Source organism: Erythrolamprus reginae, chromosome Z (assembly GCF_031021105.1).
Source record: "Erythrolamprus reginae isolate rEryReg1 chromosome Z, rEryReg1.hap1, whole genome shotgun sequence".
Lineage (NCBI taxonomy): Eukaryota > Metazoa > Chordata > Lepidosauria > Squamata > Dipsadidae > Erythrolamprus > Erythrolamprus reginae.
In genome coordinates, this window is record NC_091963.1 from 119,986,885 (window position 1) to 120,131,063 (window position 144,179).

The 144,179-nt window shown below is 40.2% G+C and overlaps 4 protein-coding genes across 6 annotated transcripts in view; all 4 read left to right on the forward strand.

Annotated features, from left to right (window-relative positions):
• The first annotated feature begins 32,494 nt into the window (after positions 1-32,494).
• On the forward strand, positions 32,495-48,598 carry ASPDH (aspartate dehydrogenase domain containing). Its single transcript, XM_070726446.1, has 8 exons — positions 32,495-32,553; positions 34,282-34,344; positions 37,984-38,128; positions 40,031-40,115; positions 41,827-41,976; positions 42,376-42,602; positions 45,493-45,632; positions 47,785-48,598. Exons 2-8 carry the CDS (start codon positions 34,290-34,292, stop codon positions 47,820-47,822), a joined length of 840 nt encoding a protein of 279 aa, XP_070582547.1. The 5' UTR covers positions 32,495-32,553; positions 34,282-34,289; the 3' UTR covers positions 47,823-48,598.
• A 6,230-nt stretch (positions 48,599-54,828) lies between these two features.
• JOSD2 (Josephin domain containing 2) lies at positions 54,829-62,719 on the forward strand. 2 transcript variants are annotated; one of them, XM_070727536.1, is made up of 5 exons: positions 54,829-54,939; positions 56,660-56,845; positions 59,071-59,196; positions 59,653-59,847; positions 60,359-62,719. In XM_070727536.1, the coding sequence occupies exons 2-5, from the start codon at positions 56,703-56,705 to the stop codon at positions 60,459-60,461; spliced, it is 567 nt and encodes a 188-aa protein (XP_070583637.1). In that variant the 5' UTR covers positions 54,829-54,939; positions 56,660-56,702; the 3' UTR covers positions 60,462-62,719. The 2 variants fall into 2 exon arrangements, with proteins under 2 accessions (XP_070583637.1, XP_070583638.1); XM_070727537.1 differs by lacking the exon at positions 54,829-54,939 and adding an exon at positions 54,969-55,013.
• A 75-nt stretch (positions 62,720-62,794) lies between these two features.
• LOC139153513 (RNA binding protein fox-1 homolog 1-like) lies at positions 62,795-120,150 on the forward strand. Its single transcript, XM_070727534.1, has 13 exons — positions 62,795-63,664; positions 68,711-68,931; positions 86,248-86,469; positions 96,824-96,967; positions 100,062-100,115; positions 101,514-101,606; positions 101,850-101,910; positions 104,910-104,963; positions 106,301-106,436; positions 107,862-107,901; positions 109,782-109,858; positions 110,891-110,963; positions 115,213-120,150. The coding sequence occupies exons 2-13, from the start codon at positions 68,845-68,847 to the stop codon at positions 115,255-115,257; spliced, it is 1,086 nt and encodes a 361-aa protein (XP_070583635.1). The 5' UTR covers positions 62,795-63,664; positions 68,711-68,844; the 3' UTR covers positions 115,258-120,150.
• Positions 120,151-141,481: 21,331 nt separating this feature from the next.
• The window catches only part of LOC139154731 (E3 ubiquitin-protein ligase TRIM39-like), a 7,483-nt gene continuing 4,785 nt past the window's right edge, over positions 141,482-144,179 (forward strand). The window contains exons 1-2 of one of the 2 annotated variants that reach the window (XM_070729654.1): positions 141,482-141,714; positions 143,984-144,179. The exon at positions 143,984-144,179 is cut by the window's right edge and continues 103 nt beyond it. In XM_070729654.1, coding sequence (XP_070585755.1) covers positions 144,006-144,179 — 174 coding nt within the window. In that variant the 5' untranslated portion in view covers positions 141,482-141,714; positions 143,984-144,005. The remainder of the gene's footprint in view (positions 141,715-143,983) is intronic. The other variant, XM_070729653.1, reaches the window with a different exon arrangement.

A 144,179-nucleotide genomic window follows, 5' to 3' on the forward strand; every position in this document is an offset into this window, starting at 1 on the left:
CTCTAGGAATCTCCTGGGAGGAAACAAGGCTGGAAAAGGAAGAAGCCTCTGTGGGGCCTCTCTTGGAATCTCCTGGGAGGAAACAAGGCCGGAAAAGGTGGGGAGAAGCCTCTGTTGGGCCTTTCTAGGAATCTCCCGGGAGGAAACAAGGCCGGAAAATGTGGAGAGAAGCCTCTGTGGGGCCTCTCTAGGAATCTCCTGGAAGGAAACAAGGCTGGAAAAGGAAGGGAGAAGCCTCTGTGGGGCCTCTCTTGGAATCTCCTGGGAGGAAACAAGGCCGGAAAATGTGGGGAGAAGTCTCTGTTGGGCCTTTCTAGGAATCTCCTGGGAGGAAACAAGGCTGGAAAAGGAAGGGAGAAGCATTCGTGGGTCCACTCTAGGAATTTCCTGGGAGGAAACAAGGCCAGAAAATGTGGGGAGAAGCCTCTGTGGGGCCTCTCTAGGAATCTCCTGGGAGGAAACAAGGCCGAAAAATGTGGGGAGAAGCCTCTGGGGGGCCTCTCTAGGAATCTCCTGGGAGGAAACAGGACCTCGTCCTTCCCTATGGTTTCCCCAGTCACATGCATTATTTGCTTGTACATTGATTCCTATGGGAAAAATAGCTTCTTCTTACAAACTTTTCTACGTAAGAACCTGATCACAGAACAAATTAAGTTCATAAGTAGAGATACCATTTGTATATCAAACAGCAGCAATATTGGATGCACAGTATTTTACCAAGAAAGCCACCTGGACAACCAATGGGGTGCAATATTCTAAATGGAAACATGGAAATGTAGGAAGCACAAATATGTGATTGATCAATGTAATGAAAGATGAAACAAACTGGCTATACCAGCCCGAGGTGGTGCAACACGTAGAGTGCGGTACTCCAGGCCATTAAAGCTGACTGTAGATCTGCAGGTCAGCGGTTCAAATCTCATCACCAGCTCAAGGTTGACTCAGCCTTCCATCCTTCTGAGGTGGGTAAAATGAGGTCCCAGATTGTGGGGGCAATATGCTGGCTTTGTTTAAAAGTGCTATTGCTAATATGTTGTATGCCGCCCTGAGTCTAAGGAGAAGGGCAGCATAAAAAATTGGATGGATGGATGGATGGATGGATGGATGGATGGATGGATGGATGGATGGATGGATGGGTGAATACATACATTCATACATACATACATACATACATACATACATACATACATACATACATACATACACAGTGACATGTTAGACATGGAATTAGCCACTTTCAGTCAGAAGATTACTATTTACTACTCAAGACATGGTAGAAGAATGATATAAGAGAAGGAAAAAGTAAAATTATTCAAGTTATTCTTCCACGACTGATGTAAAAAAAGGTTGAGATACTTTAAGATCAACTTTAGTCAGAAACAGACAGAAGGATGTACTTCTTGTAGATTAGAATGCAAAAGTTGGAAATAGAATGAAGGAAAATATAGCTGGATCATAGGATCTAGAAAGCAGAAGGCAAAGAAAAGCTAATTAGTTTCCCCATTACTAACACAGTTTTCAAATAAAAGACACCTGCATACATGGACATCACCCGATAGGAGTACACGGAAATCAAGTTTATTATATTATTGCTTGAAAGTAATGGAAGAGCTCAGATATAGCTGCAAACAAGTGTCTTAAGTAGCTGTGGAGTATATGTGTACAAATTCCAAGTCAAGATAAAGTGAAAGAACAAAATTAATAAGTTTCTACAATCTAAGTATATACCCATGTTGAGAACTACAGGTAACAGTAGAGAAACTACACAACAATAGTTGCAAATACAAATGTAAAGCCTTGGAAACTAAAAAAGGGGGGGGGGCTCAAACTGACTTCATCTTATCTCTCTGGTACATAAAAGGAAAGAAATGGGGTGGGTGGAACAGTCAGGGTTTTAAGATTCTGCTATTATAGGTCACCGTATATCAGTATAAGCAGCCCTTGACTTATAATCATTCATTTAATGACCATTCAAAATTAAAATGGCACTGAAAAAGTGAATATTTTTCACACATGACCATTGCAGCATCCCTATAGTCATGTGATAAAAATTCAGATGCTAGCAATTGATTCATATTTATGATACTTGCCCTCAGCTCACTTTTTGTGACCTTCTGACAAGCAAAATCAATGGGGAAGCCAGATCCATTTAGCATTCATGTTACTAAGATAATAACTTCACAAAATGGGGCAAAACTCATTTAATAACTGTCTCACTTAGCAACATAAATTTTGGGCTCAATTCTGGTTGTAAGTTATAAAACTTTTTGTTCCAGCATCCTCGTGGAGAGTGGTAACATCTGTTTTCCTGATGATTTCCTGCCTTGACAGATTGATAAGGCCATATTTTCATGAAGAACCTCAGGAATTGCTTTAGCGTCTTGGATTTCATTGATGGAAAACCAGAGAAATATGGAATTAAATTAAAGTTATTAAAGGGGAATGTAAAAAGAGACTGCCAAAACTAAGAAACAGAAGATAACAAAATGGATGTCAAAACAAGTCATGGAAATTGCCAAAAAGAAAAAAGAAAAGAAGAGATAAAGCAAAGATGAAATTTGTATAATATAAATGTCTACATCCAACATACCTTATCAGATATTTCATATTTACAAAAATCATAGGTTCTAGAAGATGAACTTGGCACCCTGGTTTTTATCAAGTCAGAAGGCTACAGTTTTTGAGGGACTGGTATGTATAGAAATACAATATATCAAGCAACAGAAGAATCAATAAGTATATGCCAGCAAATCTAGAGAATGAAACAGTGACCAATAGATTGGAAGAGTTCACTCTACTTGCCAATACCAAAGAAAGGAGATTTAATAGACTGTGCAAACTATTGAACAATATCCTTCATTTCACTTTGCAAACTATTATATGATATTCTTCATTTCCCATGTTAGCAAAATAATGCTTCGATCATCCAACACAGACTGTTGTGTAACCCTATGTGAAAAGAATTCAAAGTAATTTTATAAAAGAATAAAGAAGAAGAAACATAATTGGTGAGATATGCTGCATAATTGAGAAAGCAAAATACTGAAAAGGAATCCATATATGCTTCATTGATTATAGGAAGATCATTTGTTTGTTTGTTCAATTTTTAAGCCATGCTTTCTTTCTTTCTTTCTTTAATTAATTAATTGATTAATTAATTAATTGGATTTGTATGCTGTTGGGACGGCTCACAACATATTGTGCTGGCTTCAGGGCGGCCGGCAAGCTGGGAGTGAGCACGCAGAGGAAGCTCCGGGCGAGCGAGGGCCTGCGCTGACTGGTGTGGCGGCGGCGGAAGCGCATGGCCATCCTTTCAAGATTCCAGGGTCGGCACTACAGTAATGGTGGGAGGACGGAATCCAGGAAGTGATCACCTTGGTGTGCTTAGCACCTTGGTGTGCTGCCTGTAAGCGGCGGTGCACGGAGGTAAAGCCCAAAATTGCGGGTGCCCCCAGAATTCAGGAAGTGATGTCAAAGCTCCACCCCCGGAATCCATTCATGGGATTCCCCAGTTCCTTTTGTGCCTCCCTCCCAGCCTCCCGACTGGCCAACAGCTCCCCAGTGTTCGCCTTCCTCCACCGCCACTAGCGCCCAACTCCTCCTCCTTTTCTCAGCAGATGACAGCCAGGTGGTGGCGCTTCGCGGTGCTCGACACGAACACTGAACCAGAACACGGATTTTTAAGAAAATTCAGGTTCGGGTTCATCATGCCGAACACCGCAAAGTTTGGTACAAACCCGAACTGTGCAAGTTCGGTTCGCCCAACACTACTGGTGACGTCATGGGCACCCAAAACAGAGATGGCAGTACACCATCAATAAAGATATGCAAGCCGTGGAGATGCAGCTGACCACGCAAAGTGGCATTCCATGATCCAGAGAGCAGACTCTGCACCTGTTCCTGGCTGCAAAGAGAGGTGGCACCAGGAGGAGGCCTCTTAGATATCTCCCTCCTCTGGCCCACCCAGGAGACAACCAGTGCCTGCGTACCACTTTATGTCACGTGGGCAGTCTTGCTCCCTCACGCGAGATTGCCCACCCTCACCCAAAACATGGCAGCCTCCTTGTTCCCTGTTCCTCACCGCAAATGCTACCAACCAGGTAAGCGGCCAATGGTCCCAAGAAGAAAAAAAGATGAAGAATGCACCAAGGATGGGTTTTTCCAAGTTCGGACTGGTTTGCCCAAACCGGTAGCAATCACCTGGTGACATCATGATGACATCACTGACCCAGTTTGGTCAATACTAGTCATGAGTACCACCTCTTTTTAAAATTCTTCTGAGCATATGCAGAAGCAAAGTTTCTGGTACTGTGCATGCAATCACTATCTTGTTTTTGGCTTTTCAATTTCCCCCCCGGATTTTTCAGCAAAGCACGTGAGCACCCACGAGACCCACCCACCCAGCATGGGAGGAAGTGAACCGGCAGCGAGGTAAATCAGAACCCACCCTTGGATTGTACACATAGGCTAGGAAACCACCATCTGAAAGGAATATGGTGAAAAAGACAGGTCAGAAACAAGTGAGACAAGGCTATATCCTTTTTTATTTTATCAGCCTATATACCGAATATACATTGAGAGAAACTGCATTGGGATAAAGTGAGTGTGGTTTTAAAATGGAAGGAAGCAATCTGTGCTGTGCTGATAATACTCTTCTGATAGCTGAAAATACAAATGACCTAGAAGCTCTAGTAATGAGAGTCAAGGGTACAGCGAAGGAAAAAAGGGGACTAAAATTAAACACAAAAAAGACCGAAATAATGACAAGTGGTACAGCAGCCAACTGCAGAATTTACAATGAAGATATTGATGTGGCAGATAGTGTTCTGCCTTTTAAGAGCACTACCAACAATAAAGAAATCACCAGCAGCCAAAAAATATACTGCAGCCTAACACTTGGAAGACTGGCAATGATGGCTTTGGAAGAGATATTCAGATGCCACGACATATCCATACCAGTAATAGGTTGTAGCTGGTACGGCTGGGATTGGGGTTCTGGCGGTGGAAATTGAGATGTGCACACATCTATGTGCCACCGGTGCATGAATGTGCATGCATGTGTGAGATTTTACTCCTGGGCATGTGCAGCAAGTAAAATTCTGCATGAGAATGCTCTTGCGCAGGAGATTTTGCCCGTTTCTGATGCACACATGTCCATCAGACACGCCCGCATGCCCACAATGATCCCGGAATGAATTTCCGGTTTGGCAAAGAAATCACCAAAAATCAGCGAAATCTCGTGGACGAGAGTGCCCTTGTGTGAGATTTTGCTTGCTGTGCATGTGCAGAAGCCAAGTCTCACACCGATGGGTGCACACATGTCCATCAGACACGCCCGCATGCCCGCAATGATCCCGGAGAGTGCACCAGTAGCAGATGGCAAGTGGAACTCCCACCTGTCCATACCTACAAAGATAAGAATTCAATTCAATTCAATTTATTAGATTTGTATGCCGCCCCTCTCTGAAAATTCGGGGCGGCTCACAACAATGGTAAAAATAATATTATAGTGGCACAAATCTAATATTAAAAGAAATAACTAAAACCCTATCATATTAAAACCAGATAACACTTACATATCAAACATAAATTATAAGGAGTCTGGGGGAAAGATGTCTCAAATCACTCATGCAGGCAATGGCTTTACCTCTTCATACTTTATAGAAATAGAGGCTAGACTGCTGCATTGCTCTTCTTACAAGGAAATGGGGAAACCAGCAGGAAGTTGGAAGTCGCTCTCCCTTCTCCTGCTTTTGTGCCAATATTGAATCATTGTGCTGCTCTGCTTAGGTTAAAAAAAAATATCTGTGAAACAATTTTTAAAGATGAGTACAAAAGCAGTAGAAGGTATACAGTATAGAGTTTTATTCAGTACTCTGTTGCTCTGTTTAGGTAAAGAAATATCTGTGAAACAGTGACCCAATGGGTTATGGCAGTGATGGCGAAACCTTTTTTTAATTGGGTGCCAAAAGGGTGCATGTGTGCAAGGTAGCGTTTGTGCTTATACTCACACCCATTATGCAATGCCCTCCCCCTATGCATGGGTGCTGCCCCCCGCATTCACACAACACACACCCCGGCCATATTCTCCTCCCATGCATACACACATGCCTCACTGGTCTCCGGAAGTTCGGTAGGCTCGTTAGGTTGTTTTCCACTATCCCCTGGGTTTAGGAAAGCTTCCTGAAGCCTGGGGTGAGTGGAAAAAGGCTAAACGGGCCACCTGGAAGTTTGGAAATGAATTTCCAGTTTGGCTGTTGGGCCATTTTTCACCATCACCAGGATTCAGGAGGCTTTTCTGAACCCTGAGGATGGTGAAAAATGGCCAAAAAGGAAGTCAACATAGGGCAACACCTCGCATGCCCTCAGATATGGCTCCGTGTGCCACCTGTGGCATGCATTCCATAGGTTCGCCATCACTTCGTTATAGGTTGTATAGTACTGAATAAAATTCATATGGCACAGTATCTCTATTTGTGCCAATTGTTCTTATTCTAAGCTCCAAAGCTTTCCAGAAGAGTCAATATTTTTCAAGTGCACTAATAAGGAAATGTCCTTCATCCTTTTCTAATTTCTTTGTAATCAGTTTTTCTGTAATAGACCAAGAGATTATTCAGAGATTATTCAGTCATCACAATGGTATTTACAAGTGGAATCTACAATAAAATTAATTGGTTGCATTTCCATCTGTTTTTGTTTAGTTTGTTTCCTTTGGTGAGTCAAGGCAATCAGATACATATGAATTCTGTTCATTTCATAATTGTTCCAGATACTGTAATATTTTAAAGTTTAAGAAATCTGTGGAGTATGCCTGCAATTGCATTTGGGAGAGTATTGTATTTTATGGCAAAAGCTCAGATGATAACCATAACCCTAATAAATGATGGCGTGTATTTACCTAATTTTTTTCACAATTACAGCTTTGGGAGTTGATGAGTTTTCATTTAAATTCATTACATGTACTAACATGCACACATCATTGAGTAAATACTTTCACTATGAATACAGGCATACTGATTTTTCATTAATAGAAAGGGTTAGTGTGCAAATGCTACTTTAGTAAGCTATGGAGGTGAAAAAGGAGGGAAGACAAAGACACATTTACTTAATAAGCTAGGTTTGAGTCTTTTTGTTGGCATAAAAAGACCTGAACAGCTTGGAAACAGACTAGGATTGCCTTTCCCAAGATGTATTTATTTATTTATTAGATTTGTATGCCGCCCCTCTCCGTAGACTCGGGGCAGCTCACAACAATAAAACAATTCAAGACAAATCTAATAATTTAAAAACATTTTTTAAAAAACCGTTATTAAAGTAGACATACACACAAACATACCATACATGAATTGTATAGGACTGGGGGAGATGTCTCAATTCCCCCATGCCTGATGGCAGAGGTGGGTTTTAAGGAGTTTACGAAAGGCAAGGAGAGTGGGGGCAGTTCTAATCTCAGGGGGGAGCTGGTTCCAGAGGGTCGGGGCCACCATAGAGAAGGCTCTTCCCCTGGGACCCGCCAAACAACATTGTTTAGTCGACGAGACCCGGAGAAAGCCAACTCTGTGGGACCTAATCAGTATGTATTAGTTACGGAGGTACTCAGAGAAAGTCTTGTTTATTGAATCAGAATCCACAGATTATTGTTTGTGGATTTTCTCTAATCTGCCACCCATTTTCTTGACCACCATGATATTTAGAGGGGTACTACTTATGTAGTTTAGTTTTCTTTTAAAAATCCATCTCTTCTCTCAGGTTTTCTATCTTGAATAATTTGAATTATGATAGAATAGAATAACAGAGTTGGAAGCAACCATGGAGGTCTTCAGGAAACCTACACTACTTCTGACAAATGAATTATCCAATATCTTCTTTAAAAAGATGTTGGAGAATTTACAACTTTTAAAGGTAAATTGTTCTTGACTGTCAGGAAATTTCTCCTAAATTTTAAGTTGCTTCTCTCCTTGATTAGTTTCCACGCATTGCTTCTTATCCTACCCTCAGGCAATACTGGGTTCTAAAACCCTTTACTACCACTTTGTGTGCATGCTTGCATGTGTGCATGACACTTTTGCGCATGCACAGAAGCATTCTGGGTGGGGGGGCAGACCACCACCAGCACTACTGGTTCTAAGAACCGGACCAAACTGGAAGCAACCAACCATTGCCCTCAGGTGCTTTGGAGAATAGTTAGACTCCCTCTTCTTTATGACAGCTTCTGAAATATCGGAGCACTTCTTTTCATATACAGTGGAACCTCGACATACGAGCAGCTCTACTTACGAGCTACTCGAGATAAGAGCTGGGAGAGGAGCGACATTTTTGTTCGCCTCCCGAGCTCACATTCGGGATACGAGCGCCAAGGAGCTGTCTCCTGAAGCCGAACACTAACTTCCGCTTTCGGCTTCAGGAGACAGCTCCTTGGCGCTCATATCCCGCGTGTTTTAAAAGGTTGCAGCCAGCCTGGGGGGCTCGGGGGGTGCTGGCAAGCCCCCCAGGCCGGCTGCAACCTTTTAAAACACGCGCGCCGCTTCGCAGCTGTCTGCTGAATCCGGAACGCTAACTTCCGCGTTCGGATTCAGCAGACAGCTGCGAAGCAGCGCGCGTGTTTTAAAACGTGGCAGCCGGCCTGGGAGGCAGCTGTCTGCTGAATCCGAACGCGGAAGTTAGCGTTCCGGATTCAGCAGAGAGCTGCGAAGCGGCGCGCGTGTTTTAAAAGGTTGCAGCTGGCCTGGGGGGCTCGGGGGGAAGCCCCCGAGCCCCCCAGGCCGGCTGTGACATTTTAAAACACGCGCGCTGCTTCGCAGCTCTCTGCTGAATCCGGAACGCTAACTTCCGCGTTCGGATTCAGCAGACAGCTGCGAAGCAGCGCGCGTGTGTTAAAAGGTTGCAGCCGGCCTGGGGGGCTCGGGGGCTTCCCCCCGAGCCCCCCAGGCCGGCTGCCACGTTTTAAAACGCGCGCTGCTTCGCAGCTGTCTCTGAACGCTAACTTCCGCGTTCGGCGGCAGCGGGTTTTTTTGTTGTTGCACGGATTAATTGACTTTACATTGTTTCCTATGGGAAACAATGTTTCGTCATACGAGCGTTCCGACTTACGAGCCTCCTTCCGGAACCAATTAGTCTCGTAAGTCGGGGTTCTACTGTATATCCAGTTCCAACAACTGTTCTTCATATGTTTTAGCCTCCAACCCCCTAATCATATTTATTGCTTTTCTTTGCACTCTTTCTAGAGCCTCAACATCTTTTTTTACATTGTGGCAACCAAACCTGGATGCAATATTCCAAGTGTGGCCTTACCAAGGCCTTATAAAGTGGTATTAAACCTTCACGTGATCTTGATTGTATCCCTCTGTTAATGCAGCCTAGAACTGTGTTGGCTTTTTTGGCAGCTACTGCACACTGCTGGCTCATATTTAAATGACTATCCACTAGGACTCCAAGTTCTACTGTTGAGCAATGTACCACATATACTGTACCACATATACTGTACCTATGTGTTTTATTTTTCTTGCCTAAATATAGAACCTTACTTTTTTCTCCACTGAATTTCATTTGTTAGATAGCACCTAATGTTCAAGTCTGTCAAGATCCTTCTGTATCTTGTAGAGAGTTATCTATCTTCTAGAGCAGTGGTTCTCAAGCTTTCTAAGGCCATGATCCATTAATACAGTTCCCCATGTTGTGGTCACCCCCAACCATAAGTCTAGCACCAATTCTCCCAACAGAGCTTTGAGCTGATTGGCAGGAAAGTTAGAGAGACACCCCCACTGTAAACGCCAGATTAGTCAGATTGTAAAAATATGTTCCAAGATGCCAGAATAGAAGGTTTAGTTCCTAATACCAGGAGAAATTTGTCTTTTCCCAGGGACTCAGGTGACCCCCATGAAATGATCATTCGACCCCCAAAGGGGTCCCGACACCCAGGTTGAGAACCACTGTTCTAGAGAATTTGCTATTTCTTCCAGTTTAGTGCCATCTGCAGATTTGATGAGTTCCCCATCTATCCCCTCCTTCAAGTCATTGATGAAGATGTTGAAGATGTTAAACAGAGCCTTGGGGTACTCAATTGCAAACTTCCCTCCATATAGATGCAGTTCCATTGAGCTGTAAACGTTGGGGGCAGTTGGTCAGCCAGTTGCAAATCCATCTGTGGTGATGCTGTCTAACCCACATTTTTCTGTTTCATCAAGTAGCACATTATGGTCTACTTCATCAAATGCCAAGTAAATTATATTGACAGCATTCCTCTGGCCCACTAATTTTGTCACTATGAGGCTTTGTTCCTTTTCATTTAAGAGTTTTTGGTTTCTTTCATGTTTCATTATTATGACTTTTATATTTTGTAACAATTTAAGGGATAAAGGCAATGATTATATCCATCAAATGAAGAAATAAACTCAATTCCCAACGTGCTTTAAAAATCATTTAACTCAAGCTTTCCTACTGAGACGCAGCCGTGCAGCTGTCTTCACAATACTCAAGTGTCTTGTCGCTGTAGCTTTCATGGATGCTTTTTTGGCTTCCCTGACTGATCTAAAGCCTTATTACTCTGTGACATTTTTTATACAAACACCCAAGCCCAACTGTGCTTAGCTTCAAAGGCTATGCAAGATCAGCTAAATGCTTTCACTTACCAGTGTCTATAATTGGAAATTCACCCCTAACATATTGAAACAAATCAGATATTGATATGACTTCATGAACTTTGTCCTGGATTAAATGATAAGTCAAAAAGAGATTGATCTCAGAAGAAAGCACACTTACTGTATCTCAGCAGTCTCTTGTTGCCTGGAGACTTTTAGATCTATGCTCTATTACTTCTTAGTGTTTAATCCAGCCATGCTTCTCCATGAGGAAACAGTGGGAGAGAGCCTTCCCCAGGCACCATCTTGTTATATAGAGAATGGTGCTGTTAGGGCAAGACTTTGGGGCAGATATCCAAGACCCAGTTCAGCTGGATGATTTGGGGTCTCTAGGTACAGCGTGGTTGATATTTTTCATTTAAAATGGGGGCAGAACTTCATGAAAATATAAAACCAAACATCTAAAGCCACCTAATGGCACAACTGTTTACATATGTGTACATGTGTTAATTTCAAAAAGAAAAATGTGAAAACTGAGATACAGATCACTTCTCCAAAATTCTTCGAAAGACTGCACTCAACGCATAGTGCTCAATGGAACAACATCTACAGGGTGGGATGGATGCCATGGAGTACCCGAAGGCTCTGTTTTAGGCCCAGTACTCTTCAACATCTTCATCAATGACTTGGACGAGGAAATAGATGGGGAACTTGTCAAATTTGCAGAGGAGATCAAACTGGCAGGAATTGCCAACACTCCAAAAGATAGGTGCTAAATACAGAAGGATCTGGACAAGCTTGAACAATGGGCACTATCCCCGAGTCCTCGGAGAGGGGCAGGATAAAAATCTAGATAGATAGATAGATAGATAGATAGATAGATAGATAGATAGATAGATAGATAGATAGATAGATAGATAGATAGATAGATAAAATTCAATTGTGAAAAAAGTAAGGTTCTACATTTAGGCAAGAAAACAAAATCCAGAGGTGCAGTATATGTGATACAATGCTCAACGGTGTTAACTGTCAGAGGGATCTTGGGGTCGTAGTGGACAACCATTTAAATATGAGCCAGTAGCATGCAGCAGCTGCCGAAAAAGCCAACACAATTCTAGGATGCATTAACAGAGGGATAGATTCAAGATCACATGAAGTGTTAATACCACTTTATAAGGCCTTGGTAAAGCCACACTTGGAATACTCCATTTAGTTTTGGTTGCCACAATGCAAAACGGATGTTGAAACTTTAGGGAAAAGTGCAGAGAAGAGCAACAAAGATGATTAGGGGACTGGAGGCTAAAACATGAAGAAGGATTGAGGGAACTGGGTATGGCTAGTTTAATGAAAAGAAGGACTAGGGGAGACACAATAGCAGTGTTCCAGTATCTCAAGGGTTGCCACAAAGAAGTAGTCAACCTATTCTCCAAAGCGCCTGAGGGTAGAACAAGAAGCAATGGGTGAAAGCTGAACAAGGAAAGAAGCAGCTTAGAACTAAGGAGAAATTTCCTGACAGCTGGAACAATTAATCAGTGGAACAGCTTGCCTCCAAAAGTTGTGAATGCTCCAACACTGGAAGTTTTTTAATAAGTTGTTGGATAACCATCTGTCTGAAGTAGTGTAGGGTTTCCTGCCTAAACAGGGGGTTGGACTATAAGACCTCCAAGGTCCCTTCCAACTTTGTAGTTATTGTTATTGTTGACTTCTCTAAGAACTTCTCAAAATCGGGACATTAAAAAAACTGCCGATGAAAAAGCTTAAAAGTTCTCTCGTGATGCTTTCTATCAGGTTTAATTCTGGGAAGAAGTGGGCTGTATAATTGAGGAGAAGAAAGCGTGTGTGTGTTTGTAAGTAAATGTACTTTGAGAAGTCCACTTTGAGCGATGGGATTAGGAAGAAAGAAGAAGATCTTAAAACGGAGTCATCATCAACTGTCTGAATCATCATCCAATTATTTCTTCCGCAGGAATAGGAAATTATTCTTTCAAGTGATTTTTAAAATATATTGGTTCCGGCCCATTATTGAGCATAAACATTCAGTCTTCCACTTTACAGTTTTAATCCTATCCTGTGCAATTTTCAAAGTAATCCTGCTGTTGTTCCGAGAGACAGAAGGATAGGCATAGGTTTTTTTCCTCACCATTACATTGAAATGAAAATTAAAAAGGAAAAAAAAAAACCCAGTAGATTCAGCTGTGGAATGCATGTCCAAAAAGTGACAGCAACTATGTGATCAAAACTCTGCCTCCTTGAAGTGAATCAGAGCTATCTAAAACAGGTTAGGGCTTCATATGTTGTCTTTATTTATTTATTTTTGATGCCTCTTTATGGATACCCCATTTCACTCATGAGAATTTCTCTGAAAGGAAGAAAAAAGTTTTCAAATTCTATTTCTGTTAAACTGAAGGAGAACAGGTAAAACCAAAATGAATATCCCTTTCTTCCAGAGGAGCCTATGAAGAATTTATTTCCCATAAACCTGAGGAGTTGGATGCCAACCACTAATAGATGTAACATATCTTGATGGGAGGGAAATACATGAATGGATAGCTGGCTCAAGTCTGCAATTCTTGAAGATTGTAGCATCTATCACGCGCATCTCCTTCCACCTCTCTGCTTCTTTGCTGCAAAGTAAGGCTTTTCATGGCCTGCCAGTGTGACCATGGCAACAGGCTGGTATGGCAACCTAAATGTAAAAGCAGGCAAGCAAAAGGAAGGGAGAGGTTGCTAAGGGAGGGAGGAACAGAACAGAGAACCAAGAACTGCTTGTCACACTCTGCCGCCTAGACAGACAGATTCACCAAGGGAACATGACAGAGAGACAGGACAGGATGTCTGTAGACTAGACTGTGCTAGGGTTTTTTTTTATGGACAGATAGATACTGCCTGGAAGTTACATGACTATATTTGGTTGCCTTTAAATAGTTGCTTTGCATAACATGCTTAATTCAATTACTTTTAACTTGCTTCTGAATTCACTTACAAGGAATCAAAATCTAATCTCAAGAGCTGGATTTGCTCACTGGTTTAAAACCCATAAAAACCCTTTAATGCCTGTTAAACCTGATGAAGCCTCAAACATTGCACGACTACAACTGCTATATTTTGATCTAGTTAAGCAACCTGTGAAAACACAAGTTGTGTTCCTGGATGGGAATACCTGTCTCAAGAACTGGTGGGTGCTACAACACTGAGTTTTTAAGAAGTTGGACTGCCATTTTTCTGAAATGGTATAGGTGGGTAAAGTTGGCTCTTCTCTGATTCGTGGACTTCAACTCCCAAAATTCCTGAGCCAATCATGCTATCTCAGGCATTCTGGGAGTTGAAGTCCACATGTCGACTAAACAATGTCGTCTGACGGGTCCCAGGGGAAGAGCCTTCTCTGTGGCGGCCCCGACCCTCTGGAACCAGCTCCCCCCGGAGATTAGAACTGCTCCCACCCTCCTTGCCTTCCGTAAACTCCTTAAAACTCACCTCTGCCGTCAGGCATGGGGGAATTGAGGCATTTCCCCTCCCTCCCCCGGGCCTATATAATTTATGTATGGTGTGACTGTGTGTATGACTGGTTTAATAATGGGGTTTTTTTTTAAAAAAAATTAAATTTATATGATTTGTTATTAATTGTCTTATTGTATGCTGTGAGCCGCCCCGAGTCTACGGAGAGGGGCGGCATACAAATCAAATCAAATCAATAAATGTCATAGAAGAGCCAACTTTGCCTACCCCTGGTATAGGGCCATAATGGCGAACCTATGGCACACGTGCCACAGGTGGCAAGTGGAGCCATATGGGAGGGCACGTGAGACTTTTCTATGTTACAGCTCCAGTGCACATGTATGCACTGGCCAGTTGATTTTTGGCCTTTGGAAAGGCTGTTTCCCCCTGAAGCTCCAAAGGCAAAAGGTTCAAACTTCTGGACAAACCAGAAGTTCAGAAAAACGCATTTCCAGTTTGTCTGTTTGAGCAATTTTTTTTAACCTAACATCCATGGTGGGGGGGTAGAGCTGTATCGGTATGAATCCGCTGATTTTTGGCAATTTTTTTCGGCATCTCTGTATGGAAGAATCCCTCAGCTGTGCTTTGGACAAAGTTTAAAGGTCAGCATGAATAGAATAGAGTAGAGTAGAGTAGAGTAGAGTAGAGTAGAATAGAATAGAATAGAATAGAATAGAATTTTATTGGCCAAGTGTGATTGGACACACAAGGAATTTATCTTGGTGCATATGCTCTCAGCGTACATAAAAGAAAAAGATACATTTGTCAGGAATCATGTGGTACAACACTTAATGATTGGCACAGAGGTCAAATAAGCAATGAAGAAACAATCAATATTAATAAAAATCTGAGGATACAAGCAACAAGTTACAGTCATACAGTCCTAAATGGGAGGAAAAGAATGATAGGAAGGATGAGAAAAAACTAGTAGAATTAGAAATGCAGATTTAGTAAAAAGTCTGACAGTGTGGAGGGAATTATTTGTTTAGAAGAATTATGGCATTCGGGGAAAAAATGTTCTTGTGCCTGGTTGTCTTGGTGTGCAGTGCTCTGTAGCGACGTTGTGAGGGTAGGAGTTGAAACAGTTTGTGTCCAGGATGCGAGGGGTCAGTAAATATTTTCACCACCCTCTTTTTCACTCGTGCAGTATGCAGGTTCTCAATAGAAGGCAAGTTGGCAGCAATAGTTTTTTCTGCAGTTCTGATTATCCTCTGAAGTCTGTGTCAGTCTTGTTAAGATGAGGGGGTGGGCAGGAGGATTTCTTCTGACACAGAGACACTGGGGGGGGGGGGGGGAAATCACCAAAAATCAGTGAGTTCATATCAGTACGGCTCTCCAGACCATACCAGTATGAACCCACCACTGCCTACCAGGATTCAGAAAGGCCTGTGCACATGCGCAGGAGGGCAGCATGTGTATGGGGGGGGGTGCACATGTGTGGGGGGAGGAAAGGAGTGTGGGCAAGTGTATGTATGCCAGCACATCCACACACACCCTTTTGGCACGCGAACCAAAAAAAAGGTTCGCCATCACTGGTATAGGGTTTCCTGCATAAGCACGAGGTTGTATAAGAAGACATCCAAGATCCCTTCCAACTCAGTCATTTTGTATTAGATAGAGTTCTGAAATATCCCGCTGCTGGTTTGCTCAGGGACCCTTTGGCATGTGCGCATTGCATGCTGCAAATATGTGCAATACTTAAAAGTTTTTGTACATGCACCATACTTTATAAAAAGCTTCTGCACATGCACAGAAGCAAACAAACAAGATGGCATCTTAAAAAAAAGAACAAGAATCAGCTCAGGGGCCTGGCAGGGCTGGATCACAGGTGGTTCTAGTGACCCAGGCTGCCAAGTTACTATTGGTTCTATAGAGTTGGCCCGAACTGGGAGGAACCTACCTCTGGTTCCCATGTTTGGAAGTGTGATTCTAGAACAGTGTTTATAAATATGGTCCTGAGACCCAGGAAATCCTTTCCCAAGATCCTCTCAGGAATTCACAAAATCAAAATTATTTTCCAGCCTAGCCTAAAAAATAATACAATATTAAAATTCCATCAATCATGAAAAGTCATAATAGCAGTGAATGCATCCATTTTAACTTTTATTATAGTAAATATTGATAAACATAGCCCATGGAAACAAATGCTTTTTTAAAAAAATCCTCCATAATTCTAAGAGAAAGGGTCCTGAAGTTTTAAAAAAATATTTAAGAAACATTGCTCTAGGAAGAACATAGCCAAAAGAAGGGATTGAAAATTCTTTATGCCAAAAACAGCCTATGGAATATTAATGGTGTGTTTTTGTGCCTGGATTTGGAATGAGAAGTTAATACCATCAGTGTCAATAGTGATGTTTGCTTCCATGTAAAATGTCCAAAAGATGTTTTGGAAGAAATGGCAGAAAATAAACAAGTTTTATCTGACAGGAGGGAAATGGCATTGAAAGTGGATTTATGAAAGAAAGACTACAAGAATGATGTGGGTAAAATAGTTTTCATTGGACATGCAAAAGGAATCAGCTTATGCTTTTTCAACAAAGAGTTGCAAATAATAAACCAAGAGAGTGACCCAGATAATTCTTTTATATTGGATTTATAAAAGACATTTTTAGGGCTTGGCTGAATCATATGAGAAAAGAGGAAAAAAATAAATGAAGATAAATCAAATTCTACTGTGCAAAATTACTTCAGTGGACTAAAAATTAAAATAGAGATAAAATGGAGGAATATAAAGTTGGTTTATTTTATCAGGGCTAAAAAAGATATGTTGTTATTTGTGGCAACCCTTAACAGAGTTTTGGTGACATTGTTATAATACTAGAATGACAATGTTTTGTGGTTTTGTTTATAAATAGGAGAGAGAATATGTGATGAAGAGATCATTGATTATAAATTAAGAGGTGAAAAGTTCCTAAAATTGATTATACTTTGTTGTAATAATGGTTGGAAGTCATTTCTTTATATACAGTATTTCTTTCCTTCTTTCCTTTTTTCGTTCCTTACTTCCTTCCTTTCCCCCTTTCTTTGCATTTTTAATTCTTTTTTTACTCTTTACTTCTTTTAGTTTGTTTTAATTTTTAACCATTGCAATTATAATTTTGATAAAATTATTTTAAAATAATAATAAAATGCATTCCAGCAGCACATAATCTCTTGATCTAGCTTATTTGCCCTGCCTCCTGCCAGTTTTTCTTTTTCTTCCTGCCATCACTTCTCATGGCTCCTGGACTACAATTGTTATCATCTTTCTGGAGCTGCACCCTATTTAACAGTTTAGGGACTTAGACATATTTTTTGCTGTTTACTTTTTGCAACATCACTGCTTGCAAAGTCTGAAAATAGCATATTCTACAATATACATTTTCGTTGAGCATTGCCATTTTTGGAAATTTTACCTGAAAGCACCTCATTTGTTCATCACCTCCAAAATGTAAATTTACAGTGTAAACAGTTCTGGTAATCAAATTACCTAAGAACACCTCTATTTAGGAACTTTTCTAGATAAGAACCAGGTGTTCAAGATCTTTTGCCTCTTCTCAAGAACCATTTTCCACTTACAATCCCGAGCCTCCAAAACTGTAACCGGAAAAGGCAGGGAGAAGCCTCCATGGGGCCTTTCTAGGAATTTCCTGGGAGGAAACAGGCCCTCCACCCTCCCTGTGGTTTCCCCAATCGCACACATTATTTGCTTTTGCATCGATTCCTATGGGAAAAATTGCTTCTTCCTACAAACTTTTCTACTTAAGAACCTGGTCACGGAACGAATTAAGTTCGTAAGTAGAGGTACCACTGTATAATTTATTTTGTTCTAAAATGTTCTACTTTCAAACTAAAATTAAATTCTTCACTTTTTTCCAGCACCACATTTGTAATAAAATATTCTTTCTCAAGTTGGACATTTCCATTTATGAATCCATGAGCTGGCTTCAATATAATTTTAACACAATGCTCTATATATTGCAATTAAAAGATATTAACACCTTTGTAAGCCTTTTCTCAATTATGTACAATTGCCTGATAGTAATTTTATTGAATGGTTGAGTTAAAGAGTACAGGATTTCTGGGAATGTTGAGATGTATCTTCTAAGGTATTGCACCATGCTCCAAAATCTTCTTAGCTCAATTATTTATTATAAGAGAATTTGAGAGACAACTTCTATTATCTATATCTAGGCCTTCTCCATACTCATTTATGTAAGAGCTGGGGTGGCCCAGTGGTTAAAGTGCAGCACTGTAGGCTACTTCAGCTAACTGCTAGCTGTAGTTCAACAGTTCAAATCTCACCATTGGCTCAAGGTTGACTCAGACTTCCATCCTTCTGAGCTGGGTAAAATGAAGATGCAGACTGTTGGGGGCAAGTGGTATATAAGTCTAAATGCTATTGCTGCAATGGCTCAAATAGGTGAGCCCTGTAAAGTATAAGAGGCTCGTGTTCTTGTTCAGTTTTAGATTTGTGACTTTTATAGTATTTCAGGCAGTCTCCGGTCATGTAAATTGTCAGTAAGTTTATAAGTAAGATCCAGTAGATCAGTAAGATCCATCTGTGATCAAAATGCCATTTTTATCTTGTAGGAGTAGACTCAGGAGATATCGTCAAACATACTCTTTGGGGGGGGAAATCTACTAAAATGATGAGGGAAGAAAACATTACTAATTGCCCAAACCCTCTAACACTATTCAAGCTGTAAAAATATTTGAGCACCCGCAAGTATTAGAAGAATATCATTAATAGAAAGAAGAACGATGGGCTTTTGTTCAGCAAGAGTGTTTTAGGTCTACACAACCTGAACTTTGTATTCTGACACATTTTTCTTGTATAATTCTGGTGTAGTTTTCTCGTATAATCTTACCATTGGTGTGCACCAGCCAATTGGTTCAGTGATTGCTATAAACAATCCACATTATACCATCTCTTTTAACATGCCTTTTATTCTGGAAGTGATCTTCTGGGCTGGTGGACTGCACAGGATCCAGCTCAGTTTTAAGGCTTATTGAAAAAAGAAAGTCTTTAAGATGTCTTATTTCCATGTAACATATTGTGGGTTTACCTTTCACAGCACATTGGGCTTAGATACAAAATAAGCCTAGAAGATTGTTTTATTTGACCATTGATTACATATCTTCTCTCTCACACACATGCACACACATACACACACATACACACACACATACTCTCTCTCTCTCTCTCCCTTCCTCCTTTCCACCCTCCCTCTCTCTCCTCTCTCTCTCTTGTGTGTGTGTGTGTGCGAGTGTGTGTGAGCACGCACATACATTCAAGACAGTGTTTATTATTATTATTATTATTATTATTATTATTATTTATTTTTTTATTATTATTACTATTACTATTACTATTACTGTTACTATTACTATTATTAATTGGATTTGTATGCCGCCCCTCTCCGCAGACTCGGGGCAGCTAACAACAGTGGTAAAACAACATGAACAATCCAATTAATAAAAACAACTAAAAAACCCTTATTATATAAAAAAACCCCAAACATACACACAAACATACCATGCATAACTTGTAATAGCCTAGGGGGAAAGGATAACTTAACTCCCCCATGCCTGGCGACAAAGGTGGGTCTTAAGTAATTTGGGAAAGACAAGGAGGGTGGGGGCCGTTCTAATCTCTGGGGGGAGTTGGTTCCAGAGGGCCGGGGCCGCCACAGAGAAGGCTCTTCTCCTGGGGCCCGCCAAACGACATTGTTTGGTCGACGGGACCCAGAGAAGGCCAACTCTGTGGGACTTTATCAGCTGCTGGGATTCGTGCAGTAGAAGGCGGTTCTGGATGTATTCTGGCCCAATGCCATGTAGGGCTTTAAAGGTCATTACCAACACTTTGAATTGTGACCGGAAACCGATCGGATTCCTGGCCATTGCTTAGACAGTACCTCTATTGCAATTTTCTTGGCAACAATTTTAAAAGTGATTGGCCGTACCATACTTTTTAGGGCTAAAAACAATAATGTTTGGCCTAAGCAAAAATGTTCTGCCTCAGTATGAGAGGCTATATAGGCTATACAGTATCATGAAAATCTTGCTGTATGCCGGTGAGAGATGTCGAGGATAAAACAAGGACTGGAACATTTTGCAGGCACATTCTGAAATTGCCATAATTATTATACTAGTTTTAAAGCACATTGTATGGCCACTGAGTTGTGGGCGGGGGGGGGGACTTCCTTCAATTTAGCAATATTATCACAATGTACAGATCTTCCTAGAATAGGAATTCATTGGTATCGGCATACTTGCAACTTCTCTCAATATAGTACTGAGTCTGATAGGAAGCGTTACAAGAGCATCTGGTTTCATATTACTGGCATGCAGCAATCCTGAATGAGCTCTGAGCAGATAATTTGTCACATAAAGTACATCTGCAGCTCTTCAGCTATACATATTGGCGCAGAATTTGTTTGATCTTAGGGCAAAACCTGCCTTCCCTGGCTTGCTTAGTGGCTGAAGCCTTTAACAATCCCCTTAATGTCTCTTGATTCTGGACATAGACTTTGATTACCGTATCTGCATCATTCCTTAGAAAATTAAATCTTCTTTCACATGCAGCAGGCACCTTATGTGACTCAGGTGGAAGACAGATTTTTCTCAAGGGCAGAAGGAAACAGCTGCAAACCAGAGAAGTCCATTACCAAAATAAGAGACAGATGGAAGCCATCCCTTCTCTGCTAGATAGTATGTTTGCCAGCCTGTTATAGTACATGGGTAGGGGGGAAAGGAATTTGAAATGAAAGCTTGCTTTCACTGTAAATATGGCTTGCAAATGCATAGCAATTAATTGGATTATTTTATAAAGGCTTCATTCGCTTTTCCACATCAGAATCTTTATGTCTCCTACTTCCAATCTAATACAGTGGTACCTCTTCTTACGAACGCCTAACGAACTTTTCGAGATACGAACCCGATGTTTAAGATTTTTTTGCCTCTTCTTCCAAACTATTTTCACCTTATGAACCTGAGCTGCTGCTGCTGGGATGCCCCGCCTCCAGACTTCCGTTGCCAGCTGAAGCACTGGGATTCCCCTGAGCCTCCCCTCGCTGGGAATCCCCGCCTCCAGACTTCCGTTGGCAACCAAAGCACCGGTTCTTGCATTGCTGGGATTTCCCTGAGGCTCCCCTCACTGGGATTCCCTTCACTTTTGCCAGCGCTGCTTTGAATCTCAGTGAGGGGAGGCTCAGGGAAATCCCAGCAACACAAGAACTGGCGCTTCAGCTGGCAACGAAAGTCCGGAGGTGGGGTTTCTCAGTGAGGGGTGGCTCAGGGGAATCCCAGCAATGCAAGAACTGGCACTTTGGCTGGCAACGGAAGTCCAGAGGCGGGGATTCCCAATGAAGGGAGGCTCAGGGGAATCCCAGCAACGCAAGAATGGGCGCTTTGGCTGGCAATGGAAGTCCAGAGGTGGGGATTCCCAGCGGCGCAAGGCAAAAGAGGTGACTTTTGAGATGGGGTTGCACGCATTATTTGCTTTTACATTTATTCCTATGGGGAAAATTGCTTCTTCTTATGAACTTTTCCACTTACGAACCTGGTCACGGAACAAATTAAGTTTGTAAGAAGAGGTACCAGTGTATTGGTAATATTGACCAGACAGGAGATTTCACCAGACCTCTAGCTCTTTGGAACAGATTTCTTCTTAGCTTCAAAATATTCACCATACTTTACAAAAATAAGATGGATAGCTTTACCTGTGGTAGTAGTAAAGGTATCAATTTCTATTTCACTGTGCAACTACCATCTGCTGTTCAGATTGACCCGGAAAGTAGAGAGGAGATGGCTTAGTTTCAGCAGTTGGCTATGAGCCAGAACGCTAAATTGCACTCGCTGCTGCGGTTCTTAAGTGCTTGAGGGGCCAGCTTGCGGGGCCAGCGTGCACCTGTGTAGGTAGCAAAATTGTGCATGGAGCTGTAGGTGCGCCCGTATTTCAGCATGCACAAAAGCAAAAAGTACCCTCACCAAAACATGGGCGCACCTGCAGCTCCATGCGCAATTTTGCTACCTCCACAGGTGCAGAAGCAAAATCACATTGGCCCTGCAAGCACTTACGAGCCGCAGCAGCGAGCACAATTTAGCATTTCGGCTTGTACCCCACCACTTCTTCCTTTGAAATATCTTGACTGTCCCAAAGCATAATTGCCTTGGTAGGCAGTGACCAGTTCTCTCAGAGGAAGAGGCATTCTCCCACAGACAAAATATTATTAGGAACCAAAAATAAAGGTGTTATGTCCTGAGAAGCTGGGAAGTTTTCACTCCAGTCCCACAAAGTTTTATGCATGTGCAGAAAGAAAAAAATCACCAAATTCTTGCATGTGCACACATTCCCACATGAGATTTTGCTTCCTGCACATGCGCACAAGCAAAATCTTGCTGGGATGCACGCCAGAGACCCAAAGATGTGCACGCAGCTCCAGTTTTAGTACCGTTGCTGCGTTCTCATCCGTACCAGTAGGAACTTCTACTGGTTACATCATGTCCAATGTTTTTCTTTCTTTCTTTTTAATTGTATTATAAAACCTTTTGTTAATTGTAAGTAAAAAACTTAAAAAACAAAACCAAAAAATTGATTATATCTGCGGGATATAATTTCTGGTTATTCTGATATATGAAGTTTAGTAAAACACTTATATACACTGCTCAAAAACTCAAATAACACATCCTAGATCTGAATGAATGAAATATTCTCATTGAATATTTTGTTCTGTACAAAGTTGAATGTGCTGACAACAAAATGAAATTCATTGTCAATCAGTGTTGCTTTCTAAGTGGACAGTTTGATTTCACAGAAGTTCAATTTACTTGGAGTTATATTCTGTTGCTTAAGTGTTCCCTTTATTTTTTTGAGCAGTATATTACAGCTCTGCATTTACATCTATTCTGGTTCTCTATAATCGATGTATGTAATAGGGAAGGAGCAGAGTAAAGTTTTGTTTCTGAACAAGTCAGGTTTGCTATCTTTCTGCACATCTTTGCTCTTCCGTCAAGTTGCTATCTTTGCTGTTCCGTCAAGTTCCAATTCTAATATTTAGAACAAAGCAATAACTCTGCTAAGCACAGCATCTTTTTCTGAATTTCCATCTGTTTGTTGTATTCTGCCTCTTTAAGTTGATAGTTACATGAAGCCAGAAAGAGACAATTAACATCTTTGGAAGTGCTACTAGATGACAAAAGAAGCTGGATTTCTCAGCAGCACCTGCTTATTCTATGGAGGCCCTCTACTCATGTTGTAGAATAATTAAGAAATACGTGGATGTAATTGTGGCCATGGGGCGGAGGAAACGCAGGGGTGGGCTACTGCCTGGATGGTGTGGGGGGTGCATAGCACCCAATTTGCACTGAAAGATGTTGAAAGAAAATGCAGGGCATCCTGTATAAGCCCACAGTGTGATAGTAAAAAAGTTGGTAGCCCTTCACTGAGGAAAGGACAGGGTAAACGTCTACTACCCAATACCAGCAGGCAAATAATGGAGGAGACAGGTAAGGAAACAAGCAACTCAAAAAGTTCATCACTTAGAATCAATAGAAGAGAAAGATTTTTTGAAAAACAGCAAAGAGACTATATTTATTTTCCAAACAACTAGAACTGTTTAAAATGGAAGATGCTTTAAGATCTCCCAGGGCTCATTCAAACAGCTCCTTTAATGCATTTTCCTCCAATTAATATGTAGCACAAAAATTCAATAATATAGTATGCTCTGCTTTGAGAATCAAACTCTAATCTGCCTCAATAACAAGGCAGGAAAAGATGCTGTCCTTATAGCTTTGATACGGGGCCTCTTCCATCAGCAGTTGAAAAGAAATGTGGATGGGTCCTTGTGAATTGTTTTGCTCAGTGAAGGGATCATAGGTTCCATCTCTGAGAATTAACAAGTCAACCTCTGCTAACTATTTCTAAAGAAGGAGAAGCCACCGGTGAACAGAAATTTCTATTAAGTCACTGTTCCAAATCAAGTTACAAAGCATTAAGATTATTGGTTACACGGATTTTGCTTCTACTGTGCAGATGGGGATATTATGAAAGTGGGGACACGCTGGTAGCACCCCAGTTATCATGCTGGGAATTGCTGCCCCTTCTTGCCTGATAATATATTGACAGATGCTCTTCTTTATTTACCATATGCCAGATCCCCTTACAGTGCTGAATCCTCTGCTTAAAATAAAATAAAATAAAATAAAATAAAATAAAGTCTAAGCATGAAGTGGCCACTATGCTCTGCATGAGGTTCTGATGTTCATGTGCATTAATATGCATGCATTATGTAGAGAGAGGGGCAGTCTGGTACAGTGGTAGAGGCATAAGGTTAGAAAATGGGAGGCTATGAATCTTAGGCATAAAGTCATCTGCGTGACTATGGGCCAGTCATTCTGTCAATCCTAGGAAGGAGTTAATGGCAAACCATTTCAAAAAATCCCTTCTCAAGAACTACAGGGACTGGTTGAGGCCGTCGTCAGCAGTCAAAGCAAAACAAAATGGTCCAGAGAAGGGACATCTAATTTTTCCTCTCCCACTACTATTAAATTTTTAAATGGTGCTAAATCGTATTCCAGGGCATAAAGATTATTTTGACATTCCTCTCCCCTATTGTGACCAACTGTAAGCTGAAGGTGTATATCAGTCTGGAATGGGATTTTTTAAAAAAATATAAACAATGCTGCACTTCATTAATTAGATGGCCTTGAACAGTTATGGTGAAACTTTTAGTGCCCAAACTGCATTGGTGAAATCATCTGAGGACACGGGATGAGTTACCACCAGTTTGCTGATGATACTCAGCTATACATTTCCACCCCATGTCCACACAGTGAAGCAGTGGAAGTAATGTGCTGGTGTTTGGAGGCTGTTAGTGTTTGGATGGGTGTTAAGAGGCTCGGACTCAACCCCGAAAAGACGGAGTGGCTGTGGGTTTTGCCTCCCAAGAACAATCCCATCTGTCTGTCCATCACTCGGAGAGGATTTTGACCCCCTTAAAGAGGGTCTGCAATTTGGGCATCCTCCTTGATCCACAGCTGATTTTAGAATACCATCTTTCAGCTGTGACGAGGAGGGCATTTGTCCAGGTTCACCTGATGTGCCAGTTGCGGCCCTATCTAGATAGGGAGTGTCTACTCTACTCACATATTTCAGCTGTGATGAGCAGGGCATTTGTCCAGGTTCACCTGGTGTGTCAGTTGCGGCCCTATCTAGATAGGGAGTCTCTACTCACTGTCACTCACCCCCTTATCACCTTGAGGTTCGACTACTACAGAATGCAGCTGCACAAGCAGTCATGGGCCTTCCGAGATATTTGTTTGTTTGTTTGTTTGTGGATTGATTGATTAATTGATTCATTGATTGATTGGACTTCTATGCTGCCCCTCTCTGAGGACTCGGGGAGGCTTACAACATATAATAAAACAATATATATTGTTTTGACATATGCCCATGTCTCTACAGCACTCCGCGTGCTGCGCTGGTTGCCAATTGGCCTCCGAACACAATTTAAAGTGTTGGTTATGACCTATAAAGCCCTACATGGCATGGGACCAGATTACTTACGGGACCATTTTCTGCCTCCTACATCCCAGCGGCCAATAAGGGCCCACAGAGTTGGCCTTCTCCAGGTCCCGTTAGCCAGACAATGTTGTCTGTCGGGGCCTAGGGGAAGAGTCTTCTCTGTGACTGCTCCGGCCCTTTGGAATGAGCTCCTCCCTGAGATTCATACTGCCCCCACTCTCCCTGCCTTCTGCAAAGCTTTAAAGACCCACCTCTGCCGGCAGGCTTGGGGCCATTGAAACCTGACATCTTGCCCTGCCCAATTAATGAATATCAGATGTGTGAATCTGTTTGTTTAGGTTTAATTGTGGGTTTTTTAGTATACAGTTTTATGTAAGAATCATTAAGTCTTGTACCACATGATTCTTGACAAATGTATCTTTTTCTTTTATGTACACTGAGAGCATATGCACCAAGACAAATTCCTTGTGTGTCCAATCAATTGAAAATTCTATTCTATTCTATTCTATTCTATTCTAACATGTTGTAAGTTGCCCTAAGTCTCAGGAGAAGGGCGGCATAGCAATTGCCCTGAGTCTTCGGAGAGGGGCGGCATACAAATCTAATAAATAATAATAATAATAATAATAATAATAATAATAGAATTAATAAACAAATAAAATAAATGTATGCGCATGCTGAAACTGAAAGGTGCATCCGAAGACCAGCTGGCCAGTGGGAGGTGAGACATCCCAACATCGGCAATTTGGGAAGAGCTAAGATCTTTTTCTTTCATGAACTTCTGTTTCATCGTTTGCAGGGAGAAAGAAGCTCATGGAAGAAATGCCACAGAAATCTGACCTTGGACAAAAGTGCATGAGCCAGCAGAGAAGGCTCTGTGTGCCACTTCTGGCACGCACACCATAGGTTCACTATCATGGGCCTAGACATTGGTATTTGAACAAAGATCTTTTTAACGTTTATATTTTATTGTGTTTTACTAATCTAGGTCAAACATATATTGTTACTCCATGTGTGATATGCCATACGCTAAATAAATAACCACCCCCCACCAGTGTTCCCTCTAATTTTTTTTGGGGGGGGGGCGGAAAAGTATAGTGTCTGAGCGGCAGTCCCTTCGGGACTGGGCGGCACAGAAATAATAAATAAATAAATAAATAAATAAACAAACAACAACAAAAAAAACCCACCCTGTTTTGCCTCAGAGAATTTCAAAATAAAATACTGTACTGTGTGTCTATAATAGTGAGCTCATAATAGGGCAACTCTATCAATATCAAAATGCCACTTAAATAGTTGAACTAGTTTCAAACTAGATTTTGATTTTCTTTCTCTCTTCCTTACTCCCATTCTTTTTCTTTCTCTTTTCCTTCCTCTCTTTTTTCTATCTGTTTCTCTCTCTTCCTCTCTTCCTCTCTCTCTCCTTCCCTCTCACTCTTTCCCTCTCGGCTTCTGAGCAGGTTTGGAAAACTCTGGGTTGATGATGATTTTTAAGTGAGCGATTGCTCACTGCTCAGCTTAGAGGGAACTATGCCCCCCACCCCCATTTTCATTAAGGATGATGAAAGATAATTTGTTTCTAAAGATTCTTGCAAAGGAGAAGAGAATGGCTGTGAAATTCTCCTGGACAGTTCTTGCCCTTGTTTAATAAGATGGCAAAGATTCTGTTGGTAAATGAATGCCCTGTCTTTGTGCAGTCTCTCTCCAGCAGTCAGTTTCCAACATTTCAATTAAATCCCAAAGGAAGACATAGCGAGGGCATTTTATGATGTCCCTTGTGGCATCTTCAGTCAAAGAAATGTTGGCTGCCTAGGACTCTTCAGAATGATAGATGCATTTGAGAAAACATCAGTACTACTGTCCATCTTAATCTTGCATTAAAAAAACAAGTTTGAAAAAACCACCAATAGCAGATCGAAACAAAATACATTCTCAAGAACCATGAGTAAATGTAGAGGATGGATGAAGGAAAGCTCTGGGGCATGCAATGCTACCAAATCATAAAACATACATTTAAGAAGACAACCTTAATCAAAATAAGGGGAAAAATAGTGGATAGAAAAATACAGCCAGTTGGATCCAGCAGTATGCCTTCAAACGAAAGGAAAATAAAGTTGCAAGTTGTCATCGTGGCATATAAAATGTGGATTTTAGTTTTACAAATAGTGCTGTCAGTAGACAGGCTACGTGAACAAGTGAAGGGGAAATTTGATCCTTCTTTTCTTCAATGTGATCTCGAGGGAGATTCCTTTGAAGCTGTTTTTTATTAGGAAAAAGGGGGGAAATGAATGATGTTTATGTTTCAAAAGCCAGTAAAATGCAGATATACTGTAGCTCTCAAATTATGTGGAATATCCATTGGGATAAAAGGAAAACGTTTGCTGCTTTTTTGAGTTTTTCTTTTGAATTAGCCTTCAGTTCATTCTTTACCCAAGCAGTATCATTCCCTACATTTAACACAACATTTATTTATTTTCCTGACATTCCTTCAGACACAAGCTTAATCCACCTGCTTCCCAATCACCTCTCGAGTTCCTATTGGGAAGCATAAATTTTTGGAAAGGTGCATTCAATTTATTGCTTGTTTATGAGTTCACCAGTGGAATTGTGCAAATTCAGCTTTTATTAAAGAAGAGGGAGGTTGGGAAGAAGTAAGAAATACCCAAGCTTGCCACTGCAGAGAGAAAAAGGTTAGATGAAATGAAAACATGCCAAAATCTATTTAAAAATAGAGAGGAGCTATAATAAACTGGAATTAAAAGTGACAACAGGACTTATTAGAATAGTTGCTTACCCAGTGACTGCAGAACTTTATGCTAAAAAGAAGGTACTAACTCCAAGAATAATTACATAAATCAGAAACAAAACGTTCATTATAAAATTTGCAGATATATTTCATACCATTGGTAGGATAAGGGAATAGAAATTGGTAGTGATAATGGTGGTGGTGGTAATGATGATAATGAATTCAGAATAAATGATGTTAGATCCAGTTAGTTAATTGCACTTTAATACCCTTTCCCTAACCCTAAGATCCTCAACCTGATGGTCATAGTGTCAATGTCCCAGCTACCAAAGTTTTTATTACCACACTGTGGGCATGGCTTAACCAGGACACCCTGCATTTTCTTTCAACATATTTCAATATAATTTGGGTGCTCTGGGGTGGAGCTCCATTTTCTCTACCCCACTGCGTCCCCCCCCCCCATCCAGGCAGTAGCCCACTCTTGCAAATGTCCTCATGGAATTATACCTGATAAAATCCCTTCATTCCATTCAGCTCAATCCCTTCATTCCATTCTAACTTCTACAATTCTGAAAACTGGAATATAAGCCATCCGGACTGCTCCCATTGCATTGAAGGCCTAGCTTCTTTGGCAGTCTTGGGGCCGTTGATCTCAAAATTTGTGAGATCCAGCCTGAATGATATGCATGTATGCGATTTTTAACTGCTTTTACATCTTTTGTGATGTTTTTAAATGTATTTTCTATATCCTGTTGTAAGCTGCCTAGAGTCCTTCGGGAATTGGGTGGCATAGAAATACAATAAATTAAATTAAAATTAAATTAAATAAGAAGGGAGCTGCACTGTGGAAAATTTTAAAAAGTATCAACATCCAGTCAAATATTTGTTTCCCTTAGAGCCTTGAATCTTCATCACAGATCCCAAAGACGTTATAAACATGATGAGAGGCTACATCCCCCCACCCCATGCTCAATAAAAATGGCCACATCCCACAAGTTAGATTAGTTGCTTGTCTGTTAACCACAAAATAAATTACAAATGGATATTATTATTATTTTTTTTATTTATTTATTCATTCATTCATTTATTTATTTATCAGATTTGTATGCCGCCCCTCTCCAAAGACTCAGGGTGCCTCACAACAGAAACAGTACAAATCCAAAATTAAAACAGTTTAAAACCCATTAATATAAAAACAATCATACATCTCATACAAACCATACGTAAAGCGGAAATGGCCCAGGGGAATCAATTTCCCCATGCCTGATGACAGAGGTGAGTTTTAAGGAGTTTACGAAAGGCAAGGAGGGTGCGGGCAGTCCTAATTTCTGGGGAGAATTGATTCCAGAGGGTCGGGGCCGCCACAGAGAAGGCTCTTCCCCTGGGTCCCGCCACAGGACATTGTTTTGTCGACGGGACCCGGAGAAGGCCAACTCTGTGGAACTTAACTGGTCGCTTGGATATACTCAGGAAAGGAATGAAAGGAATGAAGAGGAAGTAGAGAAGAGGGGGAGAGGAGGAGGTGAGGAGGAAGATTGTAGGTAGGAGAAGAGAAGGAGGTTAGCAAGAAGGAAGAAGAGGGAAGGAGAAGAGGGAGGAGAGGAGAGGGAGGTTGAGGTGGAGAGTGAGAAAAATGGAGGAAAAGTGAAGTAGGAAGAAAGGAGAGAAGGAGAAAAAAGTAGGAAAAAAGAGAGGTAGAGGGAGGGGAATTATATGAGGTGATATGGGAAAACAAATGGGCAACCTAGTTATAAAAGGTTCAAGATTAGGATGTTTGTTCATTGTCTATTGGATAGTAATATATAATTATGTTAATATTTGATACGATTATGATATACAGTATGTATTGTTTATGTGGAGCATATAAAAAAAGATTTTTTCTTTAAGTGGCCACATGCTACATAACATTGGACACTGGACATTGATAATAGTGGGAAGGGAAGGAAAAGCTTGCTAAAGAGGTTGGCTAGTAGTAGTCCTAGCAGTTTAACCTCTGAATGCTTTATAATTGCCCCCTCGTACTATCTAGCCACCATTTATGGAAGGAGCAAGCCCTTTATAGGACCACCATTTTTACTGAGTGCCTACAACATGTTTTCAAAATGTCAGATGTGCCTACTGGCCCTCAAGTTGAAAAGCTCTAAGAAAATAATAGAATTTTATAGCATTAATAGAAAAAAGGTGAACAAGGTGAACAGGTATGAACAGTCACAAGTAAATTATTGTGCCTTTTTTGAAACTGATTCTGTCATACCACAGTTTCGTTGACCTGAAAAATTGAGGCTGCAACTGTAAACATGCTTACTAAGAAATAGGTTCTACCAAGCTTAATAGAATTTATCCCTGAGTAAACACATTTTAGGTAGGTTCATAATTTTTTTCACATGCATAGTTGATTATTTGGGGACCAGTGGGAACCTTTGGAGTTTTAAGAATATGTTGCAGATTAGAGAGGGGTGTTTTTCTATTCATTAAAAAAGGCATAATTGTGATATCATAATGCACACTCACTCTTTCATTTTTTAAATTTATTAATTTGTATTTTGCCGTATTTTTACAAATAATTCAAGGTTACAAGTATATCTAACACACCTTTCTATTTACATCACAATAACAACAACCCTTTTAGTATAAGAGACAATGGCTAACCAAAAGTCACCCAGATAACTTTGATGGTTAAGTGTTAAGGATTTGAACTTATGGTATCCCACTTTCTAGTTTGTTAACTCCTCACCATATTTATTCCTGACCAGTGAAGGGCTACCAAAAATTTTACTACCACACTGTGGGCGTGGCTTATACAGGACACCCTGCATTTTCTTTCAACATCTTGAAAGGGATGGGCTGCTACCCGGAGTGGGGTAACGCAGTGGGGTAGTGAAAATGGAGTTCCACCCCAGAGCACCCAATTTTCATGAAAGATGTTGAAAGAAAATGCAGGGTGTCCTGCATAAGCCACACCCACAGTGTGGTAGTAAAAAATTTTGGTAGCCCTTCATTGACCCCTGGTCCTGACATTGGGCACAATCGCATAAGGCAGAGAAGTTGTGTTCTGATATCATGGCCATAGTTCCCTCTAAGCTGAGCAGTGAGCAATTGCTCACTTAAAAATCATCATCAACTCAGAGTTTTCCAAACCTGCCCAGAAGCCGAGAGGGAAAGAGTGAGAGGGAAGGAGAGAGAGAGAGGAAGAGAGAGAAACAGATAGAAAAAAGAGAGGAAGGAAAAGAAAAAGAATGGGAGTAAGGAAGAGACAAAGAAAATCAAAATCTAGTTTGAAACTAGCTCAACTTACTTTAAGTGGCATTTTGATATTGATAGAGTTGCCCTATTATGAGCTCACTGTTATAGACACACAGTACAGTATTTTATTTTGAAATTGAGGCAAAACAGGGTGGGTTTTTTATTTGTTTGTTTGTTTGTTTGTTTGTTTGTTTATTATTTCTGTGCTGCCCAGTCCCGAAGGGACTGCCGCTCAGACATTATACTTTTCCGCCCACCCCCCAAAAAAATTAGAGGGAACACTGATCATGGCATGTTTTATCAGTTGTTGCCTTCTGACCACTCTTCAGGTGTCTATGACATAGAGATAACCAGTTACACCAGTAAATAAAACACCAGTTTATTAAAATATTACCTGCTGGTCCTCATTCTTTTTCTGTATATATAGATCATATCCACAGCACTGAGCTGTAAGTTACCTATCATTTTTATTTTCTAAGAAAGCTTATGGGACCAACCTGAGGCTCAGAGGCATTCTTAGAATTAAAGATGATGTTGAAGTGTTCCTCGTTTTAATTAAAAGAATGTTTTCAAGATGTAGAAAATTAGATGGGTCAGGAGATCTGACAGATACCGAGGGAAATACCTAGAAGCACATTGATATTTCTATGCAGTGGGCACATTACAAATTAAAACCTTATTTTCAATCAAGTGTGTGAATTACATCCTTAGTTAATAGGACCTAAAACTTTGATGCTCAGGAGAAAGTTGGGATGTGGGATAGTTACAGTTGTTGGAATGAATGTGTGGCCATATTTCTAAATCAGCCATAGAGTTATCGGTAGCTTTATTTCTGAGAAATTCTGCAAGCAACTATTTCCACAAGGATTATAGGCCAACCTGAGTTAATATTTAATGCCCCTCCAAAAATAATTAGCCAAAGGAACTCAGAAGCATTCCTTTTTTTCCTCCATTATCCCGTAGCTATCTGACACTGCTTAAACCAGGTGAGTCATTCAACATATAAGCTGGGGCTATTAAGCAGGAAGCGGAATAAAAGCTATATTAAGACAGAGTATTTAACAAAGTAAGCCTATGAGTAAGAGTTGAAATAATATATTGCAGGATGATATGTTCCCTTTCAGTTTTCAGGCCACTTCATAATCCATTCTGTTCCATTTGAACAGACATCACTCCTTACAGACCAACATGTTCAGACTACATTAAATTGTTTGGAGTATTCTTCCAGCTTCTTTTCTGTTTTTGCAGACCTTGGGGTTTTTCCAAGCTTCCCTTTCATGCAGTCTGAGCGTGGATTTGGAAGGAATAATAGATTTTATTAGATCATATAGAAAACGCACCTGGTGCCCGCATGCATGTATGTGAATTGAGATGGAAGACTCAGAGGATGAGTAGAGATTGGCAAACTGAGATACTTTCCCAGAACTTTCTTATCCATCATTTATTAATGGCAACATCAAGTGATGACTTGCATGTCTGAATGAGCAATAAGATTAGAAATTCTGACTCATCTCTGTTGCTTCACAGTGAATCCATTTGCACATGCAGCCATGAATGACTGAGTAGCTGAACTAATAAGAAATCTTTTTGAAGTGGCAAATGTGCACAGCCTCTCTTTATTTCTGAGTGCAGGCTCCATCACACCAGTGCCATTCAAGATACGTTGCACTAATGTTCTCATCATCCTCAGCCATTAAGACCCTGAGCCAACATATACATGTTATATGCATGTTAACAAGCAGGAAGAGGGAGATTGTGATCCCGTTATATAGAGCGCTGGTGAGACCACATTTGGAGTACTGTGTTCAGTTCTGGAGACCTCACCTACAAAAAGATATTGACAAAATTGAACGGGTCCAAAGACGGGCTACAAGAATGGTGGAAGGTCTTCAGCATAAAACGTATCAGGAAAGACTTAATGAACTCAATCTGTATAGTCTGGAGGACAGAAGGAAAAGGGGGGACATGATCGAAACGTTTAAATATGTTAAAGGGTTAAATAAGGTTCAGGAGGCAAGTGTTTTTAATAGGAAAGTGAACACAAGAACAAGGAGACACAATCTGAACTTAGTTGGGGGAAAGATCAAAAGCAACGTGAGGAAATATTATTTCACTGAAAGAGTAGTAGATCCTTGGAACAAACTTCCAGCAGACATGGTAGATAAATCCACAGTAACTGAATTTAAACATGCCTGGGATAAACATATATCCATTGTAAGATAAAATACAGGAAATAGTATAAGGGCAGACTAGATGGACCATGAGGTCTTTTTCTGCGTCAGTCTTCTATGTTTCTATGTTTTTTGTTAAAATGTTTGCTTCATTTCACAGTTATAGAATTGCAAGCCCTTGTTTATATTTGCAGTTTGTACATGTTAACTGCAATATCTTTTCCTCTTTTCCAAATACAGAGAAGATGGTTTTACTCAATAGCCATGATAGCATACTAAAGTCTGAGCCTTGAACTTGGTTCAAATCCCCATTCAGCTGTGAAAATCCCTGGGTGGCTTTGTGGCATTCCCTTGACTTATAACCTACTTTACAAGGAAAAACAATTGTATGCAGGGAGACAGGTAGCCTGAGCTTCACAAGAAAAGGCTAGATAAACATGAAATACCCTGGGGCCTAAATATAGGATCCAGTGCAATACCTCAGGCTCTGCTCTATCTTTGTCAGGCAAACTGTAACACTTTCTGTGACTATTTGTCTCACAGCAGGCCAAATGTTTGGAGAGGAAAAGAAGAGGCGGGTTGGAATTGTGGGCTATGGACATCTAGGTAAGTAGCATTTCCTGACCATATTTGTCTTATCAGTCTTTCCATTCACTGAGTCTGCTAGTACTGTACAGTGTTTTTCAACCAGTGTGCTGTGAGACATGGTCAGGTGTGCCGTGGGGAAATTAAACATGAGTCCCCAAACTACAGCCCATGTGACGGTTACGGCCCATGGAGGCCATTTATCCAGCCCGCCGCCAGCCGCCTACATCTGAACATAAACATTCCCCTCACAATCCCTCCAGCTATCAGTGACAGGAAGAGTGGAGGCACAGGGAACGCTCGCTGACCAATCACCTTCTAGGATTCATCCCAACCACTAGCGATGAACCAATAGCAGGCCGCCTCTCATCCACACCCAGGAAGGTCCCTGCTCAGGATGCCGCGCACTTGTCATTGTGTGGTTGCGGTGAGTAGTTGAAGCTGCTATTCCTCCCCGTGGTCCTGATTTCTAATCCTGGTCAGGACTAGAGGTAATGTTGCCACCACTAGATGAAGCCTCAGCCTCATCTGGTTATGTCTAAGTTATGCTATGGTTATGTTTCACCCTAAGTGAGTCTAAATACACTTAGAAACTATATTATTAACTATATGTATAATATGTACTGTGTTAAAGTGTCATTTTGTGTCATTTTGGTTGGTAGTGTGCCCCAGGATTTTGTAAATGTAAAAAATATGCCGCGGCTCAAAAAAGGTTGAAAATCACTGTGCTAGTAGACAAGCATCTTATTATGACCACCTACTTACAAAAGGATTGCCCAGTATTTCTGAAAACATGGGTGTCTTTTTATTTCAAAAGCAATTTTAACAAATCAGCGTGTTTTCTAAAACATTTGAATTGGGATTTGGGAAAGATACCTTGATTTCTTACAGGCATTCTGAATGGAATCTGGTTGGCCAATTTTTGCCAATCTCATAGGTACCATTTTTCCAGCAAACATAGCAGACAACTGCCCTTAATAGGGGAAAAGAGGCAGTGGGTGGATGATGGGGGAAAACAAGACTCCCTAGGGATGCCTCACATTTCTCACAGCTTCATAACCTATTGTCAGCAAGTGTCACTATCTGCCATTCCCCAGAGCGCTGCTAGATTTGGCCAAATGCTTTGGTTCTTCAGGGAAGAAGAGTGGGGGGGGGACAATTTACTGAGGACTTTGTAGAAGCTTAGGATATCTATGCTGACCCTTAAAAACTTCAACCTTTTGCAGTGGTATGAGGGAGTGTCACGCTGAATATTGACAGCCCCAGAGACATTCAGTAATTAAATAGTTAACTGTGTGTGTTTTATTAAGATCCTCCTTTCGGTTTACCCAACTTAGAAATATACCACCAAGCCACTAAATTACTATGGATTAAAGAATGGGTCAACCTTGAAAATCCTAGAATCCTAACAATAGAAGGCCACGATATAAATGAAGGATGGCACGCACATTTGTGGGAAAAAGAACATTCAAAACATTCTCAGTTTAAACAACACCAAATTCGGAATACACTATTGACACACTGGCGGAAAGTCAGGAAAAAACACTATAATGAAATACCCAGATGGCTATCCACTCTAGAAGCTCAAATTCATCCAAATAGCCAAGAACAAAAAATAACCTACGAAGTCCTATTAAACACTAAAGGAAGTCTTAAAACTAGAGAAAGACTTAAAGAGGAAGGCATAGTAATAGATTGGCTTCCATATTACCAAATTCAAAGCAGATATAAAAGGGACTTGGTAAAATTTGGAATATGTAATAAACTAAATGAAATAGACAAAATATTGACAGGATCTGACAAAAAATTTATAACCAAAATGTATATTTATCTATTAAACTATGAAAACATCGAAGAAATTGTTAAACCTAACATGATATCTTGGATGACTAACTTTGGATATGCAATTCAGCTAGAAGGCTGGGAAAAACTATGGTCAGTTAATTATAAGATGACTTTGTCAACACCATATAAAGAAAATCTTTATAAAATGTTCTTCCGATGGCATTATGCGCCAGCGCGCCTAGCCAAAATGAATGTAAATATTAGTAACAAATGTTGGAAGTGTAAAAAAGAAGTGGGAACATACTACCATATATGGTGGCAATGTAACGAAGCAAAAAAAATTTGGACTCAAATTAGGGCATGGATGGAAGAAATATTGGGCTATAAAATTGAAATAAAACCGGAAATGTATTTATTAGGCATAATTAGAGGTAAACATAGCAAAGAAAATTACTACTTAATAAATCACTTACTTACTGCTGCAAGATTAGCATATGCACAAGTCTGGAAACAAGATAAGATTCCAAACAAAGAAACGGTAATTAAAAAAATATTAGACTGCGCCAAATTTAGCAAATTAACATACGAAATTCAAAACCAACAAAATAAGGACTATTACAAAGTATGGGAAAAAAATTACAACTGGGTGGAAATTAAGAAAAAGGTATAGTAAATAGAATTGTTTTTAAAAAAAATCTTGTAAATATATCAAGTGTAAATGTTTAATGTTGTATTGTTTGATGTCTAAATGTTTGTAAGTCATATAAAATAATAAAAAATATATATATAAAAAAAAATATTAAGATCCTCCTATTATGATGTAATATCCTGCCACATCCAACATCACATCCTTCTTCTTCACTCTAAGATTCATTCTCTATTCTAACCTCCATCATGTAAGACGTATTTGTTATGTTGTCCATCGAGACATGTTTATTTTCTACTTTTATAATAAAAGAAATCTTGTTTTGAACAAATGACTGGGATTACATCTATCGCCTCCGCGGTGATTAAAGTTCTAACGGACTTTAATTATTTACAAACCGTGACAGGGAGGTGGTTAAAGGATATAATGTGTGCCTTAAATCTCTGCAAACGTTTGCCCCACCTATTCTGTGTTATCACATCACCTGCCCTATCACCTAGAGACCATATTAAGAACAGCTCAGCTCTTAGCTACTTCAAAAATTCCCATACGACTCATATTCTCATATTTTTTCAACCCCAGACTTTTTCTTAGGTCTTGATTTTGACCCGGAGCAAATGCCAAACTGTTCTTTCAGTTTTGATTAGTTTATGGTAACTGTCAGGATCGACTACCCTTCCCCCCCCCCGCTTCTGATTTTTTTTCATTGATTTTTGCTTTGGGCTAATAAAATAAGACTCTATCTTCTTGTACATGTGCTTTTTCCCCTAAGTACATAAGGTTTATTTTGCTGGATCAGAAAAAAGATTAATGTATTGCTCAGCATTCTGTTTCCAATGGTGGTCAAACAAATCTTTCCTGAAGCTCATAAAACACATCCATTGTACTAAGCTATAATGTGATTTGCTTGGTTTTGGCTTAGTGCTATATAAACCATGATTTATATTTGGGTGCACTATAGTTTACTCCATAAATCATGATTAGGCAAGTTATATCTTAACCTGACATGCGTGAACTCAACCAGCGCGTAAGAGTCCCCCAAGTCATTGGAGGTTCTAATCTAAACAAAGGAAATTATTAACATGGAGTCACTCCCGGAACAAAATCAATTGTGGCAATTATGCCAGAATTTTATGGGTGTATTTTTCTCCCACATCTGGAGTATAACGGATGCATGAGAGAGTTAAGTCCACAATGGTAATAATTAGTCTTTCATTTTCAAACTTCAGGCCAGTATCTGACAGAACGAATCCAGAATGAAGGCTTCCAGTATGGTTTGGAGCTGGCTTTTGTTTGGAACCGGGATGCCAGTAAGATGGAGGGCAGTGTACCAGTGGAGCTGAGGTTGGGGAGTTTGACAGATTTTTCACATTGGTGAGCAGACAAGCTCTTTCACAGTGAACAGAAGAAAAAAAATATTTATGACCTGTCAACATCTGCAGAGCGGGGCGGCATACAAATCTAAATAATAAATAAATAAATAAATAGATAGATAAATAAATAAATAAATAAATAAATAAATAAATAAATCCTTTGGATCATTGCAGCGTCCCTATGGTCAAAATATTGCAACCTAGGTGCTTGGCAAGTGCCTGGGTGCTTACATTTATAATGGTTGCAAAAATTTAGGGTTATATGATCACCATTTTCAACCTTTCCAGCGGACTTCCAATAAGCAAAGTTTGTAAGATAAGGACTACTTATATTGAATTGATAGCCACCTTCAGCCATAGAATAGAATAGAATAGAATAGAATAATTTTTTATTGGCCAAGTGTGATTCGACACACAAGGAATTTGTCTTGGCGCACATGCTCTCAGCGTACATAACAGAAAAAGATACATTTGTCAAGAATCATGTGGTACAACACATAATAATAATAATAATTATTATTATTATTATTATTATTATTATTATTATTATTATTATTTATTAGATTTGTATGCCACCCCTCTCCGAAGACTCGGGGATATATCACTAATGATTGTCATAGGGGCCAAATAAGCAATGAAGAAACAATCGATATTAATAAAAATCTTAGGATACAAGCAACAAGTTAGTCATACAGTCCTAAGTGGGAGGAAAAGGATGATAGGAATGATGAGAAAAACTAGTAGAAATAGAAGTGCAGATTTAGTAAAAAGTCTTGAGTAGTCTTCTCCAGTATAAAAAACAAATTCAGTACAAAAAGTAAGTGTATTTAGTGTGAGTGCTTCCCACCTATTTATCAGTCAGCAAAATGCTGTTATTAAGATGTTAGGCCCAAATTCAAGTCATCTCTCATCTCACTGAGTGATTTTGGAACAATCTTCATCTCTCAGCCCAGCGTATCTCAAAGGATTTTTGTTATGGAAAAAAATTGATGAGGCAATTCTATGAATGGAGCAAAGGTGCAATACTAACTAATTAATTATAATCATCATATACCATACTATATACTGTATGGATTATCTCTGTAGAAACTGAGATAAATTTTATTGAATAAACATGTCTAGGTAGACATGACTTCAATGGACAATTCACAACTTGGCCAGGGTTATTCTCAAAATCATTACATCTTTCTCATTGGAAAGACATGTTCTCTATTGGCATTCTTGCTAGGGAAAATTGATGACCTTCTTCTGGCATTCAAAGATATTTTTATTCAAACAGATACTTGGTTTTGTAAATAAACTGTTAGAACTACTGCAAACCTAGGCAGAATTGCCTCACGTTTATTTGTTCTGACTGACTGGGTTGATGTTTGACCCACCTTCCTTTAGGTTTTGATTGTTGTATTTTGTTTTGAACTTCACTTTTCTCAATTGCCTTGAAAAGTGAAATACAAACCTAATAAAGATGTAGTCAGTAGAAAATCCCACATTCAAACATTAGCATTTCTACGCAGGACCAGGGAGGATATTTGACAACAGCCCTGGAGTGGTGCTGTTGATCAAAATAGTTCAGTATTCCCCAACCTGAGAAATATTCTGTGATTAAACAAATCTTCTATGACTAAATGTGATGCCCTCAAGATGTTTAGACTTATGTTAATATCAACACCATCCTACTGAATGGGGAATAATGGTGAGTTGTAACTGAATACCTATGGGTCAATGAAACTGGGGGAGGCTGAACTTCAAGGCATATTGTGTGGATCTTATGGGATCTTATGGAAGAATACCATTATTTTTTGAGACTTAGTGCAGTAGTTAAAAAATGAAGGAGGAATGAATTGTTATCTAGGTACAATTCTGGTTTAGTCAAGTTTGTTATGTTTGTTGCTTCTTTCCAAAGCCGTCCTGATGTCATTGTTGAAGTGGCACATCCCTGCATTGTCCAAGATTATGGGGATTTCTTCCTTAAAGCTGCAGATTTTATGGTGAGGACTACAGCTGCCTACAAATAGAGGCAGACAGCATTAGCATATTATTTATTTCTTCCAAATATATAGTCGGGTAAAATGCATCTTTTAGTTTGATTAAATGAAAAAAATGTATCCATCTATATGGTATTATTGCTGTAAACATATCTGATGAAATATTATCTTCATTCTACTACCAGTATACCTTGCCTGTCTGCCTTTTTAATATTTTAGAATTGGGGTGGGTTCGAACTTAGCTCACCATTGGTTCGCTTCCTCCCGTGATGCGTGGCTGCAAATGTATTGTGTGCCATGTGGCCACGCACACATGCACATGTGCAATGCAAAAAACTCAGCTTCTGCACATGCTCAGAAGCAAAAAATAAGCAGCCATGGGCCAGCACTGACAGAGCCAACTCTGTAACATCATCACCAGTTTACCAACAGTTCTATAGAACCAGTTAGAACCGGTAGGAACCCACCTGTGCTTTAGAATATCTTCCACCAAGCAAATGCACTCCAGATGTATTAGAATTCCAGCCAACCTAGCCAGCTTCTTCCCCAATTGTTGGGTTTATAATCTCTATAATTCCCAACTAGCACAGAAGGTGCTCATTTGGATATTTGCAATTGCATCACATCTGGAGAGGCCAGTTCAAGGACTTGGTTTACTTAAAAACAATGGTATCAAATGGTGTCAAATTTCTTTCTGCCTAGTCAAAGATAAATATTGAGGGAGGTATTTTTCACTTCAGTGTATACCTGTAGGCATTTTGAAGGAATCAATTTATTAAGTGAATATTCAGCTAGCAGTTAAAAGACTATGTTTACACATTATTTAGTTAGTTAGTCAAACATGTACAAGATAACAGGTGTAAGTATAAATATGGACATGAACACATGAAATGAGTACAAATAAACAGGGACAGTAGGACAGGGATGGTAGGCACACTGGTATGCTTATGCGTGCCCTCTTATAGACCTTACTTATTTAATGTATCTTCACCCAGCCTCAACCAACAGAGCATTTTGCTCCAAATGTGATATGCAAAACATTCTTAAACCATGGTTTCTAGGAGGAATAGAGAACTTTTGTGTGATCAGAGATCATTCAATGTTTTGGAAGGGATCAAGGATCATGGAGTGTGAAACAATAATGCAAATTGTGCATGACTATATCAGGTACATAGGCACGTACAGGATTTCCTATTTGTTCTGGTGTTTTGAAAGAAAGTTTTATATTTTTTCTGTTCTGTAGTTTATGTTAAGCTTATTTTTAAAGACTTGTGGTAATGTTTTCTTTGGTAGAAAAATTATGCCATTAAATTTTGACAAATGTTTGAGACAACATTTGGAGTCCCAGTAAGGGTGAACATGAATTTGGATGAAATAATATGGTAAGTCTAAATTAACATTTCCAAACATGGCATTTTCCAGATATGTAATCTGACTCCCATGATTTACTTGTAAGCATGGCCATTACTAGAAATCTTGGAGTTAAAATCTGCATATTTGGAATGTCAGCTCGTGAAAGGCTAGTCTAAATGAAATAAATCACACTATCACTTAGTATGTTATGTGTACTCGGTCTGTATCCTTCTCTTTTGTCTTACCAAATTAAATTATTCTGCACTCAATAAATGGAGAGAACTAGTAAAAATATTGTCCTGAAGCACTCCTCTCCCAGACTCTGTACCATCAATAGTGCAAATACCTCCATGTCCTCTAGGTCGGGTCACCAACAGCCCTAGCAGATGTGAATACTGATCTTAGATTACGTGAAATGGCAAAAAAGACTGGACACACTCTCTACATCCCCAGTGGGGCTCTATGGGGTGGTCAAGACATTCAAAGATTGGATGATGCAGGGATGCTCCAGGTAAGTGCCTAAAGAGAATTGGGGTAAGATGTTGGATAACCATCCAACCAAATCTTCCAGAATTGCCAGTCTGGAAAGGAACTGCAGTTATTGCAATTGAAATCTTGGAGTTGAACCCTAGGTCCAGATAGGAAACCTTAATGTCATAGAAAAAGGACATAAATATTTGAAGAATTACTGACATCAAATGCAGCTGTGGAAAACACTAGTTTAAAATACTGGAAAACTTTCAACGAAGCAATGTACACCTCACAGGAAAAAAAAACCCCTTAATGTAAAAGGCACATTCTTATGCAGAAGTGGAAATCTTTGCACTGGGATTCTACTATTTAAAAGGCTAAAAGAAAGGGATATTTAAGGTTTTGTGACTTCTGGCAGACTCTATTTTGTCTTTTCTAGGCATTAACAGTCACCATGACAAAACACCCAGACAGCTTCCGGCTGGGTGGGTCTCTTGGAGAGCTTGCAAAGGGAGCCCAGAAGGAAAGAATGGTGCTGTACAATGGCCCTGTGCGGAGTCTGTGTGCCCTGGCCCCCAACAATGTCAACACAATGGCAGCAGCTTGCATTGCTGCTCCAAGTCTGGGCTTCGATGGTGTGAAAGGTTGCCTGGTAGCAGATCCCAAGTAAGTCTTTAGCTAAAGGGTAAGCAACTTGATACCAGGTGAATCCCTCTCTTAGTGTCTAATGCACATCTTGCATGTTTGGTTATAATAATAATAATAATAATAATAATAATAATAATAATAATAATAACAACAACAACAACAACAACAACAACAACAACAGACTTAGAGGTCAACAACAACAACAACAACAACAGATTTGGAGCTCTTCTAGTCCAACCCCCTGCTTAGGCAGGAAACCCTACACTACTTCAGACAGGTTCGCCAACATCTTCTTAAAAACTTCCAGTGTTGGAGCGTTCACAACTTCTGGAGGCAAGCTGTTCCACTGATTAATTGTGCTGTCAGGAAATTTCTCCTTTTTAGTTCTAAGTTGCTTCTCTCCTTGTTCAGCTTCCACCCATTGCTTCTTATCCTACCCTCAGGTAGTTTGGAGAATAGGTTGACTCCTTCTTTGTGGCAACCCGAGATATTGGAACACTGCTATCATGTCTCCCCTGGTCCTTCTTTTCATAAAATAGCCATGCCCAGTTCTTGCAACCGTTCTTCATGTTTTAGCCTCTTACAAAGTGGTGATCAGGTTGACAAGACGGGCTTACAATGTCAGTCTAATTGCATCTGCGGAATCCCACCCAGCCGCCCTGTTTAGGTGACCCGCTCCTTCCTTAACCAAAGGGGAGTTGGGGAACCCTTGCCGGGTAGTGCTGAGGCATTTAACAAGTTTTTTGCAGATAAAATTGCTCAAATCCAGACTGGTCTTGACTCCAATTGGAATGCAGAGTTGGTTGACAATGAGTCAGTCAAGGTGACAGGGGCCCATCTTAGTCCATCTGTTTGGAGTGAGTTTGACCTGGTGACACCTGATGAAGTCGGCAAGGCCATTGGAGCTGTGAGTTCTGCCACCTGCTTGTTGAACCCGTGTCCCTCCTGGCTGGTCTCGGCCAGCAGGGATGTGACATGGAGCTGGGTCCAGATTACCAATGCTTCTCTGAGGGAGGGGTCCTTCCCGGCTCCCTATAAGGACACACTTGTGTGCCCCCTCCTCAAGCTTTTCTTGGACCCAGCCATATTTAACTGTCTGCAACCAGTTGTAGCCCAATTTGGACCGGGAGTCATTGCTCAGTCACTCATGCCCTCATCATCTCAAGGTTCTACTACTGTAACGCTCTCTACATGGGGCTACCTTTGAAGAGTGTTCGGAAACTTCAGATCGTGCAGAATGCAGCTGCGAGAGCAATCATGGGCTTCCCTAAGTATGCCCATGCTCTCGCAGCTGCATTCTGCATGATCTGAAGTTTCCGAACACTCTTCAAAGGTAGCCCCATGTAGAGAGCGTTACAGTAGTCGAGCCTCAAGGTGATGAGGGCATGAGTGACTGTGAGCAGTGACTCCTGGTCCAAATAGGGCCACAACTGGTGCACCAGGCGAACCTGGGCAAACGCCCTCCTTGCCACAGCTGAAAGATGTTTCTCTAATGTGAGCTGTGGATCGAGGAGGACGCCCAAGTTGCGGACCCTCTCTGAGGGGGTCAATGACTCCCCCCCAGGGTGATGAACGGACAGATAGAATTGTCCTTGTGAGGCAAAACCCACAGCCACTCCGTCTTATCAGGGTTGAGTTTGAGACTGTTGACACCCATCCAGACCCCAACAGCCTCCAGGCACCGGCACATCGCTTCCACTGCTTCGCTGATAATAATAATAATAATAATAATAATAATAATAATAATACAAGTCCAATAAAATAAATAAAATAAATAAATAATACTCCACTACATACATCCCTCCATGTAAATGTAGTTCTATTGAGCACTATGCATTGAGTCCGGCTGGTTAGGCAGTTTTGAATCCATCTGTTGGTGTTGCTGCCCATCCCACATTTTTCTACTTTATTTAGTAATAGATTATGGTCTACTTTATCAAAAGCCTTACTGACGTCCAAGTAAACCACATCGACAGCATTCCCCCGTGTCCACTAATGTTGTCACTTTGTCAAAGAATGCTATAAGATTAGTCTGGCATGATCTGTTTTTGACAAACCCATGTTGGCTTTTGGTTATTACTTTGTTTATTTCTAGATGTAAGAAATGATCTTGACTTTTTATTTGGGTTTCTTTGTTGTTGTAAAAAAAGTTTTTTCCAGTCTTTTAAAATTTAAATTACAAACCTGCATGTCTTATCTTTATTTCTCCTGTTTCCCAAATAGGGCCTGCAGGCATTCTCAGAAAAAAGAAATAGAAAAAAAGGGGCAGATTTATTGGGAGAATGCCAAGTAGAACTGGCAGCCCTATTTATCAGAAAAGTCAAGATAATTTCCACTATAGTCATAAAAAGGAATAGCTTTGATCACCATGTAGAAGTAACCATCTTATCTTTTTTAACATACCCTGTAGATACCCCTGATGCTATTTTTTTTAAGAAAACTCATATATCTAGAGAATATGACTACTAGTTGAGGGCTACAATTGGTGTTATATTCTTGATAAATACATATGTTGTGACTGGACACAAATATCATGGCAGCCATTTTCCTGCTCAAAACCGGATCTCAAAATGTGATAGGTGATATAAAAGAAATGTCTCTCAATCTTGGCAATTTTAAGATGGTGGACTTTTAATTTCCAAAATTTCCCAGGCAGTATGTTGGCTATTGAATTCTGAGAGTTGACATCCACACATCTGTATCTTTTTCTCTTATGTACACTGAGGGCATATGCACCAAGACAAATTCCTTGTGTGTCCAATCACACTTGGCCAATAAAGAATTCTATTCTATTCTATTTGTCAAATTAGAGAAACATTGGTACAAAGCATGTGCCAGCACACTCATGACTTTTGTGTCGTTTTTCTTCTAAACGTCTGGTCTAATTGAACATAATTTTATTTTGCAGCCTTCCCAACTATCATGTGGTGATGATTGAAGCAACAGGCCCAGGGGGCTTCTCGGTCAGCACCAGTCGTAAGAACCCAGCTGCTTGTGGGGCTGTCACAGGGTCAGCTACCTTTGCTGCTTTCTGGAGCAGCCTATTAGGTGAGGATGAAAACCTTCCCTTATCCAGAATCTATGAAAGTGTCATCTTCTAGATTGTCAGTTTGTTCCAATTCTGACTTTGATTTTAAAAGTACCTGTAATTCTTGATTGGAACTAACTTTCCCCAATCTATGCTGGATAGTCATTTCCTAAATCCCACCTAGCAGCATTCATCTCACTTCTGATGGGATTGCATGAATCAAAGTCCAGTGCTTCTAGAGGGCAACAGGTTGGGGAAGGCTAGTTGAATATTACCTTAATTTGTAACTTTGATAGATGTGCAGATGTGGCAATTTCAACATTACATTTGCAATTAAAAACTACTGCATATCATCAGCTAAATATGCTTTTCTACCCAAATCCTTAAGGGTATAGTATCCCTATCTATTTTTATATCAGATTACCTTGCTAGGTATTCTAAACTAGTTTTGTTATAGCAATGTGGTCACAGTTGCAGTAAGATCATTTGAGATCTTGAATAAAATAGACTAATAGGAATTTCCTTTTACTATTTATTTTAACAAGAAATAAACATCTTTGTTTTTTTAGAAAAAAGTTATAAAAGGTTTATTGGATTTTAACAAACTCCTGATCACCAGTAAGGATAGTTTAAAAATTAAGGTGAAAGAATAGAAAATAAGTCTTGGCATTCCCATGCCAGCTCAAGTTCTTATACCACGTCTTATTTCTTATTGGTTCTTTTCTTTCTTTCTTTCTTTCTTTCTTTCTTTCCTTCCTTCCTTCCTTCCTTCCTTCCTCCAGACTTCGGTTGTCAGTGAAGCGCCCGTTTTTGCACTGCTGGGATTCCCCTGCAGCATCGCAAAAACATGGAAGTCCGGAGGTTGTGTTTCCCATAGAGGGGAGCCTCAGGGGAATCACAGCAGCAAAAAAACAGGCACTTCGCTGACAACAGAAGTCCGGAGGCGGGGCATCCCAGTGGCGGCGGCTTGGGTTTGTAAGGTGAAAATAGTTTGGAAGAAAAGGCAAAAAAAATCTTAAACCCTGGGTTTGTATCTCGAAAAGTTTGTATGGCGAGGTGTTTGTAAGACAAGCTATCACTGTATTATGAATGGAACCTCATTGGATTCAATTCAATTACTTCAAGGTCATTGATGGTGGGGATAAAGGGAGATTTTCATGTAAGCCACTTTGAGACAGAATATTAATCTAAAAATAAATAATAAAATAATAAAAACTGAAAAGTAAAGGTTACAAACCTATTTGGGCAAAGATCCCCCTGAATTTGGTCATATTTCCCCATATATTTGGGATGGATTCTAGCAGCAGTGACAAAAGGATGAAAGTTTTAAACTTTTCCCCCTAAAGCCATGTTATCCCTCCCCAAATCACAGCAGGTGAAATAGTTATGTGTACCTAATCAAAATGTCACTCTCCATAAAACTGAGATTTGTGGCTAGGAAATCAGGCTTCCTTTGCAACTTGTTGTGTGGAGAAATGAATCAGTTTTAAAAGAGATAAATAGATTCAGACTTTATTTAAAAGAAAGAGAGAGAGAGAGAATGGCAAAGGAGATTAAAAACAAAAAGCTGTTCAAGTTACATACAACATTTTAGAAGGATCTCCAATAGAAAAATAAGCAAGAAAAGGTAATGTTGTAAAGTAGTTCACAAATTACTTTTTCTTAATATAGAAGCAACTCTGCTGTAAAGAGGAGTTATTTGCATAAAACATACAAGGATTGAGACAATTGTAGAGAAGCAATAATCACCTGAGATAATAGTCTTAACTTCCCACATTGTTAAAATAAAAAAAAATTAATCTTAAAGAATATTTCTACTTAAACGTTTTATTTCCCCCCTTCCTTGGAATAACTTGATCATTGAAGTTAAAGTATAAGTGCTAGCTTCTGTGAGATTCTTTTTAAAATCAGAAACTAAAAAATTCTTCCCTTCTTGCCGTCTAACTTTTTATTCCATTTCTCAAGAGTTTGACCTTGTTTTTCAAAAGGGCCCAATTTCAATATTTTTAGGAAAGAGGAAATGGCTGAGGAAATTGATTTGTTTAAAAACTGAAGCAAACTTCTGTTTCAAACAATTACAGTAAAAGAGAATTGGCTAAAAATCAGTTTGCGAAATGCCATAGAAGCAGTAACCCAGGCTTTGAATGATCTGTTCTCTTTTCCTTCCTATAGTGTGCCAAGGGCATGGAGGCAGAGTCTACTTGTGCTGAGTTTATGAGACCTCTTCCTAAAGGGATTCACAGAGGATACCTGGGAGTAATTATAATGGAATGGGAAAACCAAGAAAGGTAGCAGTTCCTCATTAAAGGAAGCAAAAGAAACCCATTCACACATCTTGGATTGTTTCAGTTTGCCAGTCAAATAAATCATTTTTCTCCCATCTGAACACCTTGCAAGTGCACAGATTCCCCGTTATCAGCAGGATGATTGCTTAGAATTTTGAAGATGAAGGTCCACAGATCTGAAGCAACACTGAAATTGGGGAAAGCTGGTAAAATAACTGATAAGCTTTTGTCGATTTGCCTCAAAAACAGTACAGTATTTCCCAATATGGGATCTTCCAGATGTAGTGGGACTACATCTCCCATCATTCTTGCTCAGCATAGCTGTTGATTCGGTGCATTGCTAGGGGCTGTAGTACAATATTTCTAGTGAACACTAAATTGGAGAAGACTATCCTAAAGGTGGCTTTTGCTTTCCAAGCTGACAATGATTTTGATTCTATCAGCCTTCTGAGTTCCTTATATTGTCCACAAAAATAAAGCCAGTTTGATCTAGTGGTAAGCCACCAGGCAAGAAACCAGAAGACGTTGAGCTTTAGATAGATTTTAGGCATGACAGTGACTGTGGGTTAGTCACTTTCATTCAGCCCAACCTACATCACAGGTTTGTTGTTGCAGGGAAAATAGGAGGAGAAAGTAGCGTTATGTGTGTCTGCCGCCTTGAGTGATTTATAAAAATAATAAATGTGCTGGAATTCTTGCAATCCCGTCTCATTCTTTGCAATAAATCTTATTAAAGAGGCACTATGACAATTGAGCTTGGGAATATCATTTTTGCTTTTAGCTGGATGCTTAAAGATCTGACAATATGTTATTTGAGAGCAGATTGCATTATGCTTATCAGAGGGATGTCTCAAGGGACCTGTTCCTGAAATTCTGAGCGTTTCAGAATAGAGCAGAGCTACAAGTCCTGAAATCCAAGGGCCCCCATGTGGCCTTCCAAAGCCATGAATGCCTCCCAAAGTTGTTACCAAATTGTCATATTTAATATAATAGGTGGAAGAAATAATAAAACTGATTGGTAACAGGTAATTTAATTAATTATATTTGAATTTAGTTTACATAAACTAATAAAATATAATTTTATTCATTAGTAAACTTCTATGGTGAAAACATCACTGTTGCCTGGGAGGGGGATACCTAGGAGGGAGCTCTTTTCATGAACCTGTTAATGAGCCCACAAAAGTGGTACCTATTTACGCTTTTGAACTGCTAGGTGGGTAGGAACTGAAGTAAATGACGACAGTTTACCCAACAGCACTTGGGTTTCAAATGTGAGTTGCAAATTGTCCACCAAGCATCGTAACCACACAAAGCATCACTCTTCTTATTGATTAGTACAAAAAGTTAATTCACATGTAATTCTTACCTGACACTATTCATTACTTCAGGATACATACCAGTGGTGGGTCCAAATCAGATTTAAGAAAGGACATCCTGGTTAGAGAGGTGGAGAATGGCTCTTGTAAGTAGCAGTTGGTGATGCTTTACTGCAACACTAGAAATATGACCTATTGAACGCATGATGCCAGTTAAGAGAAGCACAAATAACAAAAGTTATTTATTGGCTAAGGCTTCAGAAACCAGGTTTAGGCTTGAAAGCTGGCTGAGTGACTTTGTACTAGTCCCCTCTCAACCCAACTCACCTCATAGAGTTGTTGTGGAGACAATAGGAGATTACTAGATATGTTCACCATCTTAAGTCATTTATAAAAACAATAACAGAGGAAAATATTTTTTTTAAAATCTATTTTCCCAAATATTTATACCCTTATACAGCAAGATTCCTTTACATTCTTTTATTAACATCTCCATTTAAATGGAATAATTATTAAATTCCATTTGATTCCATTTTTTAATTTGATGTAATTAGTATTTAACTTAAAGCTGTCATTCAGCTGAATAATTTTTATAAGAAAATCTGCCATTATGAGCTTCTTTGTTCCATCAATCCTAGGTGTGACCTGAAATATACAGAACTTAATTAGTACCCAACTTAAGCAATTTCACAGTCTTTAGGGCAGTAACTTTATTAAGTCAACCCGAAGGTCCTAATAGGCAAAATTTGGAGAGCTTTAGATCTCCTAAATTAGCTATTACATAGTGATAATGGTCATTTAATCTTATTATAGTACTCAGAATAGCACTGCTTGATGAAAAAATTAAAACACTTTGCTGTCTCTTAAGTTATGAGACATCCCACTTATTTCAAACATCAAAGGAGAATAATAGTGGCAGGGTGTCTGAAAAGATATTCAGTGTTACCCAATGTCCTTGAATGTGTGTGCATGTGTCTATATGTGTGTCTTTCTGTCCGTCCATCCATCCATCCATCTATTTAACTATCTATCTATCTGCAATGTCCTTATAAACACTCGGTGTCCATGGGAGTGCCCCTGATTGGCTAATGTCAAAGCTGATGGAGCGGGAGAATTGGAGCTCTACCATTGGCTGCCGCATTTGACATTCAGCTGTAAAAGAGCTGTCAGATGCGGAAAAACTTTTGCTGGCTGACAGGAGCTGTTAGATTAAAGTTGTTGCTTTTCCTGTTAAGCCTAGTAAAGGTTTCACATCATGGCTCGACTCAGTTATTTACCCACCAGTTCGCAGACAGAACACTATCTATCTATCTATCTATCTATCTATCTATCTATCTGGCTGAGTACTTGCTAGGATTTTCACATTTCTGAATTTTGGAATTTGCAACCTCAGCATAATTGAAGGATGCTAAGCTGGTAGGACCTTCTTTGTAGCGTGAATTAAGGTTTAGCTAGATGATATCATCTAGCTAAACCTTAATTCACGCTACAAAGAAGGTCCTACCAACTTAGCATCCTTCAATTATGCTGAGGTTGCAAATTCCAAAATTCAGAAATGTGAAAATCCTAGCAAGTACTCAGCTGACTTTGACTAAGCTCAGAAATTTTAGGTTTGACTAGGATGCTGAAAAGCACTCTAGAAATCAATGGGAACAAAATACTATGGCGTTGCCAAGAAAACTGCACTGGCCATCTCCAGATTCACTGTAGGTCTCAAAAGGGATATTTATGTACATAATTTATGGAAACTATTGTAAAGAATGAGTGCTTTTTCAGCATTTTAGCTTCAGGGGATATTTTTTTTATCTGTTTAGGGAAACTTTTAAAGAATGGATGCCTTTTCAGCATTTTACAGCATTGTATGAAATTAAGATAAAGGTAGAAACTCTTTTGGGTAGATAGGTATAGTTAGAATTTTGTCAGCATATCATAAATACAGACAAAATGGGTGATGGAAGCTCATTTATTCATAAAATGGCTGCCACAATGGCATAAAAACTATTAGTAGTACTCACAAAAACTTTATCTCGTTTTGCCTTCACAGTAAGTAGACACATTTCCAAGCAAATGTTGGACTGAAATTGTACCCACATTTTTTATTTTATGAGAATGTTTGCTGATGCCAGGGGCATTCTTGTAAATAAAGGTGATTGTAAAACCTGGCATTTAGCAGCATTTTCCTTTTTTATTTATTTGTGTTTTTTAAATTAAAAGATTAAGTGATAAGACCAGGTTGAGCTAGAAGCTATGCAGACCTCAAAAAAATGTGTCCTTGAACATATCTGTACTCATAGCACGCTGCTTATTCCTAGATTAAGAGCTATTGCCTTTTTTTTTTTTACCAGAGCCTGTCATTTATAGACAGAAATTCAACAATATAACATACCATAAAAAGTTACAATGGTAGGTTACTATACATCTAGAACATCTCTCACACTTTTGGACTATTGTAAATATATCCAGGATCTACACCAGTTACAGTATCTTCAAGTACAATTCAGCATGCTGGTTGCCACAGTTTAAAGCCTACACAATTTAGGACTTGTGTGTTGAAATGCTCAATGAAGTTTTGACAAACAAAACTGGTGGCTAATAGGAAAGAATTAGGAGAAGTTGAAATGAAACAATTTTTCAAGTTGATTAATTATTACCTTTACTCTTTATACTATCAATGGCCCCATTGACAATTTGGAACAATTTGGCTATGACTTGGCCAAAGAATGAGCAAGCAATTTGTATTTATTCTATTTGGATGCTTTAAAATTATTTGGAAAACCAAAGGCTGAACTAGATTCCTTATTAAAAAGCATAAAAGGGTTCAATAAAGATAGTGGAATGTGATTTAGTATTGACAAGTCTGCAACTATAGCTATAAAGGCAGGGAAAATTGTTGAAGATGAGGGAATATAACTTAACAATGAAGATTTGATAAAAACTAGAGCACCAAGAAGACATAAATATTTAATAATTTTGGAAGAATTTATTATTTTATTACAGAATCAAATCAAAACATGTACTTCAACCAAATATATCACATAAATTTGTAAAATGTTGAAATCAAAGCTAAATGATGGAAACAATATTAAAACAATACTGTATCTGGACCAGTTCCTGCTATTCAATATACAGCAATATAATTGATTGGACTGAGATGAAACTTGAGAACTTGATTCAGAAGACTAAAAATTTTTTAAAAACCAACCAACCCTTATGATAATATAGCATGCTTTGCACCCCGAAATTAATGATACTGATGAACTGTATTTGCCAAGAGATGAAGAGAGTAGAGGACTTCTGCAGGTCAAATAAACTGTGTTGAGGGGAAAAACGTGGATAGAATGATGATATCAAGAATCCTTGCATGAAGGAAATCAATCAAGGAAAGTTCTTGAAAATAACAAAGGTGAAGGCTGAATGTAGAAACAATTAAAAACTATTTGTTAATTAGAAGCATAAGTCAATATATAGCCAAAAAAGAGGAATATAAAAGAAAAAGCTTATTTAAAAAACCCACATGAAATTGATTATGATGAATATTAAAGAAAAAAAATTGAAGGCTTTATTTTAATGTCTCAGAAAGAAGCTTTGCTAACTTAATTGAATGAAGGTGAAAATTCTACATGTTACAAACAAAAAAACCTGACTTGGTTAGAGTTAAAAGGATAGTACAATTAACTATTTGATCAAAGGCTGCAGTAGAATGTCAAAAACTGATTACAAACATCATGGACAAGGTGCAAGTATTGTCAGAGGTCTGGCTTTGAATATTGCAAAAACTATAGAGACTATCAAAGTGAGAAAGATTTGGAAAATGAGCAGGTTAGAGATATTGTTCATAATATGCTTTATATTGGGGAAAAATAAAGTCTGGTTGACTGATATTGCTATCTAAGTGATCCAGTATTGAAGAAAAATAACTGGGAAAAATATGAAATACTGAACTAAAGTTGACCACATGGAAAATCTGTTGCTATGCCAACTGACATTACTTATCTAAAGGACATATTGAATTTATCTATAGGTAACATCCTAAATGTTACCTATGGGGGAACTGAAACATCTCCCCCTGGGCACGTTTAATTTATGCATGGTATGTCTGTGTGTGTGACTGTTAGCATATGGGGTTTTTTAAATATTTAAATATTTTAAATTTGTCGGATTGCTTATGATTTGTTTTTACATGTTGTGAGCCGCCCCGAGTCTTCGGAGAGGGGCGGCATACAAATCTAAGTAATAAATAAATAAATAAATAAATAAATAAATTTGTTTATTAAAAAAACACACACCTGCTTGGAATGGTCCATAATCTTAGATGGTTCCTTAAGAATTTTTAGGTCTATGATAAGCATTTGAATGATTAAATTTCTAATGAGAAACTTAGGTTGGGAATCTAACAGCCTCTGCCCAATGAATGTATTCAATGTGATAGTATGTATGTGACAGTTTGATTTTAAATGTTTAGTTTTTAAGATAATTTTTAAATTAACTATTCCATTAATTGGCTTAGAAATGTTTTATATATTGTATCTTTTTATCAAAATGTTGTAAGTCACCCAGAGTCCCCGGAGAGGGGCAACATATAAGCCCAATTAATAAAATAAATAATAAATAAATAAATAACATAGATTACCCACATGTAATAACAAGCATATAACAAAACAATAATAAAACCTGGCTTTTAGAAGAATCCTGGGACCAGTTTTGTTGTCAATAGAGATACTTCACTAAGGGCTTGTGTTCTGCATTTGGCAAAGTGATTACTTAGTTTATATAGCAATCAATATAATAGTATATAATAATAGGACATAAAATACCAAAGGTCAATTTAAAATTTAAATGCCCTTCTTAAACTTGATACAGTTGGGTTAGCTAATAAGCATTGAAATCCTAAAATGCATTGGAAATTTGAACATTGGGTACTATCTAAACAAAATGAAATTGAATGGTGAAAAAAGTAAGGTTCTACATTTAGGCAAGAAAAACAAAATGCACAGGTACAGTGTATGTTGTTGTTCACAAAAAATAGCAAAATACAGCAAATGAGATTGATCTGCTGGATTTCATATCACAATATCATAAATCAAATACTTCCCAATCGTCTATGACTGTGTAATGTATTTTCATATGATGCCCACAGGGGGCCTTTTGCAACTGACAGATAGTGATTTTGTCTATGTTTATTGTTTTCAAATGCTGGTTGAGATCTTTTGGTACAGCACCCAATATTATTATTGTTGTTGTTGTTATTACTACTACTACTACTATTATTATTACTATTGCTATTATTATATTATTATTACCTTTACAAAGCAAGTGTTTTGAAGGTAATATTGTACCAAGCTTGCAAATCCACTTGTTTTCAAGTTACAATGTTTGTCAAACACCGTTTGGGAACCATACTGTAATCTTTATATAAAGTACTGTATAAGGAACCCCGAACTTCTTCCTGAATCCGCAATCAATACGTTCCCTCTCGAGGTCTCTTTCAAGAGAAACAAGCCGCAGCAATTGCCTCTCCTTTTGTTGCATTCTGGGAAATGTGGTTTTTTACCTTCTTCCGGTCAAACCCGTGAGACCTACCGGGAATTGTAGTTCTATCGCCCTGCCCAAGGCTTGCTGGGAAAAGTAGTTTCTCCGTCCCTGCACAGTCAGCCGGGCCTTTAACAGCCGTTTCTGGGGAAGTCATGGTGGAGGGGCTCGTTTATTGGACTTTCGCTTTTTCCCGGGTAAGTTTATTTTCCCAAACTCCTCCCCCATTACCCTGCATCCTGGTAGTAGTTGGTCGTTGGGAATTGCTCAGGTTGATGAGTCTCCGTTTGTTTGTTTATTTATTTGTCAAACATGTACAATATAGCAGGTGTTGGTATTTACATAAACATAAGCAAAGTAGGTATAGGTACATTAGGTCAATAGGACAGGGACGATAGGCACAATCGTGCGCTTATTCACGCCCCTGTTTCTCTTGTTGGTGGAAAAACATTGAAACCTTCAGCAGGGTATGGAAGTTAGATTTGCATCTGAGGATTATTTTCAGTGTTAACCACTCCTGAAGAGTGGTACCTTCGAGCATGCACAGAATGCAGCTGTGTTATAATAAGTATCTTTGTATCAGTCGCACCAGTTTATGGAAGGAAATTTACAGTTTATATAGGGGTATATTTTTTAATCTGTCTTTAGTTTTAGGTTTATGTTGACTTACAGGTTTGAAAGTTATGATGACTACTGTACTTTACCTTGTAATAAGTCAGTGCCTTGCACCTGTCTCTTTGACGTGTTGGGATATTTAATATACATTCTAAAACATATGCAATGGTATCATAAGATGAGGTATTAATGTTTTACTGCTGTATTATTGCTTGTCTTAGAAACTTAGCAGTATAGTATTAACAAGAGTTTTTATGTGATGATCAATGCCACATTGCTGATCTATTAATTATTATGTATGGTTTTTGATGGCTGTGGAAAATTATTTCTTTTGTATATGATGCTTCAGAAAATTCTGAGTGAAAGAACTTCCAAGGAAGAATAGTTTTGACATGCCATAGCCTTCCCCAAACTGCTGTCCAACAGATTTATTGGATTCCAACTTTCCATAATTTTCAGAAAGTTAAATTTATCACATCTGAAATGTAGCTGGCTAGAAAAAGCTGGCCTGCCTTCCTATTGTTGTGTTATGGATAACCATAACACATAATTTCCTAACAGAAAGATCTGTGTGTATATCTCAACAAAGTCGCTGTGTTCATTCAGTATAGATTAAAAGAAAATAAAAATATGAAATGGGCATCATGTTCCTCTCTCTGCCTGTCTCCCAAAGGATGCTTTAAGCCACTTGTTTACTGCTGCGGTGATTAAAATAAAGAGACATTTGGCTTCTGGGTCTTTTAAAACTTTTAGGTTTTACTTTACTTTATTTTATTTTATTTTTAATCCTATAGTATTTTAAGAATACCCATAATTTGTTTGGGCTTCTGGGAAACATTTAATATTATGATACACTCAGGGCATTTGTGCTGCCAATAATGAATGTAAAGTTAAAGCTTTGATCAACAATTGGCTGGGCTTCCCTAGCATCTGACAAGGGTGGGGCAGCCAGGAGAATCTATTGCAAGAGCTGTGATCCTAGAGAAAGCTTAGCTGCATTAGAGCTGGAGAAAAAAGGGACAGAAAAAAACAAACAAAGCAGGGAGGTTGAGAAGACATTAAGTCTATTTATAATTAAGACTTTGAGGACCAAGGATGTCCAAAAGAAAGAGGCTTTGAGGACAAGAATTGCTGTGAGACAAACTATACAAAGGGAGGACCCACGGGTGCCTGGAAGGGCCAGAGGTGAAGCTAATGTTGTTAATGCTGCTACCAAGTCGTTCCTTGTTATTTGGTGGTGGGATTGTACTGATTGGGTGCATTCTCAATTCATGCTTTTCTTAATGGTTTCTTTCCCTCCAGGGTTGATATCCTGGGAACGGCCTTTCAGGCCAGTTTGGATGTAATGTCTGGAAATCTGGGCCAAACTGAGACATCTGCAGTTTATCATGAAAGACAGCGCCTGGAACTATGTGCTGTCCATGCCCTCAACAATGTCCTGCAGGAACGACTATTCACCCAAGAGATAGCTGATGAAATCTGTAAAAGGTAGGTTGTTAGGGTGGCTTCTCTTTCTTTCGGATTGATTATTCCCATATTTAGGATGTTTAGGGGAGCATCTCCATAAGAGCCAGTTGCTCTAACATTCATATACCAACCTTAAAAATATCAAACCTCTGACAAGCATTTGTTTATGGTTCCAAGTAGGAACTAAAAGAAGTAAGTCAAAATGAAGAGGGGGGGAAATCCCAAGATTTTAAATCATTGGTGTCAAATTAATTATGTAACATTTATGCCAGTGAGGTGGTATGTACATCATTTGTTTTTATGATGTAAGTATAGTTGAAAATTTATCAGAAATATGATTGAAGCTCTGTTCAGTAAGAAGTGTTTAAAGTTTCTTCAGTTTCTATATACCCCAGAACAAAGGACTTCAAACTTGGCAATTTTAAGACTTGTGGACTTCAACTCCCAGAATTCTCCAGCCAGCATAGTTGGTTGGTGAACTCTGGGAGTTGAAGTCCACAAGTCTTAAAGTTGCCAAGTTTGGGGACCCATGCCCCAGAATCATTTTAGGAAAGTGGAGAAGGGTGGAGTTTTAAATATTGATTTTATTTTATTTAAATATTTTGTCTATATTCAGTCTTAGAATTCTATCTTTTCCTTAGGAAGAAGGATGGTGATTTGTTGGTTTTAGTTTCTGAGGAAACACTCTGGCTGATGAAAGAGGTGTAGTGAAACTGTTTCGTGCCTTTTTTCCATTTGAGAATCATAAAGGGTATAAACCTCAAGTTCCATGTGGAATTGTGTTTGAAGTGAATTATACATAAGCTTTAACTTAGGGAACCCCCATAAAGTACTCCTATTGCTGGAACCAAATCTCTTTATGTCTTTCCAGGCCTCCTTGCTTATTTAATGCAAACTCTGGAGGTCTTCCAAAACTAGCGGATGGATATTCAGCTTGTCAGATCTCCTTCAGTAATATAAAGTTGTTTCTCTTTGAAAGAAAGAAAGAAAGAAAGAAAGAAAGAAAGAAAGAAAGAAAGAAAGAAAGAAAGAAAGAAAGAAAGAAAAAGCTATTTAGAAATACTAAAAAAAAGCTCCATCTCTTTTTGCTTTTGTTTGCATTTGCAAGCGCCTGAAAAGGGCACCGCCTTCTTTTGTTTCTCTGGAAACTAACTAATTGTGCTCAGGGCAAAGCAGGTCTGATAGAGAAGGAAGATTTTACCCTGGTTAAATAAAATAGACTATTCCAGCATGAGTGGCTAGGAATTCTTTTATGTATTCATTTAAAACTATTGGTAATTATGACACATTGTTTAGTGCAATTAAGATAATATCTTAGATTCAGCAATATTTCAGTGGAAGCAGGTGGAAGCCACAAGTAGGCCTCTTAAATACTGAATCTGCTGCAATCTGGGTCGGTTGATTTATTGTTCGTTTATACAATCTTATTCTGGGGCAAGTAGGAGTCTCTGAGGCTTCCCTAGAGTATCATAAGTCTCTGGAAAAGCCAAGGCACCAGCTGTATATAAAGAACTGTACATCCTTTATTCTCAATATATTTCCAGGAGTAGCTCCCCGGAGTATAAGAGTTTGCCAGCTTGAAATAAACAAAAAGTTAATACATGAAATGCATGCTTTAAAAACCCACACATCTTATTTTGGACAAGCTGGAGATAAGAAAAATAATAGCACAATGCTGTCAATGGGCATGGCACGTTATAACTTCAGGGGGGAAAATATTTCCCTCAAGGAGGCTACAGTCTGACTAATGGTTCAAGTAAGCAAGAAAAAAAGATGGAAGTGAGGCATACTGGCCTCTCCTCTCTCTCATTTTTGGGGTTTGCCGTGTGTCATGTATGGCAATTCAGAAACATTCCCTACTATTCCAAGTAATATACTACGATGTACCAGCTCCAGCGTTAACTGTATTTCTAAAATGGTTCTTGGGGTCTCGTGTATGCATCTGAGAAAATAAAGATGATAAGTCATTGCAATTCAGTAGATTCTTTTTAAAGAAAGAGCCTGCCTTTTCAGAAAACAAAAAAGCTGAAGGGAGCATGCTGGTAGACTCCACGGAGTATAAAGAAATATATTCCCTAGATAACTTTCTAGCAATTGGATCAGCCATGCTTACTGTGGAAAGCATTTGTGAGTGTGCCCCATCATGTTCTTTAAGTATTCCAAATGTGTCCCTGATACTCAGTGGAAGCCCTTCCTCTTTTTCCAAACCTTCTCCGGTGATGTTTGTCCTCTTTCCACCCCCACAGGCTGGCTCCTGATGCTAGGTGGAATCCACACCGTAGCTTTCTGGGGACAGGGAACTATGATGTCAATGTCATCATGGCAGCTCTTCAGAGTGTGGGTCTTGAAGCCATTTGGTGGGATAAACGAAGGTAAGGAGCTCCTATCCCTTTACTTTTTCTAGCTACTTTTTCTGAACAGGCAGAAATCAGCCAACTTTAAATTTGTCATTCTATTTTTTGTTTAAAGAACAAGCTTCTGTCATTCTTTACTTTTGTGTTTTCCTTCACCTTCTCTACTCTTGTTTTCTCCTTCACCTTCTCTTCCTAACTCTTTTTACTGATTTCCCCTCACCTTCATGCTTCATTGGTTAAGGTGGCTTATAATTTAAAAATGACATTGTGCTGTAGCATTTTGAGGCATGATTGCTAATCTTTTCTCTGTCACTGTCTTTGGGGCTTCCTTACTGATAGATTGACTAAGCTGGGAGCTGCTTACTATGATGTGAGACCATCCTGTTCTCCTGGCCATTTCAGAATTGATTTTTCATCTTCTTGCCAGATTAATCTACTTACTCTGCCAAGTTCCTTTTTCCCGTTGTCTCACAGACCCCTCGAACAGTTGTCCCTGGCAGGGCTGGTTGGCTTCATTGTGAATGTCCCTTCCAATGTGTGCCTGGGTTTCCTGTCTCTTCCTGTGAGGCGTCGCCACTGGATTGCCGTGCGCCAGCTTGATGGCATCTATTATAATCTTGACTCCAAACTGAAGGCACCAGCACCAATTGGTGGTGAAGCTGACCTCAGGTACCAGTAGGGTGGTAGTGAAGTTGTAGTTGCAATGATGTAATTGCCCCCCTTTTTTTTACTTCCATATTATTAATTCAAAGTGGTTTATCTAAAGCAGGGGTCCCCAAACTTGGCAACTTTAAGTCTTGTGGACTTCAACTCCCAGAATTCTCTAGTCAGCATAGCTGCCTGGAGAATTCTGGGAGTTGAAGTCCACAAGTCTTAAAGTTGCCAAGTTTGAAGACCTCTGATCTAAAGTATAAGATACCATACATGAGCAAAATGTAGTGAAAACCCAACTGAATATAAAAGTTAAAGTTGCTAAGAGGAAATAAACTGATTGATTGCCCTAACTAGCCACATCTCTGCTGACTTTTCAACAGCATTCCACAATGCATTTTTAGGATGAAGCTTGGAGAAAGCTAAAGTCTTTGGAGAATAGTGCTGGGATGGTGAGGAGGGTGGTTGGAGGCTCACTCACAGGAGACCCTGCTGGATCCCTGATATTATGTCCATTTTGTCCCCACAGGTCATTTCTCCAGGAGGTGCTTTCCCAGGGCCCTTGTGAGTTGCTGTTGGTTGTGCCCCATGAGGCAAGCGAAGCCAGGCCTTGGCTGAATACTGTGAGGTGATCCCAGGCCTCCCATAAGAAACTGCCTGATCTAAAGATCTTTTTTCTCCCTGCTGCACTCCCTTGCACCGCCTGCTGCATGTGATGGGGAGAAGAAGGGAGCACTCCATTCCTATTTATACTGCCACTCTGGGTGCCAATGATGGAATCCATCTTAACCTTCTCTAAGAAATGATCTTGACTTCCCTCTATTTCTGCTTGCTTTTTAAAGGCTTGGCTTCTTCTGGGATGATATGGAATAAAGGACATGGCACCTAATGGTGAAGGGTCCCCCCATAACCAATTTCATGATAGTTAGGCCTATATGGGATCTTCCTTGTAGACGAGTAGGTCAAAGTTGGAAGTTAGTTTAAGTGCAGGGCTTGATGGGATGCCCATCTCTTATTTTCATCCCCAGTCTATGATGCAACAGTAGAATGTGGGTCTCAGTAGACCCAGCAGACCTTGATGTTGTGTTTTCAGGATTCTTCTATAAAAAAAACATTCTGTTAATATATCCAAGAGTTCCTTGAATGACACAATTTGTTAATCATGCCTTAAAGAATTCACATTTGATTTTGGAAAAAGCGGTTCTGGAACATTGAAGAAGTCAGGAAGTCTTTGGAGAACCAATTGGGAGAATGAAATACTTAAAAACTTAAGTTAAAATGTAAGAAATGTGGGGTAACTTTACTTTGGAAGAACTATGCCAAAAGACCTTCTATCACAGGTTTCCTTGTGAAACTGATGAAGGAATATGAGAGGTTTAAGTATTCTGGGGTGGTTGATGTTGAGAAGAGGAGAATAACATTTTGCTAGAATCATGGTTTTGGAGAAGGGAGTAATAATTCTGATACTACATTATAGCCTCTAAGGTACATCTGTGCCTTTTAATTTCTGGCTGACAGAAATACAATAAGAAGGTTTTCTCCAAACTGATGTCTTAAAGAATGGCCTTCCTGAGACTCTGTTTTCAGTATTGTTCCTCATTGGATGGTGCTGCTGGGAATTGTAGTTCAAAGCTATCGGGAAGGTACTGGGAGTACTTCTGCCTATTGAATTTTTGGCTGCCACATAATGATTAAAGGACAATAATCTGGAACAGTGGATAAAGAAGTGATGATCCTCGCCCCGCAAGCAAAAATATTTGCTTCTTTTTCTTCTTTTCTTTTATTTCTAAAGGGGGAAAAAATCCCACTTCTGCCAGAGAACAAAGAGTATATAGTGAAAAGTTCAAATATTAATATGGGACAAAACAGTGGTCAGGACATGGGAGACTAATGTACTACTTGTCAGGCGGGATTGCCACGACCATCGCTACCAGTGCACTGCGCATCTCTGGCGTGTGTGTAGCCCAGTGAGATTTTGCTTCTGTCCATGCGCAGGAAGCAAAATCTTGCAAGAGGACATTCCCGTGAGAGATTTTGGCAATTTGTTTTGCTTCCACGCATGCACTGAAGCAAAATCTTGCTGGGATGCGCGCATACACCAAAGACTCGGGGCAGCGTCTTCTATTGTTCTGATAGCAACTCGCTGCTGTACCCAGTTCATTGTCCAGTTTTATGTGTTTTTATCTTTTTCTAGGCTGCATTGCCTATTTTGTGAAGTAGAATAAATATATGCCTTCCAAGTTTTATGTTTTTAGCAAAACAAAAAACCAACCACAACCCTAAAAGGGTAGAAACAAAATGGTGCAATACAAATAAATGTGTGTTTGAGTTTATAATTTTTTTTCCTGGTAGAATGTGATTTGAGGATGGGAGGAGAAGATTATATCCCATTTATGTAGAAAGTTGCATTGACCACCAGGAGGCCACTGTTGCCACTTTCTACAGAAAGTGGAACAAGTGGGCTAAGTGAGACTAAAACCCAGTAAAATGCTTTGTTTCAGACATATCAAAACAATTGGAAGCAACTGGGTTGACTTGGAAGTTGGGGCAAAGGGATGGGGAAAGTTTTTCTCATTCACCATTTTACAAATGAATAAATTATTTGCATAAATGCCCCATACGATGATCAAGAACTGCTGCTGAACTATCTTATTTAACTATGAATAAACTGTCAATCACAATTGTCTCTTTGAAGAAAATTTCCATTGTGGTGCTTCATATTTGGAAATGATTTATTAATAATTTCTGGACAATCTGAATATTCATAAAATTTATGTATTTATTAAATTTCTATACCATCAAACTTACCTTAATAATTCTGGGCGATTTACCCAGAATAAGAAACCATATAAATACATGAATAAAAGCAAAAAATTAAAAAAATTAAAAAGTTAAAATTCCTGGTAAAAATAAAAATCAGTGCATAGGAGCCGTGGTATGCAGTGGTTAGAGTGCAGTACTGCAGGCTATTTCTGCTGATCACTGGTTGCCAGCAGTTTGGCAGATCGAACCTCACCAGGCTCAAGGGTGACTTAGCCTTCCATCCTTCCGAAGGTGACAAAATGAGGGCCCAGTTTGTTGGGGGCCATATGCTGACTCTGTAAACCGCTTAGAGGGGGCTGTAAAGCACTGGGAAGCGGTATATAAGTCTAAGTGCTATTTCTACAATGTTCAAAAGGTTAGAAGGTTAACAAGGCAGCAGGAGTGTCCTTAAGCTTCCATCACCAGGGCTGTACCATATTTTGAGACACCGCCAACACCATGCTAATTGACAAAGCCAGGTCTTAACACTCTTGGGAAACCAGAAAAAAGGAAGCAGCAGTTCCATCAGTTGGGGACAGCAGCTGAGAAGGGCCTCCTAGAACACACCAATCAAAACTTTGACGGACATGTAGCATATTCTCCTTGCTTTACCGAGTTGGAAATGTTGATGTAAGTCTTTATACATCCCAAACTAACCGCCACATATCCCTCCCTCCTCCCCACTCCCAAAAAGAAGATGGTTTGGGATAAAGCTGTCAAGAATTTATTTGTTTCTGCTCTTCTGTAAATCAAAAATTCTTGCTGTTCTGTTTTGATCATCTTTTTACTCATCTCAACTAAAGAAATAGGTGAAGTAATAAATATGTGGACAAGATGTGGCTTTCAACATTCAGCAAGAACATTGAATAAATATTTGTACAAATCTCTTCAGAGGCTTAAAGGGGGGAAAAATAAGAAAAATTGATTGTTTTCTTAAGGTGAGATTATTTTTCTGATTTTCTCCAGGAGTGCACAGAGCCAGTCAGTCAAACCGGAGGCTTTGAGCTACTAACCGACAAGGGCCACTTTACAGGTATAGCCTGGTTTACAAGGTGACAATGACTTCTCAGAACAAAAGTAGTTGCTGAGCTTTTAAGAAAGGGAAATAAATTCACCAGGGAGCCCTTGTGGGGCAGGATAAACAGGTAGCATGTGGATATACACTCTTTGTATTAAAGCTGAGGATTTTTTACTTTTGTTTCTTGAAGTTACAACACCTTTTGTTTAAAGGTATAAACTTTTGAACTATTTTTTGGTTATTTTTGTTAATATTGGCTACTTAAAAAGAAACAGTATTTCTCAGCCTGTTTTTTTCCAAACCAAGGGATCCACGAAGTACAGTATGTCCTTTCCATGAAATTAGAAAAAAGAATGAGACGTTGGCATAGAAATGGAGTGGGAAAGATTATGAAAATTATTTTCATAATTTTGTACTCAAATGTTATACTCAAATGCTAAAAAGTCCTAATAATGCCAGGCTGATTCCCACATGCAGTGCAGCTATAAAATAACCATGCAAGTTTCCTTATCAATCCTCAATGTATTCCCAGATTACATGGTCTTAAATTAAGGAGCCCTCCTGTGCTGCTGCAAAATTTCAGAAAACCTTAAGGCCCCAGGTTCTACTTACCTTACTAAGTCAGTGCTGACAATTCTTTGGCCAATGATTTGATTTCTAAAGCTTTATATTTTCCTAGTGCCACAAGGTGATTGCCAACCTTATAAAATGAAATATTTAGATCCTGCTCTGGTTCACCGTACAAGGCCCCTGGTAAAATAAAAACTATGAAAGATACAGTTTAATAACAGAAAAAAGTATAATGGTGAGTGTTGTACGAGGGTCGCCCAGAAAGTAATGCACCACATTTTTTCTTCAACGATTATTTATTGAACACAATGAAACTTACACACAAGAAAGAATGGTGTTTCTTCTACACTCCCTATTTTTCCACGTAAATTCCATCCCGTTCTATGGCCTTCCTCCAGCGAGACATAAGGGCATGTAGGCCCTGTGGGTACCACTCCTGCCCTTTCTGCACTGTAAATCATCTCTTCGTCATCCTCAAAATGTCTTCGGTGACATTTTGAGACTAACTGTACTTCTGTTGACTGCAGCTTCTCCATAAACCGTACCCAAACATGTGAATATTCCCAACAGTTTCTTTCTGCAGTGAGAAATTCAATGATGGCACACTGCTTGTAACGTACATCACTTACAGACGCCATTTCGAAATGCAAAATTTACACACACACTCCTGACAATTCAAATAATGTACATCTAAAGTTTCACATTTGTACCATTACTGTGGCCTGAGGGAAAAAATGTGGTGCATGACTTTCTGGGCGACCCTCGTATTTGCTAATCCTAATTCACATGTATTTGTGGTACATTAATATTTGCATTCTGATCTTTTTTGACAACCCTGTTAGCTTGCTAGTTTATGCTTATCAGTGATTGCAATTTTTCTAGGATATTCCTAATTTTACATGATTTGCAATTTAAATTCACAATAGCTTAATTTTAAAAATCTTCCTCAGCAGGTATATTTTGGATAAGAAATTCCCAGGTTATAGTCATAATGGAGCCTGTCCATCACAGCCATAAAAACAGAGAAGCAGGCTTCCATCTCAATGGCTAGGTCTCAGCCACTATCCTAATTCTGCCTATAGTGTGGATCTTATTTATGCTCAAGAAATTTGACCTTCAGAACAATGGTTTCTCTTGCTGTTGCTATTAACAATCACTGAACCAGGTAAAGTTTATCATACATAGGCACTTTTATTAAATTTGATCCAAAGGTCACTTTTTTTTCTTTCTTCTCCAAAATTCCTCCTCAGAAGGATGAGTTGAATCATCTTTGCTTCAAAACAGTTTTGAGCATAAACAGAAACTGCACCTTTAGCGTGGAACCCAAAGTTTCCTTCTTTCTACAATTCATTCCCTATTTTAAAAAAAAAAAAAGCTAATGCAAAATGTAAAGCTTCACTCCCCACTTATTTGTTTCTTACATTTGTATCTAGATTTTTAAAATATATTTCTTGTTTGCTTCTCCTTTGAGCTTTGTAGTGTTCATATTAGGCTTGAGGAGGTAGAAGGAAGCCTTTATTTTTGTCAGCTAAATCAAATATCCCAAGCATAGAAAATAGGAAAAAAGGTTAGACAGCCTCATCATTAAAAAAAAAATCGCAGAGGGCAAAATCTATTTCTGTGATAGTGTTAGCCATTTTATAATAAAAAATAAAAAATGGCTCAGCTCCTTGTCAACCAGCAATATGAGAGCCAGAAAAAAAATCCAGTGTGACAAATAATACTCAAACAATAATTGCAAAGTTGAACCAAAAAACCTGAATGCCAGCAGTAAGAGAAAGATTTTCACCACTGAAACTTAAAGAGTGAAAAGATGTGTATTTATTAAGGAATGGGGCTTAAATAATTTAAAAAGCAGGCAATAAGTTAGAAACATTCAGAAATCATACACATTAGGCATGGGAAGTACATTTGATCTGTTTTTAAGTTGGCAAATATCCATGTGTGAACTGAAATTCAGTTATTCTATTGGGTTTATCCAACTTTTTAAGAGACAGTTTTCCAATTAAACTAAATGGGCAAGAAATTATATACAGTAATACCTCGTCTTACAAACTTAATTGGTTCCGGGACGAGGTTCGTAAGGTGAAAAGTTAGTAAGATGAAACATAGGAATCAATGGAAAAGCGAATAACGCTTGCAGGCCCAAAACCCATTTGCCCATTACTGCCAGCATTCAGATCCTTGTTTGGGGGTGGGTGGCGGTGGGGGGTGGATGTGACATTCCCAGCACTGCTGCTGCTTCTCAAAGAGAAACCGCCACCGCCACCACTGAACTCTTATCCTGGCAAGAGGAATGGAATCCACTGGGACATGGCAGCCCCATCCTTTGGAAGGGCAGGGCTGGAGCAGAGGGGTGACTGCAAAGGGGCTGGCTCAGCGAAATCGCTCCCAGTGAAGGGGCTGTGAGAGGGTTTTCTCTGAGTGCTTCAGGAAGGCCTGCCCCACCCCTCTCGCAGCCCCTTCGCTGGGAGCGCTTTCGTCCAGGGCTGTCAGCAAATGGACTGCAGGAGAGGTGGGGTAGGCGTTCCCAAAGTGCTCGGAGAAAGTGCTCTCACAACCACTTCGCTGGGAGCGCTTTTGACGAGTGCTTCTGGAATGCCTGCCCCACCTCTCTTACAGCCCCTTCGCTGACAGCCCTGGACGAAAGCGCTCCCAGCGAAGAGGCTGCAAGAGGGGTGGGGCAGGTGTTCTGGAAGCGCTAGGAGAAAGCGCTGCCAGCGAAGCGGCTGCAAGAGCGCTTTCTCCAAGCACTTTGGAAACCCCTGCCTGGCCTCTCCTGCAGCCCCTTCGCTGACAGCCATGGATGAAAGCACTGCCAGCAAAGGGGCTTCAGGAGAGGTGGGGCAGGCATTCCCAAAGCGCTCGGCGAGAGTGCTCCCAGCGAAGCGGCTGTGAGAGCACTTTCTCCGAGGGCAGAATCCTGGCAGGAGCTGTAAGCAAATGAGAAATCACAAGGCAGGGAAATCCCTGTGCCAGTCAGAGAACGCACATGCAGTACGAGAGCGCACGCACAGTAAAAGAGCCCATGCACCCGGGCTCGGGTTCATAAAATGAAAATGGTTCTTTAAGACAAGGCAAACAAATAGTAAATCCCGGGTTTGTATCATGAAAAGTTCATATGAAGGGGCATTCGTAAGACGAGGTATCACTGTATAACTATTTTTGTAAAAATAATATACAAAACTAAAATTTATTTTAAAATGCATGAATAATAATTTATGCATTAAATGATTGATAAATATGTGTTTACATGGGAAAAGGACATGTATATTTAGTGCTAGAGTTGCATTGCTTAGTGAGATGGGCACCATATAAATTAGAAGAAATAATACATTAATAAAAATATTTAGCACTGCATACAATTCAACATAATAATACAGTGGTACCTCTACTTAAGAACGCCTCTATTTAAGAACTGTTCTAGATAAGTTCAAGATTTTTTTTCCTCTACTTAAGAACCATTTTCTACTTAACAACCCGAGCCCGGAAAAATTTCCCAGGAAATTTGAAAGCAACAAGAAGGCCCGGGCAGTTCCTGCCATTGTCCCTTTAATCCTGGCCATCTTGGAGGCACTTAAGGAGGCTTTGCCATTCCAGAATGAACGAAGCATTTTCCTTTCTCTGGACGCTTGGACAGGGAATAAACCTCTGCCAGCACTCAGAAAAAAGAAATGCTCCCTTCACTCTGGGCAGCAGAGGAGTCACAGCAGCGAAGGAAAGGCGGCAGCTACAAAGTGAGCGAGCGAGAGGAGATGGGAGCCCTTTAGCATGGGAAGAAAGAGGCAGCAGGTAGCAGCAGCAGCAGCCAGTGTATGGGAGGCAGCCTTGTGCCGGGTGTATTGGAGACGCATGCTCCTCCTTGCCGCCTCAGAGTCCTTCTTTTTTTTCTTTAAGCCTTAAAATTTTGGATTTTTTGATTCCCCTCACCTCGCCTTCTTCCTTCAGCAGTGACTCTCCTCCTCCTCCTCCTCCTCCTCCTCCTCCTCCTCCTCCTCCTCCTCCTCCTCCTCCTCCTATTCTTCCTCCTCCACCTCCCACCCAAATTCTGAGCTTTTATTTCTTTCATAATGGGTTTGCACGCATTATTTGCTTTTACATTGATTCCTATGGGAACATTTGCTTCTACTTAAGAATGTTTCTACTTATGAACCTGGTCACAGAACGAATTAAGTTCTTAAGTAGAGGTACCACTGTAAATGATACTACTAGGACGGTCAAATTAAAATTAGGAATATCCTAAGCTGCAGTCTTAATGACATTTACTTTGGACTATGATCTTTTGAATTCAATGGCTTTACACCTAAGGAAATCTGCACAGGTTGCCCACCTCACCCCTTTCCAACATACAGTGTTTCTGCTAAAAAATGGTGGCATTTCAATGCTCTGACTTTGGTTGAATCATAACATTATTCATCCTTGCTGAGATTCTATCATGGTGCAGATGCTTTTACCCAGCCAGTTTGCAACAGACGCTTCTGTTTTTGACAGCTGTTGGCGTCCTTCAATGGCACTGTCCCATCTGCCACTCAACACTCCCTCAACTGGTGCCAAGGCTGCTTGAACAGAGACACTTTTGACTCCTTTTGGGACTTAGAAGTAGGGCCCTTCCTTTATTATGTGCCATGTTGTCCCCTCCAGCTGTGGTTTTGCACCCCTACAGCCTGCCCGTCTATCCTCCGGCCCCCCAATGCTACTCTGGGCTTGTTCAGGTATGATAATTTATAATTATGTATGCATTTATACATGTGTTTGTGTCTGTTTGTGTGAGATAGAAGAAACATTTCAGTGTCATTGACAAAGCCCAGCTGTGCCTGTCTTGGTGGTCTTGGGACAGCTGATAAAGCTTCCCCCATTGATAAATCTCTCCATTCCTGAGTTATTTTTACAGAATTGCTCAGACAGGGAAAGTCTTCTCCTTGTATGGAAAGGGATATTTACGGCTTCTTCAGGAACTAAGAGTTCGATCTATTCTGTCCTTTGCCTTATGGATTTCCTTTAGTTTGTACCAGATGGAACGCCCACTAAAGACCTTAGGGATATAATGGATAGAACCTCTGTTGCATTTTATTTTATTTATTTTTTTGCTCTCTGCCAGTCTTAAAAGTTTAAAAAGCAAAATTGATTTTCGTGGGCAGCATAATAGATTTGATGAAAGAAAAAGGTTACACCTCTCAAATTCTACTCTATTTAGGGGTTGGCTTTCTTCTTTTTTCAGTGACGCCACATTATTTGTAATCCTTTAATCACCCAAAACTCTTAGTGGTTTGGAAATGAAATTATAAACAAATATCACCTTATGCTTCAATGCATGGAGGGCCATTCTTGATACTATAAATGTTTTATAATTAATAGAGCACAAGCTGTCTTGGCTTATGTTACAAGTTTAAATTATGTTCAATGTTGTAGAAGAAAAAATGGTAGAATGCATGAATAACATGGCTTAGCAAAATGAATGTTGGTAAAATAAGTAAAATATTCTAAAGTCCTTGCAAGTGTGAAATGATGAAGCTGGGAAATGTGCTGCTTTGATGGCATCCTGAGGAATATAGGCATCCAAGCAGTATTGTTTACTTTTGAACTTTTGAAATACTTGTACAATGATTGAATTGACATAATTAGCTTTCAGATTGCCTAAGTATCTTCTCCATCTATTCATTTTCTAGCTTGGGTTGTGCAATAATCTGGACTAGACTACTTGATTGCGTCTACACTGTTTTAGGAGAGCCAGTTTGGTACAGTGGTTAAGCCACCAAGCTAGCAATTAGGAGACCAGTTAATTCCACCTTAGGCACAAAGCCAGCTGATGATCTTGGATCAGTCATTCTGTTTATAGGAAGGCCAATTCTGAAATCTTACCAAGAAAGCAGCAGAGACTAGTCCAGGAAGTTGCCATGAACCACCCTGAATTGAAGGCATTAAGGAACCTAGCCATTGTCATGATATGTTATATGAACCAAACCATCACTTTAAACTCATAATATGATTTATGCTTTTGGGTGCAATATGCTATGTAAATTGCCTTTGAACTATAATGATCTGAACTATGGTATCTGAACTTAGAACCTGTAGATTCATTTTTGTGAGCCAAGTATGATAACTAAGAGCATATTGAGATGCTTTTGAAATAATTTACAATTCTGACAATCCTTTGTCAAAAAATGGGTATTTGACATTCCAGATTTAATTATACATTATGGCAGCCTTAATTACTTTATTGAAGGGAGAATCTGCACATTTTGTTCTACCTCTATCACCTATATCACAGGGGAAATAATTTTGTCTCATAAAATAATAAGAGGAATCTAAAACTCTGGAAAACCACTGATTAAATGCAACAAGAAAATATAAGCAGCATAATAAGAAAAGAAGAACAATAATATTTGTCACAAACAACATCCATAACAAACAAGGTAGACCCCAGAGATAGTGTAAAATGTTTTGTGACCTTAGGCAGAAATTTGAATCTAATGATATAATTAAAATCTATAAATGATTTGTTGCTTGTGTTGAGAGGATTACATTGTATAGTTCAATTGTGCTTGAACACTTTTACTGCTTAGAAGAATACAATGCAGAAATGGATAACCTTATGCTCTTCAACATCCAATTGGCATCAACCATCAACCATCATGTTGAATGGCAAGAGGCTGTGGATATTATAGTCCAGACCTCTTGTAAACATCAACTTGCCTATTTCTACTTTAAATTATTGTGAACTATTGATTTACTTTGTTCTTTTAATTCAAAATAGAAGTGCCAATGAGATTTTATTTCATCTTCTTTCATCATACTATTACTAATAGTAATACATTAATGAAAACATGTAACAAAGCAGAACACCTCTGAAAGCTTTTCAAAATGGCCTTCTCTACTTTAGACAAAATAAGGCAGGTATTACCCATGTTCACCTGATTATTCTCTTAAACTCCTGAATTTTCCTCTCTGTTGGAAGACACTTATATGTGCCATTGTTCTGCAATTTTTAAAAATGGCAGAGGTCTATCCAGTCATGATATCCTAAAAGACACTCCCTCTGCTGAGACATTGTTAATTATTATGTGTAGCATTAGCAATAAGTAGCCCAGCTTATTCATTTAAAAGCGTAGGCTCACTCCTGGGCAAGTGTGTTCTTACAATTACATCTAATGAGCCAGCTATGACCATTCCTGAGCTAATTGAATTTGGCAGCACTCCACACCTTAGAAGTATCTTAATATAATTAATGCAATGTGCTATATATGGAGCTATACTTGAAAATTGTCCAGAAACCTCAAATGATGCAATACGAAGGAGCTGAAATGAGGACATTGGTTACTAATCATTGCAATTAAACCTGAATCATATGTCCATACGAAGGGGGAGGCATACAAATCTAATTAATAATAATAATGATGATGATGATGATGATGATGATGATGATGTAACTTTAATTGAAGAATTGAATCAGCTTGCCTATAGTACAGCTGTGATAGTAACTGAAGAACTAGGGTTACTGCAACAGAAACTAATCGGAAAACTAACTGGAAAACCAAAATGGGAAATCCGACTAGAACTGAAAATCAAAAGCTTGAGATCAGATGCAAGTAACTTGAAGAACATTAAGGAGCAGAAACTGAACAATCAGAAGATCAAAGACTATTTGACAAAAAAGTACTGGCTTAGTACAAGAAAGATCGAGGAAGCTCTGGAAATTGTAAAGCAGCAGATAACAGCGACAGCCAGGAAAATTGAGCGAGATGAAGCTAGGATCACCCAGTACAGGCAGAATCAAACATTTCAATCCAACCAGAGGCAGTTCTACCAGAACCTGCATCAGCAAACAGATAAGAAAATTGAAAAGCCAGAGGTGAAAATAACAACAAAGTTCTGGAAAGATCTCTGGGAGGTCGAGAAGGACTATAACAGGACTGCTGGGTGGATAAAGGAGTTTGAGAAGGAATTCTCAGGGAGCAATATGCAGCAGCTGGAGATAACACCTGAAATGATTGCAGAAAGAGTGAAGAGGGTAAAGAACTGGACATCCCCTGGCACTGATCACGTGCATGGTTTTTGTTGAAATACCTGACCAGCCTGTATGCAAAAATGGCCGTATTGTTCAACAAAATGCTGCAGACAGGAAATATCAGTGAATGGCTTACAACTGGCAGAACGTATTTAATACAGAAAGACGCAGCGAAAGGAGCCATACTAGGAAACTACAGGCCAATAACATGTTTGCTGACCATGCTCAAACTGCTGACAGGTATCATAGCTGACAGAATTCAGGACTACCTAGAAGAAAATGACATGCCAGTGGAGCAAAAGGGCAATAAAAGACAAAGCAGAGGTACGAAAGACCAGCTCCTAATTGATAAAATGATTTCGGAGAACTGTAAGAACAGGAAAACAAACCTATACATGACCTGGATTGACTACAAGAAAACCTTTGACTCATTGCCACACAGCTGGATCATAAAATGCCTGGAAGTCATTGGAGTCAATGAAAACATCAGGAAATTCATAGAAAAGGCGATGAAATATTGGAAGACTGAGCTTTTTGTTAGGAATGAAAGCTATGGACTGATCAACATCAGAAGGGCATCTTCCAGGGGGACTCTTTGTCCCTATTGTTATTCATCATCGCTATAATTCCGCTGTCACTCATCCTACAGAAAACAAACCTAGGCTACCAAACTGCTAGGAATTCACCAAAAATTTCACACATATATGGATGACCTGAAGTTGTACAGAAAATCAGAAACTGAGATACAGTCGCTAACCAACACTGTGTGAATCTTCAGCAATGACATCAGCATGGAGTTTGGCCTGGATAAATGTGCCACAGTGGCACTGAAAAAGGGGGAAATCACTGAAAGTGAGGGCATTGAAATGCCAAATGGTCAAACCATCAAGTGCCACCAGCCAGAAGCCTACAGATACTTGGGCATCTTGCAACTGGATAATATCAAGCATGGTCATGTGAAAAGTGTGATCAGCAAAGAGTACATCCAGAGGACCAGAAAATTTTTGAAGAGCAAACTGAATGATGGCAACACTATCAAGGCTATAAATACTTGTCATTAGATACACAGCTGGCACAGTGAACTGGACTCAATCAGAGCTTGACAACTTAGACAGGAAAACCAGAAAATTAATGACGATCCGTCATGCACTGCACCCTCACAGTGACGTTGACATGCTGTATTTACCAAGGAAAATAGGCGGCAGAGGACATTTGCAAGTGAAACAGACAGTGGAAGAAGAGAAGCATGCATTAGCTGACTATGTGAAGGAGAGCAAAGAGTCAGCGTTGATGGAGGTCAATAATAGGAAGCTTCTCAAAGTGAAGCAAACTAAGGACCAGTACAGAAAAACTGTAACTCAATGTCGTATGGCGGAACAAAGCATTGCATGGCCAGTTCTTGGAGAAGATTGAAGGCAAAGTGGATAAAGAAAAGACCTGGTCATGGCTTACAAGTGGAACACTCAAAAAGGAGACAGAAGGACTAATACTGGTGGCACAAGAACAGGCCTTTAGAACAAATGCTGTCAAAGCCAGAATTGAAAAATCAACAGACGATCCAAAGTGCAGACTCTGTAAAGAAACAGATGAAACAATCGATCACTAATAATAATAATAATTATTATTATTATTATTATTATTATTATTATTATTATTATTATTATTATTCCAGACACAATTCAAGATAATATTTTAGCCCTCAGTAAGGGCTTGGTTGCCTGAAGAACTGTCTATCTTTTTAATAAACTTAGGTTCAGAAGCACAGAGCATCTCTGCAATGGGTTTTCCTGCAGGAAAACCCATTGCAGAGATGCTCTGTGCTTCTGAACCTTAGCAAGCCTGAAGAACCTTAGCAATCATGAAGAACAATCTTCTTTCACGTGATTTCTAACCTATGGAATGTTTTCTCCTCTAGGCTTTCTTGCTAGCATCTAAAAATGTCTTACTAACCCATTTTTGAGGAATGCGTCCTCACGTTATTATCTTCAGTTTAACCTTGACCTTACAGTTACAGGTATCTGCAAGCTGTGGCTCCAAAGCCCTATGCAGATCTTTGGGCCTTCTGCTGTGATTTCCTGTTGGGTGATCTCACCATTGGCTGGCCCTAGCCGTCACCCTCCCCTCTCAGTCACTCTTTGCCTGGCCTAAGAAGATAAGGACAAATGCGGAGTATGGAGAAATGGCTGGAGCTTCTTCTCCAGCACCTCATAGAGCTTCTTCTGTTGGTGCTGGGTGCGTCTTGGTTGCTTGGGGAGATTATCAACCTCTCTTCGCCCCGAGACAATGGTCCAACCCAGCCGTGAGTGATGTCGGCATCACTAATATGGGGGCTGGTGGTGTGGAAATGGGATTCGGGAGGAGAGGACGACAGAAAGGGGGAGTGGGCCTGCAGGGCTCAGCTGCAGTTTTAAAATTTGCACGGGGACTTTCACTGCCCGGAGAACACTTTTCAATGAAAGCTGGCAGCAGCACCTCTCCACTGGAGGAGTAAAGCAGCTCAGGGCAAGAGGAAAAGGGGGCTGGCCCTGCCAAACCTCATAGAGCCACCCAGGGAGTCAGGCTCAGAGAAAGCCAGAGCACCCTTGACAAAAACCCTCACCTGTCAGTCAGTGTCCCTCTCTCTTTCTTTCTCCCCCGCTCTCTGTATCTCTGTTTCTGACTCTTTCTGTGTGTATCTCTCTCTCTCTCTCTCTCTCTCTCTCTCTCTTCTCTCTCTCTTGGAAAGCCACTAAGTTCTCCTTGGGGCTCTTCTCTACTCCTTTCCTTTCTTCTTGGAAACGTTTTTGAAATCCGGGCTGGCTTGGGAAAGAACTTCCCTTTGGGTGACCCTCCTCCCCCTCCCCCTCTTGTGATCCACTTGCCAGTGGTGGCCAGGCAGGAAGGCTGCACACAAGCTGGGAGACCCTTCTCAAACAAGTGGCCAGCTGCCCCGCATGCACCTTTGCAGTGCTTTGGCCAAGCTTGAGGGACTCCCTGAACATGCACACATGCGCACCCTCCCAGCTGCCACAGCTGGCAAGGGGGTAATAGGAGGCGGAGGAGAAGGGTTGCCAGCGCCTTCGTGCAGAAGCAAAGCAGGCCTTTGCACTACATTTGTGCTCAGGGTAGCCCTTGCCTCCCGTCACTTTGGGTTCCACTTTTCCTCCCGCCACTTTGGGCTCGGAGCTATAAGCCATGTCTGTTAGTAGGGACGAATGGGTCGCATTGTGGCTCCATGTCATAATGGGCTCCAGGAAGAGGAGGTGATCCCATCTCTCCCATTGTGAGGCATGCTAATGTTCACTGGCTATGTGAGGCACTGTGAGAGTGCCTCATGGCCTGCCCCAATGCCTTATGTCAGAATCAGAGAGAAGACGACAGAGAGAGAGTAATAAAATAGAGATACACAGAAAGAGAGAAAGAGAAAGAAAGAGGGAGGGAGAAAGAGGAAAGAGATATACAGATAGACACAGAAAGGGGGAGAGGAGAGAGAAACAAAAGATGGGGAGAGGGAGAGACATAGACAAGATATAGAGAGGGGTAGAGGAGATGGAGAGAAGAGGGGAAAGAGAGAGACACACATAGACATCTGCCTGCCTGCCTGCCTGCCTATCCATCCATCCATCCATCCATCCATCTATCTCTATGGAGAGAGAAGGGAGAGGGGAGGGAGGGAGAGAGAGAGAGATGTCAAAAGGGTTTTGTGACTCCCAGTGTTTTTTTAATAACCGTGTATCTAACCTAATGACCAGCTGGATAGGGGTGGCTAGGGGGACATGTGACTGAATTAGAGTGTGTGAAGTTGAGTTAGTCATGCCCACCTAGGTTTGTGGCTCCCCGTGTTTTCTTTTCTGCGGGAAATGGGTCCAAATGGCTCTGAATGTTTAAGGTTGCAGACCCATGAACAAAATCTTTAGTTTCAAGTTGTGTTCCTTCTTATCCCAAGACAAAGCTCCCTATACAGACAATTTATTATGCTTTGGAAATAAGCTGGGATACAATGGTCCCAGAATGGAATCGGTTTTAGAAACACCCTCTCCTCAATAGATTGCTCGATACTGCCAGCTTTGGTGATTTTTACTTTCTGTACAAGAAGATTGAATATCTGTCTTTTAAAAAAAAAACAAAGGAATATTAAATTGCTAGGAGATTAATAGGCCTGAAAGGACTCCATCTATTTGATATGTGTGTATGTATATGCTGAGAATTCATATAAGAAAGAAGATGGTCTATGCATACACACACAAATGTGGAATGGAAAAGGCTTTTTTCTTGACCAAAACGTTTTGAGAAGGAAATTGGTTTCCTGAAGAAGAAAGAAAAATCCAGAGGCACAATTGCATCAGGAGTTTTCTGGGTCGAGCTTCACATTTTTGTATTTTAAATCAATTCTTCCAATTACTCAGACAAACCTTGGAAGCAATGGGCTATTTGACGTGGGTGTATTGATTTTCTGTTTTTCTGAGAAGACTATCAATCTCCTGGGAGAAGCAGCACACTATAAGTAATTAAAAATAAAGGTAAATAATAAAAAGGAATGGTTGAACCCATGAGTGTGTCTGGTGGTTGATTTTTCAACCTGTGGGTAACATTGCGTGCAATGAGAGGGCAACAAAACTGTCCTTTCTTTTTGTTGAGATGCAGTAAAATTGGGGTAGCCCCTCAATTTCAATTTATGTTTTTATACTTTTCTCCTGAGTCAAGGATGAGACATTTTTGCCTTCCTTGAGGACAGCAGTTTAAGATTCAGTATCTCAGCCAGGCTTGAATGGAATTATTTTTAGGATAATTTATATAAGATTCACATATTTTGACATGCATTAATTGTCTTGTCTTTATATTTTGTTGCTGAATATTTTTTGGGATTCCTGGAATTATTTTTATAACAAGAACAAAAAAAACCCCACCCCACATTGTTGTTAGACTCCTTGAGCATTCTATTAATGTAAAAAACAGGACGTGCATTAAAACAAAAATTGAAATTTGATATAAACTTTGCTGTCAAGATGGACCTGTTGCTGCCACCACCCTGTTAAAAATTTAAAAAGTTATAAATTCTTTCCCAAAGCATCTAAAACAAAAAGATAGAGACAAAGGTAGTTTAAGAGATTGCAAATAGTGTCTGTCCTTGTCAAATTTGCAATGGTTACACAGTAGATGCTGATTGTGGTCTAACACATGCTTCTCCTGCTTGGTGCCTACCAAATGTATTGGGCTTCAAATTTCACAGTCAGCTTGCTGGGCTACATATTCTTGTGCTAGTGTCTCATACAAAGTTAAGCTTCTTGAAAAGAATTTCATCTTGAATAGATTCTTGCCAACGACTGGCAGTTACTTAGAATTGGCAATCATATCAGAATCATATATGGAAAAGTCACAGATTTATTAACTGTTTGCCTGAAAACATGTTGAATAGCTTTACTCTTGGTATTCAAAACAAAGCAAACACCCTCAGCATTAACAGTAAAATTATTTTTTTTAATTTTGCAAGATATAAGAAAGGGGGGAAAAGGAACCAAATTAGTCACATATAAAGCATCCTGCTATGCAAGGAAAAATATCAAAATAGTATTTTCCCAATTCATAATGGTACAACAATAGTTTGTATGATACAATATTATTCCAATCATTAGAGCTTTGTGAAATGGGATTGTATACTATTTATGACTGGAATTCTATAAGATTCCAAAAGAGAAGTCCACTTAACAACCCTTACTCCAGTTTCCTGCCAAAGGCCCCTCATCAATCCTTTCTCCAAACCTTCAGAAAATTCCTTGATATAGGTTCTATTTACAAACGTGTTTGTCTTCCCAACCCCTCCTGCCCTTTTGAGCAGTGAGTGACAAGAAAGTGCTGTAGTCAAATAGAGCTATTTATAAATGCTGGAAGTGGAGCCAGTTATGATAAGAAAGAGTGGGGGGGGATTGGTTTTCAAACTACCTGGTGATACTGTTTGCAAGACAGAGATTTTGTCTTGATGGGGTGATAGAAAGTACATCAATCTCTGAGCAAGTAATGGCTGGCAAATGTCATCCATATCTACATTCTCCCTTAGTTTCCCCATGGGATGGAGAAAGACCTTTTTAGAAAACAGGTGGCATAAAGTACCCCTCCTATCAGGCTAAGCTTCTCTTCAGCTGTTGCCTGTGCGTGTTTTTTGATTACACATAAACACACACACATTTTAGCAGATCAAATTGCGAACTCCAAAATGAAGATGGATTAATAACAGAAGACTTTAATGAAACTATTTTTTGGAGGGTCAGATACCTGGTAGGTGGGCAGTAGTCTTCCAAAACAGAATTCCTGCTCAAATAAGTACACAGCAACCAGTATGACATAGTATATGCTTTATTTATAATATGGTGCAGTTTGTAATTCTGGCGAACAAGGAAACACTTGTTTTGACAACCAACAGCTCTGCAGTTGGCAACTTCAGCTGCTAAGCATTTGCCTTTTAATCCAACAGACTAAAAGTCTGTAGAGATTCTCGGTCATCCAGGTCATGGTTGTCCCAAAAGTGCTTTTTTCAGGAGACAACTGGACATTCTTAGTTTTTCTCTGAAGACATTTTGCTTCTCATCCAAGAAGCTTCTTCAGCTCTGACAGAATAGTGAGGAATGAAAAGAATTAAATCTTCCATTCCCCACTATCCTGTCAGAGGTGAAGAAGCTTCTTGGATGAGAAGCAAAAAGTCTTCAAAGAAAAAAGGCGCCTCCTGAAAAAGCACCTTTGGGAATTCAATAGACTGTCTGGCATTATAATTTCAAACCATCTTTTGTTTATTCCTGAGCAGATGAGGTAATTTTTCTATCTTAAGAAATTAAGTCCTCCTTAATCACATGTATTTTAAAGAAAGCAGAGAGGTCTATGACCCAGCTGTCTCCACTTGACATTTTGTCCACGCTGTAGTCATTGTCACAAATCTTGAAGCTATAATTTTCTCTGCCAATTTAAGTAGAAGAATCTTCCCCTAACTGTGTTCCAGATAACACCCGAGGAATCAGAGTCCAAACCTTGGCCTTCTTCCAGGTTCCAATTTATTAACAGAGCCATGTTGGTTACGAACTGTACTCATCCTGATAGTAACTTTCCGTACGGTTCTCCACCCAGGTTCAGGTTCATCCCTCGTTCCCACACCCACATGTTCATTACATGGAACATTCTGGTTGTCCCAACGTCCACAATCCTCGCGTGTACTTCCAGCTGGTGCTGAACAAAGGATGACCTTTAATATTCTGGAAAGAATTTGTTGTGGCTAGTATCTTTCTTTCTTATGCAACCACCGCTCCCCATTTCCCACAATACTATTCTACTTGTGGCAGGCCAGTCTCTAACTCAAAACAATGCCCTCCTTCCCCCCCACAAGGGGACTCTTTGGTTTGTTTGGATATTTTTCATGGAACTGTTTAATCAGTTTGTCAGCTTTTACATTCCAAATTTTAACCCAGGTTTCCTCATACAAAGGGTATCCCTTCCAATAAATTAAATATTGTACTTGACTTCTAAATATATGGGAGTCTAAAACGTTTTTTTCACTGCATCTCCTGCTGTATTATCACTGGGGGAGGTGGTGGTAGGGTGTGAGGTCTTATATTGGTCCCAATTACTGGCTTAAGTAAATTGCAATGAAATACTGGGTAGTTCCTCTAGAATTCTAAGTAATAAAAGTTGCACAGTGACTGGGTTTATCACTTTTATTATTGGGAAAGGGCCTAAAAATTTAGGTCCTAGCTTTTTGCTAGGCATTCTGAATTGAATGTATTTGGTTGACAAAAAGACTTTATCCCCCACTCTAAAAAGAGGTTGAAATAACCAATGTTTGTTGGCTTGCTTCTTGTAGGCTTTTGCTGCTTCTTGGTGTCTTCCCATCCCTTTTTTAGCTTCTCCATCCACTCTGTTAGGGAAGTCAAGAGGGAGGTTCTGTAGGTAATACAGGCATAGGAACGAAATCTTGACTACTGGTGACCTGGAAAGAGATCAGTCCTGTACTCCTATGGGCAGCATTGTATTAAGCCACTTTTGTAAAAGGCAGCAGTTCCACCCACTTGTCCTGTTGGTAGTCCACATAGCATCTGGGGTACTGTTCCACTAGAGTGTAGGCTTTCTCTATTAATTCATTAGTGGAAGGATAGAATACTGAGCTAAGCCCTTGTGTGGATCCAATAGCCCAAAGGAACTCCAGAACTTTGCAGTGAACTGTACTCCCCGATCAGAGATGACTTCCTTGGGACTGCATGTAGTCTGTAAATAGGTTTAAGGAACAACTTAGGTAGGTATCTAGCAAACGGCAACCCGTAACAGGTAATAAAGTGAACTTGTTTGGAGAACAAATCAATGAGTCCAAATCACTGTGTTCCCCTTGCTCTCGGAGAGTTCCACTATGAATTCCATCGCTGTTTCCTCTCAAGGCTTGCTGGGGTCAGCGATTTGCTGTAGCAGTCCGGGTGGTTTACCTGATCTGTGTTTCCTGGTGGCACAAGAGACACAACTCTTGTTGTGCTTTCATTCTTGGCCACCAGAACTGTCTTCAGGCAAAGTGCAGCATTTTTAGGAAGCCAAAATGCCCTCCTGGTTTAAGGGTGTGGCTTTGCTGGAGTATCTCTAGCTAGAGACTGACAGGTACATACAGTCCCTTTCCAAGTCAGTTCTTCCTTCAGGGTTAGAATTTCTTTATGGTTATTGAACAAAGGGTCATTAGGCAAGTCTGCTTTCAATTTGTCCCCCCAATCTCTTTGGCTCCATGGGTTGGGTCTCCTGGATTGGCTTCTAGTGAAGACTGGCGCTACTTTCTCACTTCCTTGGGTTGCATCAAGGAAGAGGAAATGATAGGGTGGATCCCTTCCTCTGTCTGTCATATTGGGGGTTTTGTGACAAAGCATCAGCTAGGGTATCATCCAGTTACCCCAGTTCAATCCCCATTCCCACACCCACAAGTTCATCACATGGATCACTCTAGTTGCCTCAACGTACTTCCAGCTGGTGTTGAACAAACAATGATCTTGAACCTTCTGGAAAGAATTTGTTGTGGCTAGTATCTTTCCCTCTCATGCAACCACCCCTCCCCAATTCCCACAGTATTATTCTACTTGTGACAGGCCAAAGTCTCTAATTCAAAACGATGGCTTGGGCCTGACAGATCCACTTCTAATGCTGCACAAAATGTAAAATGCTTAATTACACAAAACTCCTATCATGAAAACAACTAGGGAACACAGTTTTGAGGGATAATAGCATGCAGACAGGTTGGGATGTGTACCGTGTGTTCAGTGCTTGAAACAGTTGTCACACTGACAGAGCAAAATACTCAAGTAGATCACTCAACACAGCTGTTTCTAGAGTTTATGGACTGAGTTTCCATATGTTCACTCAGACACTAGAGAAATGCAAATTAAAAGTGCTTACGGTATATTACTCTTCCTTTTTTTACCACAGTAAGACTAGGATTTAGTGAGTATTCTCTGGACATTTGCAATGAGTTGCTAATATTTAAAAATCTCCCTAGGGCAAACGAGACAGCAGGGTTTTTTGTTTTGTTTTTTTTTAAAGGAAAGAAAAGCAATACTGTAGTCTATCTTGTGCTGAAACTTACTTTCAGCTTCAAATGTTCATCACTTGTAAATTAAAAAAATGATTATTTATTTATTGTTAGATTTCTATGCTGTTCTTCTCAAAGCAACTCAGGGTGGCATAGAAATTATATTGAATATAATTTGCTTTGACAAAGTCTTTCTCCATCTCTTGGGCAGTTCAAATTTTATGTCAGAATTTTTTGTTTATAGTACTTCTGACTTTCTGCAGACTTTAAAATGTTATTGCAGATTAACAGAGAATAAAATGAAGCCATTTCTTTCTCAAGCAGGGACATCTGTATTGAGGGTTAAGATAAGATGGCAGTTGGAACTATTCAATAGAAGCCCCACCCATTTTTCTGATGTGTCCATCTTGATTTTGCTTATCCACCTACCACTGTGGACACTTTTACTCCTTTCTGAGACACTCTTTTGCACTGATTACATTCCTATTCTGCTTAGTATGATGTTGGGGGAATGGAATTAAAAAATATGTGTCCAGGGTAGAAAATTTACAAACTTGTGCTTGCAAATTGACATTTTCATATCATTCTCATTCTCCCTCCCCGTCTTTCTTTGAGAGGAAAGAGTTTTTAATTTAAGGGGTTTTTTTCTTGTGGGGTATAAAACTGGGAATGAAAGTAAATTCTAGCCAACGTAGGTCAAAGGACAAATCTGGGAACAAAGTCAACTCTTGTGCTTCTGCAGTTACAGAAATAGATGAAGACTGATGTGGAGGTGGAAAGTGGGCCTGCTAAGCAGGCAAGTGAGTCATTTACTAGAAATATACCGTACTGGTTTACTATTCTAAAACAACTTTCAGCTTATCTTGTTTCATTTGCAAGTATTTTTTAAAATAAAAAAAAATAAGGGGGGGCTGGGAATCAAAACAAAAAGATTGAATCAACTCTGTGTACAGCCTCCACATTTTATATGTCCAGTTCTTTTTGTTTTGGTCCACTTTGAATACTGGAATAAAACCTAGATACAACACTGGACTATTTCTATAGAAGAATTGTTTGATTGTATGAAATTATTATGTTCAAAAAATTAACGTTTTTATGTTATTAGTACCAAAACAACAATGAATTTTCTTTCAGGAATATCAATTAATGTTTGAGTTTATACACTATTTAAATCAAAGTTTACTTATGATTTGTTTACTTAAGTGACAGTTTGTTAGATATGCAGTGTCATATATGATGCTAAGTCATAAATCTTGATTTATAAATCTTAAATGTCTGGATTCATGCATCACAATAAATTATACTTTATTTATTTATTGGATTTATATGCCTCCCCTCTCCAGGGACTATATGCCCCCAATACAAGTTTATACTTAGAGGTCTCTATCTTTGATCCTTTGATTCTGGAGACCAAATTAATGCATACCTAATTATCTATAAAACTAGTTAAATGGAACATACTGTATTTGTAGAGAGGGTTGGGGGTTTTTTTTGGGGGGGGGGAGATCAGTCTCATCTGAACTATTATTCCATTAGTCCAAGTTTTATTTCCTATTTTATTGTTGTATACTGTGTGGAATCTATGCAGTTTACAGCAGTATATTCATTAAATGACTAAATAATTAAATATTCACACAACTTGCTAAGACATCAGTTTAGCTTTACTAAAGTGACTGAACTTACATAACTCTTTCTACATTTGTTTAATAAAATCTGATTGGTCCTACTTTTGTAAACTTGTATGTGCAACCATATGTGTTTGTACACATCAATGCACAGTGTAGGTCTTCTGTGAACAGTTGAGATTTCACAAATATAATAATTGAAGGGATAAGGAGACAAAAACTATCCTATTCTCACAATGCACTAAGTAAATTAGAAAGTGGAAATGGAGGTTAGTAACTTGAAAATAAAAGAAAAATACATTCAATTTAATCAATTAACCATGATACATTTAAATTTAACCCCAAATCAACATTGTAAAGATTAGGGCAAAATTAAAAATCTTTATTCCTGCCACCAATTTTTCTCATAGGAACATATTTCTTCTTAGCATTCAATTATGGGACACATTTACTATCTTAGAAAACAACTAGACTTTTAATTTCTTCATATTCTTCTTGTATCTATCTATCCAACCTGTTTCTATTTTTGACAAAAAAATCTGTAAGAAGAAGACTGAAAAATCATCTTCAATATGGTACAGCAATTTTAATTAATTACTTTTATTTTCATCAGTCCTCTTTAAGCATACATCTTTGTAAAATCCGCTTGGTTGCCACAGCCTGAAATTCAGCCTATATGTGGTTTTATATATTAATGTAGGTGAACCTCAGCATCAGCACTTGGTTAAAATCCTGGATGCTATGTGAGATGAACATATAATACTGAAAAGAAATGGAATTTTAATAATCAAAGTGCTACAGTGTGCAGCCCTGCTTAAAATCATTCACATAACTATGCCATGAATATAAATGCTATTTCCCTATAGTTGGTTCTCAATTTATGACCAGATAATTAACAATAATTCAAAGTTACGATGGATTTCTGAATACCATGTTTCAAAGTTCTGACATTATCACTCTGCAATCACATAACTTCATTTTTTGGCGCTCATCAACTGGCCCATATTTATGGTTGTTTGCAGCCATCCCATAGTGAACAATGGATTTGCTTAAAGATCAGTGTTCACTTAACACCACCATGAAAATGATCCTAAAGTTGGATTTAGTCATAGGGTGACTCTTTTACAATTGTCATGACTTATGATTAATTGTCAGTTCCAGTTATGATGGGAACTGCTGAACAAAAAATCCAGCAGCCACTGGATTAACTAATGTGGCTTTTTAAAGATGCTTTTGGCAAAACAATTTCGCCTGTTTTTTACTTGAGACATCAATTTACCTCTCAAGAATCTCTCAGTTTTACATTTTTTCCAACTCCAGCTCCTGATTAATCCCCAAGCTTGCATTTGGACAGGTGGGACAGGTGGTAAGCCACCGCAGGACAAATTGCAAATTCCAAGAAAAAAATCTGCAGCTGCCGGCAGTCGCCTTAATCAGATCTGGGGTTTTTTTTAAAGAAAAAAGAAAGAAAGAAAGAAAAATCTTTCCATTCTCCCTCTTCCGCCGCCCAATACCGCTTTTCTTCAAACAGCTGAAAGACAAAAGACTCGGTTCAGCAGCTCAAAAAGAAGAGCAGAGAGAACGTGGGCGGGAAAGCTGATAAGAAAGCAGCCAATCCGAGAAGCCGTGCGTGCTGAAGTTCATGCTCATTGGCTGCGAGAAACACACAAGGGATGCCTTTATAGTCGTGGGGCATGGGCCGAGGAAGGGACGTCGGACGGGTGGGTGTTCTCCCCCCCCCTTCCCCAAGCATCCTTCCTTGCGTGGCAGCGGTTCGCAGCAGAGGTGGCAAGGGATGGGGCCTGTTGGTGTAGGTGGGTGAAATACTGAAAACTTTTCCGAATTTTCCTTCTGCCTAGTCTTTGGAAGCTGGGACCTTTGGTTCTTCTCGCGGGGGAGGGAATTAGAAGGGGAAGCAATTGATCGCACGGATTGCAAAACTAAGGGGAGAGGAGAACCTTGTGCATTGTAGGTAGGCATCCTTTTGCTCTGTTTCACAGGCGTCCTACTTATACAACCAGATGTTTGTTATATCATGAGCATTAGAATGAATTTAGGGCTTCTTTCATTATTGAGGGTAAGGGCATTTCATTTCACTTTGCCACTTTTATAGCTAAGTCAGGATTTGAATGTGCATTGTACAGTACTTTGTGTGCATTGTGTGGATATATTCTGTAGTATACCTACATTCAGACATTGGAATTCTATACTGTACTTCACTATTATATTCGATGCATGGCTAATGTAATCTGTTATCCTTGTCTCATCAGCTTTCCAATTATTGTTTTGCTTACAAACAAAACAAATCTAAAAAAAATTGCAGGAGAGGACAGGGTTGATTTTGAAGGAGTTCAAGATTTTTAGAAGCTGAGCAGTGGGAAGGAAGAGGGGTAAGAAAAAAAAAGTCAACTCTGCCTTAATTCTCTTTTATATAAGGGGAAGGATTGGAAACCCAGGCTTTCAAAATTCTGCTGTTATATCCTATAATAATAGTATTGCTCTGTTTCTCAACTTGCCCTCTCTTGAAGGGTTAATGATGGGATAGCTTTTCCCAATGTACTGTATTAGGAAATTCAGCTTCACACATACAGTCAAATGTGTACACAAAATTAAAGTTTCCAGGATCTTTGGAAATAGAGGGGAGATCCTTGTTATAATATTTGTTAGAAAAAACTTGAAATCTCTGGAGAGGCAAAAAGTATATTTGAAAGGAAGAGATGGTTTGTAGGATTCTCTATTAATATAATTGATATATAGTGGATATGGAAATTTTATATTTTATTCTCAAGAGTCTGCTTCAGAAAACAATTCCTTTGCTTCTCTTGATTCACAGGTTGGGCAATGGTCAACTTCATTTTATTCTGATTTTTACTTCCTGCAGGGTAGTCCAGATGCTACAGTACCACCTACTGATGCCATGACACAGACGTTTCCAGCCCAGTATCCACCACCGCCACCCCAGGCCCGGCTCCCCCCACAATACCATCTTCACACCACCCCATCTGAGTACCCATCTCCAACTGCCCTGGATCACAGCCTGCGCATCTTTCCTGAGCAAGGCACAACTGCATCGGATCCTCTATCATTGCCTCCACCCCCTGCCGTAAGTGGTTGGTTATCTAGCCCTCATGAAGGAAATGTCATGGCAAGGGCAATTTGGGGTAGTTTTGGAAATCAGCAGTAGGTCTTAGCCTGCATAGTAATGCTGATAATTTCTTAAGTACCGGTATTCCTCAAGAATATTCTGCTACTAGAACAAGGTCTGACATTCTCCCTGGCAGAGAAAACATTACAAACTATAAAGGGTATTAGTTGGACTGCATTTAATTTTCATTACATCATCTTCCTGCATCTCTGTATTTGAACCATGATATGTTAAATTTTCCTGTTATCTATTTGTTAACTATCTAGCTATCAAAATTCTCTGCTGCATCATGAAAGGGATAGCATCATTCACAGTGACATGTTTGATGGCTGGGTTTTCTGAAAGGTAAGGGTCATTTAGAGAGTGGATTAAAGTAGAGCTTCCCCATACACAATATTTGGCGTACAAGACTTTGCTGAACTTTTACCTTCCTGGAATGCTTGGGGCTTCCTTAGATGCACCAGCCATTTGGATTTCCAAGTCTGAATGAAAGCTTTAGTATGACTGAAGCAGTGGAGGAGAGCATCTCTCACCAAGCAGCTACCTTCATTTCTAGGAGGGGGCAGGAACTGGAGATGAACAAAATTATCAAAAGATATATATTTAGAGCCAGAAAACGCTTAACTTAGACTTTTCATTTTGTAGAAATATGGAATAACCATTACATATCTCTGAACTTCTGATGCATGTAAATGTTGCTGAGTCTTATTGCAGTAGTATTGTTAATAGTAGGTGATCAGACTGTCCTTTAGATTTAGATACATTTCAGTCAGTACTATCACCAACTCCTCTAGGATCATGCACATTTCCTTTTCCTTTTTTTCATATCTGCCAGTTCTAGGGAATTGCTCTTTTTCCAAGGATTAGTTTATTAATTTTGTTTTCATCCTTTCATTCAGGAGCTCAAGATGGCATGAATAAATTCCCTCCTACATTTCACATCATAGCAATCCTGAGTCTGTATGAGAGAGGGGACACACACACACACACTTCCTAAAGTAATCAACTATACACTCTAAGTTAAAGCTAGGCAAAAACCTGGGTCTCTGTTGACACCTTCATTGCCACAGCCATTTGCTAGCTTGTACATTTTCGTAGGATTCAGATTCTTCTTGGCTATCTGCTAGCTTCCTCTGTCCCCCCTCCATTCAAGCAAAATTTACTTTCTCTTATCCTAATCCCAGTTTCTTAGGGAAAAATGTACATCAATACATCAAAACCTAACCTAAAACAGAATAAATTATTCAGGATCTTGAATTTACTGTGTATCAGGACTTTCAAGAAATTTTGAAACGTTGAAAAAAGCTCTCATTGAGCATCTGTAAATGGTGATTTACTTTCTGGAGAATATCTAGTACTTATTCACTCTCCATGCATGCTTGTGAAGTTTAAGATGGAAAGTCACAAGACATAATACAATATATGGATCAATTTTACTAAGTTCTTAGATCATCAGTTCATAATATAGCTCAAACCTTCACTTTTTTTCTTTTTATAATTCTTTTGTATGATTCTTATTGACACTTTTTAAACATAAAAGCTAATATGAAATAAAGGGAAAATGAAAAGGTCAAGAAGAAGCAAGAAAAGGAAAAAAGTTGAAAAATAGAAGGGGAAATGCAAATAAGTGGTTTCTGATATTCTTCACCATAGTTAGAAGTACAATTATATTTTAATCTTTTAACTTATATAACAATAGTCTTTCTATAATCTATCCTGTCTAATCATTAAAACCATGAGCTACAAATTCATTCCCCACCTCCATTTTTACAAGTCTATAAGAGACTTCGAGTCGATCCTTAGTTCTTTTGCCCACTCTAATAAAAGTTAGTCCTTGCCCTCCAAAATCCACTTCTGGTCCTTTCTGTTCCATTTTTAAAAACCTTGTGAACCCAACAGTATTCATTGCTTCTCTACTCCCTACTCCCAACGCGCAAGGACTTCACTTGTTATTGTTTGTTCTCATACAGGGCTGCCTTGTAGTTAACAAATAACAAACCACTAAGCAGTTGATACAAATAAATTTATTTTTGCCATGACAGACTGTTTTGTTTTAATCCTGTTTAGTTCCCTCCTTTAATATTCCCAAAAAGAATCTGGAAGGGATCGCTAGCTTAAGGCCTAAAGTAAGGTTTGTTTGTTTATTTATTTATTTGGACTTGTATGCCACCCAACTCTCAAAGGACTCTGGGCAACTCACAACAAATACACAGAAATATAATATAAAACCCCTTAAAAAGCAGTTCAGAACAATTAAAACCAACAATTAACAATAAAATCTGTTTAAAAAACCATGGTCAGATCCCAATGGTATGCCATCTGATCAATGACCTCAGGCCTACTGGAAAAGCCAGGTCTTTACAGCTTTTCAGAAGACCAGTAGGGTGGGGACAGTAAGTAAGGTTGCTTTCTTTGGGACTGAGAAGGAGGTACAGTGGTACCTCTACTTAAGAACTTAATTCTTTCCGTGACCGGGTCCTTAAGTAGAAACGTTCTTAAGAAGAAGCAATTTTTCCCATAGGAAGCAATGTAAAAGCAAATAATGCATGCAAACCTATGAGGAAAGAAATAAAAGCTCGAAATTTGGGTGGGAGGAGGAGGAAGAAGAAGAGGAGGAGGACAGTCGCTGCCGAAGGAAGAAGGTAAGGTGAGGGGAATCAAAAAAATTCAAAACTTTAAGGCTTAAAAAAAAGAGAGAGAGAGACTGAGGCGGCGAGGAAGAGCATGCGGCTCCGATACACCCGGCGCACGAGTGAAGAAACCCAGGGGAATGGCAGTAAACAGGCCAGGCTTTCATGCTGCTTTCAAATTTCCTGGGAAATTTTTCCAGGCTCAGGTTCATAAGTAGAAAATGGTTCTTAAGTAGAAGGGGAAAAATCTTGAACACCCGGTTCTTATCTAGAAAAGTTCTTAAGTAGAGGCATTATTAAGTAGAGGTACCACTGTATTATTTAAAATAATACAGGCAGATGAAGGCTAATATATCCTTGATTTTGCCAACTACTTTCTATCTAGAGACCACGACCCCATCCTGCACCACCTCCTTTCTAATGCTTCTGGCATTTTTGGAATTATGGTCATAGGAACCTAAATACTCTCTTATCATTTCCATTCCTCCTAAGCCATGGTTGAAGAGAGTATGGAATTCCATAGCGCTCCAGTTTCTTCCAACTTTACATCGCAGAATGTTTGGATGCTTCTCTGAACTCAAACAGAAACATTGATTCATTGCCCTCCAACTTCATGCATACCAGAGCTCTAGAAAGAAGAGGGGGGAAAATCAAATTTGTTATATGGGGAGCTGCAGTGTGAATGCCCCTAATGTATGCATGCTTAATCCTGAAGTAAGATCTTTCTGCCTTGACAGTGTCTTTTCCCATCAACTTTGTTTGACAGGTACAGAATTTGCCTGAGATATTTTGCTATCAATATTCTCTTTTCCCCCACCCTGGAATGGCTCAAGCAGTTAAATCCCAGCAGGAAGTTTCGCAGTCACTATGAGTTGAGTCTGTTTGCTTTTTGACTGTGTTAGTAGAGGCATTACTTCCAGCAGTTTTCAGAATATATTTGTTCTCTGTAAATAAGCTGCAAGACTCTTTTGTTCTCTAGAGAAGCATTATGCTTTGATGTTGATGCATGATAAAATCTAGCCTGCAGCTCTTGCTGGACTCCCTCACATTTCTATGACATACCTATTACTTGGTTGCTGGCAATTTTCAGTGCTGAATCTCACGTGTCTTTTTAAAATATATTGAATATAGTACTGAAAATGTTGCAACCATAACTGGTCCCTTAAGGGCAATTTGATAATTTGTTGTAATTAATAAACAGGACATACCAATACAGATATATTCCAAACTTCTGCTAGAGAGACAAGCTCAGTGAGGCAACCTAGTGGATATTCCAGTGTGGATATTACAGTCTATCCGAAGAGTAACAGATTCCCTCCCTCTTCCTTCAATCTACTGGCTAGTTAACAACCTAACTACTTAGTAATCCTCCAGTGTTTTGACTGGGGGCTACATCTTGAGATTTGTAAGTGCTACTATTGAATAGTTTCCTCCCAGCAGGGCTGCTATGGTCATATGGTCTTTCACAAACTGAAACATTAGAGAGATATGGAAATAGAGATTGCTGTCATTACAATAAGAGTCACATAGTTGTTGAAAACTATTTGGGCTAAGAGTGAGCAGTGAAGTTAAATATTAGTTTAAATAGTAGCTTTTCAAGGAGGGTCAAAGCCTGTGCCCTATCTATTTGTAAAGCATTTGTGATGGCTAAAACACACACAACATACCTTAGCAAATGTATCTTTCTTTATAAAGTAATAAGGGTGATTATATTAATTTGAACAGAGCTTTGAAAATGAATATCCCTTCTGGATTGCCTGAGGTAGCCTTAATTTATTTTTTGTGACCAGAGAAATGTTCATTGATGGACAATTTAATATTTGTTCAATTTCAGGTTTTTTGCTTTATTGCCAATACTGTCCTGAGAGATAATATTGACAATACATATAATCCATGTGTCAAAAGAATAAAATTGAGGGCTATGTGTTGCCTCACCAAATACATCAAATTGAAAGTGGCAAAAGCAAGAAATAACAACCCGAGAGTAAGTGTATTGATTGCTTACTTAATTAAATATTAGAAAAGAAATATAATAACTCTTGGTCTTGCTAATGGGTGGGGGAGGATATTTACTGTTAAGGCCAAATACGATCTTTGGCCAGGAAAAAATTGAACAGCTTGAACAGGCAATTATCTTTCAAATGGGCAGAACAGAAAGGTTTCAAATCCAAAGCCTTGGGTGCTAAGCTCCAAGTAATTTAGAGTAGGAAAGTAGCTTGGAGTAGAGTAGGAAACCTGAAATTCTTGGTCAAAATGATCCAATAGTTTCTAATTTGGGTGATTCCTGAAATATCTCCTTAGTTTTCCACCTCCTAAGGCCACAGAATCCTTCTCCCTCCTCTCTAATCCAGTAATTGAGGCAGTGGCTTTGGTGGTGACCATATTGGGTAATAACGCCTTTCTCCAGCCAACAGCTGCACCCGTATCAAATTCCCTGCTCTATCTCTTTCACCTCCTCCCCCTGCCCCAAATCTTTCACCATCTTCACCAGCAGCTGTTTATCTCTGCATGGACAAGTGGCACATAGCTGATAGTCTCATTTCAAGGACACCAAGTCCTCTGATGAATTGTAAGCAGAGAAGGCCAGAGACTGTTTCATGACCAATACAAGAAGTCCAAACAACACTTGTTCCCCTTTCCCAGGTGACAAAATAATAATAAATAAATGAACATAATGGAGCCTTTTTCAAAAACATCCTGGCATATATCTCCTGAAGTAAAGATAAGATAAGATCTATCAGAGTCATCTTTTAGACAGATGGCCAACATAAAAATTAATAAATAAATACATTTAGCAAATTAACCACCATTTTGCCAAATGCAGAGTTCATTTGAGCAGATTTGTGGGTGTTTCACAACAGGATGAAAATTAGGCTGGCATTTGTTTCTGTTTTTACCATCATTTCGTGGCCAGGAAGAGAGATTCAGTCCCAAATGCCAAATCACTTTTAAAATTTTAGGTGTTTTGCATCCTGGGGGCTGGCCCAAAGCTTCTATGCTTCTTTCTATGCAAGCCTCTTTCACAGACTCTAATTTACTTTCTGCCCTTCTAGCTTAATATCCAAACTAATTGGGTTGCCAACTGCCCAGAAAAAAATAAATGGGTAGGGGATTCAAATCACTTCTCCTTTTCTTGTGTTTCTAACAGTAATACATAAGTTGCAGAAATCAGCAGGGCAATTTTTTCATAGCCATATAATCACAAGCTAATTCCTATAATTCTGTTTTAAAGACAACTGTAGGGACTTTTCAAAAATTGGCAACCCTGCTTGCCAATTCAGCACCTGGCTCTTGTACAGCCAGGCAATTTCTGATTTTTGTTTTCCTTTCACTGAATAAATGTCAAAATACCTCAAGGGAGAATGAGCTTTGATCCTGCTGGGCCATATGCTTGCAACTTGTCTTTTTACTTTTACCTCCTAGCTTCTGCAGGCTGATGTTGCTGGGATTAGACTCTGTGTGACCCCCAGCCTCACCCTAGGTACTGTTGAATCATGCTGTGTTTTGGGCAATATGCTTGGAAATTTAACACAGCAGTATTTAAAGACCCATAGTTGACTATCCCTTCTGTTAAAGGTGTACTTATAAATAAATATGACTCTTTGTCCAATTTCCCCCCACCATTTTGAGTGTCAATTATGTCTAGAATGCTTAACATACTGTATGTTGAATGTGCTGGCTGGACTAGCAGCAATCCTGTCTGGTTTTTTCCCTCTATATATGAGTTTTCTAGCTTTTTTTAAGCATATCATATGCTTTAGTTACTGATACATCCTTTATGCACTTTTCTTGGTGGACCAAATAGAGGGTGTTATTGTAACTCATCTCTGTTTTCTTTTCCCTTTTCCCTCATGGAACATGAGAGCTGCTCCTAGCTTGTAGGAAAGCTGTCCTTGCAATGACTCCTTGTGTCTTTCCTGGACTAGGGCCTTTTCCGAGGTGCTAATGGCAACGTGTGTGGACCTCCTGCCGAGCTCAGGTTTTCTTCCAGGCATCTTGGACTCCATCACATTTCTCTGGCTCTAGTCTCATTAATACATGAATAGTTAACCTACTCACTGCGCAACTGCACCTGCCTGTCTTCTCAGCCTGACACTTGAACTCCCTTCCCCTATCCCATCACTCCCTCTGCATTTTATCCTCCCAACAAATGTTGGGCCCCATTGGAAAGAATTTAATCTCTGTTGAACTTGTCTTTATAAACAGGACTTTGTGGCTTTGGGGGATCCTTCTGGCTATCTGGAAGTGGGTGTGATGATGGGAACTAGTCTAGTATATTGCCCTTGTGATGAGTAGAGGAATGAGGGCACAGGGGAAGATTTGGACTGAGGGGGACTGCCTGGAGGGGTTGTCTGCATTTGGGAGTGGCTAGAATTGTATGTCTGTGTGCTTAATTGTAACAATACAGGAATTGTGTGCTAAGACAAGCAGAATCACTGTTCTGTTCCCTAATTCCCTAAGCATGTTCACAAAAGGTGTTTACATTGGATGTGACTCTAGGGGAGACTCATAGAAGATGAATATTGATCTGAGCCTGATTCCCTCCCAGTTCATAACTGAGTTCACCTGGTTTCTGGGCAAGGAAAAGTAGTTCAGGAGCCATGCATCTGAATGGAAATTCAGGAAATATGTTTGGAGAAGGCTGACTTCATTGCCATGCTTCAGCTCAAAAGTACCACCTCCCACAGCTGTTTTTCATCTTTAAAAGATGAGAAACATTACTTTTGTCTGCTGTGGTTTGATACTGAATAAAGCACATTGCTGTACACTAAATGTACTTTTTTTAGACAAAACGAAACAAAAAATGATGCTTTAGGTTCCGATTCAGACCGAGCCCTTCTGTTTTCAGAAAAAATAAACAGCAGCCTCAAATTTAGAAAATGTTGAGAAGGGAGATGCTATATTTTTCTAGCCTAAGGGCATAATCAAATGCAAATAAAAATGCATAACACATATTAAATTAGTTCAGCTGAATAATATATGTTCCAGATAATTTGACTTAAAATAACCTGGTTTTTATAAAAAGCGGATGATAGAACAGCAAACCTATTTCTGGGTTGGATCGTTTTAGATCGTTTGCTAGCAGTAGATCTGTTCTATGGAAGTGTACTCCAAACAGTTTTCTCAGTATATTTGGCTGTTCAAAAGAATTAAAAATACTTTACACTAGGGGCTACAGACGGGTAGATGGCATTGCAAGCATTATAGGTAGGCATTCAGAACTCTCAATGCACTTTCTACTATATACATACCATGCACAGTATCTCTTTTCATTCATAAACAGTTAGTCTTGTTTTGCAATTAATCTCTCATGCTGTAGCCACTGCTAGCTGATCATATGACTACTGCTTTAAATAAACTGGTCTGGTTTGTGCATTATGTTTTGCTCAAAGGGGAACTTGCTTGCTCCTATAATGGTAGCCATCATGACATGTGAAAAACAATCTATCCCTTTAGCATGATGTGGATCCAATCAATTGTGTTTATCTAGATCTGTGTTTGAAATTTTATCTACCCAACAAATCCTTTTTTTTTTTGTACATGCCTGTTTTCTGGTAGGTGCACATAGATGATCATGCATGCCCTTTATAGGCCATGCCCTCTCCTGGCTAATCTGTGTCAGGAATTTTGAAGACAAGTTCAACTTCTACCCCACCCCCGGCCAGATTAATTGCTCTTCTGGCTCTTCTTTCTTTCCCCAATCCTTCAGCACTTCGGACATTGCAAGACATAGGCTGTGCACATTTGGTCTGCTCTCAGAATGCTGCATCGTGGAAGTTGCATTGTGAAATAAGAAGGGCCATCTGCATGGAGAAGAAAAAGATGTGGGTTTGGGATGGTTCTCTGCCACTGGGCCCTTTGGTCTTCTCCACAACATTATCATAAATTACATCCTCTCAGCCAGTCTTGCTTCTCTCCACTAACGGTTTTCTGTGTGCTGCCATGTGTCTGTCCTGTTCGCTAACCCAAGACAGAGTGTTTGCTGGTGCATTGAAATATGTTCTCGGTGAATTCTTTTTTTGGATGCGTGGGTGGCGAAGGTTGGAAAGAAGAAAACACCATTCCCTTTAAAGGAAAAGAATGGAATTTATATTGAAATTGGGATTTTCAACATACGAGAAGCAACTCACTCCTCAGATCTGAAAGATTTATTGTTAGGTAAAATTAATGTGTAGTTATATAACTAGATGAGGAAACTCTTAGTGTGACCCCGTTCATGAAGTTAACAATTCTATGGATGGTTTTTAAATGGAAAAAAATAGGCCTGGGAACCTAAAGTGATCAAAGTTTTGTAATTCTTTGTTCCTTTAATACAGCTCCTCCCAACTAGAAAAAAAATGTTCAGGATATTAATAATTATGGGAAGAGTATATCTACCTGGCTGGCATCACTTATACCTGAAGTAACTGGAGATTTTATAAAATTCTCCCTCATGTTAGAAGATATCCAAGCACAAAAAACATAGGTCCATCTGATAGAAAATTAAGCTAGAAATCCTGTCTCAGATGGGCTACTTTTCTTCATTGTTTAATTACTTGAGAGAATGTCAAACCTAGGACCTTCTTAACTTATATCATCCTAGGAATTATTCTTTGCAGTTATATGTGTAATTATTTACATTTATCTGCAGCTTTTTAATTTCTTAATTTTTGCTGTGCTTTGAAAATTAACAGAGATAATAGGAAACGATAGAGACAATATGAAAAAGGAATTAGGAGTTAGTTCTGATTCTTCTGTTACATCATGCCAAATACAACCAGTAGTCTAGGAAACATAGAAAGGATTAAATATTTTATTGTCTTGGCTAAGTCCACTGAAGAATGCCTCAGTGCGTTGACAGAAGGACTCATAAATTTGACTTTGCTCAAAGCAGTCTTCTGTCCAATTGGTACCTTCAAGGGATTTGGAGCATTAGATCCTGAAAACCTCAACCGTGTGATTGAGGAAAATGTGAAGCATCCTTTCCTAAAACCCTGGAAGGGTCATTCCATATGAGGAAGACAGTTCTAGTTCAGTAAATCTTTAGCTTAAAAACAGTTTTTAAGATTCAACATGAGGAGGAGGATGACCAAGTTTTATAGAAGAGGCAAGGGGCCACTGCCACCGTATGTAACTTAACCTTTATTATTTCTCCTACATAATCAAAGCGAGAGGGGCAGCATAAATAAATAAATGTCAATACATTTATCACAGAGATATTGCTGTCTGTCTTCCTTTTACTTCATGGCAACTACATTTCTTTCCATTGACTGCAGTCATCACATTATAACAGCAATAGCATTTAGATTTATATACCGCTTCATAGTACTTTACAGCCCTCTCTAAGCGGTTTACAGAGAGTAAACATATTGCCCTCAACAATCTGGGCCCTCATTTTGCTGACCTTGGAAGGATGAAAGGCTGAGTCAACCTTGAGCCTACTGAGATTCGATCTGCCAAACTGCTGCCAGCCAGTGATCAGCAGAAGTAGCTTGCAGTACTGCACTCTAACCACTGCACCAACATCTTTCCTTATGACTGCCTCAATTGAATCCAGCCTCTTCTCAGACAAGTTCAGCCAACTTTCTCACCCATTGGCTGAATTACAATATTTGGAAGATCCCTTTCTTGGTGAATATGGCGAGAATCGACCAAATTATGTGTGTGATCCTGCTTTCTTCCCCTCCCGCCCCTTTCCATAGCAACCTGAAGAAGTCCCTGCACCTGAGCTATCTCCAGAGACAGAGGATGCCGAAACTGAGGAGAATAAAGCTCAGCCAAAGCGCTTACATGTGTCTAACATTCCCTTCCGCTTCCGTGATCCTGACCTGCGGCAGATGTTTGGAGTAAGTCAGTTCTCCCATATCCCTAAAGAGAATCACCTGATGCCAGTGCTGGGTTCCTTAATTTGTTGATTTATGCTGATTTCTTCAGTAAAAAAACAAAGGGGTGGGGAGATCAACTCTTGAAATTGGGAATTCATTAGATTAAATAACTCATCTAAATAACATTGGTTTTGGAATACAGTGATCTCTCGATTAGCGCGGGGGTTACGTTCCAAGACCTCCCGCGCTAACCGATTTCCGCGTTATACTGGATGCGGAAGTAAAACCACCATCTGCGCATGTGCGCCATTTTTTTCATGGCCGCACATGCGCAGATGGTGGAGTTTGCGTGTGGGCGGCGGGGAAGACCAAGGGAAGATTCCTTCAGCCGCCCAACAGCTGATCTGCTCCGCAGCGCGGAAGCAGCGAGGAGCCGAAGATGGGGTAAAGGCAAAGGGGAAACCCCATCTTCGGCTCCTCGCTGCTGCCGCGCTGCGGAGCGGATCAGGTGTTGGGCGGCTGAAGGAACCTTCCCTTGGTCTTCCCGCCAGATCACTTGCCGCTTGCCGCTTGCCAGTCCACGCCCCCCTGGATGAGCGGCCCCGCATGGCCCCAGCGCCGGACTCCGTTGCCGAACGCCGAAACCGGAAGGGGCGAGGTGGGGGAGAACGGGAGGCTCAGCATTCCGTCAGTCGCAGCGCTGGCTGTCAACTTTTCTTTTTAGCACTGGGGAGGCAAGTCAGCTCCTGCCCAGTTTTAAAAAGAAAAGTTGACAGCCAGCGCTGCGGCTGACGGAATGCTGAGCCTCCCGTTCTCCCCCACCTCGCCCCTCGAGAGATCACTGTAATCAAGAAAGTCCAGTTGCCTTTTGAAAGAAAGCACTTTTGGGACAACCATGGAAGACTGAGAATCTCCAGAGACATCCTGTCACTCTTGTCCAAGTCCTAAAGCTACCATCCATAACAGGGAGGAAGGCCTCGCAGGAGAGTCTGTAACCTGGCAGCTTCGATCCTTCCACCTCTCCCATTCCCTCAAGGGAGGAGAAATCAGCCCGCTGCCAGAGAGGCTACTCGGCTCTCTCCTTTGGGAGCTCCGTTGCCCACCGAGATGCAGCAACTCAGCAGCGATAGCCTTGCCGATGCCCGTGCCTCCGCCCGTCACGATGGCCACGTGACTGCGAAGGAGACCAGCCGCCAGAATCCCCCTGCCGCCAAACGCCGACGCCGCCATCTTCGCAGCTTTCCGTGGTCCTCCTGAGCCTGAACCCCCTTTTTTAAAAAGTCATTCATTTCGCCGGGAGCGCTCCGGGTCACGTGACTCGAGCCGCCCCGCCCCTTTCCCATCTCTTTCGAAAATCGGAATGCCCCCTCTGGAATAGCGGCAGTCTTTTGTCTGCCACGCCCACCCGCGCGCGACGAGATGGCGAGAAGGGTGAGTCTCTTGCTCAGTGCAAGTTAATGGCATGTGAATGGGTTGCCTGAGAGGGAGGGGGGGAAAGAAGAGAGGTGTCGCAAGAAGGTTTCGCAGCGCTGGCTGTCAACTTTTCTTTTTAGCACTGGGGAGGCAAGTCAGCTCCTGCCCAGTTTTAAAAACAAAAGTTGACAGCCAGCGATTGTTCCGCTGCCGCCAGCATGGCCTGGCTGGCAGCGGAAGATGTAACCTTCGCAACCTCGGAGAGCTTCCTGGGCATGAAAGCTCACGAAAACCAGGAAGCTCTCTGAGGTTGCGAAGGAGCCCACGATCACTCGGCTGCAAGCGGGAGGAAGGCGAATCCCACGGGGCTGGGCTCGGTTATCCCCTCGGCTCCCCTCCTACCAGCCCCGCCGCGGAAGGCTCCATTCTGTTCCCTGAATGGAGACCGCCGGCCGCTCAATCGGGTGGCAGGAAAGCGAATGTCACGGGGCTGGGCTCGGCTCCCCCAGCCCCGCCGCGGAACGCTCCATTCTGTTCCCTGCCGGCCCGATTGAGCGGCCGGCAGTCTCCATTCAGGGAACAGAATGGAGCCTTCCGCGGCGGGGCTGGGGGAGCCGAGCCCAGCCCCGTGACATTCGCTTTCCTGCCACCCGCAGCCGAGTGATCCTGGGCTCCTTCGCAACCTCGGAGAGCTTCCTGGGCATGAAAGCTCACGAAAACCAGGAAGCTCTCTGAGGTTGCGAAGGAGCCCACGATCACTCGGCTGCGGGTGGCAGGAAAGCGAATGTCACGGGGCTGGACTCGGCTCCCCCAGCCCCGCCGCGGAAGGCTCCATTCTGTTCCCTGCCGGCCCGATTGAGCGGCCGGCGGTCTCCATTCAGGGAACAGAATAAAAAAAAAATTATTTTTTAATATTTTATTTTTTTAAATAATATTTTTTGAAAAACCGCGTTGCAGCGTTTCGCGCTAATCGAGAACGCGCAAGTCGAGGGACCACTGTACAGTGTTCCCTCGATTTCCGCGGGGGATACGTTCTGAGACCGCCCGCGAAAGTCGAATTTCCGCAAAGTAGAGATGCGGAAGTAAATACACCATTTTTGGCTATGGACAGTATCACAAGCCTTCCCTTAACACTTTAAACCCCTAAATTACCATTTCCTATTCCCTTAACAACCATTCACTCACCATTATTACTGGTACTCACCATTGAATAACACATTTAGTGATCCTGATATTTATAAACATAATTATTTATTAACAATAATTATTTTTTTTGTTATTTATTTGCAAAAATTATTAGTTTGGCGATGACATATGACGTCATTGGGTGGGAAAAACCGTGGTATAGGGAAAAAACCGCGAAGTATTTTTTAATTAATATTTTTTGAAAAAACGTGGTATAGGCTATTCGCGAAGTTCGAACCCGCGAAAATCGAAGGAACACTGTAGAGTAAAAAAACAAGGATATATTTTCAATAGATACTACAAACAATTTGGGCCCCAATATATGGCTGTGAATTAGTCACTCCCAATTACAGAACATAGTTGTGGGGTGGAATAACAAACCAAATAAACAAGCATATTCTTTCAACAAACACTGATATTTAATTTGGATCCTATGCACGGCTGTGACTTCGTTTCTTGATAAGAAAAGGGCTATGCATTGCTTCTGACAATGATTGATTTTCTTCCTCTTTTCTAGCAATTTGGAAAAATCCTCGATGTGGAAATCATCTTTAATGAGCGTGGCTCAAAGGTATTATATGGAGAAGGGCTTCCAAAGGAAGGCTGTGGATTGTCTATGTCCTGTCAGCAGAAAACAAGTTCAAGATTTATTGATGGCAGTCAGTCAAACTTGGCAAGCAATGCAACCTCATCGTAAGGTTGCATTAATTTTGGGAGTCCTACTAATACAGGCAAAACTTTTGCTGGTTATTCAGAGTTGCCCTGAGCAAATGGCAAATATATTGGATGGATGGATGGATGGATGGATGGATGGATGGATGGATGGATGGATGGATGGATGGATGGATGGATGGATGGATGGATGGATGGATGGACGGACGGATGGACGGATGGACGGATGGACGGATGGATGAATAGATAAAATTGCCTTGACCCATTTTATCCAACTTAGTTTGGAGACAACTTGAAAGGCAGACTTTGTAAATGGCAAAATTTCTTTTAAAATATCTGAATATCAGGTATAGTATCTTCCCATACAAATCTTTTTATTCTGATGGTTTGATCATATAAAGGTGGCAAAACAAAAATATGGTGGAAAAGTGAATGGGTCATCAGGAAGAAAAAAACCCAAAAAGTAATGGTGTGTAAATTGTGTAAAATACAGAAATTAATTTCTTTGTTGGAACAGCTTGGTATTACCATTAGCACAAGGATGAAAGCTCATGAATCTCTAAATTTCTAGAATATAATCAATGCATGCTTATAAATCCTGAATTCAAGATCTCAAGACTGGCAGCCAGATTTATAGATAGAATTACTAGGGTTGAAATGCTTTGGATTTGAAACAAAATGATGCCAAAAGAGATATTGCCAATCAATCAGGCAATCTTTATTTGATCATAGATTAGCAGATAAGACATAAAATTCAATTAACTAGGAAAAGGAAAACTAATCTAAAATATTTTTAAAGGATTAGAGTAAATATGCAAACTATAAAACAATGTTTGACTGTGGTCAAAGATATAAAATCAGATTAATCTGATTATTTATTTATTTATTTATTTATTATTTAGATTTGTATGCCGCCCCTCTCCGAAGACTCGGGGCGGCTCACAACAGAGTAGTAATAATAAAATAATAAAAATAATAACAATTTAAGATGAAACAAATCAAACCATTTAGTAAAGAATGGAAATTGTAATTCCTGGTGAGTACCCATGCAGAAATTGTATTACAGAACAATGTTTACCAACATTTCACTAATTTCTCCACCACATGGACACAGTTTCTGTTTAAAGGAGAGCTACCATGTATGCAACCTTTTGAAGCAGCCACATCTTTTTCCAGGGTCACATGGAAACTAAAAACTTCTTTTTATAATTTATTTTGAATGTTGCACAGCCTACTGATTGCTTTTGCAATTTATGTCATTTTGCTTCACAATGACACAGATCTTCTGTTCTCTTAGGGTTTTGGGTTTGTCACCTTTGAAAACAGCCAAGATGCTGACCGGGCACGAGAAAAGCTAAACAGCAGTATTGTTGAAGGGAGGAAAATTGAGGTGAGAGTTTGACCTCATACAAGCATATATCAGCATACCAGTTTTTGCTCAATATGGTTTTTACCTATTTTTCTGAAGACTTAATGTTACTCTTAACAGACAGGGAAGCAGGATATGCTGTATGCAAGGAATGCTGAAGAGATTTATTTATAAGACAAATTATAATACTAGCCTGCCTTTCTTTTCAGAACTAATTACATCTTGCACATGTAATCTGACTTACTTCTTTTTTCTCCGATGCAGGTCAATAATGCTACTGCCCGTTTAGTCACCAAGAAACCCCCAGTGGCGCCTCTGGTGAATGGTATGCAGTATGTTTGTTTCCAAATGCCATCTTTAAAACAAATACAGTGGTACTTCAAGATACGAACCCCTCGTCTTACGAACAACTCGTGATACGAACCCGGGGTTCAGAAAAAATTTGCCTCTTCTTACGAACTTTTTTCGAGTTACGAACGCCAAACCCAAACTTCCAGGTTCGGCGTTCGGAGGCTCCTGGGAAGCCGCCCGGCTGTTTTAAAAGGTGACCGCTGGGCTGGGGGACTTCCAAGCACCCCCCCGAACCCTCAACTTTTGCCGAAGTTTGGGGTTCGGGGTTCGGGGGGTTCTGGGAAGCCCCCCAGCCCGGCGGTCACCTTTTAAAACAGCCGGGCGGCTTCCCAGGAGCCTCCGAACGCTGAACCCGGAAGTTCGGGTTTGGCGTTCGGCTTCGGGAGGCTCCTGGAAAGCCGCCCGGCTGTTTTAAAAGGTGACAGCCGGGCTGGGGGGCTTCCCAGCAACCTCCTGAACCCCGAACTTTTGCTGAACTTTGGGGTTCGGGGGGGTGCTGGGAAGCCCCCCAGCCTGGCGGTCACCTTTTAAAACAGCCGGGCGGCTTTCCAGGAGCCTCCCGAAGCCGAACGCCAAACCCGAACTTCCGGGTTCGGCGTTCGGAGGCTCCTGGGAAGCCGCCCGGCTGTTTTAAAAGGTGACAGCTGGGCTGGGGGGCTTCCCAGCAACCTCCCGAACCCCGAACTTTTGCTGAACTTTGGGGTTCGGGGGGGTGCTGGGAAGCCCCCCAGCCTGGCGGTCACCTTTTAAAACAGCCGGGCGGCTTTCCAGGAGCCTCCCGAAGCCGAACGCCAAACCCGAACTTCCGCATTCGGCGTTCGGAGGCTGCTGGGAAGCTCCGCCGCCCGGCTGTCACCTTTTAAAACAGCCTGGGGGCTTCTCGGCAGCCTCCCGAACGCCGAACACGGAAGTTCGGTTTGGCGTTCGGCGTTCGGGAGGTCGCTGAGAAGCCCCCAGGCTGTTTTAAAAGGTGACAGCCGGGCGGCAGCGGTTTTTTGCGGGGGGGGGTTTTTTTTGGCTGCACGGATTAATTGACTTTACATTGTTTCCTATGGGAAACAATGTTTCGTCTTACGAACCTCCCCCGGGAACCAATTAGGTTCGTAAGACGAGGTATGACTGTAGTCCAGAGTTCTCACACTGGAATATGACAGCCAAGGCCTGCTCTTGTTCGAGACAGCTCTTTCATTTTTCTGAAAGAGGTGCCATTTTTGGCTGGTACCCCTAGCGGGAAAAGTATGTGTGTGTGTGTGTTCGCCTGTTTGGTGGCTTACAGCATGTTAGCAATAGCACTGTTTTAATAGAGCCAGCATATTGCCCCCACAATCTGGGTCCTCATTTTAACCACCTTGGAAGGATGGAAGACTGAGTCAAGTACGTGCTTGGGGCTAAGGCAAGGCACTGTGATTCACCTGTGTCTTCCCCCAGACTCCAGATTTCTATTTTAACTTCCAGACCCCTCAACTTTGGAATGGATATAGCTTTTCTGCTGTTTTTTTTCCATTTGGGATATTTGGGACAATTTGGGAAAAGTCATAAACTCTTAGAAGCTTAACTTCAAAAAATATTCAGCTTCCCCTCTCCCCAAAACCATTAATTCTAATTTGGAGGAAGTTAAGGCGCCAAGAGCTTGCCTTAATCATTTGCGAGACTTAACATACTGATTCACCATTCACATTGAACACTGATTCACCATTACTGCCCAAAAACCTTGCAAAAATGTACTGAAATGTTTGGCCCTGGCCAAACCATTGATATTATGATGTTACTGTTCATGACTCTCTGAGCATAGGAAGGATGATGATGATGCATCTCTAATCACAAGAAAGCTGCCAGTTCTGACTGACACAGTGCTTTGTGTCTTTTTTATTTGTTCTCATGCATTATGGCTAAATATACACAACGTACCTTACTGGGCTGATACAGATCTATTCAGTTTGATTAGCTTTTTTGTGGCTTAATGTGTTATGCAAATGCAGCCAGTTTGGGTTTTTTATCACTCTTTGCTGGGTCTAGATGCTTTAAAAAGTCTCATTGTTCAAGAATAATGTGTAAACTCAGAAAATTATCTAGTTCAGTAACAAGGTTAAGAATGTTGGCTAAACCCAACTTATATCTTCCAGTTAGTTTTGTCACAGCAGTGCTGCCAGGCTGAGCTGAGTTCTTCAAAAGAGCCTTGTCAAAGTATAAAAAGGCTTCCATGCAGACAGTAGGAATGGTTCTACATAAAAGACTTAGGCTTCAATTGTCTGGAACCTGCTGCAGAGTCCGAAAGGATAAAATGCATTTGATGTAACATTTAAGGTCTGAGATGGTCCTTAATCCATTGAAAACGAAATCTAGCACGATCTTGTTTTGCCCTACCCCAGCTTTTCCTGATAATTAGAAACTCTGATATTGGAGAAACTAAAATGTATGCCTATATATTGATGTGTCTTCTCTACCTTTGACATTAACCAAATATTGGGCTTCTAGATCCAGAATCCCTACAATGGCAATGCTGTCCAGGAGATGAAGTCTATGTGTCTGGAAGATGCTCAGACTAAAAAAAGGGTGATTTAGATCCTAAGCCCCTTTATGCCTCTATTACACTTTCAACTGTAGAAAGCATATCCACTAGGAAATTGTATGTGAAGTTAGCAGAATAAAAGAATAAAAAACAGGACAATTGTTAATGGAGTGGAAATATTTTAAGACCCACAGGCATGCAGATTCCACAAAGCCATCATTTCTGCCCTGGCATTCTGTTGCTGGCATTGATTTGCAATAGCTTCCAACTACCGAGACATAATTACTTTAATCGGCTGCCCCCATCTTTCTAAAACATATATATGTGCAAATGACTTGGCATGTCCAGTCAAGGTTCTGGTAAATTGGAAGATTGGCCAGATGTGTAAGATGATTGGCAATGCAAGAAGTAAGATGGGGGCACATTGTTCATCTATTCTTCTCTTTGCTTGGATGTCCTTACAGGGTGGAAGATCAATCCTGTAGTTGGCGCTGTCTATGCTCCTGATTTGTACACAGGTTAGTGTGTTTTGTGTTCAATTGTAGGAAACAACATTGACATAAAATGAATGCATGTACACATACACACAGACTTAATGCATATAGGTTAGGAATATATGTTGTGTGAATTACATACATGCATACAGGTAGTTCTCTGCAACTCTGGCTTCCCTCACTGACTGCTTGTTTGAAGCTGGCTGGAAAGGTTGCAAATAATAATAACATGATCCTGGGACATTGCAGCCATGGTAAATACATGTCAGTTAGCAAGCCCATTCATCATAATCATGTGACCGCAAGGACACTGCAACAATCATAAGTTAGTTTTTTCAGTACCAGCTTAATTTTGAATGGTGGCTGTATGAATGGTGATAAGTAAAGGGCTGCATGCATTCACATAATGTGTCTGTATGTATATGAGAATATGCTTGTGGCTAAGAGAAAAAGGTATTTAACAATGTTAGCCATATTTATTTATTACTGTGACTTGTATGCCACTCAACTCCTTGCAGACTTAAATACAGTGGTATACCCTTACGAACTTTTCTAGATAAGAACTGGGTGTTTAAGATTTTTTTGCCTCTTCTCAAGAACCATTTTCTACTTACAAACCTGAGCCTCCAAAACTGTAACAGGAAAAGGCAAGGAGAAGCCTCTGTGGGGCCTCTCTAGGAATCTCCTGGAAGGAAACAGGGCCAGAAAAGGTGGGGAGAAGCATCCATGGGGCCTCTCTAGGAATCTCCTAGGAGGAAACAGCCTCCAGCCTCCCTGTGGTTTCCCCAATCGCACACTTTATTTGCTTTTACAATTCCTATGGGAAAATTGCTTTTTCTTACAAACTTTTCTATTTAAGAACCTGGTCACGGAATGAATTAGGTTCGTAAGTAGAGGTACCACTGTATATATGAATTTTAAAAAGAATTAAAAATTTTAAGGGAAAAAACTGCCATAATTTGATCCAATTCTAAAAGTTTTTTTTCATTATCCCATTTAAGAAAAAAAATTTGAAATGTTGATAGAAAACATATGGTCAGCAATCTGTTGCTTCAAATCAGATGTAGACATATCCTCCCAGTGTGTTATAAGTGGAGAACATCCCACTCAAATTTTTGGGATTGTTAAGCCTAGCATTTTTATCCCAAGCTGAAACATTAAGCACCCTTAATTTTGATTGCTTTCTTAGAATCATCCTTTGTAAGCTGCTCTGCCCCTTCCAACTGGTAAAGTTTTGGAGCACAAAACAATCCCTTTCTTTGTCCTGATTAGCTCTACTTCTGTTCCAAGTCTGCCTCTCTCATATAATGGAATGTGCATCTTCTCTCACTGTTTCTGTCTTTACTGCTTCTCCAACTCAGTGGCAAGCATCCCTTACCCCATGATGGCACCTGCTGCTCTGGCCTACCGTGGGACTCTGCGAGGGCGTGGCCGAGCCACTATCTATAATCCCATTCGAGCAGCACCTGCCCCCACTCCAGTTCCAGCCTATGGCGGGTGAGCATTGGCAGAGAGGAACACATGGTGGCTTATAGGACACTCTAATAATGCCTACTTAAAGCATCTTCCCATCGCCCAATCACTCTATGAGTAAAATGGGTGGTACCTAAATTTGACAAATAAATATAAATCAAATAAATAAATAAACTAGAGGCCCTGTACAGCCAGAAAATTGGACTAAATGTCTCATCCAGAAGAAGTTGAAGAGGTTACAAAAAGACATCTTAAAAGTATAGTTCAAGCAAAATAAATTGAAGTGAAATACTGTCTTTATTTTGTATTTTAGTTTCCTTCCATGCTATTTCAGCTCTTCTTCTCAGAATGATTAAAACAATCTTCAGAGCTGCATTTTTTTTCCAGCCTCGTAATAGAAGCTTGGAAGATGGGATTGCTTTACTGAATGGCAAATAAATGCTTTGTTTAGGCACAACTTGGATGGGTGGATGGGTAGAAAAGAAGCAAGCAAACAAACAAGTTAGATAGGGGAAGAGATAAATGTGGAAGTAATATTTGGGAAGAAATATTTAAAATACAGAATGACAAATTTGGGGCTGTGACAATAGAAAGATGATATTTGGACTGAACAAAATTACAAAAGGGAAGGAAAAGAAATACTAGAAATCTAGTTACAAGGTTGTACTAATAAGTTTCCAGAAGTTCCAAAATGAAATGATAGTCACAGGCTCAGATAGTTTAAAAAACAAACTTTTCGCCATTCCTCCCTCCTTTTCAGCCATTGTTGGTCTACTGATTGAGGAATGTGAGGGAGAAGTCCCATCATCTCTAGGGAAGGTTCGGATTGCGGAAATTTTGTTCTCTAATAAACCTAAGTCAGTATGTAAATAAATGAAGTCTTCAGAAATGACTTTTTTGGGCTGGAATAGAAAATTGCCTTTTCAGCCCTACAATTCTACCTTACATCTCATTTACTGGAGTGCAATGAATAGATGTTGTCATATATTCTTGCATTTTTTCTTCATTTTTTTCCAAAAACTACCCTGTTTCCCCACAAAGAAGACATCCCCTGATAATAAGCCCAATCGGGCTTTTAAGTGCATGGCAATAAGGCCAACCATTTATTTCAGGGTTAAAAAAACCAAAATAAGACAGGTTCTTATTTTCAGGGAAACACGTTATCTGGCTGCAACACTTAAAACCTGATTCAGCTATTCTTGGGACGTCAAAACTGGATTCAACTGCTGTAGTCTTTCATGTCAGAGGCACAGTTCTTCTTGCTGGTTATTAAGTGGCCAGGAAGGGGCACTGTGCACATGCCCAAGGTCATGTTTTGCTCCTCATATGGTATATAACATAATTAAAAGCTCCTTTTTAAGCCAAGTAACTTGTATTTGAAAGGGGTGGGGTGGGACTGAAGGGAAAGATATTTCCGGCTGCATACTGATAATTCTTTTTTTTACCCAGCGTGCTGTATCCAGATGGTCTATACAGTCCTGACCTCTACGTAAGTCCTCTGTGTATTTCTGGAAATTAAAATCCAAGGGTCCTGGATGGGTGCCCAGCACCAAAATCCCAAAGCAGAAGAGTAATGGTAGGACTCATGATTCTTTTGCAAGGATAAGACTCCTGGTCTTTGAGATGAAAAGGACTTTGCATATGCTACTGTCATGCATATTCTACACTTTCTAGTTTATGCTTCAATGCAAAAGTTAAAATGCAGTTGTCCTTCCTAGATAAAAAGAAGGTATGGCCTATTATGATGTTTTTTGCACTCATGACATTGAGTAGACATTGGAAAGAGTCATGCACCCTGCTAAGCGCATTCAGAAAATGCCCAGGTTCTCTTCCTTCTCAACAGAGAGAAGAGATAGAGGACTCTATAAACTTCATCCAACAAATTGCAAGATTACGAAAACAGCTAATCACTTCATTGTTCCTCAATGCTCTTTTCCTTGCTAGTGGCTCTTTTTTTCTGTCTGCTCAATGTTACAAAATAAAAGTCAGGAATCAATATGAAATGGACATACATCCATACTAAAGCTCAATAAATTTCAAACCAACTACAACTTTCACATTTTTAATGCATTTGGAAGCTAAGTATTAAGAGGCCACAATGGCTGGAATGTTCACGCCAGACCTTAAGAAACCAACCAAGCCAATATTCCATTCATAGTGTTCACATTTATACAGTCTTAGCAGGAGTAGCAATATGTATGTGATGCACATAGCTTTGCATTGTCTATTGCAAAATAAAGCAACAGCACAGGCACTCTATCACTCTAGCCACATTACTGCTTTAATCTTTTTTAAAGCAACAATTTGCTAGGTCTGCTTCACTACTGTATTATTCAGTCTAATCTAAATCAATAGCAACAACAACATGAATTATCCCTATCCCTCTACTGGATTTTCCCCCAAAAAACCAACCCAATCACAAACCACAGAACAGTTTTCTGGATGAAGTATTCAGAATTGTTGGAATTCTCAAGCAAAGCTCCAACACAGTTAGTTTTTATTTCAAATTTGATCTAAAATCGGACAGAACTCTTGATACACTGGGTTTTGTTTTGTGCTTGGAACCCTTGTTTTGAGAATAGAATTTTCTGTTTTGAAACATTACGCATATTCCTGCTGCATTCTAAGAAGCCTAGTCAATTAATTAATTAATTAATCTGTTGAATAAACCAACTCTAGGTAAGTGATTAAGCCAAACTACAGGTAGTCCCGGATTTAAGATCACATTTGAGCCTGGAATTATAGTTGTAATTCATGCTAGTTGTTAAGCAGGTCACCATGTCTTTAAAATGTTTTTTACAACTGATTTTACAATCTTTAAGTGAATCAATGTGGTTTATTTATTTATTAAATTTGTATGCCACCCCTCTCGGCAGACTCGGAGGTTGTAAGCGGATACTGCTGTTGTTAAGTGAATGCCGCAGTTAAGCAAATCCATTCTGTTGGATGTATTATTTTTTTTTGCCAGAAACCAGAAGTAAACCCCAGTTTCCACCAAAAGCAGTCGTAAATTGCAGTCTCATGACTGTGGAACACTAAATGCAGGCCAGTCGCTGCATTCCCAAAATACAATTACCACTAAGGGATGATAAGTTGGAACTATACAACAGGGTTGTATAGTTTGGTTGTTGGAACTATGCAGCTGAAAGTATAAATAAAGATAGAAAAATGTTGGTGGAAAGGAAAATGGGTCTTCCAGGCAGAATCAGATAGGCAGAATGGCAGCTCAAGTTTATCTTAAACTGAGCAGGAAAAGTCCTGATTTTCCCCAAAAAATGTATGTGTGATGATGGTGCTGGGAGTTGGGGCTGACAGGATATTTATAGAGTGTTGGAATAATTTTTATTTTATCCGCTGTTTGAATTTTAGGGTTATCCTGCAGCGTACAGAGTGGCTCAGACACCAGCAGCTGCAGCAGCCACAGCAGCAGCAGCATACAGTGATGGGTATGTAGAGGCTTGGATTAACATTAACTATGTATTTATTTAGGGGGGGAAAACCTATTGTAGGGTAAAGTATTTTTAAAGGGTACGGGAATTATTAACATTGTCCTTTCCACAGGCAACCTCACAAAATTACCAGGCTGCTAATTGATGAATAAAATATTTACCCTCATTTTAATGGCAGTCTTTTCCTAGGAAAAGAAGTTGATTACCCCAGGGAGGAAGCCTATTGGGCAATATCATTTCTGTGAGTCACCCCGAGTCTTCAGAGAGGGGCAGCATACAAGTCTAATTAATAATAATAATGATGATAATAATAATAATAATAATAATACAGTGATCCCTCGATTTTCGCGATCTCGTTCTTCGCGAAACGCTATATCGCGATTTTTCCCACCCGATGACGTCACTCTCTTCCTTCCTTTCTCATCTTTCTTTCTCTCTCTCTTTCTCTATCTTGCTTCTTCCGCTCTCACACTCTCTTCCTCCCTCTCTCATCTCTTTCTTTCCTTCTCTCTCTTTCTCTATCTCTCCCCCTCTTGCTGGCGGGCGGCCGGCGGGCGGGCGAGCGGGGGCATCAGCGAGGAAGACCCAGGGAAGGTTCCTTCGGCCGCCCAGCAGCTGATCTGCTCGGCAGTGCAGCAAGGAGCCGAATCAGGGTTTCCCCTTTGCGTGGGCGGCGGGGAAACCCCGATCTTCGTCTGCTCGCTGCTGCTGCGCTGCCGAGCAGATCAGCTGCTGGGCGGCCGAAGGAACCTTCCCTGGGTCTTCCCCGCCGCCCAAGCAAACTCCACCATCTGCGCATGCGCGGCCATGAAAAAAGGGCGAGCATGCGCCAATGGTGTTTTTACTTCCGCAACCCTACATCGCGAAAAATCGATTATCGCGAGGGGTCTTGGAACGGAACCCTCGCGATAATCGAGGGATCACTGTAATAATAATCTAGTCCATGAGCCTAGGATTCCCTCCCTGCTCACCCCACCCCCACCCCACTCTATACCACCATTTTGACTACTGATGTTTTCTCTGACACAGGTATGGACGGGTCTACACTACTGCTGATCCTTACCACCACACAGTAGCTCCTGCCTATGGAGTTGGTGCCATGGTGAGTCATTTCATGAATGGGCCGAGCATGCTACATTTTGAAAAGATGACTGGGAAAGATAAATTATCGCATTGTCCAATCATCTACTGTAAGATAGAAACATCTATACTGCTTATATCAGTATAGTCTTTAGAAACTTTTTTGGTTCACACGTGCCAAAATGTACTCGCATGTGTGCACACCCCTTCTCTCCCCTCGACCCCCCCTCTGTGCTGCCTCCCGCGCATGCGCGCAGGCATTTCTGAAGCCTGGTAGGCAGTGATGAGTTCCTATCGGCGTGCTCCAGAGAACCTCACTGGTACGAACCCACTGATTTTCAGTGATTTTTTAAAAATGGCATCTCCATGCGGAAGAAACCCTCCTGTCCACCCTTGTCCTAATACTGACCTTTATTCTTTGAAGCACAACTGAGGGCTTCTTCCAAATGAAGACGCCAGAGGAAAAAATCATGGAAAATCAGTGGGTTCATATTGGTGAGACTCTCTGGACCACACCGGTATAAACCCACCACTTCTGGTAGGTGGAAAAAAATGCCCAAACGGGCAAGCCGGAAATGCTTTCCCCCCAAATTTGTCCATTGTGGAATTTTTTCGTCTCCGGGGCTTCAGCGTCCGGAGGACAAAACTGCCTTTCCAAAGGCTGAAAATCAGCTGGCAGTGCACACATGCAAAGTTTCTTGTGTCCTCTCATATGGCTTCACGTGCCTCTTGTGGCACGCGTGCCATAGGTTCACCATCACGGGCCAAGACCCTAGTGATAGAAATAATAATTATAATAATATAATAATAATAATAATATAATTATAATATAATAATAATAATAATAATAATAATAATAATAATAATAATAATGTATTAGATTTGTATGCCACCCTTCTTCGAAGACAATGCTGAGCAGATGAACAGCATGCTTCCTTGATTGGAGAAACAAGCATTTGCACATTGAGAGAGGGACCTGTGTTTGGTGTAGCCAAATCTTGAATGGGAAAAGAGAGGAACAACAACTAAAGTACAGGGTTGTTTAGTAAAAAGTATAGTCTCTGGAGAGGGGCAGCATACAAATCCAATAAATAAATAAATAAATAAATAAATAAATAAATAGACATGCAACCATTGTCAACTAGAATTCATAGATCTGAAAAATACGGATTCGTGTGAAAAGAATAAAACTATAGTCATATAGTTTTTCCCCATGAAATATGAAACACACAAATGCAAGATTCTTTATCTATCTCCCTCAGGCTATTCAAAGCCACAATTTTTTATGAGTAAGAATTGGGGCCATTTTTGAAATTTTAAAATCTTAATACAGGTGATTGTCGGTTTTCAGCCATTTGTTTAGAGACCATTTGAAATTATAGTGGTTCTGGGGGAAAAATTTGTCATCAGTTTTTGCACTTAACAAGTATTGCAGCACCCCTTATCAGTTCAGAAGGTTGGCAACTGGCATGGTATTTACAATGATTTCAACATGCTGAAGTTATGTGATAATCATTTGCAATCTTCTGGCAAGTAAACTCGATGGGAAAACTGGATTTTCTTAACAATTATACAGTACATTTATCAACTGCAGTTACTCAATAATCATCCCCCAAAAGGTAAAATAAGAAGCTCATAAACAACCACCTTGCTTAGCAATGAAAATTCTGGTTGTAAGAACCTCTATTTTATCACATACGTTATTGTATTACTACAAAATGGCCAGAGGATGGCAGTATTCACTTATTTTATTTTATTTTTATTTTTATTTATTTTTATTTTACTGATCTCCTAGGAATCAGGTGAGGTCAACAGTAGATAGACTTAAGGGTCAAGTTTTCAGGATTTGGTGATGAAACTACAGAGTTGGGTAGTGAGTTCCAAGCATTAACTACTCAATTGCTAAAGTTGTATTTTCTACAGTCAAATTGGGAGGAGTTTACTTTGAGTTTGTATCTCTTGTGGTTGAAGCTGAAGTAGTTGTTGACAAGAGGGATGGTTGTAGCAGATGATTTTATGTGCTATGCTTAGGTTGTGTCGAAGGCAATGTAGTTCTAAGCTTTCTAAGCCTAGTATTTCAAGTCTGGTTGCGTAAGATATTTTGTTGCAAATAGAGGAGTGGAGAGCTCTTCTCATAAAGTATCTCTGGACACTTTCCAATGTATTTATGTCCGAAATGCAGTGTGGGTTCCAGACAAATAAGCTGTATTCAAGAATTGGTCTGGCGAAAATTTTGTATGGTTAGTAGTGTAATATAACCATAGAAGAAGCTACATAAGATTAGATTAACAACTCTTGAAGTGTTTTTGGCAATGTTGTTGCAGTGGGCTTTGGCACTTAGGTCATTTGATATAGGTATTCCAAGCTCTTTTGCAAAGTGAAGATTGTCTGCCAGGTTTTCTCTATTCAGCTTGTATTTGGTGTTCTGATTCTTTTTGTCAATGTGTACAACAGAGCATTTGTTGGTTGAGATTTGGAGTTGCCATATGTTTGACCATTCTAATACAAAGTCAAGGTCTTTTTGGAGGGTAGCAGTGTTATTGGTGGTGAAGAGAACACAGTTGCTTGTAATGTGATCGCAAAGGTCATTTATTTAGGATATGAAGAGTGTTAGTCCTAATACGCTGCCTTGGGGTACACCACTGTTAACAAGAACAGGATTAGATAGGGTGCTCCCTATTTTGACCACTTGTTGTCTGTTTGATAGGAACGCAGTTATCCAGTCATGTACGGGTCCAGAGAGGCCGTAGGATTTCAGTTTTAGAAATAGTTTATCATGAACCACTGAGCCGAAGGCTTTACAAAAGTCTGTGTAAATTGTAACTATTGATTTGCCCTGATTGAGATGTATAGTCCATATGTTTTTCCAGTGTAGGAGTTTCAGGTTACAAATTGTTTGTTAGAGAGTAGGTTGTTAGTTTCTAGATGGAAGGTAATGGATTGGTTTATGATTGATTCCATGACTTTTCATGTGGTGCAACATAGAGAGATTGGTCTGTAGTTTTAAATCATTGTATTTGTGGTACAACTAGGGAATTTGGGGCATGAGTTGTTGCTATTTACAAAGACTAAGACAAATAATGTGTTGAAGAGGTTAGCTTTGACTGTTTCATCATAGCATTCTTTGTTGTTGGGTCCCTTTTGTGGTGGGATTGGTCTCGAATCCTTGAGTTAGTTATTTACAAAGTTGTAGGGCAGGTTTGGATTTAGTGCGTAGAAGGTTTTCCTTTTGTTTGCTGTGATAGTTGAAGCATTCTGTCTTTATTTGGGGGCATATATTTTTGTAGCAGTTTTTGAAGTTGGCTACATAGCCCGTTTTGTTTTTTCACCAGTTGGTCGAGTCTCAGATTGGTAACAGCGTTGTATAGGGTTGTATGGATGGGTCATGTATTTGTTTAGTGTCCAGTTAATGAGAGGTAGATTTAGGTTTCCAAGAAAGATAAGGGGGTATGGGCAGGAGGCTGCCTACGTTAGCAGTGAGGTTAATTAGTTCGCATGTGTGATGTCGTAGTCTGGGGCTCTGTAACAAAGTAGGAAGCGAAGTGTGGCATTTAAGGATAGATCACAGGCAATGGTTTCTGGAAGGATGATATCATGTGTAGTGATCATTTGAGTAATCCAAGGATTATATAACACTTACTCATTGAGAATGTTTTTGTTTCATCAAGTGCATGCTAGCATAAATTGCACAAGTGATAGGATTCAAATTTTGTTTCTTGATTTCCATGTTGAATTATCATTACTGGAATAATACTTTTCAATACTTCAGTACTTCAAACTCCCATTTCCCTTATAGGGAAATGCATCAGTACAACTTTAATGCTTGACTCCTGTCACAACTATCTATCTGTCTGATGTATATGCTAAATCCATATAAATGTTGGGCTTATATGCTAAATCCAGATAAATGTTAAATACAGTGTTAAATTGGGTCTGAAATTATGTGTTACATTGATGAAGAACAGCAAAAGTGGACATTAAAAGGCAGCAGGAAAGTAAAATAGAAATTAGGGAGGGTATTAATTCCCTCCCCCCAAAACAAATATTTCCCTTTGTTTAAATCTGTTCAGATCAAGGAGGGTGGGCCTGTACCCTCTTTTATCAAATAGGTTTTCCCACTTCCCCCTCCTTAAAATTCCAGTGCTATTGCCTGTGAATGAGTTACAGGTGGAAAAGAGTCTTTCCTTGGAAATTACATTGAAGCATTCCATGTCTTCCATTGCTTTGATCCAGCTCTCACTTCTCCTGCTCGCTTTCGCTCTTTCTCACAGGCCAGTTTATACCGAGGAGGATGCAATCGCTTCACTCCCTACTGAAGGACCAAGCACTGGGGCTAGCAAGCAGCAGATGTCCATCAGTCGATGGCATGGATGATGGGATCCCCGTGCTGAGAACCTTGTCTCTGTTTGTGTGGGTCTGTATGGGTCTGTGTATGAAGGCAAGAATTAGACCATTGGTGTGTATATCTCCCATCCAACAATGCACTTGGTACTAGGGATGGCTCAGGAATTTTCCCTGAACCCATACATTTTTTTAGCGTTATTCACAATTTGGGCTTTTTCTTTGTCTTCTGGTTGCGCAGAGACTAGCAGGTGGATAGCACACCAAATCAAAATGCAGATCAAATGGCAGACATATCATCCTAGCTATGTTATGGGTTTTGAGCTCCACAGGTATCCTAATAGACTGTTTGGGATTTGGGAACTCCATTTTATTTCTTGAACTCTATCCAACAATTCTCTCAGCCATAAGTAGAGAGGCTTCCAGTCTTTCTACTGGATTTTTAAAATCTGGATTGAGGCTCTTATAACTGTTATGGCCTCGGCTAAGGAACCCTGGGATGGGAGTACTACAGTTTTACCCGATCAAATATTCAAACCCTGTAAAATAAATGATTTCCAAGCCTGTGGGGTCAAAACTATAGATTTACACAGTTTATACAAACACAGTTTTCACAGGAAACATGGGAACTATTATTGGAAATGACTGAAAATAGTCAGTTCAAACACTCTTGTGGTACACTTCCCACAGTTCCTGAGGGAGAAGGCAAGCTAGAAATAGAGAGTGCAAAATGTGCCACTCTCTTGAAGTTGTTGGATTCTAGTTCCAAACATCTGTGGCCATTGGCTGGGAATTATCTGGAAAAACCTATCTGAAGGGTCATATGGTCCCTCTGCTGCCATATCACTTATATACTTTTGCAATTCTCTGCTTTCTCCCCTCATTGCCTATCCTTTTTCTGTGCCCTGACTGCTCTTTTATATTTTTCTCCTTCATGCTAGCTCTCACTCGTGTGTCTTTTTTTGTGGGTGTCCTTTCTTATATTTCCAATCTGCTTTGGGTATCAGCTCAGTAGCTGAAACAAGGCTCTTAATTCTCTATGAAAATGAAAATCAAGTTTTCGCTTACAAATGTTCCCTATTTTTATTCAGTTAGGAAAATATGTTAACACATTTCAGATATCCTTCCTCCTCACACCTCCATTTCCCTAGGATGGCCAGGATGTAGAGGAAACAGTTTTGTTTGCAGGAATGATGCAACTTTACTTGCCTCAAGAGAAAATATTCTTTTCCAAGAGGCAACCACTAAACAAGCAGGCAATTCTTTTTTCATAGTTCTTCTAAATCTCTCCTGTGCAAAATCTTTTTTTGTTTGTTTGTTTGAGTTGAAGAGCAAACTGCTCCCATCTCCCTATTTTCAACTGATTGGGCTGGGAGCAACATCTTTTAATATTGGCAATAAGATGCATCCACCATTCAAATTAGGGGCACAGACTTCCTTATTGGGAACAGGGCTAGTTGTGTGGCTTTGCCTTTAAACATTTTGTCATTGTTTTGATATATCAAGCATGTATCAGTTGGATCGCACTTTGGCTTAAGGTTAGGCTGACCCTGTTGCATCAGTTCAACCCATCTGTACAGTATATGGGAAAGCATTCATATATACAGTGTATGTATTATACATTGTATATCTGTCATTGCATTTTAAGTTTTCAACATTTTTTGGAAATGATAACAATACAAATTTTTACACCGTAATCTGTGCACTTAAAAAGGCATTTCTAAACCCTTTTGATATGAACTGAGCCTCATACTCCTCTCTTAAGCTTTCTGATTTTAATTTAATTTTATTGGGATTGATCTCCTAAATGTAGAACAATGAATGGGGAAAGTTGCTATTTTTTTATTAAAATGTGAATGATTTAGCTGGAATACAAATAAATACTTTATTTGTGAACATGCAGGAAAGATCAACAAATTAGAAATACTGGAAACTTCAAAGTCACTGATTGGGAAGTTTGCATCTACTGACATATGCTGATATAGATATACATACACATACACATGGGCGTTATTTTAGTCTAACGACTTTTAAAAATGCATTTCTTTTTTATATTTAATTATCATTTGCTTCTAAAGGCTGTTGATCCCAAAGCAGAATCTATTTATGTTTCTGACAAATTTGCTTCGCTGTATTTCTGAATTTATGTTGCAGTACCTCTCAAGTTCACAATGCAATATCTCAGGGAAAAAACCTCTATAGATGCTTGTTCTCCTTTCTGCTGTTTCCACATTACTGTAATAAAATCCTGATTCTGGCTAATTTCTGTTACTCTGCCTCTTCTTCTTTCTTTTCCTCCATCTCTTTTTCTATAGCTGCATCTTTGCTCTTTTCGTTATTAAGATTATTCATTATTCCACCAGGGAGGTGGGGAGGGAATGGTGGCATGGCAGGGAGCTTTCTGAAATGCACAGGCTAAGATCGGAAATAGGCATTAATTTGGGAAAGTGTGGATGAAAACAGAGAAAAGATTAATTTTATTTTTAAAGCTGCCAAATAGTTTAGGCCAGTGATGGCAAACCTATGGCACGGGTGCCATAGATGGCACGCGGAGCCATATCTGCGAGCACATGAACTGTTGCCCTAGCTCAGCTCCAATGTGCATGTGTGTGCCGACCAGCTGATTTTTGGCTCATACAGAGCTCTGGGAGGGTGTTTTTGGCTTCCAGAGAGGCTCTGGGGGCATGGAGGGCGTTTTTACCCTCCTCCAGCTCCAGGGAAGCCTTTGGAGCCTGGGAAGGGCAAAACATGAGCCTACTGGGCCCACCAGAAGTTGGGAAACAGGCCGTTTCCAGCCTCCAGAGGGCCTCCAGGGAGCGGAGGAAGCTGTTTTCGCCCTCCCCAAGCATTGCATTATGGATGGAGGCACTTGCACATGCATAATAGCGTGCACACATGCTCTTTTGGCACCCAAGGAAAAAAAGGTTCGCAATCACTGGTTTAGGCAATGGTGCTAAAACAAAGTAAACATGTAACCTATCTGAGAAGCAATGAAGTTCTCGAAGTATCTCTTAAAAGCTTTATGCCTGCCCCTGTTTAAAAAGATTTGGCTGCTAACACAAGCTTTTTCACTGCTCTTTAAAGACAGGAAATCCAATAAAACAAAGCAAATCTATTGTCCTTTTTAGAATGATGAAGCCATTATGTAATGCTGTGTTTTTTACTGTATCTATATGTTGCATTGAGCACCCTGAGACTTTGAAAATTGTCCTCTGATGAATTACATTTCTAGTATGAACTTAGTGAGCAATTTGGTTGAAATCTTAGTAAGTATAAATATAACAGGAAATGACCTAATTATTAATCAAATTCGTATTCTGGCCAACTCCCAACAACTCTGAGTACCTCAAACAACTCAAATAAGCAAAAGAAATTAAAAGAATCAAAGTTGGGGGTTTTTTTTCTTTTTGATCCAATTCACTATCCCCAAAAGCAAGTGGAGTGTATCCATGACTTTGATCTGAAATGCTATAAATGTGATATGAAGTGCTATTGTTTCTAAATTCAAAATCTACTTTCCCTCCTAACATGCTGCTTTTCCTAAACTAATATTTTGTCCCATCATGTTTAAGAAGGCTTTTTCTTGATATAATTGCAAGCTGAACTAAGTTGTCTTCCTAGAATTTATTCCATCTCAATTCTGTTGAAAGACTGATCTTTCTCTTCGAAAAAATTAATTCTCTGGCACAGTTATCCCTATTAAAGACAGTGAGGCACTTGCACCTTGAGTTAAGTGACTGGCACAAATTATACTGCAGTTTAATTTACTGGTACAACTGTTAAACATGCAGGATTGTACCTGACTATCCTAGTACAGACTAGGCTACAGCTGCAGGACACTTGCCTACGTTTCAAGTAAAAACTGAATCCCTACAAGAAAATCTAAACCTCCATAGGAATGAGAAATATTTTGTGTTAATTTTTCTTCTCCTGTGCTCATTTTGAATTTGGAGGGAAATCTTGGTACCTGGTGTCCTCCCATCAGCAGGTCTATTCACATATTCCCTCTTGTCAGTTGCATTCTGCCTTCCCACTGCTACATTGCAGATCAGATTTGCAAATGAAATTCAGGATGTTTTAAAGGCATTACTGGAGCATAAACACCACATGCCTCTGACATTTATTTCTGCATAAATGAGCGTCAGTGAGTGGGTCATTTGAAAAAGAGAGGCTCCTTGCATTTAGAAATATATTTTTGTTATGACATAGCTGTCCAAGATTTCTATTTCCTTTTGTAATCTGATTCTGTTCTAATGTTATAGTTTCAACTCCTTTGCATGTTTTTGCTTTCCATTAAGCTTCGCTCACTCCGAGGCTGCATCACCTCATTCTTTGTTTCCCTCCATAGCTTTCATTCTTTTTTTTCTCTCTTTTACCTCTTACTGCTTTCCTATAGCTTTGTCTCTCTCCTTGCTTTCGTGTTTTCTATTTCTGTGTATAGATTCCCACCACTTTTTTTTTTTGCTTCTTTGCCTTTTCTAGCTGAGGTTTAAATTAGACACAGTGCAAGATAGACACGGGTGGCTGGCTATAAGGAGGAGAGCATATTCCCTCCTCTTTTTTTGCTGCAAACTCAGAAGGAGATCTTCCTTCCCCTGCAGAATGAAAGCCCCTCTTAAAAGGACAGATTTTTCACCAAAGTCCACTTCTGAATGGGAATAGCAGTTTGGCAGTTTTCTTTCTCAAACCCTTTCTTTTACTAATTCATTTGGCTCACAGCCTCCCCAGATAAAGTTTTTTAAAAGGGATGTAAAGATATATGTGACTGGCTCCTTCCATCACATTTCAGTATACAGTGGTCCCTCGATTTTCGCGATCTCGATCTTCGCGAAACGCTATATCGCGATTTTTCAAAAAATAATTAAAAATATTTTCCCACCCGATGACGTCACTCTCTTCCTTTCTCATCTTTCTTTCTCTCTCTCTTTCTCTATCTTGCTTCTTCCTCTCTCACACTCTCTTCCTCCCTCTCTCATCTCTTTCTTTCCTTCTCTCTCTTTCTCTATCTCTCCCCCTCTTGCTCTCGAGCGGCGGGCGGGCAGCAGCGAGGAGCCGAAGATCGGGGTTTCCCCTTTGCGTGGGCAGCGGGGAAGACCCAGGGAAGGTTCCTTCGACCATCCAGCAGCTGATCTGCTCGGCAGCACCGCAGCAGCGAGGAGCCGAAGATCGGGGTTTCCCCTTTGCGTGGGCAGCGGGGAAACCTGGATCTTCGGCTCCTCGCTGCTGCGGCGCTGCCGAGCAGATCAGCTGCTGGGCGGCGGAAGGAACCTTCCCTGGGTCTTCCCAGGTGCGGAAGTAAAAACACCATCTGCGCATGTGCGGCCATGGAAAACAGGGCGCGCATGCGCAGATGGTGTTTTTACTTCCGCACCACTATATCGCGAAAAATCGATTATCGCGAGGGGTCTTGGAACGGAACCCTTGCGATAATCGAGGGATCACTGTAGTGTAGTGTTTTGTCACTAATAGAGATAGAGAAGAAAATCATATTGGTATCAGCAGGGGTTTTTTTCTCCTTCTCAAATTTTATCTATTGCTTATAATAAGCCGAGGTGGCGCAGTGGGTAGAATGCAGTACTGCAGGCCACTAAAGCTGACTGCAGATCAACAGTTCAAATCTCATCACTGGCTCAAGGTTGACTCAGCCTTCCATCCTTCCGAGGTGGGTAAAATGAGGACCCGGATTGTGGGGGCAATATGTTGGCTGTGTTAAAAAGTGCTATTGCTAACATGTTGTAAGCCGCCCTGAGTCTAAGGAGAAGGGCAGCATTAAAAAAAAAAATCAAATAAATAAATAAATAATCCCCAGTCATAGGACTCATGCAGTTCCCATGTTGACTCATCAAATTAGACCCTGGTTTGCTTAGCCACAGTTTTTTTAAATTTAACTACAATTGGCTCAGTTCACACAACACATGGACAAACAAAGCTTTGTTTATAATGTGTTTTGCACAATAACAAGTCAAACCTGTGGTTCTATGATGCTTTTTGATTTGTTCCTCAGCTTCTTGGAGTTTAGGTACACTCTTTCTTCTCTCTGTGTGTTCTTTGATTGCTTGCAGATTCTTTCTGGTTTGGCTCTTTGCTTTTTTCTTCTTTGCTTTTCTTCGCTCTTTTCTTCTCATGCACATGTGTTCTCTTGCTTGCTAGCTGACTTTTCTTGCCACAGCTTCATTTCTGCGTGCATTTTTGGGTGAATTCTTAAATTTGGTATGTTACAGTATACTTAATTGTAACTATATTAACTGCTGTATGAATGAATGAGACTATCTCTTGTTCATCTTGGATCCTGTTGCTAAACCTGCAACTCTCAGCATTCATAATTTGTGATGCTGATTGAATGGGATTGGGAGTTGTAATCCAAGAACAAAGTGCATTCCCCAATCCATTTTAGAGCTCAGCAACTTTGAACACTTCTTTTCTTGCCAAAATGCTTCTGGTCTTAGAGCATGTTCTTCCTATAGTCCATAGGAATAATCGGCAACTAAAAATAAAGTCTAGAAGTTATTTTGCATTGCACCAAATTTAAATTACCCTGGAAATGTACTTGTGGCACGTTTCTCTCTCTCTAGCTTTGCTATATGCTATCTAACCTGCTTCTTGAACTTTCACTGCCTCTTCTTTCTTGTTTGATTTTTTTCTTCTGCATTCTTGCTTTTTCTCCTTGCTTCCTCCCCTTTTTTCTTAATCCCATGTTTGCTTCTCTTTTTCCTCTTATTTAGCAAAAGCCCAGTGTAGAATGCTCTTTATACATTAGCTTCATTAATGTTTTGTCGGCATCTATTTGAGGTCTTTTGACAGTGGCATGCTTATATGCCCTTAAGGAGGCCATTTTGCATGCATTGGCTAGATCCTACTGTTCTTAAGCCTTTGCACCTAAACATAACCCAATATGCCCTGGTAATATCCCATTTCTAAAGCTTTAGATAAAAACCAGACACACCTAGCAAGCTGCCTATGGACTGGAGTATTTATAATCTAATGTTAGGGATTCAATATTTCTACATAAGAAGTAGCAGCACTTACATGGTGTAAAATTGAAGACATGCAGAGATTGCAAAACAGGATATTTCCTGCCTGAATGCTTATACTCTAGTATTGTTTTCCATTAATAAGAAAAGGTATTGGGAGGAAACATATTTAAGGAATTGTTTTCCTACATAAATCTCAAATCACATAAATTTAGGAGAATCTTAAGTGCTACTATGCATGTCTCAATGTAACTGCTCTACAGCAATTATGCTTTCTGGAGCAGTGGCTTTGTCTTCATCTCTTCCCCTTGTTCATCACCATGAATGAGATGGGGATTCAAGTTCTGTTTCTCCCCTTTTGGTGTTCCATCAAGTGCAGCCTCAAATTGTGAAAAATCTTGTCATGTTGTTATTTTGGAAGGGAGCCATTGGCATGAGCAGGAAGAAAGACAACAGGCAGAATAAAGACAGGCAGGGGGAAGAACCCGTTTTATGCCAAGAAAGCTTTCTGCTGCTTCACAGGTTAAGGAATAGCATTAGAACTCAGCAATGGGGAAAGACCTACGCCCAATACAGCTGGAAACAATTTAAGCCAGTCTCACTCGGGTAGGTTCTAACTTACCTCGCTACCCTTTTGCTTCCTCCCACGCCACATGAGAGCAAAGCAAAGTGAATTATGCTTGCTTCTCCTTTACATTCTGTTTAGTAGGAAGTAGAGACCATTCCTCACAAATGAGAGGGTGGATTGAGCAAATAAATTTCCATCTTGTCTGGATCTTAGTTGCTGTGCTGGGCCTGCCTGCTTCCCATTTTTGCATGCTTTTGTTCTTCTTCTCTTATTTGTGTTTGTTCTCAGTTTCTTTTTTTCTCTTTGTGGTTTGAGGATCTATCAGTATATCAGTAATCCAATAAATAGAATAAATAAGCAAAAGAAACAATCAAGGATCCTTCCTTTTCCTTCTTACTTCTTTCCTGCATGCATGCATGCCTCTTTCTTTCTTTCTTTCTTTCTTTCTTTCTTTCTTTCTTTCTTTCTTTTTCTTTTTTCTTTCTTTCCTTTCCTTTCTATTTTTGTTTCTCGTTCTTTCTTCCTTTCCTTTTCTTTCTTTTGTTCTTCCTTTCTTCTTCCCCACCCTCTCTATCTCCCTCTCCCCTTTACATTTTCACAGTAGATCTGAAAAGGGAGAGCATTATTTCTTGACTGGAAGTACAAGACAAAAGATTGAACACCTTTTATAAAATAGTAATAACAAATTTCAGGGAAGCCAATACTGATTAATCATTAGGAGATCTCCAAAGTCCCACCTTGGAGGTTTTTCTCAATATACCCTTCCCCATCTTTGTTTTTCTATTTCCTTAATCTTTCCATGTTATATAAAACAGTAGCATTATGTACCTTCTTACATATATCTCCTGCTTTTCTCCTTCCTGAAGGATGCAGTCCAGAAGCTAACAGTAAGGCAGTGGGTGTGCATTGCAATACAACTCGCATTTCTAGAAGCCATCTCCACTTTGCTAACTGAGAACAACTGGAATTGTAGTCCCAACTCATTTTAAAGGAGTTACGTTTGATAGCCCAATAAGTATCAATCTTCCCAGTTTTTCCTTCTTCTTTTTCATTATCTTTTTTCTAGTCACATAATTTTATCCCTCCTCTTCTGCTTGTCTGCTGTGATATTTAATTTGGTCTTGCAGTTGGCACTGGTGTTTATCTTGTCTGTATTGAAGCCATCACTTTTTTCCCACTCTTCCTGTTATCTTTGCCTATCTCTTTTTAACTTAACTGCTTGCTGTTTTCACCTCTGCAACACTATTTATCTACTCCCTCTTTTGCACACTTGTCTTGCTTGCCATATCTTTTTCTTTCTTCTCTCCTTAAAGCCTTTCCACCATTTGCTCATCATGATTTCTCTTAAGGATGTTCTAATCAATTTTGTCACTTCATTGGGAAACAGCTGCAAGCGGATATTTCTGTACCGCTCTGTTGCTATGCCGCTTTCATGCTATTATATCAAAATACCAATGCTGAATCAGGACTAAAGTATTTTTGTTAATATGCAGAAAATTATTTGCATTTAGAATGTTCCCATATATAGAATCTATACTGCTCAAAAAAATAAAGGGAACACTCAAATAATACATCCTAGATCTGAATGAATGAAATATTCTCATTGGATACTTTGTTCTGTACAAAGTTGAATGTGCACACCAGCATGTGAAATTGATTGTCAATCAGTGTTGCTTCCTAAGTGGACAGTTTGATTTCACAGAAGTTTGATTTATTTGGAGTTTTATTCTGTTGTTTTAAGTGTTCCCTTTATTTTTTTGAGCAGTGTATATACAGCTCATGTATTTTCTTCTCTTTCCTGTCTTTTCTTCTCTTCATCCTCACTGAATCATGCACTGATTCCATACACCCCAAGACTACCATGCATGGTGCTCCAGTCATCTGTTTTAAATGATCTCCTTAATAAAACCAGCTTTGTCTGGAATCTATATTTTCAAAAATATTTTGATCATTTTCCCTCAGTAATTGCATTGATATGTTTATATTGGCTGCGCAGTACTATTTAATATTGCATTGTCCTGTGCTTTTTCCCCTTTTCTCCTCTAACTTTATTTGCCCAACTACCTTCACTCTCTCTTTTCATTCTGTCCACTTACCTTTCATTCTTGTCAGGGGTTGTCCCCAACTTTTTCCTGCAGTATGATATTTTTAGAATTGGTATTCCTTTCGCCCTCTCTTTTGCTTCCTCTATTTCCCTTTTCTTGTTCTCCTGTTATTTTTTAAAAAAAACATCTCCCTTATTAAGGCAACCGTTAAGGTTGGGGTGTGTGGCTGGGAACCAGCACTAATGACAAGGATGGCATTGATTTGATTACATTTTAAATTAAATTTAAAGTGTGGCGAATAGAATAAGCATCAACTTAATGGTGAATCTGAATTTAGTCGATAAAAACAACATATTCTTTGTTCTCTCTCTCTTCTGTTTTCATTTTCTGCTTTCTGCTTCTCTCGAATGTATCCAAAGCCATTTCTCCTTCTCTAACCAAATACCCTGTCTTTGCTTTTACTCACTTTCCTTTCTTCCTTTTCTCCTTCTCTTTTTTCCTTTCTCTTCCTTTCTCCTTTCTTATCTTTCATCTTTCCTTTTTCTCTCCACCTTTACATACTAATGAAATAAGAGTTGAATGGCCTTGTTGCATGGCCAAATCCTTGTAGACTTTCTAATTTACCCATTTTGCTTATTCCCAGTTCCTGACCTTTGCTATAAAATTTCTGTCTCTTGCTTATGCACTTTCTTCTGCTTTGTTCGTGCATCCTTGCTTGTTCTTGCTTATCATTCTCTTTTTTCCTTTGCACTGACTCTTCATGCTAACCTGTTTTTGTTTGTGCCTTCATAGAGACTGTGTTTTCCTCTCTCTCTCTCTCTACCATCTTTCTCTTTGTTCACTATCTCTTTTCTCTGTTGATTCCATCCAGTTCCACTTCTCAATGTTTTTGGTTTTATTCATCCCGGAGCTCCAGCAGTATTGCAATGAAAATCATTTTGGTTTCTTGGCTTTACAGATGTAGAGGCCATTTCTGCAGCATATAAAAGTTAGGTACTCTGTGTTTGAGTATCTCCCAGGGCACCTTATCCTACAATCCTATCTTGGTGGTGATCCTGTTCCAATTACCAAAGGCTCCAGAGACATAATTATTCGTAATAATCTTACTTGTGAATCTTAAATCTGAGCTTTTGTATGGCCATAATCTACTTGGAGGTATTTGGATGCTAATCTACTTGAAGGTATTTGGATGCTAATGTTAATCCATAACCTTACTCACCTATTTTTAATATTATTATTATTCTCTTTTCTTCCTGCTTCATGTCCTCTTTCATTCCTTCCCGGTAAGATACCTGTACTGCAGCATTGTCATGTTTTCTCCAATCTGATGACATTAGATTTTTTTTGTTTAGCAATCATGAAATAATAAGTAACAGGGATTTGTGCAATAAGCTACTCTCTGACTACTCTTCCATACAACAAAACTACAAATCTATGTGAGAGAAAATAGTCAGGTGGATCTGCTTTTGGTCTGCATTGATAATATTTGTCAATACAGGATGGTATTAATGGAAGTGCCCATTTTGTTTCTTCTAACCCCACCCTGAATTTAACAAGACAGGAACATCTGATAATTAGTATACCTCCAGATTATAATATTTACGATTATTGTAATGGTATTCTTGTTGTCTGTACACATGTACTGCCTTCTCTATTAGATTAATTACTTTTCAGCAAAAATTTGTTAAAATAGGACATTTATTGGCTAGCTATTTTATCACTCACAAAGCCTTCTCTCTCCAATTTTTAGAAAGAAACAAAAATAAAATACTTAGGAATATATGTGTGTGTGTGTGTGTGTATATATATATATATGTGTGTGTGTAGATTGTTCTGAGTTCGGGTTTTGCCCCGTGTAATGTTTTGAGTGTCTATGCGACGTTTCGGTGAAATCACATTCACCATCATCAGGCTGAAGTTTGCTGTAAATATGGATATTTACAGCAACCATATTTACAGCAGCACGAAGCTTAAAACTTCAGCCTGATGATGGTGAATGTGATTTCACCGAAACGTCGCATAGACACTCAAAACATTACACGGGGCAAAACCCGAACTCAGAACAATCTACATACATATACCCGTGAAAATCTAAGAAAACAAATATATATATATGTAGGTAAGAGCCAGAAAAGTTAAGAAAAGAAAAGCTCACTCATACTGTCACCACATTTCTATTCACAGATCTGTTTATATTCAGGCAAAAACTATAATCAACCCTGTGAAGTTTATAAGTAGATAAAACATTTGCAAACATTATTTTGAAAAGCTTCTGTACATAGTACTTCAGCTACCTACCTGCCAAACAATATCGAATCACCGCATCACAGGAATACACAGGTACACTGCTAATTTACAATGTGAATCCCATGGTATGTATGAGAGAAAAGGTGGATATTTATTTATTTATTTCAATAATTCTCTACACCAGATTTTGTGTTGCTACATCACTGTTTATGTTTCTGAGAGAAAAACATCTAACGATTGGAAATTGTAAGAATAAACTTCACAGTGTATTCAGTGTACAAAGCAAGTCCCAGAGCGTGACTCAATGTTCCTCTTCTTATTTACAATGCTAATTATTGTTCAATATTTTCAAATAACGTGTGTCTTGTATTTCTAATAAAATGGATTTTCATTTCATTGTTTGTTTTCTTCCCCCATCTTAGAGTAATGTAATGCTTATTTTAATTCTCCAGGAAATAGAATTTCAGTTATTTCAGAGAGTTTGATTTCGTTGGAATGAGGTGACAGAAAAAGAGTATAATAATTGCACTTGTGAACAAGTAAATTAATTGTAAGCATAAGGTTCAAAGCCATTAATATTCCACAAGAAAAGCTGCAAGAAATTTAAACTCAAACAACACACCAGGATTCCCAATGCTCTTACACAACTCAGACTCAGCTTTTTGATATTGTACCTTTTTGAATTCATGTTTTAGGACTGATCCTAATTATTAAATATTTACAGAAGTTAAGTTTATGACTGGAGTCTGGCTTATTTGAAACTACAAAATAATAATTTTCCTTCTGATCACTGAAGTTTTGTTGATTGTATGGGTAGTTTGTTTTCTCCTTGGTGGGAAGATATATTTTGCCCCACTTCCTGGACTGAAACTGACCAGTATGCTCTTCAACACTAGAGATTCATTATTTTTTACCTGAAGTTTATTTCTTCCTGCATTAATGGTTTATAATTTCTCTTTCTTGGTCCTCTTCCCAATCTGACTTTCCAATCTAAATAAATGATCAAAATGCTTCTTTGCCAATATGGCAAAATGCTATCAGGTCATGCTCATATCTCATAGGGATTTTTAAACACAATACAAGGCTGGCAGATTCTTCGTTAGCCTTTTTTAAATTTAATCTTCTCTTGCACAGCTCCTTGTAGCAACTTCTGTGGTTATTTTTGGTTGGGTTTTTTGTACGCAAGGAAATAAAGCACATAAGCGTTCCGGAGATGTGAACAATATCAATTTATTTCCTTGTGAGGTAGAGGAAGAGCAGATTATTTTTGTTAGTCTACAATCAGTGGTTGCTTGGGTCAAAATGGTGATTGGATGACATTCCCTGCTCTGTCCTTTAGAACAGAGGTCCCCAACCTTTTTAGCACCAGGGACCGGCTTTAAGTTAGACGAGTTTTCCACGGCCCGGTGGGGGGGGGGGCTTTGGTCATATGCGGGTGGGGTTATGGAGGGGTGGAGCTTAGTGACGCAGCCCTCCACACTTCTCCACAGGGCGGGGAGAATCAGGAGGCTCCTTTGGCGGCTGGGGGCTGCCTGGCTTTGTGATTTTGGCTGGGGGGGGGGAGTTAGGAAGGTCCTACTTCTCCCCCCCCAGCCAAAAATTCAAAGCCTATCTGCTGGATACGGGCGATGAGTGGGACAGAGCGGCGCGGAAGCCTCTTGCAGCAGCTGCCACAGCCACCGGCTTCGGCGCCGTTCGTCCCGCCCATCGCCCGTATCCAGCAGAAGCTGCTGCCCGAGTGCTCTTGGCCGGCGGGATTCAAAGTGCTGGGGTGGGGGGTGTCCCAGCGGGAGGCGAAGCACTGGGGTGGGGGGGCTGTCAGGACACCCCCACCCCAGCACTTTGAATCCCGCCGGCCAAGAGCACTCGGGCAGCAGCTTCTGCTGGATACGGGCGATGGGCGGGACGAACGGCGCCGAAGCCGGTGGCTGTGGCAGCTGCTGCAAGAGGCTTCCGCGCCGCTCTGTCCCACTCATCGCCCGTATCCAGCAGATAGGCTTTGAATTTTTGGCTGGGGGGGGAGAAGTAGGACCTTCCTAACTCCCCCCCCCAGCCAAAATCACAAAGCCAGGCAGCCCCCAGCCGCCAAAGGAGCCTCCTGATTCTCCCCGCCCTGTGGAGAAGTGTGGAGGGCTGCGTCACCGCCCAACGCCCCACCCCGTCCTGCATAATGTTCTCTGCCGGGAGGGCAGCGCCGCCGCGGACCGGCTGAAAACCCCCAACGGCCCGGTCCTGGTCCGCGGACCGGCGGTTGGGGACCTCTGCTTTAGAAGGAAAGTAGGGCAATGCAGAGTATCACATGGGAGTTCCTTGGATACAGGTAGCCAGAAAGAAAATGACCACAGGATGGATTCAAACTGCATTGTAAGGGTTTTTGTGTTGGACTGATTGGGAGAGGGGAGAGGGCAAAGAAAATTTAATAGTCAATAGTCCCGTCTGTTAAAATCTATGGTAACTATTTTTATGGGTGAATGGGCATAATTGTAAATTTCCAAATTACAATTCTTTCTTAATAGGGACAACAAAACATAGTACATTATTTGCTACAGGTACTTCATAAAATATAGGAGAATTAAGTTGTGCTAAAAAAATACCTTTCCAATTATGGCCGTGTTTGATTTTGGTCATATGTTCTCTTTACACCGTTGTACAAGTTCAAACAATCCTTTCTTAGGCCTGCACATTTGTTCTAGTTTGTAGGATTTTTGTTTGATCTGCAATTGCTGAACAAGTATAAAAAGCAACCAGGGAAAACAAGGATTTTTTTAAAAAAATGGAGTTAGGAAGGTCTTGAGTCATAAGGGGCCATGGCTAGGCAAAAAGCTTATTCGTTGAAAAGCTTAGGGATGGAGGAAGGTGTAATAAACCTACCCATCTGTTAAAAACCTTTGGAATATTTATATGGACAATTCAAAGCCATATTACTTTAACAGGATGAAAGCTGAGTTTTCTCTTATAATAATTGAAAAGGAAAATGTAACCCTGACATATGTCACCATGATATGCTGCATATTCATTACAGAATGAGATACATGCTGAAAGTGGTTAATTCCATTCCAATCTGAAAAAAAATCACTAATTTCACTAAACCATGTGCTCCTTCAAAATACACACCTATCTTTGTTAACCTCAATTAACAGGAGCAACGATTCAATATATTTTTATTGAAAAATATTTTGGATTCTGTTTTTTGAAAAACAACTTATTATTTCATATTCTAAATTGGGGGAATATACCTGGTGTCTAGAATAATTTCACAAATCCAATACAGTATTTAATTCAAATCAGAAAACATTGAGCTATTCTCTTATGGTATTGTACTACATTGAAAAATTTTAGAGTTCAAATCTTTAATGAATAATTACAATTATTGCTATTTCGGTAGATTTTTTTTTGAATGGCTTGAATTTTTGAATGGTTTGAGTTTTTAGTTTTAGTTTTAAACAAGGACACAGAATTTAATGGATATGAAATATATAAGCTTCTAGCAATGTAGTAAAATATACAGCAATTTATATTTGTTGCTTACCAAAGGTATTTCTCTACCTATACTTGTTTGTTGTATTAGTGCCACCTACTTCCTATACTCTTTCAAAATTGTGTAACAATAAAATGTGGGAGCTTGTGCTTCTGTGCAGTAATTCTGGTGCTTTTCATTTTTAAAAAATAAATGATATTTTATCAAACATACTGAAAGCTCATTTTTTCATGAGATTTTTAGAGATGAACTTTCTTTTTTTCCTTTTTAAGACACTACTCATTAACATAATAGTTCATAATATAGTTCAGCATTTAACACCATCATACTGGACATTCTTCTAACTAAACTAAATCAGAGGTACCTGAACACACTTGTAAGTGGACTACAAGCTTCCTAACAGACAGGGAGCAGCAGGTGAAGAAGCTAGGCAAAATTGGTGACATGTGCAGGAATGTATCAAAATCTAGTCCTCCAATTACTACCATTAGATTTTTCTGCGTATTGTATCTGTAGTTGGGTAGAAATCAATCCTGAATAGAAAGAAGACCAGGAGTAGCCTGGTGGGTCATCCTTTCACTGAAGTAATTGTCACAGATTTGGAATCCCAAAGTGACATTCAATAAAATATTGGAGTTCCATTGATCTCCTTGATAGCAAACACCAAGGCCAGAATGTGCTGATAATTATTTGGTACAACACTGGAATGTTGTACCAAAGCAGTTGTCCAAGCAGTTATCATTTCTTTATTTAAACTGGGGGTATCTGACTCTAAAATGCCTGGGGACTAGTATGATATATTCTAGGAAGTTATACCATGGTCTTTCGAGACTGAAGGATGCCAATGCATGCAACACTCAATATAGAGGCAGTAAATTTAAGCAAATTTACATTTTAAAATAATTGAATGTCAAAAATTGTGGTCAAACAGGAATTTATTTATATTAAATAAATAAATATAAACAGTATATACAGTATCCTTTGATAACTTGTACATATTCATTTAGTGGTGACCATGTTACACACTACATTCTCTAATTTCATTATATCATCACAGGCAATTAATCACACAATAAACTATTTATTTCTATGCCCAAAGTAGCCCAGAACAGTACAAATTAATAAATAAAAAAGCTACAACGAATTATATTAACAGATTGCCTAGCACACTGTGATTAATAGAAAAGATTTTTGAAGTAGCAATCAGCATTAATTTCTAATAATCAAAACAGTAATCAACCTCCCTTCATCACAGAAGAAACAGTAGAAATTAGAAATAGTGTAAACTGAATATATTTCATTTAACACACAAACACATACTACAAAAATATTAGTAATCTCCTTGTTTGCTTGGTGTAAAATGTGTTCAATTTGCAAACTGCTTATTTGTACTGCTGAATTTTCAAACTGTTTATTTGTACTGTTAAAGTACAATTTTTTATTATTTTTAAATGATAGCATACAGAACAGTAGTCCACCAATCCAAATAAAGTTTATAAACATTCAAAATGGAATTGTTGCAGAACCACTTTCTTCTATCAAGACATGCAAATCAATTGCAATATATTTTGATTTCAGTGGTTGTTAGTAAAAAATAAAATAATAGTAATTGTTTTTTCCTTTAAATCTCCTGTGCACAACTTTATACATTTACGAGGAGAGGAGCAATAATTTTAAAATGAAACAACCAATTTCAAATGAACTGTTCCATCTTGATCTAGTTCCAAAGAGGTTTCTGGAAAACATAAACCTTTGCAACATAAGGAATCAACAGCCAATCATTTTAGTTACATTGCAATTATTCCTATTTCTAAGGTAGCTGGCAGTATATTTCCTAAGAGAATTTTCATTTTGATCCAGAAGTAATTAGCATTCAAAACAATGAAATTTACATCAAATATACAGAGATGGGAATTAGTCAATTATACCAAGCAATGTTTTAAAAATATCTTACAGGAGATTAAGAATCTGAGAGATGGGAAGATGGTCTTTGAAGGCTTCATTATCTATAGAAGATGAGAGCTAAGCCCACCAATGATTAAATCACCTAGCTCAGTGATGGCAAACCTTTTCCTCAGGTGCCGAAGGAGAGTGCATGCATGCTACCATTGCCGCATGAGTGCCTGCACCCATAATTCAGTGTCTAAGGAGGACGAAAACAGCTTCCCCACCCCTGGAGACCCTCTGGAGGCCGGAAATGGCATGTTTCCCAACTTCTGGTGTGCCTAGCAGGCTCATGTTTCACCTCCCAAGGCTCCAAAGGCTTCCCTGGAACTGGGAGAGGGTAAAAACCTCCTCCCTCATCCCTCCGGAGGCTCTCTGGAAACCAAAAATGCCTCCCCAGAGCCTCTGCGAGCCAAAAATCAGCTGGCTGGCACACACATGCAATTTGGAGCTGAGCAAAGGAAACAGCTGGTGTGCCAGCAGATATGTCACCCGTGCCATAGGTTCGCCATCACTGACCTAGTTGATCATACTGGTGAGGGATGTTGAGCAGTTGCTGCAAAAATTGATCTGTGTTTGGTGCAGCACACGAGGCAGCACTAAGAATATCAGCACCATAAACCTTGCCATTCAGAAGACAAATGATCTCCTACACAAGAGAAATGGGTGTGGGCCTAAGTCTACCAGCCTCTTATAATGGCGTTTAAATGTTATGATGTCCTGTGATCTGAATTACAACTGAAGAGCTAGGTTCAGCCTCAGGAGGGCTCTGCTATCGTTTCTGCTCTTTCTGTTGTTGGAAGCAACAAGGAGGGTTAATAGTCAATGGAGGCCTTATTGAAAGATTACAGGAAGATAATAAAACCGCTGCTCCCTGTTGTGGTTCAGCCTGAGCCAGATCAAAGACCAGCTGCGTCTCTGCTGGCTCCATGCCCGGGGGAGGCTGAGAGCGGAGAGGAGAGTTCTTGGCAGTCAGACAGTGCAGACAGCAGTCACGAAAGTGATGCTGATGCAAGGCCTGGGAGCCCTGGGGAAGGGCTCTCTCCAGCAAGTAGCTTTGATTCTCTGGAGTCCCTGGATGACGACGCACAAGCTATCATTAGTGTGCGGCAGAGACGCGTAGCTCAAAGGAGGAATCAACTGCATAGATATTATCAGCATTGAATGAGAACCACCAGGGGGTTGGGCGTGGTTCTCATTACCAGGGAAGGGTTTATAAGGCATGAGAACCATTCTGGCAGCATGGAGTGTTATCGAAAGGGAGTTGGTGTTATCTGCATTTTCTCTCAGCGTTTTTGTTCCTGGCTCGTGGCCCAGTAGCCTTGAAGACTGGTGGGACGTGTGTGTCTGTTATCTCAACAGCCTCGTCTGGCATTAAGGATCCTGTGTTTCTGTATGAACAATTGCCTTCATGTATCTATTTGGAGTTCCAGTGCTTTCCTGATCTGTAAGGACATTTTCTGTTGACTTCTTTTCTCTTTACCATTATAAAACTGTGTTTGGATTCAACCGGTGTGTCTGGCTTATCATTTTGGGTTGGTCATAGCTTCCGGAGTGACCCAGACAGAACACCCCCAAGCCCCCTAAGCTCATATGGCTGGTTAAGCCGCCAAGGCCCGGTGTGGCTCCATTCCAATCCGCGTTGTCTGCAGCTTAGCTTTCCCCAGGTTCCCTACCATTCCCACCAAGCTCAGGACCTTAACTTCTTCCCACGGCTGGTGGCAGAGAGGAAGGCATGCCAATGCCCATGAGGAACTAATACTTGGAGCAGCTTGTTAAAGAAGGACTGCTCTTCAGCCCCAACCATGCATTTTCAAATCTCAGCTATTGAAATAGCTTTTCACTCCAAGCAGCCTGGCTTGAAAATTCATGGCTGGGGCCAAGGAGCATTCCTCCTCCTTAAGAAGCTCCAAAACTGTCCAAATGTTGGTTCCTAGTGCGTACTGAAAGTACCTGTCTTCAACCTGGCTGTTTCTCTGTGTAAGTCAAGCAGAAAGAAACAGGTTGAATCCTATTCCTCTCTGATGCAGTGCTTTCCAGACTTATCAGGACCCAAGAGCAAAGCTGTCAAATACTCTCTCTCTCTCTCCCCAAGCAAGAGAGTGGGGGAAAGAAAACAGGTCACCAGAGAACCTGTAGAAGGCTCCATCATGTGCTATCCAAGTCAGCGGCTGCTGTTTCTCTCCCCCCCCCCCCCCGCTGCTTCTGCCTGGGAGAGAGAGACTTTCACAGCACAGCACTTTGTGTAAGTCCCATCCGAAAGCCTGCACTTTCCCAGGGCCTTGAGGGCTGCCCCACCTTCTGCCCACCGCCACCTGGATTTCCACTTTCACCTGCTGCTGCCCCCCCCTCGCCACTGCCACCTAGAGCTCCCCTTTCACCAGCATGCTCTCTGAAACCAGCGCTCTCTCTGAAAAGTATGGGAGGGGTTGACTGCCATTCCACAGCCCCCTGGCAGAGTGGCTCTGCTCTGCAATGGCAGAGCCCGAGTGCTGGAATCTGTCGTTGCAAAGTTTGAAGTCCCCTGTTCCAGAGGATCAATGTACAATGAAGAGGAAAAAGAGGGGATTATTAATACCTGAGCATCCAAAATTCTTTCCATTCAGGAGAAAGCCATCCTATATAAATTGAGGAGTGGGAGGGTTTGGTTTGAAGCTCTAAATGCTTCTAGCCTTTCCAAGTCATCATGTGGCTTCACCATAGTGTGGTCAGAATTTATTTGGAGGAATAAAAATAACTTTGAGAGTATATGCCAAGAATATATATTCCTAGCTGAATCGGCCATGAGTGAAAATCAACCAAGCTCTCAATTAAAGCAAACCATATGAGGCATGAATAGAGAATATTCTTTTTCCCAAGTTTTTTTTTATTTCTTTTTTTTTTTTTAAATATAATTTTATTGATTTTTATAAAATGATTACATAAAACAAACATGTAACAGTGCACAGTGCATGTGCCCATCACCTAACAGACAAAAACACCCCCCTTCACCACCACCACCCATTACGAGGGGTTCAGAATTTTTCTGGTTTGTTTATCTGTATTTCCTTGGCTCTACCTTGCATTAGATATTACTAAAAGAGTGATTGCACTTTATTTTTCACATTTACATCACAGATTCTACTCAACATATAACCTTTCACCTTATTCCATCGTACCATCAGCTTCTCCAATTTGTTTTCATCAAAATTGTTTAATCTTATTTCCATAATTTCAAAATACAGTGATCCCCCGGTTATTGCGTCCCCAACCATTGCGAACAGGGTAATTTGCGATTTTTGAACCCGGAAGTCAAAACACCATCTGCGCATGCGTGCCCTTTTTTTCTATGGGCACGCATGCGTAGATGGCGCCCGGCAGATCAGCTGCTGGGCGGCTTCCCTGGGTCTTCCCCCTCTTGCTGGCGGGAGGGCAAAGCCCCCCCCCCAGCACCCGCTCGCCCGCCCTTCGCCCTTCGCCCGGGAAGTTCGCCAGGAGTCAGCGGAGAACGGCGCAACTGTTTTAAAACGATCGGAGCTTTCCAATGAGTCCCGAAGACAAACGTCAAACTTCCGCGTTTGTCTTCGGGACTCATTGGAAAGCTCCGATCGTTTTAAAGCAGGCGCGCTGTTCTCCGCTGACTCCTAAAGCGGGGAAGTTCGCCAGGAGTCAGCGGAGAACGGCGCAACTGTTTTAAAACGATCGGAGCTTTCCAATGAGTCCCGAAGACAAATGTCAAACTTCCGCGTTTGTCTTCGGGACTCATTGGAAAGCCGCGCGGGTGTTTTAAAACGTCCCCGCCGACATGGGGGGCTCGCTAGCACCCCCCCGAACCCCCAACCCGGGTTTGGGGGGGTGCTAGCAAGCCCCCCATGTCGGCGGCGACGTTTTAAAACACCCGCGCCGCCCCCAATCTTCGGCTCCTCGCTAGCGCTGCGGAAGTTAAAAACACCATCTGCACATGCGCAGATGGTGTTTTTACTTCCGCAGCGCTACTTTGCGAAAACCCGCTCGTTGCGGGGGGTCCTAGAACGGAACCCTCGCAACGATCGGGGGATCACTGTATATGTTTTTTTTTAATTTCATATTGCTTATACATATCAATGCGTGAATAGTCTTACATCTGGGTATCGTACATTTTAGTACAAATAAACATAATGTCTTTACTCATAGTTATTACATTTAATTTTCGTTGTTTCATTTTGTTTAAATATCTCTAATACTGCCTCCATTCAATTTCTAAACCTGCTTCTTATTATTATATATATTTTGTTATACAGTGTTCCCTCGATTTTCGCGGGTTCAAACTTTGCGAAAAGTCTATACCACGGTTTTTCAAAAATATTAATTAAAAAATACTTTGAGGGTTTTTTCCCTATACCGCGGTTTTTTCCCACCCGATGACGTCATATGTCATCACCAAACTTTCGTCTGCTTTTAATGAATATTTTTAAAATAAACTTTAATAAATAAACATGGTGAGTAATAATCTAAATGGTTGCTAAGGTAATGGAAAATTGCAATTTAGGGGTTTAAAGTGTTAAGGGAAGGTTTTTGATACTGTTCATAGCCAAAAATAGTGTATTTACTTCTGCATCTCTACTTCACGGAAATTCGACTTTCGCGGGCGGTCTCGGAACGCATCCCCCGCGAAAAGCGAGGGAACACTGTATTAAAATATGTATATTGTTGTTCTCCTCTTATTTCTATTCTTTCCTGTTTTTTTCCATTAGTTCATCTGAACATAAATAACATTTCCAGAATACTAATCACACAAAATATTAATGAAATTCAGTCAATCCTGGGATTATATTTCAATCTCCCCACAATTTTTAATCCTTAAAAGTTTAAAATTTACAATATATTTTAACACACTATTAAAATAGTGAACATTCTAATGCAGCCTTTCTCAATCTTTTTAGATTGAGAGGAACCTCTTTTTATCCATTAATCCTGTAATTTAGATGTCAGACTGGTAAAATTCTTAGTTTACTCTTTCATAATCATTTTGTAACAATAAACAGTTTGTTTGTATTGTTTTTAATAACTGTATTTTTATTTTTAAGGTTACTGACAGTATTTGTTTTTTCCCGGAGGACTTAACAGAAGAAAAACACTGCACCTGGGTGAAACAATTACAAGGGAGATAATTATAATAATAATCTTTTAGTTCATCAAGTACATCAAAGAAGGAGTGGTTGTTATATACATTGGTACCTCTACTTAAGAACCCCTCTACTTAAGAACTTTTCTAAATAAAACCGTGTGTTCAAGATTTTTTTGTCTCTACTTAAGAACCATTTTCTACTGAAGAACCCGAGCCCAGAAATATTTCCCAGGAAATTTGAGAGCGGCACAAAGGCCCAGCCAGTTTCCTGTCATTCTCCCTTTAATCCTGGCCATCTCAGGATTTTCTGGGCTGCCGGAGGAGCCTTTTGGTGGCGCTTAAGGAGGCTTTGGCAGTTAAGAGCGAATTGAGCATTTCCCTTTTTCTGGGCACTTGGAGAGGGAATAAACCATTTTGCTGTGGTGACTCCCTCACGCTGCCTCCCATACATCCAGCACAAGGTCGCCCCCCCCCCCCGAGCATCTGGACATGGAAAGGCAAAATGGGGCGCTCCCCCCCCCCCGGCCAGATCAATTCGGCTTCAGCCAAACCGAGGATTCAACACAGTGAAGGAAATGGGCCGGCTGCAAAGCAAGCGAGCGAGAGGAGAGGGGAGCCCTTCAGCATGGGAAGGAAGAGGAAGCAGGTAGCAGCAGCAGCTGCCTTTCAGTCAAAGGAATGGGAGGTTCCCCCCTCTTGGGTTTCTTTCTCTGGCACAGTGTATGGGAGGCAGCCTCGCGCCGGGTGTATGGGAAGCGCATGCTCCTCCTCACTGCCTCAGTGTCCATCTTTTTTTTTTTTAAGCCTTAAAGTTTTGGATTTTTTTATTCCCTTCACCTCACCTTCTTCCTTCAGCAGTGACTGTCCTTCTCCTCTTCTTCTTCCTCCTCCTCCCACCCAAATTTTGAGCCTTTATTCCTTTCCTAATGGGTTTGCATGCAATATTTGCTTTTACATTGATTTCTATGGGAAAAATTGCTTCTACATTAACAACTTTTCTACTTAAGAATTGTTGTGATTCAGCCTGAGGCTCCTCAGAGACCGGCTGCGTCTCTGCTGGATCCATGCCCAGAGGAGGAGGACAGTGAACAGGAGGGGGAGGACCAGGCAGACGGGGGAGAGGAAAGTCAGGAAGAGGAGGAGGGAGAGCAGCCTGAGAGTCCCGGGGGGGGGGCTCTCCCCAGCTTCATTGTATGAAGAAGCACAGGCTATAATTGACATGAGACAGCGCCGTGCAGCTCAGAGACGGGACCAATTTGAAAGGTATTTGCATCATTGAATTGGCAACAGCTGGGTTTGGGTGTGGTTCTCCTCAGCAGGGTTTAAAAGGCAGGCCCGCCCTTGCAGCCTTGTGGAGCGTTATCAACTGGAAGTTCTGTGACCCTGCTTTGCTTCTCGGCGTCTCTGATCTTGGCTTGTGGCCAAGACTTGGGGGAGGCGTGGGTTTGTTATCTCCAGCGTTGTTTTTGACAGCAAGAATCCTGTTTTCTTTCATGGCCTTCGTGAAACCTCTGTGAAGTTCCAGCGTGTTCCCGTCTGTAAGAACAGTTTCTGTTACCTGTGTTTGCTTTGAATTATATAAACTGCCTTTGCTTTTTACCAATGTGTCTGGCTTCTCTTTTTGGTTTGGTGTTGGCTTCTGGAGGGACCCAGACAGAACAAGAATGGAACGAATTAAGTTCTTAAGTAGAGACACCACTGTATTTCAGTCGAACTTCCCTCTGCTATTACAAGGAGAACAACCTAGATCAGTGATGGTGAATCTTTTTCCCCCTCAGGTGCCAAAACCTCATGCACCCATAATTTAATGCCCTCCAACAAGCCCCGTCCCCTGTGCATGCTTATGCAACTCTCTGTACTGCCCTGCCCGCACCCATGAACACATGAACCCCTTCCCCATTTCTGGTGGACCGGGTAGGCCCGTTTTTCACCTTCCCCAGGTTCCAGAGGTTTCCCTGGAGCCCAAGAAGGGAAAAAACAGGCACCTACATGTGCACTGGAGCTGAGCTAGGGCAGTGGCTCATGTACTGGTAGATATGGCTCCACATGCCACCTGTGGCACGCATGCTATAGGTTCGCCATCACAGACCTAGATGTTTAAAACCTACATTAAACACAAGGGATTATAGTGGACTTTAGATTATAGTTGACATTCTGCAGCATGTAATGATAATTACAACACTGAAATCTTCCCATCTGATCACTCTCTCTTCTGTTGATCACTCTCTTCTGTTGATGTACAACAGGGGTGTCAAACTCAAGGCCTGAGTTTGGGGGCCACATCAGGCCTGCAGGATGCTTAGATCTGGCCCACGGTGCTTAGACCTTACCCACCTCAGAAAAATGGAAGGTTGAGTCAACCTTGAACCTGGTGAGATTCGATCTGCCAAATGTCAGTCAACTGGAGAATAGAATAGAATTCTTTATTGGTCAACTGTGATTGGACATACAAGGAATTTGTCTTTGGTGCATACTCTCAGTGTACATAAATAAAAATAAAATACATTCATCAGTAATAATAAGATACAACATTTAGTGACAGTCATAGGTTACTAAAAAGCAATCAAATCATACCAGGAAATGAACAAAACTATAAATTGTAAAGATACAAGCAACATGGTTATAATCATAAGTGGGAAAAGATAGCTACTAGGAAGGATGATAAGAATAATAGTAATACTGTACAGTCTTAGTAAATAATTTGACAGTTTTGTGGGAATTAGTTGTTTAGCGGAGTGATGGCATTCAGGAAAAAGCTGTCCATGTGTCTTATTGTTCTGGTGTGCAGAGCCCTGTAGTGTTATTTTGAGGTCAGAAATTGAAGCAATTTATGTCCAGGATGTGAGGGGTCTGTAGATATTTTCACAGGCCTCTTTCTGATTCTTGCAGTATATAGATCCTCAATGGAAGGCAGGTTGGTATCAATTGTTTTTTCTGAAGTTCCATTGAAGTCTGTGTCTGCCATTCTTCAAATGTGGCTGATATCTTTATGTACTAAGGACAAGTGACAAAACGTGTCTTATGATGTCAGAATACAAGGTAAATGCAAATTGGGTACCTGGATCATACATCATGCATCAGGTGTGCAATCCTGAATTTGCATTGTGACACTGCTGTCTACATGATTTCAATTTTCCAATAACTTGACTAACTGGAGGTTTTTGAAGTGACCTGGTTCCATGTGTTATTGGGAACAACACAAATATTCAAATTAAAATTGTTGAATTAAAATTGCTTTTAAAAATGGCAATTCTTGAGAATATTAAGATTTTCAAAGGAATTGTGTGGGTGAGAAGATGATGGGAGTTTTTAAAAAAATATAACAATGATGAAAAAAGGATACCAACACAAGAGGGTAGCAGAGCACAATATATAGGCCCCTGGATTGAGCAATAAGATGGGAGGTCCTTTCAGCAAAGTAAGAGGACTCAAAGATTGATTAACTTATACTGGGACTACATTTCCTGAACTTTTAAAGGAAAACTTTTTTAAATGCTTTTGGTCTGTTTCTTTTTTTAACGGGCTCCAGTATTTAATTACATCTAGTACCAGTTTGGCAGCATTTCCCATAACTCGCTTAGAGGTTGTGTCGATGAAATAGTACTTAATTTAAAGATTTATATTGCACAGGGAATTGGAAAGTTTATTTTATTTATTTTATTATTTGGATTTGTATGCCGCCCCTCTCCGAAGACTCCCCCCCCCCCCCCAAGCTCCTATTGTATCATGAGCCTCTCTTCTGGAAATTAACTGTTCCCGTCAGCTTGCTATCACCTGCAAATTTGATAAGCTCCCCTTCTATCCCCTTGTGAAAATATGGATGGAGATACTGAAGAATACTGGGCCTAAGACAGCGTTTTCAGTTGCAAAAGTGGGAGGGGCAGACGGACACCGTACGAACAGCTAGCTCTACTTTTATTTTCACTTTCTTTCTCCGCGTTTCGCAGCCTGAAGCAGCGGCAGCTCCGATCGACAAGTTCCTTCTTGGATCCCCCTTTATTTGCTCCGAATTCTGCAGGCAAGCGGAGGACAGCGGGGGAAGCGAGAGAGCTGCCTTTGTCTCCCTTCCTGGGTTCGCGTCTGTTTCCTACAGGTATCTTGAATGTAGCAAACCCGTTAGACAAAAGCAGTGCTCTGCTGCCACCTTCCAAGCGATGCCCCCTTTTTCTCAGGATTACTATGTCTACCTGCGCTTCCCCACACACCCGCCCTTCCCTTCCCTCCTAGGCGAAGAAGACACCGCACGGAAGGCACCGCGGGGGTGGGGGTGGGGGGGTGGAGCGAAAGTCTCAGTCGCAGCTTTTCAGGTCCAAAGACACTTCTCGGGTGACGTCATCGCCACACTTAGCGTGCAACAGGCGGGTAGTCGCAGAAATGGCTGAAAGAAAGAAGCAGGTTTGGCTAGCCTTTTCCCTTTTCCCTTTCTTCTGTTACCCTCTTAGAGATAGATGAACAGTGTGTGATTAACAGACATTGTGTTATCCTTCAGTTAAAAGATTCCCATCCCCTTCCACTCAATTATGTTCAATTCACAGACACACACACACACATAGTGTATTGTGTAGTATGTGTGTGTATGTGTGTGTATATATATATACAACATACATACATACATACATACATACATACATACATACATACATACATACATACATACATACTTGTTCTGTCTGGGTCCCCCCAGACTCCAACACCAACCAAAAAGAGTAGCAGACACACTGGTAAAAAGCAAAGGCAGTTTATATACTGGAAAGCAAACACAGGTAACAAAAACTGTTCTTACAGACAGGAACACGATGCAGTTTCACAGAGGGTTCACGAAGGCCAGGCAATAAAACAGGATTCTTGCTGGCAAAAACAGCTCTGGAGATAATAAAACCCATGCCTCCCCCAAGTCTTCCAGGCTTCTAGGCCACAAGCCAAGATCAGAGATGCCAAGAATCGAAGCAAGGTTACAGGACTCCCAGTTGATAACTCTCCACGAGACTGTAAGGGCGGGCCTGCCTTTTCAACCCTGCTGAGGAGAACCACACCCAAACCCAGCTGTTGCCAATTCAGGGATGGAAATATCTTTCTAATTGGCCCCTTCTTTGAGCTGCCCGTCTCTGCCGCATGTCTATTATAGCCTGTGCTTCTTCATCCAATGAATCCAGGCTACTATCTGGGGAGAGGCTCCCCCCCCCGGGGGTCTCAGACTGCTCTCCCTCCTCCTCCTCCTGACGTTCCTCTCCCCCGTCTGCCTCCTGGTCACTGTCCTCCTCCTCTGGGCATGGATCCGGCAGAGCTCCAGCTGGTCCCTGAGGAGCCTCAGGCTGAATCACAACATATACTGTACATACATACATACATATACACAATACAATATATTGTAGATCAATATGCCTTTGATCTGACCTAAATGTAGCTCATAAAATCATTTACCACAATGTCCTACCTGTCAATGATTTCTTCAGCTTCAACTGCAACAATATACGAGCACACAATCGATTCAAACTCAATGTAAACTGCTCTAAACTTGACTGCAGAAAATAGGACTTCAGCAACAGAGTAATCACCTTGAATGTACTACCTAACTCTGTGATTTCTTCCCTAAACCCCCAAAACTTTAAAAGCTCTGTAAGGGGTGTGCATAAGCGCACCACTGTGCCTTCCGTCCCTGTCCTATTGCCTATACCTACCTTGCTAAAGTTTATGTTTATACCAATACGTACTACTTTGTGCATGCTTGACAAATAAATAAACTAAATAAATAAACATTGGCTGGAAAAAATTGTGTAAGATTTTTCAGAGGTCATCTGCCATTGCTTCCTTCCTAGGGTTGAGATAAAGTGACTGGCCAACATGGCTTTGTGTTCATGGTAGGGCTAGAATCCACGGCTTCCCAGTTTCGAGCCTCAATCCTTAATATACCAAACTGGCTCTCAAAGGAGATCTTAGACATTTATAAAATCAGTTATCATCCTTCCCCGTAGAAATAAATTAGGAAGGCAATGAAATTATATATTGAGAAGCACTGAATTACAAGAAAAAATGGTCTTTCTGGCTAAGAAAGAGAAATAAGTTTTCTCTGTTTGATTTTTCTTTGCTCAGAAGATGGTTTTCTCCTTATCTAGCTGTTTTTGCAAAGAAGCAACATCTTCATGGCCATCTTCTTCCCTGGCTGTGAAGGGTGCTTTTGCAGCATCCATTGGAGTTGTATTTTCTTTATCATTTGATAAATATCATTTGACACTTGTGCATTTTTGAACACTTAAAGTCGTCTTGATAAATGAATGAACAATTTTGATGACATGAACTTTTATCCTGTAATCTCATTTGTACGGAGTCTTTCTATTGCAGCCTTTGCATTTTCTTTCTTCCAGGTACATCTGACTGAGGGGCACAATGTCACACACTCCCCGCTGCCAGCTGGTTGAATATTTTGAAGAATTGAGTGAAGACGAATTTGAGAAATTTAAGATTCACCTTGAGGACTACCCAGTGGAGAAAGGCTACAAGTCCATTCCTCGATACAAGACTGAGAAAGCTACCCACATTGAAATAGCCCGATACATGATT

Bases quoted from the DNA above. Each gene is read 5' to 3' on its own strand.
- ASPDH (XM_070726446.1), top strand. From the start codon at position 34,290: ATGTTTGGAGAGGAAAAGAAGAGGCGGGTTGGAATTGTGGGCTATGGA. The intron at 42,603-45,492 runs GTAAGTCTTTAG...TTTATTTTGCAG, and splicing joins TGCCTGGTAGCAGATCCCAA to CCTTCCCAACTATCATGTGG. The intron at 45,633-47,784 runs GTGAGGATGAAA...TCCTTCCTATAG, and splicing joins TTTCTGGAGCAGCCTATTAG to TGTGCCAAGGGCATGGAGGC.
- JOSD2 (XM_070727536.1), top strand. From the start codon at position 56,703: ATGTCTGGAAATCTGGGCCAAACTGAGACATCTGCAGTTTATCATGAA. The intron at 56,846-59,070 runs GTAGGTTGTTAG...CCACCCCCACAG, and splicing joins GCTGATGAAATCTGTAAAAG to GCTGGCTCCTGATGCTAGGT. The intron at 59,197-59,652 runs GTAAGGAGCTCC...GTTGTCTCACAG, and splicing joins ATTTGGTGGGATAAACGAAG to ACCCCTCGAACAGTTGTCCC.
- LOC139153513 (XM_070727534.1), top strand. From the start codon at position 68,845: ATGTTGTCCCCTCCAGCTGTGGTTTTGCACCCCTACAGCCTGCCCGTC. The intron at 68,932-86,247 runs GTATGATAATTT...TACTTCCTGCAG, and splicing joins GCTACTCTGGGCTTGTTCAG to GGTAGTCCAGATGCTACAGT. The intron at 86,470-96,823 runs GTAAGTGGTTGG...CCCTTTCCATAG, and splicing joins CATTGCCTCCACCCCCTGCC to CAACCTGAAGAAGTCCCTGC.